Below are 144,179 nucleotides of genomic sequence, written 5' to 3'. Positions count from 1 at the left end.
TCTCTCACCAACTGGAAATGTCTGGTCAATCGTGGCCGAGCAACTGGCGCGTCACAATACGCCAGTCACTACTCTTGACGAACTGTGGTATCGCGTTGAAACTGAATGGGCAGTTGTACCTGAACACACCATCCAAGCTCTGTTTGACTCAATTCCCAGGCGTATCAAGACCGTTATTACGGCCAGAGGTGGTTGTTCTGGGTACTGATTTCTAGGATCTATGCACCCAAAGTGCATGAAAAAGTAATCACATGTCAATTCTAGTATAATATATTTGTCCAATGAATACCCATTTATCATCTGCATTTCTTCTTGGTGTAGCAATTTTAATGGCCAGTAGTGTGTATTTCTTATTTGTGACAATAATTTTCTGTTATCAGGATTACTCATTGGACAGATTTGAAATTGTCAGTTCTGTGCTGTATTTCAGCGGGTTATAAATCTGGTATTTGAAAAAAATATGCTAATTGTAAGTTTTGGATATGTTTTCATATCTGCGTGTTAAATGAAAGTGAATTTTGAAGTTTGTAAGGTACCTTTCTACCATTATGATTCCGTAAGTTCTTATTTGGAAGTGATGTTGTTTGCTACTGTTACTGATTGAGAATTTATTACCCAATTAATCAAAGGAATAGTTATTTAACCAGCCTTCTTACGAAGTGTTTTAAGACTTTTTTTTTCAGTGAACTATTGTTAATAAAGTAGGTAAATCGGTAATTTTGTGTAAGCAGTTATTGATGGCACCCATATCCATTAGCCAATCAACCATGGCCAGTTGGGAATGGGTATTGATGTAACATTAGGGGACTAGAGGCTATTTGTTAAGTTGTGGCAATGCTAATCCTGTTGTTTGTTGTTCTTTTTGAAGTGTCTGGTCGCCCCTAAATTAAAAACTAATTTCGCACACTGCCAGGGAGCCTCATCCGAGATGTGGAGGTGGCCTTGCCTGCAGTTATCGGGCATACAGGGTGCAGTCATCTGCCACTTATGGCTCACATCAGCACCAAAAGACCCTGTCATATGGGTTCTGAGGCCATCCTCAGTTCTTACAGGCAGCTGGCGGAGGTGGTGAAGAGTGCAAGCAGAGCTCACAATTTTCAGCATCGTTCCTAGAGTTGATCAGGGTCTTTTGATTTGGAGCCGAGTGGAGGGCTCAATCCACGGCTTCCTTGTCTCTGAGATGGTAATGGCTACATATTTCTGGACCCGCATTATCGGGTGGGGATTTGTAGGGCTTTCTTTGATAGGTCAGCAGAGGACTCACGGAGTTCACACAGGGGTCTTTTAGACTAGGGTAGTTTGAGGTACTGTCATGAACACTCACAAGTCGGTATACACATATGAAAATCAGACCATGTTCGGAGTAAAGACAGTTCAACTGTAAAAATTTTATCAGTAAATTGTCAAAGAATTCGTAAAAACATTCCTGAAATTACTGCCCTATAGGAAAGTTCTCAATCTCAAATTGTTCTTGGGACTGAGAATTGTCTTTCACGAAGTAAAAAGCTCTGAGATATTTAGCGAGTCTTGGAATGTTTATCGGTAAGACAGATCAGATACCATTCAAGGGAGGGTATTATTGCATTTGAGAAAAATATTGTCTCTACTGAGGTTAAAATTGAGTGTGATAGTGAAATTATCTGGTCACACATAACAGGTCTAGGTGAGGCCATGTTAATTGCTGGATGTTTTTACTAACCACCTGATTCCTGTGACAGTTCTTGAGCCAGCAAAGAAAGTCTACGATCAGTTGTTCATAAATACCCAAATCATGCAATGCTAGTTGGTGATGACTTTAACCTACCAAGTATAGGCATGTATGGACTCATTGGAGGGGGTATAGACAGACTGTCTTGTGAAGTATTTTCAATATGTTTTCTGAAAATTGTTTCTAGCGCTAGTTCAGCAGCCCATATGCAATCTTGGACCTTGTATCTTCAAACAGACTGGACCTTATCAGTGGTGTCAGTATAGAGATGGGGATTAGTGATCAGGATGTTGTCATAGCGGTTATGGTTACGAAAGTTAGCAAATTAGTGAAGAGAGCTAGGAGAGTGTTTCTGCTATAAAGAGCAGATAAGTAGTTGTCAACATCTCACTTAGACAATGAACTGCAGTCATTTACCTCCAGAATGAGAGGAAATATGGCCAAAGTTTAAACAGATTATAAATCATACTCTGGACAAGTATGTGCCTAGTAAGTGGATTAAGGAGGGAGAAGACCCACTAGGGTTTAATAATGAAATTCGGAAAATGCTGAGGAACCAAAGGCTGTTGCACTCTTGGTTCAAAAGAGGACATGCAAATGATGACAGGCAAAGATTAGTAGATTCGTGCGTCTGTGAGAAGATCTATGTGCGAAGTATACAACAACTACCACTATCACACCTTGGCCAAAGATCTAGCGGAGAACCCAAAAAAATTATGGTCCTGTGTACTCTAAGGGGATCTAAATCTTCCATCCAGTCACTCGTTGACCCATCTGTTTTGGCACTAGAAGGTAGCAATTGGAAGGCCGAAGCTTTAAATTCCACGTTTAAGAAATTGTTCACGCAGGACTATCGTCCAAAAGTAACATCATTTGATCACAGCACAGAGTCCCATATGGATGACATAGTAAAAAGCATCACTGGTGTAAAGAAACAACTGAAAGAGTTGAAAACAAATAAGTCACCAGGTCATGATGGGATCCCAATTCAGCTTCATAAAGAGTACTCTATGTCATTGGCTCCTTACTTAGTTTGCATTAATCGCAAATCTCTCGACTGGAAAAAAGTGCAGGTGACTCTTGTATATAAAAAGGGTAAAAGAACAGATGTGCAAAATTATATACCAGTATCCTTAACATCGGTTTGCTGCAGAATCCTAGAGCATATTCTGAGTTTGAATACAACAAATCTCCTAGAAAACTCATGTCCACAAATCAGAATGGCTTTGGAAAGCATTGCTCATGTGAAACCCAGTTTAACTTTTAACGAAGATATGTGCATATGGAATAGGCTCCCAGATATGACTGCCGGCCGTGGTGGCCAAGCGGTTAAAGGTGCTACAGTCTGGAACTGCGCGACCGCTACGGTCGCAGGTTCGAATCCTGCCTCGGGCATGGCTGTGTGTGATATCTTTAGGTTAGTTAGGTTTAGGTAGTTCTGAGTTCTAGGGGACTGATGACCTTAGAAGTTAAGTCCCATAGCACTCAGAGCCATTTTGAACCCAGATATGACTGCTTCTAAGGCTTTTTAAGTAACAGAACCCAGTATGTTGTCCTCATATGAGTCTTCATCGGAGACAGGGATAACATCAGGAGTGCCACAGTGGTGTGTGATAGGAGCATTGCTATTTTCTGTACAGACAAATAATCTGGCAGACAGGGCAGGCAGCAGTCTGTGACTGTTCACAGATGATGCTGTGGTGTACAGTAAGATATAGAAGATACGTGACTGTTGGTGAATACAAGATGACCTAGACAAAATTTCTAGTTGTAATGACTGACAGTTGGCTTTAAATGTAGGAAAACATAAGTTAATGCAAATGAGTAGGAAAAACAAACCCATTATATTCAGCTACAGCATTAATAGTGTACTGCTTGACACAGTCACATCATTTAAATACCTGGGCATAACATAGCAAAGCGATATGAAATGGAACGAGCATGTGAGAAGTGTTGTATGAATGGGAAATGGTCGACTTCAATTTACTGGGAGAATTTTAGGAAAATGTATTTTGTGTTTCAAGGAGATTGCATATAGGATGCTAGTGTGACTTATTCTTGAGTTCTGATTGACTGTTTGTGATCTGCACCAGGTAGGATTGAAAGAAGACATCAAATCAATTCAGCGGCAAGCAGCTAGATTTGTTACAAGTAGGTTCGATCAATATGCAAGTGTTACTGATATGCTTTGGGAGCTCAAGTGGGAATTCATGGAGGGAAGAAGACATTCATTCAGAAGAACACTTCTGGGAAAGTTTAGAGAACAGTCATCTAAAGCTGTCTGCAGAACGATCCTGCTGCCGTCAACATATATTTCACGTAGGAACCACAAAGATAAAATACAAGAAATCAGGGCTTAGACAGAGGCATATAGACAGTCATTTTTCCCTCACTCTGTCCGAGAGTAAAACAGGAAAGGCAACGACTAGCTGTGGTACAGGGTACCCTCTGTCATGCACCGTACAATGGCTTGTGGAGTATGGTTGGCTCTGAGCACTATGCGACTTAACTTCTGAGGTCATCAGTCGCCTAGAACTTAGAACTAATTAAACCTAACTAACCTAAGGACATCACACACATCCATCCCCGGGGCAGGATTCGAACCTGCGACCGCACTGGTCGCGCGGTTCCAGACTGAAGCGCCTTTAACCGCACGACCACACCGGCCTGTGGAGTATGTATGCAGACATAGGTGTAGACTTACATGACGTGATAATTTTCTAGCAGTTTATTGATGAACGTAAGATTCATTTACACACTGTGCTGGACAAGTTAGCAGCACCTGGCGTCGTAATTAAAAACAATAAATGCCAACTACGGTAATTTTGTGTCACATTCATTGGACATTTTGATGATGTTTCGGTGATTTACCCCACACCAGAGAAAAGGGAATCAATCCACATCCTCCCTCCTCCCTGGAACTATTAAAAACTATGACATATGCTCAGAGTTATCAGTTTTTAAAGGCGTCATCTCCCGTGCACTACTAAACACTCTTGCCTCTTACTGAGCCACTGCACGGCAAGAACACCATCGGCAAACGATGTCTTACATCGATACTCGAAACGTAGATACCCTTTGATAAGATTAAATCCAACCTCAACACAGCCTTCACCCCCACCCTTCCATCACCAGACACACCTCTTGTGATCACCGGAGACACCAGCAATCGCACGATTGGTGCAGTACTGCAACAATAGATTGCCAGTATGACACAGCTGCTGCATTTCTTCTCTCAAAAGTTGTACGATACTACGCCAGACCGTGGCCTACCTGAACTAATGCAGCAAGTGAGCATATACGCAACATCCATGTGCCACCGCCTACCCATCATGCAAAGCCTATCATATTTGTTCACAAGGACTTAAACACATGTTCCCACATTATGCTGTGCACAAATGCCATCAAGCATGCTTCACACCCCCCCTACAGCGGCCCATACTGCAACACCAACACATTTGACATTACCATCTTGGTAAAGACCACTACAGTATCCTTAAACAGACTGAAACCTGCACGGACTTTAGCCGACTCCCCAGTGGCATACTCTGCGTCGGCACCTCCACAGCCAGCAGACACTCGCAACAACTAAATATGAGTGACTTTCCATTGGAAAATATCAGCGTAGCCCTATGTGACTCACTGTTAGTCATCTCTGCCAGTTTTGCAAATAGGCAGGTAGGCGCCAGTGTAATCTCCAGCTCAATTGAACGTCCCACACCCTGCTCTCCTTCGTCGATACAGTGAGTTTAAAATCTCAATTCGTGACCGATGGAGCCTTCATTCTGACCATATCTGTATATGCCAATTCTGCCACCAATGCAAGGGATGATGCCACCTCTGCCACCACCTCGCCAGCTTCTGACCGTCACATTGGGTACACTGACACCTCCTCCATCGATGATGATGACGTCATACGTCCCCCTGCCTCGCCAGTTGTGGACCATCATACCATGTGCTATATCAGTGAGTAACCAGATACTGGTGCACATATCAGAGAACAGGCGAGAAACAATGACGATGCAAGGTGGAAAGACCGCTTGCAGTCAGACTCGAACCCACACTGGAGTCGAGCAACAGGGTAGATGAACAGCAGACCCAACACAATAAGAGCAAGGTAATAGCAATATAGGTTATTGCCTTGTGGAGTCACCTGGGACAACATTGCTGCCCTGAGGTAGTTCAACTAACCTCTCTGGGCCTGCAGTTAGTTCACACTAATCGGTGTTTGTGACAACTTGCTTTGTACCTTGTAGGACAATAAAATATATCCAAATGGAATCACATGACCTGTTAGTTGTTATTATATATAACTACTATTCCAGGTACTGAACCTCCTAAAGACTTCTTCCAGAGAGTTTGTAAGGAATCTGGTGTACAGAACCAATATTAAAAATCTATGCATTTGAACATGTCACCAATGGAGATCTTGAATCGTATGTGGAGGGAAATATTCCAACTAGACATCATCCGTGCCACTAAGGCTGCACACTTTGATGAATATGAATGAGAAAACAAAACTTTATGATTTATCTTATCACGTGTATGTGTCAACTTTCATTTATTTCCTCCATCTAATCGAATGTCTATTCAAGCCTGAGTAAAAAATGATCCCCCAAGAATATATGTCACATAATTTTTGTGTCTGTAGGTTCATCAGGACTTAAAGCGGTACACATATAAATAACTTTTCGAGGAAACTCTGACTTGTGTGCTATGATCTATGAATATTAAAGTCAACAACAAGGAAATAGCAGTACAGAAGGCTTACTATGTGCAGTTCCACTCACTGCTTTGATGTGGGATCATTTTCTGGGGACAGTCAACTCACAGCATAAAGGTTTGTAGAATGCAGAAAAGAGCTCCATGAATAATTTGTAGCCTTAAAAATGATGGAATCCTGTAAATCCCATTTTACTGAGTTTGATATTCTGAATGTTCCAAGCTCACTCATTTATGAGACTATCTTATTCACTAGAGACTACGTCTTGAAGACAAGCAAACTACTACAAAAAAAAAAAATGTTCACAACTATTGTACAAGAGTGAAATAAATATATGCCAAACATATCACAGAACAACAGCCTATGAGAGGAGCATAGTTGACACTGATATAATACTGCACAATAAGATACCAGAGGAAATAAAAATTGCTCTGTATCCATATATTTAAAATTAAACAAAAGGCATATCTTATAAAGCACTGTTTTTGTTCTGTAAGAAACTTCTAAATATGTAAGAAAGAACGTTACAAAAATTAAATTGTACAAATAGGCATCTAATTTTAATTTGCCTACTATTTGCTAATACTATGTATTACTGCAACTTTTCTTTAATGTGCCCTGCATCAGTTGTACAATTTGTGCTGTGTGATAACACTATACCAATAAAAATAAATAAATTACTAAAAAATGTTGAAAACCATTTGTTAATAGGGTCATTCCATGTCAAGTGTCCCAGTTTAGAAGATGATCCCAGCTCAACCATCTTTTATTTTGATCAGATTTGTACAGGATGTACCTGAGGGCCATACATGAATTTATGCAAAGTTTTAGGCTCATCTGTAAATTGATTGAGGTGCTAGAGCCATTTTCATGAAGACCGCTTTTACAGAGACCGAAAAGCCATGAAGAAATCGTCAAGTTTGGCATTGCACTGTTCCTAATGTAAAAGAGCTAGACTCTTACTTCTGGGTATAGTGGTACAACTTTGTGTGGTCTACACACAAATGTTGCAAGTAGAGTTCAGAAAGCAATTCATTTGGCATAATCTCAGTTCAAAGTGGGAAACAAATCATGTCACGAGAAATTTGCCCCATAGTTTAACGAGGCATAACTAGTGGAGAAAGTGTGCTATGGACCTGGTCTTTTGCCAAACTACTGTCTGTCTGGGTGCTTAGTACATCACAAATTTTGGCGTGGCTTGTTTGTTTAATTACTGTGCTACCATCCTGTAAATTTGCTAAAAAACATGAAAGCATCAAAATATACCCATGTTCAAAGTCATATATCTCAAAATGAACACATACCACATTACATTCATGAACACCATTCAACAGATCACATTTCATTCTATTAGAAAAACTTATTTTCATTTTGGTGTCTCTTTAGGTAAGGTGCAAAATGTTCGCCTGAACTATTGACTTTCACAGTAATTCGGAAAATCCTTGCGTGGTCCATGGTGACCATGCCACTACCAATCTCAAGACTGGTAACCCCATCACCAAGGGGCCATGCCCGATAACCATCCAAGGTCAGCCATGGGTGGATTTCTTTACTGCAGGTTCCCAAACCTGAAAGTGGGTGTCTAACAGTTTCTCAAGCCGGAATGTGAATATCTAGCAGGTTCCCAAGTCTGAATGTGGGTATCTAGCAGGTTTACAAGCCTTTTTCGGGTCTCTCTGTGGTTCACAAGCCATAGTACAGAATTCTTCAATTGTTAAATGTTTTAAATTTTTTGCTGATGTCCAAAACTATTGCTTCCGGAAAACTGTATTGCCACCCCATCATTGGAACTGGTATAACTGCAATTATCTGTTGTTCTGGGATCCAGCATATGTCTCTACTAGTAGGCCAATGAAATGATTAAGCAGCTTCATGAGGATGCATGAAATTAATCAAGGCATCTTTTTCTTCTCATGAAACTTCACAGATATGTCCTAGCCACCATTTTCTGTCATAAACGCAAGCAACATACTGGCCAGGTTCATTAATGGTAACATGTTTAGTAGCAACTTTAGCATGTCATTCACATTTGCTATAAAGGACAATGTATCATTTGATACTATGTGAATCTCAACTGAACTGAATTTTATCCTCAGGATCGATATCTGCAAAAGCGCTTTCCAAATATTCATTTAGAGCTTCTGTTCCTAGACATACTTCATAAATTGGCACAAAATGGTGATGGTCTCTTGTACCATACACTACATCCATCCTCAAAACGTTTCTCTTGATCAATTTTTGCATCTTCAATAATTTATTTTTTTAATATAAATAAATTCAATGGCATGAACACTTTTTTTGCAATATTCAAACAGATCAGTTAGTGTTAATTCCACCACATGGTGATTTCCCATAGCTTGTTCTGAAAAAATTCCATTCTGCAGTAATGCCAAAATCTTTTTGATGATGGAAAAGATTTAGAAAGCTCTTAAAAATTTTTTTACTGTGCTGCAGAACCATCGCTAAAATAATGAATATGCTTAATTTCTTTAAAAAATGCACTTAACGTATTTGATCAAGTATGTTAAAAACACATGCACTGCAACTGTGTCATATCGGAGGCAATCACTGGTTATGCAGTAGCTGACACTCTTTAGGTCTTCATTACCTTTGTAGTAAATGGCAAATGGATGTATTGTAGCTTGCCTATTTTCCAAATGGAATCCCTGTGCTGCATCTTGGACAATAAAAGAGTAATTTTCTGCGAAATCCATTAATATAATCAATTCTCCTGGTTTGAGACCTTCTTTAGTGAACTGCAAACGCTTGCTCTGATGCTTTGCAACGTAGTGATGAGTAGAAAGGGCCAACAATTTTGTAACTAATAGTTCAATGAATTCTTCAACTGTTATTTCTCTGGTTTAAAATGTATCTCTATCAGTGGGAGTCCATTGTTTGAACTGAATTTTATCCTCAGGATCGATATCTGCAAAAGCGCTTTCCAAATATTCATTTAGAGCTTCTGTTCCTCGACATACTTCACAGCGATGAAGCATGCAATCCTTTGTTTCCAAATTACAGACAATTTTGCTCAGAAAAATTTATAATCTTCTTTTATTGGGCTATGTGCCAACATTAGTTTCAGATTTTGATGTATTGTGCTGACACAAACTGAATGTGAACCAGCTGTGCCTACAGTCACGCACCATTTTGGCCTTAATTCACAAAATTTGAAAAATCCAATTTCCGGTCCATTTTTATTGCAGTACACAACAAACATTCCTTTTAAATTGCTTAGTAATAAGTATTTCCATTTTTTAACCTTTTCTCCATCTATCCAAACAGTAATACAGTCCCTTTTTCCTGGACAAATGCGACTAAACTCTACATCATAAAAATGTACTATGACTCTTGCCTTCACATCCTCAGAAAGCTTTTTCCCACATTTACCTCTGGGTTGTGCCAATATTCCCTGTTCAATTTTTAACATTCTAGCCTTCCTTACTATTCTTTCTGAAACACAAAATTCTTCCATAGTCTTTTTGATAGACCAGCTTTGGGTAACGTAGGTCAAAATTTGAATTTTCTCGTTATTATTTGATATATGTCATTTTTCTTTCAATTCTTGGGTCAGCTCAATGTAATCTGAACAAGTCAAGCATTGCTTGCCTGTGGATGGTTGCTCCAATTCACTGGGATCAAGTCCTCCCACTTCTGCAATTTTCTTAATAATTGAACCTTCAACTTGATGTATTTTGCGCTTTGCATACCCTTTTGTATCCCTTGCATCAATTCATCATGATGGAAGTATAGTTGAGTATTTTCAGTACAATGTAAACCACTCCATCTAGTAAGTAATTCTTGTTCTTCTAAGGAAAGTTGCTTTACAGATTTCAGTCCTAGTAGATAGTGTCGGAAGTTCCATGCGGCTTTTCGCGGATGATGCTGTAGTATACAGAGAAGTTGCAGCATTAGAAAATTGTAGCGAAATGCAGGACGATCTGCAGCAGATAGGCACTTGGTGCAGGGAGTGGCAACTGTCCCTTAACATAGACAAATGTAATGTATTGCGAATACATAGAAAGAATGATCCTTTATTATATGATTGTATGATAGCGGAACAAACACTGGTAGCAGTTACTTCTGTAAAATATCTGGGAGCATGCGTGCGGAATGATTTGAAGTGGAATGATCATACAAAATTTATTGATGGTAAGGCGGGTACCAGGTTGAGATTCATTGGGAGAGTGCTTAGAAAATGTAGTCCATCAACAAAGGAGGTGGCTTACAAAACACTCATTCGACCTATACTTGAGTATTGCTCATCAGTGTGGGATCCGTACCAGATTGGTTTGACGGAGGAGATAGAGAAGATCCAAAGAAGAGTGGCGCGTTTCATCACAGGGTTATTTGGTAACCGTGATAGCATTACGGAGATGTTTAATAAACTCAAGTGGCAGACTCTGCAAGAGAGGCGCTCTGCATCGCGGTGTAGATTGCTCGCCAGGTTTCGAGAGGGTGCGTTTCTGGGTGAGGTATCGAATACATTGCTTCCCCCTACTTATACCTCCCGAGGAGATCACGAATGTAAAATTAGAGAGATTAGAGCGCGCACGGAGGCTTTCAGACAGTCGTTCTTCCCGCGAACCATACGCGACTGGAACAGGAAAGGGAGGTAACGACAGTGGCACGTAAAGTGCCCTCCGCCACACACCGTTGGGTGGCTTGCGGAGTATAAATGTAGATGTAGATGTAGGCACTGTATGTCATTAAATGACATGAGGAATCAGTATTTCCAATACTGCATACATTAACTTGATCTTGTTTAAAAGCAAATTGTCGACTCCTAAATAAAGAAAAGAAATAAAATTAATAAGCATTCAGTTTCCCAAAAATTATGTAGCAGTCTCTAGTACAGTTGAATGGTTAAATCTAGCAGTGAACCTGTCACAAACAGGTTTAAAATCACCGAATAAACAGCAAAATGAATATTTAAACAATGAAGACATAATCAACAAAATTCTAAATTTTAGGCAACATTTCTGCACCTTACCCAAAGAGACACCAAAATGAAAATAAGTTTTTCTAATAGAATGAAATGTGCTCTGTTAAATGGTGTTAATGAATGTAATGTGGTATGTGTCCATTTTGAGATATATGACTTTGAACATGGGTATATTTTGATACATTCATGTTTTTTAGCAAATTTGCAGGATGGCAGCACAGTAACTAAACACACAAGCCATGCCAAAATTTGTGATATACTAAACACCCAGACAGACAGTAGTTTGGCAAAAGACCAGGTCCATAGCACACTTTCTCCACTAGTTATGCCTCGTTAAACTATGGGGCAAATTTCTCGTGACATGATTTGTTGCTCACTTTGAACTGAGATTATGCCAAATGAATTGCTTTCTGAACTCTACTTGCAACATTTGTGTGTAGACCACACAAAGTTGTACCATTATACCCAGAAGTAAGAGTCTAGCTCTTTTACATTAGGAACAGGGAATGCCAAACTTGATGATTTCTTCACGGCCCTCAGGTACATCCTGTACAAATTTCATCAAAATTGAAGATGGTCGAGCTGGGAGCCCTAGGACACTTCATGTGGAATGAGTCAATATCTAGTATAATTTTAAAGGTATTGACGTCTTTAGTTGTAAAGATAATTTATGGACATTCTGTAATAATTTTATGCATATAAAGTTAACTGTTTAAATGTATATAAATACTTAGGCAGTCATTTAACATTGTGAGGAACGAAATAAAATTAAAGAAAAAACATAATGGAACGAGTGGAAATCAAACCCTACCTGCCAAATTGCAAGTCCATGCTCTTAGCCACTTGGCTCCCCCATCATTCTGAGATCCAGTGCTCAAAATTTCCTCGCAGATGTGTGTAAGTACCATAAAATGAGGTGAATCCGATTAATTTTTTTTTTAATTTCATCCGTTTACTGTTGTGATTTCAGAATAAAAGTTCAGTACATTAATTTCACAATCTTGATAATAGTATATTCATGTATTACATTATTTTCAGTTTATAATTGCAGTTATTATTTTAAGTTAATTGTTGATCGGTTTCACCTCCTCAGTTGGGGCGAATCTAATCACCACTGTATTTTGTATGCAGGCGGAATCACACTTCCAGTCGAATGAATCCGATCTCTATTAAGATTTTTTTTTAAATATATTGCTGTATTTGCAACAAAATTTTACAATTTATAGACTAAACAAATTTTACAAGCACATTAATTTTGAGATTTTTGCTATAAAAATACTTGCATTTACGAAAGTTGACAAAAAATTATTAATTTTTAGTTCTGTATGTCATAATCTATGAGAAAAGCTTTTACTCAATGTCATAATCATCTAACCCTTCAAAAATAAATTTACCTTGCCTTCTGTGTTCTGGAATACCTTTTTTAATAATTCAGGCTCTTTCTATCACAGTTACATCATCAATTTCTGGAAAGACAAAATAAATGTTACCATCTAGATCTTTCTTTCTCAGAAATGTTATTTCATAGGTGTCATTACAGATGCTTTCAGTTTTATCAATAAAAACCTGAACCTTTTTTCATATGAAATTTTACTATGGTGAAATCATTTTCTTTAAATTCATGCCAATATTTATCCTTCTCTTTGTCCATTTCTTCATTTTCATTTAACTCATGCTGTTCTAGATCACTGTTAGATGTTCTGGATAGGGGCTCCCTGCTTTCAGCCCTGTTACTATCATTGTCATTGAAGTCGCTGATAACAATTACTTTTCCTGGAGTTAATGCTAAACACTTTGCTTTGTGCAGCTTTCCTTTTGTTTCATTAGGGCGAACCTGTTTCAACTGCATTTTGAAGGCTGGTGCCTAAGAAATTTCTGAGGAGTTGGTGCCATGTGCATTGTTATTGGTTGCGTCTGGAATCTGTGAAATGACTTCATCAAGAGAGAAAGAAAAAATTCCTGCTTTTCTGAACCCAGATATTTCATTTGATCTGGACATGATAGCTATATTTTCAACGGTTTTCTTCAACAAAACCCAGGAAATTCTGATTTTGGCGCTGCTTCTCTATTCTTCCTTTTCCAGTCATCTAGCATGTTTCTCCGATCAAGTTTTAATGGTCTAAAAATGGCCACATCAAGTGGCTGACTTAAATGAGTAGAATTAGGTGGTAGAAGCACAAATTTAATGTCCTGTTCCTGGCACAGTTTAATCACATTATATGAAAGATGACTCGAGAGATTGTCACTTATAATCACTTTAGGTCCCTCTAATTGCAACGCATAAGGCAAGACAATTTCAGCAAACCATGATTCAAAAATTGTTAGGTCCAACCAACCACTTTAATTCATATTATAACCTGCACCAGTTATGCCCTCTTCAGTCCAAGTATTGTAGAGGTGTTTTGCCCCGTAAACTGTGTATGGTGGCAGGAGTGAGCTGTCGGCAGCTGCTGGTGTCATCACACTTAGAACTATCCCCTATCCCTTCAGGATGTCTTGTGCCGCGCTTCACCATTACTTTCACTTGCCCAGGATTGTCGCAAAAGATTTTACCCATTCGTGCCCAAGTCGATTATCACAAAATATTTTTTCAATCCTCCCTGTTCGATTGATATATGCCTGTACAACGTCCCTAACATCATTATTCCTCAAAGGAAACCCCATTTCACACAACACAATCCTTCAACCAGGCTTTTTTCCTCGCTATTGGTTAATGCTCATTGGCCCCCTATTTTGTATTTGTACCTTTCCTTGAGTTTGGCATTTAATGTGGTATATGGAACTTCATGTTGCTCTGAAGCTTTTGAGATGCTTAATTTTCCTTATTTGACAGCTTTCACTACATTTAGAGGAAATTACAAAAATGTAATTTTGTAATTAGGCCTGCACAGTGACTAAGCAGTATTAGCAATGAACAAAAAAACAAAACTGTATCACTTAAGACATTCATATGTAAGCAGTAATATTGCAACTTACCAGTTATGCTTCGGAAGTAACAGGTGCCAGCAGAAGTTTTCTCACTGTTGCGTTGACTACATGAGTGTAGCACAAGAATCACACACCTATTAACAATGTGATTTGCTGGCTGCACTCACTCCAACATGCCACTTTTATTGATAGATTAGTCAAGAATTCATGACAATGGTCAGCTGCAATATAATTCTTAAAATGCTACGCTCAGTTATCCAAACGTGTAAAACCCGGTAAATGGTCAGATTGATACCACCTGACCAGATTCACCTCATTTTATGGTATTTAGAGAGTGTTTTACACTTTCGTATGGCCCACTCGGTCAAAATATTTTAGGAGCTTGAAAGGCGCATCTAGCTGCTTCTATTCACACAGTCTGAGCCAAATTGGTGAGCCTCATCCCAAGATACTCTGTTGTTAGATTTACATTTGTGGAAGATCTACCTAAGTCTTTAAATCTCACTTTCACCTCCTTAGATCTACTGCAAAAAGGCCTTTTTAGCGGGTCAGATATGGGAAACACTTTTACACAACAAGAAGGTGGGTACCTTCCACTTTTGCAAGGCAACTCTCATGTCATTTTGTTTTTGTGCAGTAGAAACCTGTGCCTTACATATTGAAATGTCAGTATCATTAAATTTGTGTTTTCCATTAATTTTGGATCACAAGTTAGCAACTTCTTAGGTCAAAAGCTTACAAGATAATCAGTGGGCTTAAATTAAAGTTATTTTTTCACTGCCTTGTAATACTCTGCATCAGCCAAAATACAGCCCCACTGAGAATGCTATTCTTGAACACAGAGTGAGTTGATTGACATTCGTAAGCAGCTGGAAATCGCCCTGACTACTGTCAAATGATTGGCAGTTGCTGCAAATCAGTGTATTGGAAGAGCTCCCAAGAGTTGTGCACCTGTGATACTAGTCCCAGAGGCACCTCAAGTACTGTCCTCTACTGTCTCCTCTGCAGAAAGTACGGGATCTGTCAGTTCTCATCCACTTGAATGCAAGTGGCATGTAAATGGTAGATCTAGGCATCCTGTGCCAGGTGGATGGGGACCAGGGAGGACTCAAGGTGTTGTAACAAGTTTGAGGTGTTCTCTGTGGTAATGGTACTCATGTCACCACAATGGATAAGCCATGATCAAAACACTCACAGTGCAACAACTATATGGGTCAGTAGTACGAACTATCCTGAGGTCCACCAGGTGCCGCAGCTGCCAACCTGTGGGCATCGTGTGTGTGGTAGCAATTCATTGCTGCCTTGTTAAATACCAGAGCACTAAGCTACAGTGGACAGTTCTCTTCAGTGTCCTCAGTCATGTACAGTCTCCAGTTACTGCCAAGTCTACAAGCTGCAGTGTTCATCCGTCATCTCCGAGACATAGGCTCCGTAGACGTGACGGGCCAATTCTGGAGTCTACGTAGGCATCACACTGAGGCACAGCAACAAGACATTAATATCTGTTTGTGCTGGATATTTTACAAGAAGAAGCAACATTTAAGTTGAGTATTTCTTCATATTTAATAAATATTTTATCATTAATTGTAAGGAATCTATCTGAATGAAGATAACCTATGCCATCCTCCTGCATTCCCAACACTCTCCATCACTGAAACTGAAACTGAGCCAGTGGGACTCACTTCACCTGTTTTGAGGAAACCTGTTTTGTCTGGAGTCAAGAGGATGCAAGCGCAAAGGAGTAGAGGGCTATTAATCAGCGGCACTTCAAATTTACAACAAATGATGGTGCCCCTTAGAGAAATGGCAGCAAGGGACAAGAAAGGACGCCAGGTTGGTTGGTTTAAAAAAGGGAGGAAGGGACCAAACTATGAGGTCATTGGTCCCTTGTTCCTAATAAAACAATGCCACAAGTGTGAGTATAAAACAGACGAGACATATAACACAAAACAGAAAGAAAAGAAAAACCACAAGAGTGAAGGAAAGGCAACAAACACTAAGAGGAATAAAAGAGGACAAGAAAACAACAGGGAGATGCTAGAAACAGAAGAGAGTAAGACAAGAAAGCAGATTACAGTGGCTGACCGACAACAAGAATGAAAACGAAAAGCCAGACACTCTGCAACACATTAAAACTTCCATCCTAAAAGCACTAGGGTGGAGGACACAGAGGGACTAAGGACATGTGCTAAAACTTAGATCAAATGATAAAACCCACCCTCATGAATAAAATGCAAAACTAAATCAGTCAATTAGGCGTTGTCAGATAAAACAAGCGGCAACTATTCTGGTAACCCAAGATTTCGTCGCTGGGCAGTCAGAGTGGGACATTGCACTAGAATGTGGGCCACTGTCAACCGGGCACCGCACCGACACTCAGGCGGGTCTTCAAGGCGCAAGACGTAACCGTGGGTCGCCCAAGTGTGGCCAATGTGGAGCCAGCAGAGGACAACTGATTCCCTGTGACAGGCCTGCATAGAAGACTGCCACACATTCATAGTCTCCTTAATGACACACAGTTTGTTGTGCGTACTGTATGCCATTCTGTCTCCCAAAGCTGAAAAACCCTGCAGCGTAAGTCAGAATGTAGGTCAGGTTCAGAGATGCCCATCTCCAGAAGTGGGATGCCGACGTGTCCTGGGGTCCACACAAACAACACTGAATGATGGGCCTGGTTCAGGGCATAGATGGACTTCTGGATGGATGCTACCAAAGAATGGCGAGGGTAGCACTGGTCGATAGCTTGTAGGCTGCTCAAGGAGTCAGTACACAGAAGAAATGATTTCTCAGGGCATAAACGTATATACTGAAGTGCACGAGATATGGCCACCAGCTCCACAGCGAATACACTGCAGCCATTGGGCAAGGAGTGCTGTTTAATATGGCCTCTGTGGGCAAAGGCGAAGCCAACATTACCATGAGCCATGGAACTGTGAGTGTAAACCACTTCAGGCCCCGGAACACTTCAAAGATCGAGAGGAACTGACAGCGGAGAGCCGCAGTGTTAACGGATTTGTTAGGGCCACACGAAGGTCCAGGCAAAGCTTCAGCCTACAGCTATATCAGAGAGGTGTACGTGAATGGACCTCATGGTGAGGGGAATGACTCCAATTCAGACAGAAGCAATCACATGTGAACCGTAATCATTAGTCCTGACCTGGACCGCCTATGCGGGAGGTAAACTGCCATTGTTGGGAAAAGAAGACGGTAATGAGGATGTTCAGGAGAGCTACGAATGAGTGCAACGTAACTGGTGAGCAGTTGTGCACGTCTGATCTTCAGTGGAGGGACTCCAGCCTCCATCAGTACGCTTGCCACTGGACTCATCCTAAAAGCTCCTGTCACTAGTCGAACCCTTATGGTGCAATGGGTCGACAAACGCAATGCTGAGGGTGCCACCAAACCATAAATCATACTCCCAAAGTCAAGGTGGGATTGAACAAGAGCTCTGTAGAGCTGCAGCAGCGAGGAGCAATCTGCACCCCAGTTGGTGTTGCTCAGGCAGTGGAGAGCATTGAGGTGCTGCCCGCACTTCCGCTTAAGTTGACGAAGGTGAGGAATCCAAATCAATCGGGCGTGCAAAACCAGTACTAAGAATCGATATGTCTTCACTACAGCGAGTGGATCATCATTAAGGTAAAGTGCTGGTTCTGGATGAACGGTACTACGCCAATGGAAATGCATGACACACATCTTCATGGTGGAAAACCGAAAGCCATGGGCTGTGGATGGCTCCTTGTAGGTACACTCAGCAACACCAGTACTGGAGCATCAGTACGAAATGCAGACGTCGTCTGCATACAGAGAAGGTGAGATGGAGGTCCTGACAGCTGCTGTTAGACCTTTAATGGCCACTTAAAATAGAGAGACACTCAATACAGAGTGTCCTGGATATGGATGGAACTTTGGGAGGCACCAGCTTGAACATGGGAAGTACAGAGCGACAGGAAGTTTCGGATAAAAATCAGGAGAGGGTCTCGGAGACCTCATTTATACAATGTGGCAAGGATATGATGTTGCCAGGTCGTGTTGTATGCTTTACGTAAGTCAAATAAGACGGCAACCAGGTGTTGGCGTCTGGGAAAGGCTGTTCAGATGGCAGACTCGAGGGACACAAGACTATTAGTGGTAGAGCGGCACTGGCGGAAGCCACCCTGACATCGAGCCAGTAGGCCACGTGACTCCAGGACCCAATCCAACTGCGCGGCCTGATGCCGGGGCAGTGTCAGGAAGATGTGGAAGTTGTCCCTACCACACAAGTCATCATGTGCTCTCCAGTGGATAGATCGGAGAAGTCCTGGGCTACAAATTGATAAATTAATGGCCGAGTAACTACCTTGAGCCACACTGAAATGTGTGGCAGCCCTAGTATTTAAGAGGCAGAGGTCAAACTGAGACAGTAAAGTTTCGACATCTCTACCTCGGCCGGTAAGGACGGTGCCACCCCACAAGGGGCTATGGGCATTAAAATTTCCCAAAAGTAGAAAAGATTTAGGGAGGTGATCAATCAGTGCATGTAATACATTCAGTGATGCTACACTATCTGGAGGAAGATATATATTGCAGACAGTTATTTCCTGTGTCGTACTTATCTGACAGCCACAGCTTCAAGAGGGGTTTGAAGGGGCACAGTGTCACTACAGACTGAGTTTAGGACATAAATGCAAAGCCTACCTGAGACTCGATTATAGTTGCTATGGTTCCTGTAATATCCCTTATAGCTGCGAAGGGCAGGGGTCTGCATTGCCGGGAACCAGGTTTCCAAAACCTGGGAATTTTTTCATCTGGGGGAAAACCGCGAAAAACCTGGAAATTTTTTAGATTTCTGGAAATTTTTCATTGTTTTAGTTTTCAGTTAAATTTTTGTAATTTTGGTTATTTAGAACCGATACTCTAACAAGGGATATTACTGTATTCTGCTACCACAGAACAATACCGCAACAATAAAACATGAACGAGAGAAAAAAACTAAAACAAAACTTAAGTTGTAAAGGAAATGCGCCACATACAACAACAAAATGCAGTGTTCATACAAGCATCCGCCAACAGCAAAATATAACAAAGGCTTTAGGAAGACCACACAATGCTTCATAACAACAAATTGCCTCCAATGAGCTTGACATCACAACTGTTGACATAGGATTCATTCCAGCAGTTGCAAGCAGGCTCATGCGCATGTGCAATTGAGTTTCGTATGGGTAGTACCTTCTCTCACTTTGGACTACAGAAGTGTGGCTGTTAAGCAGTAGCAGCAAGCAGCCAGATGCTACATGGAAAAATTTCACTGGCCTGCCCAAGCTGCCCGGTTCACTCATGCACAGCAGGCTGGGGGAAGGGGTGAGGGGGGAGGGCAAGCCAGGGTGTCTGCCCTGGCGGCAATTTTGGGGTGAGGGGGGAGCCTGCCAAATTCATATTCTTGAGGAGAAAAAAAACTTTTTTTCACAAAGCACCTAGCATCCACCGCACATTAGCCTATCGATTATTCATATGATTTTGAAATGCATCCCTGTTGGTTTTTGAACACATTCTAAGCTGATTTCTGAATGAATCATAAGTGGATTTATGAATGCGTGCATAGTGTACATGATGTCACTGCCAGGGGAATCCCGGTCGCATCTAGAAATAAACTTTCCTGCAGACAAAATGGGACGGGGCTACACGAGCTGGTGGACTAAAGCTGAACAGGTGAATGCCAATCACTGTTTATGTGGTGGACTGGGTTTGCAAATGATCAACTTTGTTATAATTCCTAGCAAAATCTATAGATTCAGACTACAAGAGTGGAAATAAATGACAGACAGTAATAACAGATAAGAAAGGTTATGTATTACTTTCTCGCTGTATCCAAGAAAATGATATTCTGGCAGAAAATTTTTAGCCAGATCACTACACTAGTAAGGGCCAGTTGTGGAGTCCCCTGGATAGCAGGAGCTTAAGTTCTATTCTGGGAGCAGCACGGAAAATGCATTGCACGAACACATAATAATGCCTAACCGAAGAATAAACACGAAATAACTAAACCGGTGATTGTGGCAAGGATAGTGAAGTTACCAGAGAATAAATTTTGCCACTGGCAGGAATAGTTAGAGAATTAGTGATGACAAGATTGTTCATTAGAACAAGGAACGAGAAGAAATGGGGACATTGCACAAAATGTGGAAGAATGTGACGATTCCAAATTTATGTAAAAATTTTGTACTACTACTTTTTGATCTCATGCTTGAGAAGCTGGAGATCATGAACAAAATGTGAAACTATTTCCTGCCAAAAAGCTTTTTGCTCGTAGTAGGCATAATAGGCATTTCCTATTTGTACTTCGTGCATTATATTCTGCCGTGCTATAAAAATGACCATTTCTGCCAAAATAGTCTTGTTTATTTGGTGTGTGTTACAACTGGTGCAATATTAGACAGGTCTATTCCATTTCATCTAGCTGACAAGTGACAAAAAAGACTTAATCAGATCGAGAAATCATACCAGTCTTGGGTACTACTTGTATTAACAGCTTTTTTCAGTTTTAGACAATGACATTTCAATTTTTCATGTAGCAAAACGTTCGACAAACTTTAATGAGGTAATAGATTCTTTTGCAGAAAGGAAAGGACGCCATGAAAAGTTGTCACAATATTAGAGAGAGAAAAATGCTATGACCTAAGGATTGAAGAAATGTGTACTGTCTTGCTTGTCTCTCGTCTTCACTGGCTTTATGCATCCTATATTTAATTTTATACCTCACAAAACAGCAAGTTATTGTGTAATAGGTAGTAAAGAGTGCAAATTTTCTGAAGAGTTCTTGTTCTCCTGGTTACATATAATACCATCCAGTATTAATGGTGATTTTTTTTTTTATGAAAAAAAAAAGAGGAACAGGATGTCACACTGGCCGACTGGGAGCAGGAGAGGCACAACAGGACATTTTAATTCCCACTGTTCTAAATATAGTTTGATGGCATCCTTTACAAAATATACACATTTGAATTCCATAGAGCGAAATACAGTGATGCGCGACAGAAGAATGCTGTGTTAGAGGCATGGCACTACACTTTATCACACTTAAGACCAAACAACATGTCTTACATTTCCTCGAATATATATGTTTTATGTATATCAGACTCTTCAGAAAGATGTGCAATGCAAAATGAACATATTTTTGAAAAGTCAGTTTCTTTTTAATTTTTGGAATCATATCTCAAATGCTCTGGGGGGAGGGGGAGGGGGGGGAGGGCGGTGCCACTATCTAATATTGTCTGGTTCAGAATATCGTAGATCCAGAGCTGATGCACGGAGCAGTCTGTTGTGAGTTGTAGTGGGGAGGTGGGTAGCCTCCACATGATCCGTGTTTACATTTAGTGATTTTGCTGTTTCCTCTTTGTTTACTGCTCTCACATCAAATGAAAACAAAACATATTTCTGTGGCCGAGAGCTATCAAGCAAAATAAAATACATTCACATAATTATGGAAGGCTAAATTATATTATTAGTTTCAGATCTTATTTTATTTCCACCTTTCTGACAGTCAAGCATTAATCACCTTGCAGAACAATGGAGTTATTTTTGTCGCTTTGCTAAAGAATTTTGGCTTTTTTTAATCTCCTCTGCTGAGGTACCCAATTTTCTTTGAAACAAAGTGTTTAATTTGGTTTGAAAAACGTTACTTTCAAAATAAATTTCCTTTTATGCGAGATGAACAATGTGCGAGAATGTACAATGAATTTCTTAAATCAAAGAGCAGTTGACTCTCATTTAAAAATCAACTATTTGAGGATGAGCCATTTAAAAGCATTTCAAGCCCAGAAGATCACAACACATTTATGTCATTATTAAAAAATTTACTGGCACATTTGTGTGATGTATCTTACAGTGTAACACTTGCAAAAAAAGATCAACATTATATGTGAAAGCTTAGCGTCTTTTGCAGTATGTGAAAGCTTTGCTCTTCTTGCAGCAACACTATGCATATAATTTATACCATTAAGTTTTGCTATTTATGTGTTCACACTACTTAACAGGGATGTTGCTATTGGCTGACTACATCATGTGTCCTATACTCTGAATATCAGCTGTCATTGGCTGGTGAGATAACGTGACATGAGCTATGACTGGCTTACAAAACATGATTTCAATGCTTCAGAAAGTAACATGTGGTGTTCAGTGGAATTCACATTTATACTTTCATAATACGAAAATATGCAGCTTAAATAAATGTTGCTGTACATCAAAGATGTTTAGCCTCAGTGTAGGTCAGTCAGTCCAGGGTCTTGTACTCCATGATTTTCCTTTGTTTCTGGAGAATCCTGCAGTCTGGCAAGCAAGGCGAACGATGCTCTCCGCAGTTGACACAGATGGGAGGCAGGGCACATGGAGTATTGGGATGTGACGGGCGTCCGCAATGTCGACATGTGATGCTGGAAGTACAGCAGGAAGACATATGGCCAAACTTTCAGCACTTAAAGCACCAAATCATGGAGGGGTACATGGCTTTACATTACAGTGACAGACCATCACCTTGACCTTCTTGGGCAATGTATCACCCTTGAAGACCAAGATGAAGGCACCAGTGGCAACCTGATTATCCCTCAGATCCTGGTGGACACGCTGGACGAAATGCACACCTCGTCGCTCTAAATTAGTGTGCAGCTCATCGTCAGACTGCAAAAGAAGGTCCCTGTGAAATATGATACCCTGGATCATATTTATGCTCTTATGGAGGCGTGATGGTTACAGAAACATCCCCCAGCTTGTCACAAGCGAGTAACGTCTGTGACTGGGCAGAAGATGCTGTTTTGATCAAGACTGACCCAGATCTCATTTTGGACAATCCCTCCACCTCCCCAAACTTCTCCTCTAAATGCTCAACAAAAAAACTGAGGCTTCATTGTCATAAAAGATTCCCCATCAGCTCTTGAACATACAGGGTACATGGGTGAATAAGATCCGCTGCCATCCTTAGGCTAACATTCCTCCCATGGTGTGGCAAGGGAGGGGAACGATTTGGGGTCATACTTCTGTGCGTTGAATTGAGCTCGCAGACACTTAAGAGACTGCTGGTGTTTCACCAGAGATGATGGAATACGCTTCATCACATGTCATCTGCCCTAATGCCACCCACTCTGAACAGGGGCCCTCCACAGGGGCGTCACCCACCTGCAGCAAAGGACACCTGGCAGGATGGCCATTGCTGGGAGTCCCAATGTCCAAGGGGGACGGGCATCTACCCCTTGGCATACATGGGGAGTTAACAGTGCAGGCATCAGCGGAGTGATCCCTGTGTGGTCAGGGGGCCACAACCAACAGGGTACATGGCGGCCCCACCACAACGGTCTGGCTACCATGCTGGATATCAGGTGCAAATAAGTCCGTAGTCATTGTCGACGCAGAAAGCAACACTGGATAGTGCATGGAGGAAAACACACCCAGGACGGTATCCTCACCCAAGAGATGGAAAATGAGCAGGACTGAAATACGATGACAAGAAAGTGGGCTGAAGATCTCAATGCACGATGGACACAATGCACCATGTAAGGCGCCCTTCCCCAGTTGACTTGCTCTTTGGGAAAATTTTGTAGAATGGAGGTCAAACCCTACAGGGGACCATCACATAAAGACTGAAACATGTCAAACTCCATTTAGTCACCTCTTATAACAGGCAGTAATACCTCGGGCCTATTCTTACCCCCACCGCAGACCTGCAGGGGGGCAGGGGGGGGGGGGGGGGGGGGGGGTCCCCAGGTGCACACAGTGTGTATCTCTGGGAGCTTCATTCAACATGTTGAAGAGGCTGTTCCAGCAGCCATTGAGGGAACAGGGTGCAACCAATTGCAGGTTGTGCCAACATTAAAGCAAATGATGCCTGCCATCTGAGATCTGAAGTTGTACTTGGGTCATTCCAATGACTGGCACAGAAGATTGAGAAGACCAGTCTTGCACATGGAGTTTCAAAGAAGCTGACAATTTGCAACATTGTCTCAGAACTGATTGTGGCACTTTGGTTCTGAGTCGAGTGGAAGGGCTGAACTGTGACAAGCTAGGCTGTGACTTCCTGGACTGGTGACATAGGGTTGAGAACTGAAGGATTTGTCTGCCTATCGCTGTACACTATTGGTCATTAAAACTACAACATGATGGAGGAGGTATGTAAAACAAAACAAAAAAAAGAGAGAGATCTATTGTGCTATGTACACAGATGCACAACAGTACAGGAATGTAACCTAGGTAGGAGTAACTACCTCTACATTTCATATATAAGGAAAGACTACTCAGACTGACTTTTTAAAGTTTCTTACAAGAACAATAGTTTACACTATTGGACAATCAGCAAACAGCTTTTGATGGGGCAAAGGAACAGATCATTAGTACCTGAAATGGCTTCCAACAGCTGTGATTACCATTGTTTACAACTGCATCAGGTCCAAGAAAGTAACTCTCATGAATCCTAAAAGTTGCATCTGCCTCCAGGGCACTTAGCTGTCAGACAACTAATAGACAATCCAACAACAGAAGGATTTAATTTTCTTTTACTGTTCTACTTCTAATTAATTCAAGGGCAGATTGATACCATGATAGTCTACACATCATGCCAAAAAAGAGCCACAATGGTCAATTGCAGTACAATAATATGATTGAGATCATTTATCCACCAGGAAGCAGCTAATAATGCCTGAAGCACTTTTGGAAATGCCACCAGGTGTCCTTGGCAGTATAAATTATTCTCGAGGGATGAACACACCTATCTCCCTGCTTCCTTCAGTATTTCAACCACTGAAATTCATTTGACACATCTGCTGGGCGTATTCCAGTCCCTGTCTTTCTCTATAGTTTTCATCTTCTACAGCTCTCTCTAGTATTGTGGATGTCATTCCCTGATGTCTTATCATCCTGTCCCTTCTCCTAGTCAGTGTTTCCCACATATTCCTTTCCCCTGCAATTCTGCGCAGAAACTCATCATTCCTTATCTTATCAGCCCACCTAATTTTCAACATTTGTCTCTAGCACCACATCTCAAATACTTTGTTTCTCTTCTGTCTATCATTGATTATATTGCTGCCAACATAGTAGAATTCTTTAGCTTCATCTACTTCATGACCCTCAATCCTGATGTTAATTTTCTCACTGTTCTGATTTCTTCTACTTCTCATTATTTTTGTCTTTCTTTGATGTACTCACAATCCACATTCTGTACTCATTAGACTGTTCATTCCATTCAGCAGATCATGTAATTCTTCTTCACTTTCATTCAGGATAGCAATGTCATTAGCAAATCATATCATTGATATCCTTTCACCTTGAATTTTAATCCCAGTCCTGAATCTTTCTTTCACTTTCATCATTGCTTCTTGAAAGTACAGATTGCACAGTTGGGCTGAAAGACTACATCCATGCATACACTCTTATCAGTATGAGCATTTCATTCTTGGTCATCCACTCTTATTATTGCCTCTTGGCTCTTGTACATGTTTTATATTACCCATCTCTCCCTGTAGCTTACCCACACTTTTCCTCAGAATTTCGAGCATCTTTTACCATTTTACATTGTCAAACGCTTCTCTAGGTTGACAAATCTTATGAATGTGTCTTGACTTTTGTTTAGTCTTGCTTCCATTGTCAACTGCAATGTCAGAATTGCCCCTCTGGTGCCTTTACCTTTCCTAAAACTTAATTGATTGTCATGTAACACATCCTCAGTTTTCTTTTTCACTCTTCTGTATGTTATTCTTGGCAGCAACTTGTACTTGTCAGCTCTTGCATTCTTCAGAATTATATGGATGATATTTTTCTGTAAGTCAGATGTTAAGTCACTAGATTCATACATTCTACACACCAACATGAATAGTCATTTTGTTGCCACTTCCCCCGATGATTTTACAGACTGTGATTAATTTTATCCATCTATTCTGCCTTATTTGATCTTACACCCTCCACAGCTATCTTAAATTCTGATTCTAATTCTGGATCCCCTGTCTCTTCTAAATCCACTCCTGTTTCTTTTTCTATCACATCATACAAATCTTCCCCTTCATAGAGGCCTTCAATGTACTCTTTCCAAATATCCGCTTCACATTTTACATGCAGCCATTTCATCTTAGTTTCCCTGCACTTCCTATTTATTTCATTCCTCAATGACTTGTACTTCTGTAAACCTCAATTTCCCTGAACATTTTTGTACTTCCTCCTTTCACTGATCAGCTGAAGAATTTCTTGTGTTATTCATGGTTTCTTCACAGTTACCTTCTTTGTACCTGTGTTTTTCTTTCCAATTTCTATGATTGCCCTTTTTAGAGATGCCCACTGCTCTTCAGCTGTACTGCCTACTGAACTATTCCTTACTGCTGTATCTGTAGACTTAGAGAACTTCGTTCCTTAGTACTTACGTATCCCACTTCTTTGTGCAATGATTCTTTCTGACTAATCTCTTAAACTTCAGGCTACTCTTCATCACTACTAAATTTTGATTTGAGTCTATATGTGCTACTGGGTATGTCTTACAATCCAGTATCTGATTTTGGAATCTCTGTCTGACCTTGATATAATCTAACTAAAATCTTCCTATATCAACTGGCCTTTTCCAAATGTACCTCCTCCTCTTGTGGTTCTTGAATGGAGTATTCCTATTACTAGCTGAAATTTATTACAGAACTCAATTAGCCCTTCTCCTCTCTCATTCCTTGTCCCAAGCCCATATCCTCCTGTAACCTGTTTGTCTATTCCCTCCCCCATAACTGCATTCCAGTCCCCAATGACTATTAGATTTTCATCTCTCATAATGCACTGTGTTACCCTTTCAATATCCTCATGTACTTTCTGTCTCTCTTAATCTTCAGCTTGTGACATCAGCATGTGTACCAGAACTATCATTGTTGGTGTGGTTTCCTATCGATTCTGATTATAACAACCCTATCACTGAACTGTTCACAGTAGCACACTCTCTCTCCCCTATCTTCCTAGTCATAACAAATCCTACTCCCATTATACCATTTTCAGCTGCTGTTGATATTATCCTATGCTCATCTCATGAGAAATCCTTGTCTTCTTTCCATTTCACTTTACTGGCCCCTACAATATTTAGATTGAGCATTTGCATTTCCATTCTCAGATTTTCTAGTTTCCCTAACATGTTCAAGCTTCTGACATTCCATTCTCCAATTCATAGGCTAAAGTCTGTTTTCTTCTATACCTCTCAGTCTATCCTGATGTTGTCACTCCATCTTTTCCTTGGATGGCCAATATTGCTTTTATCAGCTGGTAATTCGTTTCTTACAATTTTCACAAGCTTGCATTCATCTATACTGTCTGGGTGTTCATTTTGCTCATGATTTCTCTTATGTCCCCTCTCATTAATGGAGTTCACTTTACATCCTTTTCTAATGTTTTCGCTTTTCTCTATCTCAAAATGTCTTCCCTGTAATCCTTTGGAGAATTTTCATTATTATGATTTCAAAAAGTGTTTTGGCTTTTTATTCTTCTGGTCTTGTCTCAGCTGGGTATGTCATAACTGGTATCACTCTTGTTTTGTATATTCGTGCCTTTGCATCTTTTCCTATATGCTTGTTTTCTACTTGTTCTCTAACTTCCTTTTTGACATTTCTACTGCTGGGCAATTCAGCAACAAGATATTTAAATTCATTGCCTGTCAGAAAATTTTTCCATCCACTTCCAGTTTGCATCTAATTGGTTCCACAGATTTTGGCTGCCACATTAAATATAAGTAAAAGTTTCTACTTGTTATCTTCACTGTTTGCCAGCAGAACTGCATCATCAGCATAATAAATGATTTTTACTTCTTCGTCCCCCATTCTATTATGACTAGCAGCCAATAACTTTCTTTATCATGTCATCTGTGACTATATTAAAAATTAGGGGGCTCAAAGGGTCACCTGGTCTAATATCACTATTAACTGCTATGCTGCTAATTAACCTGGAACCAATTTTTGCCTGGATGTAGTTCTTGGAGTAAATGTCTTCAGTTGTTTTTATTAAACTGGACGGAATCCCCTGACTGCAGAGCAAGCTAACCACAACTGTTAACTGGATCTTATTGAAAGCCTGTTGCGTTCATTGACTTCTCTCCAACCTGTCTAAAAATTAATACTGCAACTGTGCATGGTCTACTGGATCTAAAACCATACTGCTCCTTTGCAAGGATTCTAATGATTTTTATTTTATTTCCTATTATTTTTGTTATGAGTTTAAGGACTGAACTAAGTAGATTTATCCCTCTATAGTTGGATGTCTCTTCCTTCTCCATCTTTTTACATGAGAACTGTAATACTTATTCTCCATTTGCTTGAAACTTTATTATATGAGTTAGAACACTGTTAACTAATTTTGTTAATTATTTAATTAGTGGATATCCTCCACCCTTCAGTAATTCATTGTGAATCCTATCTTTCTCTGAAGAGTTTCTTTTTTTTTTAACAGACTTTCAGCTTCCTCTACCTCTGTATGTGAGGCAGCTACATCACCAGCATGCTTACTATTTAAATTACACACTTACCACTATGTAGCAACACTTTCACCCTGATGGTGATGACGAGTCACTGCATGGAATCTAACACAGCAAAAATAAGATAGGGGGTGGTGTCACCCTACCCCATGATAATATCCATGAGGTGTCATCGTAAGCATCCTGTTAGTTCGGAGAGAAGAAGTCTTGCTGAATTTGTAGATTACCTATGAAGTGTGCAGGCTAAGAAGTGGGTGCTGACTGATAGTAGGTTTTGTATCACTTATATAAGAGTCCCATGACCTATGTAGACACACCTCCTATGAGAATACCGCCACCATTTGGTTGAGCAGTTCTTTTCCTTTTGCTTGTGCCTTTGTCCTGCATCAGCTCAGAGTCGTCATGGCTATCAATGATTTGGCATGGTCAATCTAAGGGGTGGCCAAATCCCCTTCTTGTCATCACTCCACTATCTCAATGGGTGGAATACATGTGTCCCAACTGCCTGTGTGTAGTATTACTCACATGAAAGTTTTTAGAATGTTTGCAGATTGTGTAGCTCAGGTGGGACTTCGATACCAGCCCAGTATAAATCTAGTGGAATGAGTGAAACTGTCTTAATATCATGTCCAGTTTAGTCAGGACACAGCCTCTTGTCACTAATAGACTAGGCAATTTCAGTTGAAGTCCAGTGCACCTCCCCATCCCAGAAGTGACACTGTAACATGCTCAGGTATGCGGGTGGGTCATGCGATAGATCTTATTTTGGTTTAGCCATAAAGTATATGTCATTTAATAACTATTGGAACACTGTGCAGAGCAAATATGCAATATAAACATGCACACCAAAAAGAGATATGTACGAAAAGCAAGGTGAACATATATCTATATTCTAATGCTTCCTTAAGCCAATATAAAATTTTTCACTCTTCACCTATCTCATCTCTTCCTGTCTGAGACTGCGGAGTCATATTGCATATGTCACACAATATGCGTTTGTGTAGAGGTTTTTACAACATATATTCTGGAAAGGGGGGCAGTTTCTTTCATTGCTAAGTTTCTTCATTCTGGAAATACCTGGGTACACCATAGACTGCGAACTTCAGAAAACATGGCAACATTATTATTTTTTCTACTGATTTCTTTACCATTGAGCTAAACAGTGCACCCTTTTCTTAGAGAAAGAAGAGGTAAATATCACTCTGTTTAAATGAAAGTTAATATATCAATCAATTTAGGTTGTTACAGTGTTAATAGTAGTGAGAAGCTGTTGAGGTGTGAACTTAGATGAATGAATTTGTGCTGGTGAAAGTATCCACCAGCCACACACCTTGAAATAATACACATTATTTGCACCTCCTTCCATATCCAGTACTTATACACCAGTATCACTGGCGACCATAAAAAGGACAATGCCAGGTATGCATAACTGAAGTAATTAAAATATATAGAACATGTTGTAAAAGTTTCCTATTGTATTGTATTGTATTGTATTGTATTGCTTTCTCTGTTTCATGAAACGAATAATATTGCCAAGAGAAAGAGAGGAAGGATCATGGAAGGAGGATATGCATGGATGGAGAGTAAAATTTGTACAGAAACTAACATAAAAAAATTGTAAAACACATCGAGAAGATAGAAAAATTCTAACTTATCGCTTGCATGGCTGCACTTGATAGCGTCTCATTGATATCTAATAGTGCTAGTACCTCTCCCCTCTCATCCTAAAAATTGCAGCGTTTTAAATTGTAGTAAAATGGTGTATTTATTAAAAACCATTTTTGGCTGATAATTTTGAGTCAGTGTAAGTATGACAACAATGAGTTATAGTGTATGTTCGCAATATGTCACAGGATAATTTACAAAATTTTCTAAGTATAATTAAGAAAGATATATTCATTTTAAAATTTTGTAATTAGTAAATCACAAGGACAGAAACAGAGATGGTGGGTAAAACCATTATTGACACTTCAGTAATTAATGTACAAGCACAAAATGTCACCACAACTAACACAACAACAAATGATAGTGAGTGTGAACATTTTGGTGAGTCAGATACCAACCACAAATATTATTTAAGCTTAACTATAATTTGAGGATAGTGATGTTGAATGACATGACTTTCCTTATGGTAGATGAAATAACTTCACAAATATTACCAGGAAGCATTTTTCACGAGGCTTGTGAAAGGCATGGTAGCACAGATTTTAATAGATCTAAAATATTGATATCGGGCAAAACAGACATGAATGTAATCAGATACAACTCAGTAGGTGTTCAAAATGATATCCCTACATTGATACAGTTTATGCATGGCATGATGAAAACTCTTAATGATTTTAGGAGCAAACAAACACAAAAATTTAATGGAAAAACAGAAAATTTTAATCATCTAAAAAAAAAAATTTATAATTTATTGCAAAATTCAAAGGATCTTCAAAAATACAAGCACATACATTTAGTGGTTTTAGGAATCATGTGACAGAAAAATTTGAGGAACTTTGAAATGAACAAATGCAAAAATATGATGACCTAAGTAAAAAGTTGCACACTGATCTGTCAAATGATTTAACACGTAAGCTTTCTGAAATGTGAAAAGAATTAAGGGTGGAGTTACTCATAGAGCTGTCTCAGCTACATAAAAAGGTATCGAATGTCAACAAGGCACAGGAGGAAATTGCAGGTAAACTGAAAAACATTAGCGACACACAGGTTACAATGCAAGGACTCAATCAGAAATTAATATAGATATAAAGGAGATGCAAGATACTATTACCAAGTCGCAAACTATATATAAAGATTTGCCTGAGGAAGATTGTAGTTCTATTTTAGCTATTGCCAAACCCAACGGTAGGTTCGGGCTTCTACTCGACACCTGGAATATAAACAAGATCATTGTTCCTGTTAGGACACATCCCAAAACCTAGAAGAACAGTTACTAAAGTTCTATAAAGCCAAATATTTCACCATAATTGATTTAAAGGACTCATATTGGTATATAGCTCTCCATGAAGACAGAAGGAAGTACATAACATTTGTATGTGGGGGCGGAAGATATGGATTTTGCGTCTTACCTTTCAGTTTAAATGTGAGCACAGTGTCTTCATTTCAACATTAGACAAAGTTTTAGGTCCAGAACTACTTAATAAAATCACTGTCTATGTGGATGACTTGTTAATAGTAACACCTACCTGGGAAGAGCATTTGTGACTTTTGGGACAAGTACTGTATCAGTTCTCAGAATACAATGTTACAGCAAATTAAAAGGGGCCTGAATTTGGGAAGAAAGAGGCCAAATTCCTAGGACACATCATATCACTACAAAGTATTTTGCCAGATCCAGGGAAATTAGATGCAATCAGACATTTTCCCCTGCCTTAGAACAGAAAACAACTGAAAGCTTATCTGGGCTTAGTGTCTTTCTAACCAAGTACAGTGGTGCATATGTTTACCTGATAAGGTTGTATATGAATTCCTTCTTTACACTCATAACATAAGGTGTCATTATAGTGTTTCTAAATGCACTGATAAGATAAACATGCACTGCTACTTCCCTGACATGCGGTGCCAAATTCTACGAGTCTCTAACAAATCAGAATTAATTGAACTGCATCCAATAGTTCCCACAAAACCTTTAGAATTAGTATAATTGGATGCTGCCAGTCCTTTTCTGAAAGGAAAAGGGGGCTTTAAGTTTGTAATTGCCTTATATGATGTTTTTTCCAATTTTTTCATTGTAATTTCAAATGTGTTAAGTTGTATGCAGTGAGGTTGCCCGCCCAGTTAGCCCTGCGGTCTAACACACTGCTTTTTTGGCAGGAAGGAGTGCCGGTCCCCGGCACGAATCTGCCAGGCAGAATCATGTTCAGGTCCGGTATACCAGGTAATCTGTGGATGGTTTTTAAGGCGATTTTTCATCTACCTCAGTGAATGTGGGCTTGTTCCCCTTATTCTGCCTCAGTACACTGTGTCGGCAATTGCTGCGCAAACACTTTCTCCATGTACACATACACCATAATTACTCTACCACGCAAACATTGGGGTTACACTTGTCTGATGTGAGGCATTCTCAGAGGGGTCCACTGGGGGCCGAACCACACAATAAACATGGGTTCAGTGTGGGGCAGCGGTGGGGTGAGTGGACTGCTGTAGCCTGTTGTGGTGTTGTGAACTACTGAGGGCTACGGTGGGGACAAAGCCTCCCCGTCATTTCTAGGTCCCCAGTTCCATACAATACAATACAATACAATGCAGTGAGGCCAGTGACTATTAGTTCTATTATTAGAAGAAATACAGATAACTGTCCCCCAAGAGTAGGAAGCCACAGATACTGTTAACTCATAACTCATAACTTCACAAGGAACAGACAGAAGTAACACACGAGCACAAATAAAATAAAAGACATATTGTTATCGTGATTCCATGACAAAGCAAGCCCCACAGTGATGAATAGATTTATACACTGCTACACATCACAGAAACATACATAATGGATCAAGTCCATCTCGCCATTTCAGCAAATCATTAATTACTTGCCACATACGTTGACAGGTTTCATCCCAACTTAATCAATGTTTAAGAAACAAAAAATGGACAAGTGGGAAAAACCACTTCCTAAAGTACCCAAACGAGGTATGTCACTTGAAGAAAAAATATGCCATGCCTTCATTAAACTAGGAGAAAAAGCCGAGCAGAGGAAAAAGTCTTATGATAAGAAACTAGGATGCACTGTTAAGTTCCATAGAGGATAAAATTGTTGTGAATGCACCCAAAGTCTAGCAAACATAGAAAACTTAACTGCAAACAGCAACTCTTATACACTGCCCATTTGTAACTACAAGTCACTCATCCAGGATATTACAGACTAGCTTACCTTACAACTGTGGAGGACAATTTTTCACACTATTTCACTATAAATTATGAAAGATGTTCATTTTGTTTTTTGATAAGTTTCTCTCTTGTTATTTATATTTAAATAAATAGAAATAAGTTAAGTCATTAGTTATTTAAGATTTTGCTCACTGACAAAAGGATCATGTGAAATAAATAATAAGCTGAATTTAATCGCCATGATGCAAATTCATTACTAAAATATGTACACCTTAAAACCACAAATTGATAAATGTGGTGGGAAGAAATAAATGATGTAGCATTATGACAAGAGTTAATGTCCAAGTGCAGTGCAGGACAGTGACCTTGGCACATGTGTGAAGACGAAACGAATCCAACATGCTGCTTAACACACCACACACTCAACTAACAGTAGTAGCCATACACCAAGTACAGTATATCTGAAAGATTATGAATATAAATTGATCACTAAAATAAATACCAAGGCCTACCCTATAGGAATAAAACTAATATAAGGAAAGAGAACTAAGATGAGATAATATTGACATGGGAGGAAAGAAAATGAACTAACTCTGAGAACGTATTACACACTAGGCTGCTAGTTACAATATATACACAAAAATCTACATTATGGCTATATACAAAATAAACTAAGCGCTATAGTATAGGAAAGCTATATATACCATGAAAGACTGAATAATTATAGGGATATGTTCACACTCTGAATAAGTTATGGGAGGGGGTAATGACACGGTGCCTCCTCTAAGAAGATAATAGTAGTTTCATGTGCACTCATTGTACAAACAGGGAAGAGCTGTTAAAGGTAAGTCGAAGAGATAGACATGCTGTCAATGTTTGTGCTCTCACACAAAAATGGGTTGAATTCTAAGAATCTGAAACAATATATGTTATAAGTGCGAATGATACAATGGTTGGCCTTGGAGGCACTATGTACTTAGCTTGTAACTTAATATTAAGTTTTTCATAGGGAAGGATGCAATGACAAATCCCAGCAATGAGAAGAAAGAGAATTTAGGTAGCTAGTACCAGAAGAAATGGACCACACTGCAATATGAGTAATTATTTATATATAAATATCTAAAAACAAAGATGATGTGACTTACCAAATGAAAGTGCTGGCAGGTCGACAGACACACAAACAAACACAAACACACACACAAAATTCAAGCTTTCGCAACAAACTGTTGCCTCATATGGAAATATTACCTTATGAATTTTTAAGGCGAAAATTACTTCTTAAATGTTATTCACTTGTATTTAAATTTTGTTATGCAAACATCGAAAATTATGTGACAGATTCATGTACAAACTTGTAAATAAATAAAATATATTAGACCTCACACATCAGCAAATGACATTTATGTGTAGTCATAAGGAGCAAATTTATGTCCAGTTTTAATTGCTTTATGTAAGTCATGCAAAATTTTACACACTTATACACAGACATGTAGTATGACATGAAGTAAGTATTAGTGTCAATGGTCTTTAAAAACAACTGAAATCATTAAAACTGAACAAATATCCAGGGCCTGATGGAATCCCTGTCAGGTTCTATACTGAATTTGCAGTTGAGTTAGCTCCTGTTCTAACTATAATCAGTCATAGATCCCTCGAGCTAAATGTAATGCCTATTTCTTATAAAAAGGCACAGGTCATGCCCATCTACTAGAAGGATAGTAGGAGTAATCCACAAAACTTCCATCCAATATCCTTGATATCAATTTGTTGTAGAATCTTAGAACATATTCTGAGCTCAGACATAATAAGGTATCTTGAGCAGAATGACCTCCTCAGTGGCAACCAGCATAGATTTTGAATACATCAATCACGTGAAACCCAACTCGCACTTTTCTCACATGACATACTGAAAGCTTTGGATCAGTGCAATCAGGTAGACGATTCCCTAAAAGCATTTCACTCAGTAACACACCTATGCTTATTGTCAAAAGTACAATCATATGGGGTATCAAGTGAAATTTGTGACTGGATTGAGGACATTTGGTAGGGAGGATGTAGCATGTTATCTTGGATGGTGAATCATTGTCAGATGTAGAAGTAAGTTTGGATGTTGTAGTAGTAGTAGTAGTAGCTTTATTCATCCGTAGACCTCTTTTCACAAGGATATAGGGCATGTCAAAGTATTTACACACACACACACACACACACACACACACACACACACACACACTACTGGTGATCTCTGGGCCATTTTCTGTACAACTTCCCATTTGCTATCCTGAAAACTGAGTCAGCATCCCTCTATAATGAGTGAGTTGTTGAGGTGAGAAAGAGAAAGAGATGTTAGTATTATGCTATGCATAGCTTGGGGGTAAGTACTTCTAGAAAAAAAATGGAATTTTGGATGTTTTATAATAATTATTATTATTTATTGTATAACATTTTTTTACCAAACCCCTACTCTGTTTTATCAGGGTAATCAATCAATGCATAAAATGTGTTGCATAACAGGTACTTTTTAGCTGTCTTTTTAAATAAGTGTATTTTTGCAACTTCTTTAATCTCTTTTGGTAATTTATTGTACACGTTTATTCCTTAATAGAAAATGCTGTTTTGAGTTTTATGTTTATTTTTTCTTGGTAAATGCAAGTTGAGTCTAGCTCTTGTTCCATGGTCATGGACAGACCTGTTTGTGCAGTAATTACCAATGTTATTTTTGATGTGTACAACTGACTGGTAAATGTATTCAAATGGAGCAGTTAAAATCCCCAGTGTTTTGAACAGATCTTTACAATGAGCTCGACTACTATTTTTGGTTATTATTCTTTTGGCTCTTTTCTGGAGTTTGAAAATTGTGTTCATATTTTGTGCATTTGTTCTCCAAAAAAGAATGCCATAGCTAAGAATTGAGTGTACTTATGAGTAGTTTGTAACTAAAAGACTTTGCCCCAGAGGAATGTGTTGGGACCCTTGCTGTACATGTTGTATATTAATGACCTTGCAGACAAGACTTTGCCCCAGAGGAATGTGTTGGGACCCTTGCTGTACATGTTGTATATTAATGACTTTGCTAAATCAGGCTTTTTGCAGATCATGCAGTTATCTATAATGAATTACAATCTGAAAGAAGTTGTATAAATATTCAGTCAGATCTTGATAAGATTACAACATGGTACAGAGATTGGCAACTTGCTTTAAATGTTCAGAAATGTAAAATTTCGCACTTCATAAAATGAAAAAAACATAGTATCCTATGACTATAATATCAATGAGTCACTGCTGGAGTCAGTTAAGTCACAAAGATATCTGGGTGTAACAATGTGTAGGGATATGAAATGGAATGATCACATAGATTTAGTTGTGAGTAAAGCAAGTGGTAGACTTCAGTGTATTTGTACAATACTGAGGAAGGGCAATCAATCTACAAAGGACATTGCTCACAGATCACTCATATGATAGGTTCTACAATATTGCTCAAATATGTGGGTCCTATACCAAATAGGATTAAGAGGCGATATTGAACATACATAGAGAAGGGCAGCACAAATAATCACAGGTATGTTTAATTCATGGGAAAGTGTCACAGAGATACTGAAGGATCTGAAGTGGAAGTCTCTTGAAGATAGACATAGACTATCCCGAGAAAGTCAATTAAACAAGTCTCAAGAACTGACTTTAAACGATTACTCTAGGAATATACTACAACCCGCTACATATTGCTCACCTAGGGATCATAAGGATAAGATTGGAAAAATTGCTTCATACACCGCCATGCATCTCATGATGGTTTGCACAGTATAGCTATAGTTGTAAATGTAGATGCAGATGTAAGGAAAACTGTACATGAAATGTGTGTTTAACATAAGTGAAATGAAATGGGACTTCAAGAAAAACTGTGCTCATATCTTATGTATAGCATGTGTTGAACGAGGAATACACACTCATTTGAAGCAGTGACCAAACATGTGTGCTCACAATGACAAAAACATTATAAGTGCTCCTTGTAGTGGTTTTGGATGCCAATCTTTACTACAATGGAGGAATTAAGGCAAATAATTTATGGACTTACCTGGACTATGGCAAGATCTTGATGTAATGCCGATGATACGGAATGGCATTTTGGACACTGAAATATGTGAAGGATGACATGGTCTACAAACCATGGTCACAACTTTATGGCTTCTCCTTCGTGGTATCGAACTTTTTAATGAAACACACATCAGTGTGCACTTATCCTATGCAGCTACCCTTTGGACACTGCAATAACGTGTAGTTCATTGTCATCTACAAAGTTATAGACCCAAGGCTGAACTGTTCTCGGTAGTTGCACCAATGGTACTGCAAGACACAGACACACAATGAACACTGGTTAATGTGTGGGGACGTGGTGCGGTGCCCTGTTTTATCTTCTCTAAAACTTAGAGCCGCGCTCCTTGGACTATCAGTGTGAATGCCGGATACAGGCTCAGCTTCCCCGCAGCTCCGGCATCTTCTGCTTGCATCATACTCTTCTCCGAAGATTCTATGTTTTGAAGAAGGTTAAAATTCATCTACTATTCCAAAACCCTATTATCTTGTACAAATAAAGACTCTCTCAAAATTCAGTTGCTGTTAACATATTCTATATTCAAAATTCAATACACCATTTCACTGCCACATTAAACAGTAAGCCCACACTTTCTTAGGACATTCGCACACGACTGAATTCAACCAAATTAAATAACATTTTTTCTCAACAATACAATACTAATACACATGTCTGACTGTTCGAGACCAAATCACTATTAATAATAATCTTTTTTTTTTCTTCCGTTGTCTCTCCACAACACACAACAATCACCAATGTTTTTCGTGCATGAAGTTCGTCCACGGAATTCTGGGCCGGAAGTTTTTCTTTTCTCTTTGCTGCAACCGAGCGCGTCACTTGTTGGCCCGGTTTTGCTCTTCTTTCTCGGTTAGCCTGCACAAATAATGTTCTGCGGCAGTGTGTATTTGTTTATGCTACAACCCACTACAAAATAACGTGTGTTCGAAGCAACTGGAACACAAGTGACTCCAAACTTTCGTAAAATTCTGGGGGCACTACATATCCCTCCCCTTAGCTCAAACACTCATTATTTTAGATACAACATATAATATCTTTTGCACTTATTATTCACACAAAACCTTTAGCACAGAAATAAAAAATACATTTGTCTCATTGTTATCGTTCCCTCAGATGGTCAGTCATTTTACCAATAGACTTAGTAGTACAAGCAATTTAAGATACAACAAATCTTGACCAGTTAATCAAATATAAGACTTCCTTCGAGGTTATTTTAGGATTGTGCAAAATAAATTCCTCCCCCTAGCCAGTCACAAATTTCAGGTGTTGTTCTCACCAAATAACTCTTTCCTTCCTTACTCTACGGTTGCAACAGTAACCACCTGTTCTTTCAGAATTCATCGTCTCTAGATAAGGAAAAAAGAATTCAAAGTTACCAGGGGAAACTTTTCCACAATAAATTAGAATTACAATTCCTCCCATTTCCTGCGGGTACAGTACCTATCGATGACATAAGGTATGATGCTATCAACATAATCTTCTTCCTCACATAGATGTAGGTACCACTTACTTAAAACTATGATACAGGTCAATCCCCTTCTGGTGCCCCTGCCCGCACAGTATAGGTCAGCCTCCTCCGGGTCAGCTACCTGTCACTTTCTCTCATTTCAACAATATTGGGTGGGTCCTCCTTATCCTCTCTCAACAGTGTTCATAGTCACTCCTCTGGCATATACCTCTTCATACAATTCTCTTTAAAATTACCTGGTCAAATATACATGTCCTCCTTGATTCCTTTTTCTTACAGATCGCTTCCGTAGCTTTAACACTTAATTATCCTCCATCTATTTTTTATTACTCTATTGTTTCTTATCAGGCTATTCGGGATGCACAATCCTATTCTTATCCTCAGAAACTTATGGACTCCATCTGTTGATACAGGTTCTGGTAGTGTTTTTCTTCTCTGGCTTAACTCTTATCTTCCCTTAGCTCTACTTATTCTACAAGGTACTACCACATCTAGGGACAGTTTGTTTTAATTTACTCTAAACTCATCATAGGAACAGTTTATTTTAACTTACTCTAAATGCATCATTCCCTCTGAGAAGTGCAACCGTCATACTCATAACCAAGTGCTCTAGTCCTTGACTCACACTACTTCCCCCTCTTACACGTGATGGTTGTCACTTCTTATCTGGTGTTATTGTCTGCGCATTTGTCTTCAATTGTCTGAGTGATAAAGTGTGATCATGTGTCTTGGTTCTTTGGCCAGCTAAGATTCTTAGTTGAAGATTTATATAAATCACGGAAAAGAGAAGGACTTCAGCAATAGAATTATACGAATGTGGATAGAGGGAAAGATAGATTGGTACTCTAAAGAGAAGTAAGAAAGGAAATAAAAGAGTTGGTTGCTAAGATCGAAGAAAGAAAGAAGATAGCCCCAAAGACAGGAAATCCTTCCCTCCCCCTTCCCCAGGATCCCCACTTCGCCAGTACTTAGGTGAGAAGCCGGAGGAGGTATGATGTTGGCATCTCCTACAGAACGGACATTCTCACCGTCACCTTAGAAGTCCCCGAAGAAAAGATCTTAGCAACTCCTATGGAATGGTAAATGATGATGAACCAGTCACACTTGTTTGCGAGGACTGTATGAAGGATGTGGTGTTTGTGTAGTGTTGGTCGTGTCTATGCCTACACTACCCACCCCTTCTACAAAATTGTGTACAAAACCTCCCCCATCACATCATACTTTACAAAAGGTACAAAACATTTTATAAAAATTTAAACATCATGTAACACTGAATTATGCCATTTCCCTCAATACTGGCGTTTATAATGTTCTATCTAGGAGTACAGACTCCCAGGGTTGCGGAACTCACATATGAGATTACCCTTCTGTTTTCGGCACACTTCCTCAGCGGAATATCTCCAGATCCAAATGCAGTTTCAAAGTTGACAAATTTATGTCAAGTCTGTGAGGGACCCAGCCTTCGTAGATTACATCTACGGGCTTTACCTTTTCAGAACTCAAAAATGAGATAACCCTGAACCCAGTTGTCAGTACAGTCGTTTCATGCCGGCATGAAAATGACCGGTTATAGATTTATAGTACGAGAATATATGACAGAATGATTGAAGAAATGAAGGGAATCCAGTGCAGGAAAACTGAAGTAGAAGCAACACCAAATCCAACTCGGGAACCGGCGGACGTCACTCCGCTCATTAACACAGAATGTCAACATCCCTGGGGGTTTTGTACATCTCTCTTTATATCTTTAACATTATACATTCCTTTCTCCTCTCCTGTCAGAGGATCTACCAAATATAGGGCTTTCGGGCGGACTATCGATTGAATATGATAAGGTCCTATATATTTCAGAAAGAATTTGTGTGTTTCCTTTTTCAGGGTTGAACTTCGAAGATGTTGCTTCACTGATACTAAGTCATCTACGTGGTACTTGGGGTTACTTGCAGCTGCATTATATTTTTCTACTCTTTGTTGTGCACTTTTGCGTAATTTCCTCCCAATCTTTTCCTGAATTACTTGGTGATCAGTAGGTTTTTGCTCCGGCCACTTAAAACATTTAATTAAGGGTTCTCCTGTAAATGGTTTGCCAATAGTTTCTATGGATGTCATTCCTGTGGAAAAATGCGGTAATTCATTTAGGATAAGTTCAAAGTCCTTAATTTTAGTCGCCCAGGAGGTATGAGAGCCGTAACAATAAGTATGGCATAATCTTCCAATTTCCTTCATTACTCTTTCACAAGGGTCCGAGGACAGGTTATAGTTGGATATTAAGATGTATCGTACGTTTTCCCAGGCTAAAAAGTCTTTAAATTCTTGGCAGGTAAAGTGAGGTCCATTATCAGAGAGAAAACGCTTTGGTTTACTTACTACTGTAAAATATTCCTGCACACATTTTACAAGAGTTTGTGTATTAGCTTTTTTTAATAGGGAACAGTTTCACACATTTTGACCAACATTCGATAAGTACTAAGATATATGTTACCCCTCCTTTTCCTTTTGGTATACGCCCAAAAACATCGGCAGCAGTGAGATCATGTAATGTCTTGGGAATAATGGGATACGTTCTATACTTTACATGGGTGTTATTTTCTTTGACTTTCTGACAGATGTCACACGCTTTAATAAACGCAGTTACCTTATGGCCTAATCGTTTAAAATAATAAAATTTATTCATGTGAGCGATACATTTTTTCACTCCAAAATGACCATATCCACTATGAATGTACTGTATTAATGGAGACTTCGCGATTTGGGGTATGCATAATCTCCAATAGGCCTACCTCGATTCGTTATTGCTTCTCCAGATCACATAGCTAATGAGGAGGTATTGAATAGAATTGGGGAGAAGAGGAGCTTGTGGCACAACTTGACCAGAAGAGGGGATCGGTTGGTAGGACATGTTCTGAGGCATCAAGGGATCACCAATTTAGTATTGGAGGGCAGTGTGGAGGGTAAAAATCATAGAGGGAGACCAAGAGATGAATACACTAAGCAGATTCAGAAGGATGTAGGCTGCAGTAGGTACTGGGAGATGAAGAAGCTTGCACAGGATAGAGTAGCATGGAGAGCTGCATCAAACCAGTCTCAGGACTGAAGACCACAACAACAACACCAAGGGATTATTATAAAAATTCGTACTTCTTTCAACGATATTTTGATCAATAATTTTATTAATCTCTTCTCTGATAGCTTCCTTATGGCTCACAAGTATCGGGTAAGGTTTGCAAAAGAACAGAGTCTCATCCTTAATTTTAAACTTGCACACGTAATCACTAATGACACCGGGATTCTCTGAGAATACCGAATCGTACTTGGACAAAATTTTTACTAAATCCGTCTGCTGTTCGGCATTTAATACTACTGATTCACTTACCTTCTTGCAGAAATCGTCTCGTTGATATGATGTAAACATTGATTTTATCTCTGGAGACAACTGAGCTGATGCGGTAAACTGTAATCGCTGGTGTTCAGTTTTTTGTATATACCCATTTCTGTCAGTTACAAATTTAACACACTGCCTCTCCTTTAGTTCCCCCACATACATACAGTTTTCGTGAAAATTTAGTATAACATTAAAATTAGTTAACCATTCTATGTCAAACAATACCTTTATATTGATGTTTTCTACCACTAATACACATTGTTGAAAACTTAGATTACCTATTTGGCAGTTGGATAAGGTTTCGTACTTAACAACCTTGCTTTTCTTTCCTGTTATTCCGACGATATATACTCTTGTTACAGATAAATTATTCTTAGTCTTTAATGTATCAAAATATTCTTTAGAAATTGGAGACACTTCGCTACCAGAATCGATAAATATTTCTGCTTTGTGTTTCTCTATTTCTCCTTCTATTATAGGGTGCGGTGTTGTAGCTATTTCGTTCGTTCCCTGCTGCAGCAGCCACTCTTTTGTAGGTACTTTGTTCATAAGCGAAACGTGTAAACACCTGTTTAGGCCTCTCGATGAATTTCGGCGATCTGGGCCCCGGTTCTGGGTCCAGATTGCTCCACGTTTTCCTCACGGGTAGCAACCACGGCCCTTATTTCCAAAGGTCGGTACAGCGTTACCCACTGTTCCACAGCTATTGCTGGGCACAAATTCCTGTGTCATTACTGGACTGAGGTTAGACGAGAATTGTGCTCTCGAGCCACCCCCTCCATTACCATTTCTCCCCGGTGAACTCGGGCAAGGTTAGTTTCATATTGTTTTGAATGATTATTATTATTCATCTTACCCCTCCTAAAATTCTGATTTTCTTGTGCATGTAAGTTCTCATTTCTATCCTTATTAATGGCATCTAATGCGTATACAAAAGATAGCAGCTCCTCTACTGTCTTCCACCCACTACATAAGATATCTTTCCGTACATAAGTAGGTAAATGTCTTATTAAAATTCTTACTAAACCCTCCTCCTCCATTGGTTTGTCTAAATACTTGGCCCTCGAAAAGTGCCAGTCGAAATACTTACGCATCGGACCCCAGGCGTTGCTGTAGTATTTCGGTTCCCATAAATCTGAAATTAACTTCTCTTGTGCACTGGAAGACCAATATTTTTCTTCAAATTTTCTTTGAAAGTCTTGCCAGGATGTGAAGTTCTCTATGTTTACTGTACCCCATTCTGAAGCTTCACCCTCCAAATAACCTATCGTAAATTCTATTTTCTTAGCCTCTTCCCAACTTTTAGGCATGGCCTGATTAAATCGTTTTAGGAAATGGGTGGGGTGTACCTCCCTGTCTGGTTTAAACCTAGGGAACTGTTGGGAAAAGCCTGAATTCGATTCCCATTGCAAATCATTAATTATTTCTTTGTTTAGAACAAGATTTTGAGACACTGTACTCTTTTCAAGTTTCTCCTGAATAATTTTGAATTCCCTTCTTAGGTTATCTAAGTCTTTTTTTAGTATGATCTAATTCGGATGTCATTACAGGTGAAGGAATGTCAACGCTTGATTTTTCTTCCACTTTTCATTCTATCAGCTCATCCGCCTGCTCCTCTATACCGGTTAGATTGATCAACTCAGTTGTAGTTAACTTTTCTTTGAGATCTTGTTCTACAGTTCCTAAATGTGAGCTACCTCCTGAAATTTGTGCCTGAACTAATGGGAGCAATTTATCTTGTTTATGTACATTTGTTTTAATGTTACTTAATTCCTGTTTAACCACATCAAATGTGAACTTACAGACATCTTTCCAGGAATCAAAATTTTTGTTGACTCTGGTTTCTACGCTACTACATTTACAGTCATCGACATACTCTAATTTCTGGGCTATTTCCTGTAAATTTTTCTCTTGTCTCTCCTCTAAGCCTTTAAACAAAATATTTACTCTTTCACTTAGAGAGTCAGACAATTCTTTCTTCAAGTCTAACTTGAGGTGTTGCATTTGAGTGTACTGTAAATCTAATTTAAACTTTAATTCAGAGTTCTGTAAATATAGTTTAGAATTTAATTCTGCCCTCAGTTCATTTTGTCTTGTGTTCTGTGACTCAAACTGAGTTTTGATAAACTTCATTAATTCACCCAAATCAGGTCCTGTGTTTCCTATCCCCATAGCCCCAACATGCTCTTCTGATAGTTGATTATCCCCTTCCATCTTATTCTTCTTAGCCTTAAGTCGAGTCAACATTCACAGTACCCCCTACTCACAAGTCTTACATTGCACAATCAAACAAAAGTCAAAGTTCGCTCACCCGGTGTGACTTGACGATCTGCTACCGGCGGCATCGGTGTAGACGGCAGCGTCGGCGTTTGTAGACTGCGGCGTCGGCGTTCGTGAACAGCGGCGTCGGTGTTTGTGAATTAATGGATTGACTGTGGTGTTTGTTCTACTCGATTTCCATGCTTCTATCACTATTAACCAACACGACAATTTTCGATAAATATCTTTGAATCTTGTTCGCTGTTACTCGTTGCTATGGCAACACTCGTCAATCTTTTCAACTTGATTTCGTTAATCTTCCACCTTCTTCACAGGTCCTTTCTTTACCGGTCGCCATGTTATGCGGTGCCCCGTTGTATCTTCTTTAAAACTTAGAGCCACGCTCCTTGGACTATCAGTGTGAACTTACTCGAATGCCAGATACAGGCTCAACTTCCCCGCAACTCCGGCGTCTTCTGCTTGCATCAAACTCTTCTCCGAAGATTCTATATTTTGAAGAAGGTGAAAATTCATCTACTATTACAAAATCCTTTTATCTAGTCCAAATAAAGACTCTCTCAAGATTCAGTTGGTATTAACATATTCTATATTCAAAATTCAATACACCATTTCACTGCCACATTAAACAGTAAGCCCACACTTTCTTAGGACATTCGCACACGACTGAATTCAACCAAATTAAATAACATTTTTTCTCAACGATACAATACCAATACACATGTCTGTCTGCTCAAGACCAAGTCACTATTAATAATAATCATTTTTTTCTTCCGTTGTCTCTCCACAACACACAACAATCACCAAAGTTTTTCATGCATGAAATTCGTCCACAGAATTCTGGGCCGTAAGTCTTCCTTTTCTCTTTGCTGCAACCGAGCGCGTCACTTGTTGGCCCGGTTTTGCTCTTCTTTCTCGGTTAGCCTGCACAAATAACGTTCTGTGGCAGTGTGTATCTGTTATGCTACAACCCACTACAAAATAACGTGTGTTCGAAGCGGCTGGAACACAAGTGACTCCAGACTTTTGTAAAATTCTGGGGGCACTACAGTGGCTGCACAAAATATGGATGGTGATTGCACCTCAATGATCCCTCAGAAACTGTAACTTTAAAGTTTTGCAAATTTATTCTAAATTAATTGCTATATAAATAAACGTGACATATGCAATGGATAAATAAGATATGAACTTGGATGAAGTGGTACTTGCTTATGAAATTTGATAATTTATGTTATGTATTTTTGTAATATGCACCACTACTATATACTGTCATCCAGTGATAATGGACAATGCCAGTATAGAGTAGGGGGGCAGTTTTGATAGATCTTATTTTGGTTTAGCCATGAAGTATATGTCATTTATTAAGTATCAGAACACTGTATGGGCCAAGATGCAGTACAACCATGCCCGCTCCAAAAAGAGATATGTACGAAAAGAAAGATGAACACCTATCTGTCTTCTAATGTTTCCTTAAGCTGATATCAAGTTTGTCACTTTTCAACTATCTATCTCTTCCATCCATGATTCTGGGTGGGTGTATTGTGTGTGTATTAGACAACAATATATATTTGTGTAAAGGTCTTTACAATATATCTTCTGGAAAAGGAGGCAGTTTCTTTTATTTCTAAATTGTTTCATCCTGAAAATGATACCTGGATACACTGTAGCTTGCAAACTTTGAAAAACACAGCAATGTTATTTATTATTGTATTAAACTGTATTCTTTATCATGGATCTGGACAGTGCATCCACTTCTTCAATAAAGAAGAGATAAATATCACTCTGTTCAAATGAGGGTTAATATATCAATCAATTAACATCACACAGTGGTAATCATAGTGAGAAACTGTGGAGGAACTTAGACATGTGAATTGCTGCTGGTGAAAGTATCCGCCAGCTATATGCCTTGAAATAATCTACATTATTCATACCTCCTTACAGCACCAGTACTTAACTGCTAGTATAGTCACCACGTGGGTGAGCAGTGCTGTTGGAAAATGGGATGCATCTACTCTTGCAATTTTGCTCGAACTCCTCCTCTGGTATTAGTGTGTATCACATCTCATTAGTCCATACAACCTTATTCCAAGTTTTGAGTGCCCAAGGGCAGCATTTGTGGGTACACCCTCTTTAATGCCTATGCATATTCCAGTATTACTGCATGGGTAATTGTCTATACTTTTATTTTGATACCTACCATTATCAAATATTCAATCAAATGAGCACTTTTGTCTTAAACAAAAGCTTGTAATGTTAAGTCCCATAGTGCTCAGAGCCATTTGAACCATTTTGAAAAGCTTGTAACAATGCACTGTTTAATATAGCCATTCCATCAGAACAGCACAAAATTTTAATATGTTCAGGTTGATTATCTTGCAAAATAAACAAAATAGACCACCAAATTCCAGTGATGAAGTGAACATTGTAACATAAATAATAAAAACTACTTCTTCTCTTCACATATTAGGTAAAGTTGCCTATTACAGCACTCAACATTGCCAGGTCTTCCTCTGTCACTTCCTCCCTGGCATTCATAAGTTCTAACCCTAGTCTGTCACTCTCCATTTTTTCTGATTATTCGTTCCATTTTCTTCTTTAATCTACAATTTTATCGTTTAGACTAAAATTTTTCAGTTCTTCTCTAGTATCTTGATTCCTTAGTCTGTTTTCTACTGTGCAACTTTTAATATATCTCAAGAATTTCATTTCTTAAGCCTGAATCCAGCTTTCCTGCTTTCTTCTAATCACCTATGTCTAGTTTCCATGGAACAATTTCAGGACTGAAAAAGTTTTGTAGAATTTGATTTTAGTATGTTCCCTAGTTTTTTTTAAGTTTTCTGTTAACTGTTCCACATACCTCTCTGAATTTACTAAGATTAATTTCTATATCTTTGCTGTAATCATATGCCACCTCACATCCTAGGTAACTGAAATGGTTGACTTGTTCTAGTGTCTTCCAATCTACCACAATTTTAATTCTAATGTGTTCTTTCCCCATTAAGGCCATTTTCTGAGTTTCATCTGTTGAGATCTCCATACCAGATTTCACACTTATCTGTTTCAGTAATTAAATTCCTTTATAAAGGTCCTCTTCTTTATCTGCTATGATTATTGCATTGTCAGCATATAATAAGTTAGTTAAAGAGTCCTCCTATCTAGGAATAGGTCTTTCTGGAATTTTTTTTTCATACAAGCATTATCTGTTGTATGTAAATGTTGAAAAAAGTTGGGGAGAGACAGCAGTCTTGTCATACTCCTTTGTTTGTTGGTATCTATCAGAAAACTTTTACATTCATAATTTTCACTTGCCTTTTGTGCTGAGTTAACAGGATCTGTGTCCTTATTTTGTAATAACCCAACACACTTTGTTTCCAAGTTTTCTTCAAACACAAGACAATGTTACAAACTTCATTACGGCCACAGTTACAGTCTGGGTCAGTTGTAGAACATTTTTCGACACAAGTGTCTTATCATTCAGTGCTCCTACCTGCCCCCTTTACCCTCGTACACTATCACAGTTTTCACTACTAGTAGTAATATGCACTGCATAAAAATATTGCACTTAGATTCCCCTCATGCACCACGTTGTTGTGAGTCACAGGGCACCACCTATGCTGGTGAATAGCTGTGTTTAAGAACCTTTTACAGGACCTTAGTCATCCAGGCTCACACTCAGTGTCAGAGAGAGGATGTCAATCATCGATGGTTTCTCTGAGCCTCTCTGAGAAATCATGAGATGTTCTTTGGGAGCTGGGACATCCGGCAGCTCCGTAAAGCTTTGATAGGAGCTTGTGTTTAATGCATCCTGTTGTTATTTGACATGCTTGTTAAGGCTTATATTGACTCTTTTTGGATGGGTTGAGTTCATCTGTGCTGGGCAGGTATATTTGGCCATAGAGAAGCATAGCACTTGTGTTATGGTTTTCAGGATAGTAGGTTTTGCTCCCACTTTGCTATTTACAAGTTTTTGTTAAATACAGGGTGTCCCAAAAATAATGACCCAATTTTAAATAGAATTATTTATTAGGAAGAAGGAATTAACAACAACAAATTGCATACTAAATTACTCAGAAAAGACTGAAGTTTATAAAAATCCATCATAAACGTTCAATATGTCCTCCATTGGCTGCACAGACAACATCTAGCCGATAGCCAAATTCATCCCAAACTGAGCGTAAGGTGTCTTCTGTCACTGAAGCTACAGCAGCTGATATTCTGGTTTTTAGTTCATCAGTGTCATGAGGTAAGGGAGGAACATAAACACATTGTTTAACATATCCCCACAGGAAGAAATCACATGGCGTTAAGTCAGGGGACCTAGGAGGCCAACAGTGTAAAGAATGGTCTCGCGGTCTTGTACGCCCTATCCAATGTTGAGGCATGTTGGCATTGAGGAAACTGTGCATGTTGTTGTGCCAGTGCGGTGGTGCTCCATCTTGCTCATAGATGAAATTGTCAGAGTCAAGTTGTGGGAATAACCGGTTCCGTAGCATTGCAAGATATGATTGCCCTGTTACGGTTTCTTCCTCAAAAAAGTAGGGTCCATAAACCTTGCTTTGCAAAACAGCACAAAAAACATTCACTTTTGGTGAATCAGGTTCATGTTCAATTCTTTGATGAGGATTTTCCTAAAAATGACACTGGGGCTGGTCATTGTACTGGCCTACATTTAATCCAATACACGGATTCAATTAAAGTCTGGCTCACCTGCCAGTCTCCAGAACTAGCACACTGTGCATTATGCTGTATGGGCAGATGGTTTATTCCACACTACTGACCATTTTAGAGTCACTTTCAAGTGAACATGTACTAATTTTCATATGCATAACATTATCAGATCGTATAGTCATAAAAGGGACAAAACATGAGTGAGTACTCAAGGAACATCAGAATACTCTAAATCTTTTTAAAAAGCATAAAACTGGCTAACAAAGAGTGAATGTCCAAATTCACAATGAAGTGCTGGTACCTGGTAGAATGATTTTGTTCTGGATGTTGGAATGTCAAATTTCCAGGAGTTGACTCACAAGATTGGTTCTTCCATTATGGCATATACTGAGGTGACAAAAGTCACGGGATAGTGATATGCACATATACAGACAGCGGTAGTATTGTGTACACAAGGTATAAAAGGGCTGGTGCATTGGCAGAGGTTTCATTTGTACTCAGGGGTTTTATGTGAAAAAGTTTCTGACATGATTATGGCTGCACAACAGGAATTAACAGACTTCGAACACAGAATGGTAGCTGGAGCTAGATGCATGGAACTTTTCGTTTTGGAAATCGTTAGGGAATCCAGTACGCTGAGATCCACAGTGTCGAGAGTGTGCCCAAAATACCAAATTTCAGGCATTACCTCTCATAGAAAACACAGTGCCTGACAACCTTCATTGAACAACAGAGAGTAGTGGTGCCTGCGTAGAGTCGTCAGTGCAAGCGGACAAGCAACACTGCATGAAATAACAGCAGAAATCAATGTTGGACGTATGACGAACATATCCGTTAGGACAGCGCAGAAAAGTTTGGCGTTAGTAGGCTACATGATTGGCTTTGCTAACTGCACATCTCGTGGGCTCGTGACCGTATCGGTTGCTCTCAGTACCACTGGAAAGCCGTGGCCTGGTTAAATGAGTGCTGATATCAGTTGGTGAGTGCTGATATCAGTTGGTGAGTGCTAATGTAAGGTTCAAGTGTGGCCATGGTCCCAAGCTGTCAACAAGGCACTGTGCAAGTTGGTAGGATCTCCATAATGGTGTGGGCGGTGTTTACAGAGAATGGACTGGTTCCTCTTGTCTATCTGAACTGATGATTGACCAAGATCAGACCATTTGCTGCTATTCATGGACTTAATGTTCCCAAACAATGATAGGATTTTTGTGGATGATAATTCACCATACCACTGGCTAATGTAAGGTTCACGTGTGGCCACGGTCCCAAGCTGTCAACAAAAATTGTTTGTGACTGATTTGAGTAACATTCTGGACAATTCAAGTGAATGGGAGATAACCGAGAGGTCAGTTCATGCACAAAATCTTGCACCGGCAACACTTTTGCACTTCTAGATGGCTGTAGGGAAAAAAATGGGTCAAAATGTCTGCAGGGGACTTCCAACGAGCCCATGCCATCCAGTTGCTGCATTACATGGCTCAAAAGGAGGCACGACATGATAATGTTATGTCTACCTTGCTCACTGTGTAGTTCTTTGGTGGATACAGGAGAAAGGAACAGATGCTGTTCATGAAAAGAGAATTCAAATATTAATTTATTCTCCATCTAATACCAAATAGTAAAAATACATAACTTTGTTGTAGGATCAGTTGCTAACAGTAGGTTTGAATGTAAAAATATATTCAGATACAAAAAAATTTATAAATCTGTCACTCTTCAGTACAACGTCTATTCAGATGATGTCCAGCCCTGGCCACCATGAAAGTCTATACATGATGTTCAACTGGCAAACACACAAAATGGGGTCAGTGCATGGATGTTTGAATGTCAGTACACCCACCATTGGAGCTCCGGAGAGGGGATGCTTGCGTTTCATTGGCAGTGGCATAATTGTTTGTGGCAGCACCCTTGTACCTGTACAAAATGTTGTGGCGTAACTGGTGGCATGCATATTTAAAAGTGCAGCCGACCAGATATCTGCTGATACCGCCCGATACCGCTGATATCTGCTGATACTGCTGATATCGCCCGATACCGCTGATATCGCCCGATACCATAGACATTAGGAGGTATCCCGTGATTTTTGCCACCTCAGTGTATGATCTTGGTGCACATATGAGCAAATGTGCTGGGACATTAAACACTAAGCAAGTGTCAACAAAATTCTTCTGGGTTTGAGGCTGCATTGTCAGCTATAAAATTTTGATGTTTTGGCGACTATTGCAAGACGTCTTCCTCAGGGTGTATTGCTAACTGCTGAATGACTGTGACAATGGCCACGGAATCCTATGTTTACACTAAGGAAATGTGCTGATAACCTTGGCACAGAGTGACCGTAAGCTCCAGTGAGCAAATGATACTATGCATCTGAAATTGATCAAACAGTTAAGATGAGCCAATAGTGTGGAATGAAACATTTTATTCCAAATAGCATGATAGCTTCAGTGAAAAAATGATTTAATTTTAATTATTTAATGATGGCTGTTGACCCAGCATGAAGAAAAATGTTCTTTATAAAAGCCAAATCTGTTTAATATGAGCTAAAACAACTTCCATCTTCTGCGAGATTATTAATGCTTTCTCTGTTAATAATGGGCAAATAAATACAGAGAAATAAAACAAGTCACTGTAACAAACACTTCATTACTTTACTTTACTACAACTGTATGTGAATGTAATTTTTATCATCAAAAGGAAAATTCTCACGATAACACTAAAATTGAGGGACAGAAATGCTGGTCAGTCTTTACACATACAACAGTACATAAAACTACCCTAACAGTATTTAAGTGTGTGTTTTATTGGCAGTACTAAACATTTCATACTCTATTGGCCAGCAATGCTGTCTTAATTCACTTGACAGCTTTCACTCACAAAAGTGACTTTTTGTAATGAAGTCACCTTCAATAAAAGGTTTTAAATGTTGTTATTGACACTGTTAACACACAACTGGCATGCATTGCTTCTTCACATTTTGACACTTTGTAATTACTTTTTCAGTCCAGATTTCTACTCTTTCAATTTTCCCCTACCATGCCATCTTGATTTATGGCCTTTTTAGTAATGATTTATGTTGTTTTACTTTGTTTCTCTAACAGCATTACTACACATTAAGATTGTCATACTTTTGTGGGTGGGAATGAAGGTTATGGAGGAAGTAGCATTGCACAGAGCCTCAGGATGAGAGGAAACAAAATGCACTACATTCAGTATGATACTTATCACCACCAATTCTTAAAATTGTGTAGTTCAATAATACTGGAAGAAAAGTATTGATATGACAGTATTCTGAGGTACTGATTGCTTTGTATTTTTAAGCTTTAACAGCAAATGACCAGTTTGGACTAAAAAAGTAAGTAGGCAAATTATGCTATGTTTTTATGGAGCTGTTGAGCTTATGGCACATTGCGGGGTCATCATTTGTCATTACGTATGAATTTCCTGCTGCAGCTGTGTGAGCATTAGAAACATAGATTAACCACCCAACAATAACTGCGCCACCTGGACCTCTCAGAATTGACACCAAGAAATGTAATGTCCAATAATAATATTTAATGTTCAATATATTAAGAAGCAATATAACAACGCTGAAGTTTATAGCGCTGTTGGCATGTTTTAATTGCAGTTTCATTTATTAAAATTAACCTGCAAAAGATAATAAATGAATTGGATCACTTTTACAAATGTAGGTGGAGATGCCGAGCATCATGAAAATGTGTCCTGTGCAGACAAGTGTTTGTAAGTAAAAGTGATACAAATGTTAATTCTGCATCAGGAAACTGGAAATTAATCATAACAGAACTTTGACATGAAGACAGTGAATTCATGTTTAATATGTGTGGTTCTCAAGATTAGACTGTGTTTATTACATTGATTTATGAATTACAACTGGCTCTAACGTACTTCTATATAAAAACAACTTGTCATTTAACTTTGTTACCAAAAATCTCAATGTTCATGTCCAATTTACTTCGGATTTCTAAACAATACTCTAATAAATGATCAGACAGACATAGATTACAAATTTAGAAATATATACGGGATATAATGATATAAATATATAAAGGAGAAAGGCTGCTAGCAAATGTCTCAAAAAGATCTAGACCAAGTTGCTTCAAAGTTTCACACAATACTCTAATAAACGTTTGAACACATGTAGGCTATATACTTTTAATGTATATAATATCCTTATATCATACAAAAGGAAAATCGAACAATTGGAACGCATGGTTGGAATAACATCAATATAAAGAGAAAAAGAGGTCTACTTACCGTAAAGATGACACGTTAAGTTGCAGATTGTCACAATAAAAAGGCATTCACACATTAGCCTTTGGCCAAAGCCTTTGTCTGAAAAACCACACATGACCACCAACTCTGGTGGCTTGCAGCAGAACGCAATTGTCACGTAGAACAGAAGCAGCAATCTGCGAGGGGTGGGGGAGGGGAAGGGAAAGCAGTGTACAGGTGAGGGGAGAGAAGAGTGCTGTCTGAGGGAGTGTGCAGGGACTAGACTGCCAACAGGCACAGTGTCAGGAGAATGTAGGGCAGGTATGGAGAGGAAGGGGGGGGGGGGGGGGGGGAATGAGAAAGGAGAGTAGTTGGGAAGGGGAAAGATGGAGGGATGGATGGTAGAGGGCGGCACTCAAAACAGGGTGGGAGATGAGAATGAGGAGGAGGTGATATGATAGAGGGGGTGGAAATGGTGGTTGAAGGCTGTGGGGAAAGTAGGTTACTGGAGGTTGAGACTGGGATAATTTCAGGAGTGGAGAATGTGTTGTAAGTATAATTCCCATCTGCGCAGTTCAGAAAAGCTAGTGGTGGAGAGGAGGATCCAGATGGCTTGGGTAGTGAAGCAGCCATTGAATCAAGCACATTATCTTCAGCTGTATGTCGTGCCACAGGGTGGTCTATCACACTTTTGGCTACAGTTTGGCAGTGGCTGTTCACATAAAAAGGAAAAGTTTTCGAGGAAAGACTGCAAAAAGTTGTAGACTGATTTACTCAGATATTTACGTGATCCTCTATTAAAATTCCTACAGACCTAAACAAAGATGATGAGACTTACCAAACAACAGCGCTGGCAGGTCGATAGACACACAAACCTACACACAAAATTCAAGCTTTCGCAACAAATGGTTGCTTCATCAGGAAAGAGGGAAGGAGAGGGAAGGAGAGGGAAAGACAAAAGGATGTGGGTTTTAAGGGAGAGGGTAAGGAGTCATTCCAATCCCGGGAGCGGAAAGACTTACCTTAGGGGGAAAAAAAGGGACAGGTATACACTCGCGCACACACACACACATATCTCCATCCGCACATACACAGACACAAGCAGACATTTGTAAAGGCAAAGAGTTTGGGCAGAGATGTCAAGCTTTCTAAAACACAGGTTTTATTTAAAGTTATTTGTTCACTGCCTTGTAACACACTGCACCAGCCAAAATGTAGTCACAGTGCTATGAAACACGGAACAAGTTGGGTTATGTTCATAAGCAGCTGGATATCACCTGGACTATTGTCAAATGATTGGCAGCTGCTGTGAATCAGTGTGTTGGAAGAGCTCCTGAGAGCCATGTACCTGTGAAACCTGTACCAAAGGTACTTCATCAATTACTAGCCTCTCCTATGGATCCCATCTCCTATGCAAAAAGTACAGGATCTGTCATTACCTGCCCACTTGACTACGAGTGGAATCTCAATGGTAGATCTAGGCATCCTGAACAGGGTGGACAATAACCTGGGAGGACTCCAGGTGTTTTATTGATCCCCCTAACCAGCAAGTTCGAGGTGCTGTCTTTCACAGAAACTGAGCCAGTGAGACTCACCCACCTGTTTTGGGGACACCTGTTTTGCCCGGTGTCAGGAGGCGGCAGATGCAAAAGGGTGGGGTCTTATTAATCGTCGGCAGTTCAAAAGTACGGCAAACGACGATACCCCTTAAGGAAATGGCAGCAAGGGACAGGAGGACACTAGGTGCACTCAGTGTGTGTAACAGGGGACCTCATTCAGCATGCTGAAGAGGCTACTCCAGCACCCACTGAGGGAAAAGGGTGCAGCCAACTGCAGATTGTGGCCTATGTTGGAACAAATGATGCTTGTCACCTGGGCTCTGAGGTCATTCTTGGATTATTCCAGAAACCGGCAAAGAAGACTGAGAAGACCAGCCTTGCACATGGAGTTTCAATTAAGCTCACAATTTGCAGCATTGTCCCCAGAACTGATCATGGCCCTTTGGTTCTAGGTCTACATCTACATCTACATCCATACTCCGCAAGCCACCTGACGGTGTGTGGCGGAGGGTACCTTGAGTACCTCTATCGGTTCTCCCTTCTATTCCAGTCTCATATTGTTCGTGGAAAGGATTGTCGGTATGCCTCTGTGTGGGCTCTAATCTCTCTGATTTTATCCTCATGGTCTCTTCGCGAGATATATGTAGGAGGGAGAAATACACTGTTTGACTCTTCGGTGAAGGTATGTTCTCGGAACTTCAACAAAAGCCCATACCGAGCTACTGAGCATCTCTCCTGCAGAGTCTTCCACTGGAGTTTATCTATTATCTCCGTAACGCTTTCGCGATTACTAAATGATCCTGTAACGAAGCGCGCTGCTCTCCGTTGGATCTTCTCTTTTATCAACCCTATCTGGTACGGATCCCACATTGCTGAGCAGTATTCAAGCAGTGGGCGAACAAGTGCACTGTAACCTACTTCCTTTGCATTTCCTTAGGATTCTTCCAATGAATCTCAGTCTTGCATCTGATTTACCGATGATCAACTTTATATGATCATTCCATTTTAAATCACTCCTAATGCGTACTCCCAGATAATTTATGGCATTAACTGCTTCCAGTTGCTGACCTGCTATTTTGTAGCTAAATGATAAGGGATCTATCTTTCTATGTATTCACAGCACATTACACTTATCTACATCGAGATTCAATTGCCATTCCCTGCACCATGCGTCAATTCGCTGCAGATCCTCCTGCATTTCAGTACAATTTTCCATTGGTACAACCTCTCGATACACCATAGCATCATCTGCAAAAAGCCTCAGTGAACTTCCGATGTCATCCACCAGGTCATTTATGTATATTGTGAATAGCAACGGTCCTATGCCACTCCCCTGCGGCACACCTGAAATCACTCTTACTTCGGAAGACTTCTCTCCGTTGAGAATGACATGCTGCATTCTGTTATCTAGGAACTCCTCAATCCAGTCACACAATTGGTCTGATAGTCCATATGCTCTTACTTTGTTCATTAAAGGACTGTGGGGAACTGTATCGAACGCTTTGCAGAAGTCAAGAAACACGGCATCTACCTGGGAACCCGTGTCTATGGCCCTCTGAGTCTCGTGGACGAATAACGCGAGCTGGGTTTCACATGAACGTCTTTTTCGAAACCCATGCTGATTCCTACAGAGTAGATTTCTAGTCTCCAGAAAAGTCATTATACTCGAACATAATATGTGTTCCAAAATTCTACAACTGATCGACATTACAGATATAGGTCTATAGTTCTGCACATTTGTTCGACGTCCCTTCTTGAAAATGGGGATGACCTGTGCCCTTTTCCAATCCTTTGGAACGCTACACTCTTCTAGAGACCTACAGTACACCGCTGCAAGAAGGGGGGCAAGTTCCTTCGTGTACTCTGTGTAAAATCAAACTGGTATCCCATCAGGTCCAGCGGCCTATCCAAGTTCCTTCGCGTACTCTGTGTAAAATCGAACTGGTATCCCATCAGGTCCAGCGGCCTTTCCTCTTTTGAGCGACTTTAATTGTTTCTCTATCCCTCTGTTGTCTATTTTGATTCTACCATTTTGTCATCTGTGCGACAATCTAGAGAAGGAACTACAGTGCGTCTTCCTCTGTGAAACAACTTTGGAAAAAGACATTTAGTATTTCGGCCTTTAGTCTGTCATCCTCTGTTTCAGTACCATTTTGGTCACAGAGTGTCTGGACATTTTGTTTTGATCCACCTACCGCTTTGACATAAGACCAAAATTTCTTAGGATTTTCTGCCAAGTCAGTACATAGAACTTTACTTTCGAATTCATTGAACGCCTCTCGCACAGCCCTCCTCACACTACATTTCGCTTCGCGTAATTTTTGTTTGTCTGCAAGGCTTTGGCTATGTTTATGTTTGCTGTGAAGTTCCCTTTGCTTCCGCAGCAGTTTTCTAACTCAGTTGTTGTACCACGGTGGCTCTTTTCCACCTCTTACGATCTTGCTTGGCACATACTCATCTAACACATATTGTACGATGGTTTTGAACTTTGTCCACTGATCCTCAACACTATCTGTACTCGAGACAAAACTTTTGTGTTGAGCCGCCAGGTACTCTGAAATCTGCTTTTTGTCACTTTTGCTAAACAGAAAAATCTTCCTACCCTTTTTAATATTTCTATTTACGGCTGAAATCATTGATGCCGTAACCGCTTTATCATCACTGATTCCCTGTTCTGCGTTAACTGTTTCAAATAGTTCGGGTCTGTTTGTCACTAGGAGGTCTAATACGTTATCGCCACGAGTCGGTTCTCTGTTTAACTGCTCAAGGTAGTTTTCAGATAAAGCACTTAAAAAAATTTCTCTGGATTCTTTGTCCCTGCCACCCGTTATGAACGTTTGAGACTCCCAGTCTATATCTGGCAAATTAAAATCTCCACCCAGAACTATAACATGGTGGGGAAATCTAATCGAAATATTTTCCAAATTATCCTTCAGGTGCTCAGCCACAACAGCTGCTGAGCCAGGGGGCCTATACAGACATCCAATTACCATGTCTGAGCCTGCTTTAACCGTGACCTTCACCCAAATTATTTCACATTTCGGATCTTCGTCAATTTCCTTCGATACTATTACACTTCTTATCGCTATAAACACGCCTCCCCCTTCACTGTCCAGCCTGTCTCTGCGGTATACATTCCAATCCGAGTTTAGGATTTCATTACTGTTTATGTCTGGTTTCAGCCAACTTTCTGTCCCTAGTACTATATGGGCATTGTGACCGTTTATTAATGAGAGCAGTTCTGGGACCTTTCTATAGACACTCCTGCAGTTTACTATTAGCACATTAATATTGTTATTCTCTGTTGCATTTTGCCTACTACTACCTTGCCGCGTCTCAGGAGGTGTCTTGTCGGGCCTAGGTAGGGAATTCTCTAACCTAAAAAACCCCCATGTGCACTCCACACGTACTCCGCTACTCTTGTAGCCGCTTCCAGCGTGTAGGGCACGCTGGACCTATTCAGGGGGACCCTACATTTCCCCACCCGATAGCGGAGGCCGAGAAATTTGCACCCCAGATCTCCGCAGAATCGTCTGAGCCTCTGGTTTAAGCCTTCCACTTGGCTCCAAACCAGAGGACCACGATCGGTTCTGGGAACGATACTACAAATAGTTAGCTCTGATTCCACCCCGCGAGCGAGGCTTTCCGCCTTCACCAATTCCGCCAACCACCTTTACGAACTGAGGATGACCTCTGAACCCAGACGGCAGGAGTCATTGGTGCCGACATGAGCAACAATTTGCAGTCGGGTGCACCCAATGCTCTCTGTAGCTGCCAGTAGGGCCTCCTCCACATCTCGGATGAGACTCCCTGGCAAGCAGAGAGAGTGAACACTGGCCTTCTTCCCCGACCTTTCCGCTATTTCCCTAAGGGGCTCCCATCACCCGCCTAATGTTGGAGCTCCCAATAACTAATAAACCCCTCCCCCAGTGTGCCTGCTCGGACCTTGCTGAAGGAGCAGCCACATGTCCATTCATAGGCAGAGCAGGCGATGCCACACGGCCAGCCTCCACATTTACCCTCCGCCTCGTGCGCCGTGAATGCCGCTGAACCCGCCACTCCCCTTGGGGAGAGGGTGGCCCAACCGCGCCCGCTACCCGCGAAGATGTCTCGACAGCAGGGACAGTGGGTGAAGCATGTAACACCTGGGGTGTACCTTGCAACGCACCAGACTCCCCACTGCCGCTACACTCCGAGGCAGCAGCCTGAAGACGGCTGACCGCGGCCATCAACACGCTCAGCTGTTTGCAAACAGTGGCCAGCTCCTCCTGCGTCCGTAGACAGCAGTCACACATCTTATCCATCCTAAGGAATCAATTTACTGAAGAGAGTTAATCATATTTTAACTAGACTGCTAATTCACTAAAGGTGGCTGTTTATTGACTAAACTGTGGTTGCTAGCCACTTCTTGTAGAAAACATGAAAATAGCACTACCTGTCTCTGGACTGTATTGAAAACAAACACTAGCACTACTGGCACTATGGTTGACTAAAGGGACTCTCTCTGACTGTATTCAAAACAAACACGAAATCTATGGAACACTATTAATAGCACTCGACAATTAAAGCTTCCTAAAAGCAAAAACACACGGAAGAAGAAGTGACAAGTAAGAAAAATACAGTTAATACTTAAATTAAGGTAGCTCGCTGCACAGCAGACGTGAAGCAGACGGCAGTTACGACTAAGTCGAGTGGAAGGACTGAACCACAGACTCCAACGGTCTGTAACAAGCTAGGCTGCAAGTTCCTGGACTTGTGCCGTAGGACTGGGAACTGCACTATGTATCAGAGGCTGCTACTCAGGTAGCTGATTGTGTATGGTGTGTACAAAAGGGTTTCTTAGATTAGGTTACTCTCGATCCAATCCAGATAACGATATCTGTACAAAACTCAGAAGAGGATTGGAAGAAATGCCTCCCACAGGTGAGAGTATTAAAATTTCAATGATAAACTGCTAAAGCATTCACAACGAATTGCCAGCATCACGAAAAGCAGTGAAGCTCTGAAACCTGAAATTGATAGCAGTGATATTTTTGGGGGAAATTTAAGTGTATATCGGAAGGATAGGTAAATGGGAAATCGAGGTAGTGTATCTGTCACACTAGACAAGAAACTCAGATCCACTAAGATATAAATTGAAGCTGCATGTGAGATTGTTTGGACAAGATTCAGTATCAGAGATGGGCATAAAATGATAATTGGACCCTTCTATTCTCCAGCACACTTATTCCAGATGCAACCAAAAACTTTAGAGAAAACCTCAGTTCACTTGTATGTAAGTTCCCCAGTCATACTGTAATCAACGGTGAAGACTCTAATCATCCAACAATAAATTGGGAAAATTACAGTTTTTTTAGTGGTGAGCGTTGATAGGACATCCTGTGAAACTCCACTAAATGCCTTCTCTGAAAAGTACCTAGAACAGACAGCCAGGAACCACACCCATGATGGAAATATGTTGGATCTAATGGCAATAAATACACCTGACCTCTTTGAGGATGTCCACATTGAAACTGGTGTCAGCGATAATGATGGAACGATGATTAGCAAAGTACAAAGGACAACTAAAGCAAGTACAAAGCTATATATGTTCAGTAAACTAGATAAAAAAAATCAGTAGTGTCATATCTCAATGAGCAACTTAAAACTTACAGCACACGGCAGGAGCATGTAGAGGAACTACGGCACAAGTTTAATAGAATAGTTGACCATGCACTGCATAGATATGTACTAAGGAGAACAGTCCCTAATAGGAGGAAACCTCCATGGTATATAGTCACTTAAAAAAAAAAAAAATTATTGCATAATAGGTGTAAAACGAAGCATAGGGCTATGGATAGAGTTGCTGATGAAACATGTTTGGCTATCAAGAGAGCAACATGTGATGCCTTCAATGACTCCAAACAAATCCTGGTTGTACGTAAAGGCTCTTAGTGGCACCAAGGCTGGTGTCCAGTTCCTAGTGAATGAGACAGGAACTAAAACTGTGGGTAGCAAAGCAAATGTTGAAATGCTTAACTCAAGCTTCCAAATGTTCCTTTGCAAAGAAAAATCCTGGAGAAATGCCCCAACTTAATTCTTGTACCACTGAATCAAGTAAGTTTTAGTATCAGTGGTGTTGAACAGCTGAAATCATTAAAACCGAACAAAGCTCCAGGCTCCGATGGAATCCCTGTCACATTCTACATTGAATTTGCGGCTGAGTTAGCTCCTCTTCTGTCTATAATCTATTGTTGATCCCCCAAGCAAAAAGCCATACATAGTTCTTGGAAAAAGGCACAGGTCACACCCGTCTACAAGAAGGGTTGCAGAAGTGATTCACAAAACTCCTATCCAATATTCTTTATATCAATTTGTTGTAGAATCTTAGACTATATTCTGAGATCAAACCTAAAGAGGTATCTTGAACAGAATGACATCCTCAGTGTCAGACAGCATGGATTCTGAAAACATTAATCATGTGAAATTCAACTCGCACTTTTCTCACAGGACATACTGAAAGCTTTTGATCAAAGCATCCACTTAGATGTTGTACTTCTTGATTTCTGAAAAGCACTTGACTCAGAACCACACCTATGCTTATTGACAAATGCACAATCATATGGAGTATCAAGTGCAATTTGTGACTATATTGAGGATTTTTTGCTAGGGAGGACACATCATGTTATCTTGGATGGAGAGTCATCATCAGATGAAGTAATTTCATGTCTGCCACAGGGAAGTGTGTTGGCTCCCTTGCTGTTTATGTTGTATATTAATGACCTTGCAGACAAAATAAATAGTAAAATCAGGCTTCTTGCAGGCAATGCAGTTATCTGTAATAAAGTACGATCTGAATGAGGTATATTCAGTCAGATCTTGATAAGATTTCTACTTGATTCAGAGACTGGCATCTTGCTCTAAATGTTCAGAAATGTAAAATGTCGAAATTCACAAAACAAAAAATGTAGTATCCTACGACTATAATATTAATGAGTCACTGTTTGAATCAGCCAACTCATACATATGCCTGGCTGTAACATTTTTAAGAATACGAAATGCAGTGATCAGATAGATTGTCGAGTGTGAAGCACGCGGCAGATTTCGGTCTATTGCTAGAATACTGGAGGAAGTGAAATCGGTCTACAAAAGGAGATTGTTTACAAATCACTCATGCGACCAGTTCTACAATATTGCTCAAATGTGTAGGATCCATACCAGATAGGTCTAACAGGGGATACAGAATGTATACAGAGAAGGGCAGCACGAATGACCACAGGTTTGTTCAATCCATGGGAGTGTGTCACAGAGATATTGAAGGAACTGAAACAGAAGATTGTTGAAGATAGTCACAGACTATCCCGAGAAAGTCTATTACAAAAATTTCAAGAACCAGCTTTAAATGGTTGCTCTAGGAGTATGCTGTCCAGTGCATGAACATAAGGCTAGTGCTATCGGTATTAAGTATTAATGAATAACTAGTTTCGGGCAACGAATTAATTTCATGTGGGAAAGCTATACCTATTTTGAAAGCCACAAACCGTTTCAGTGGTCAGGACCATATTTCAGTATGCTATCAAGAAGTAATGTCTTTCCAAAAAAAAAAAAAAAAAAAAACAGGTCTTTCACAGTGGTGATTTAATGACAGTGTAATTATAATTCTGGGCAAAATATTTTGCAAATATTTCATGTTTGTGCACACTTCTGTTGATTTACAACTAGGTATTCAATATGCACATTTACACATCTGAAACTTTTCAGCAGACAGTCCTTTGTGTGGTCATTGCAAGGCCATCTCCATTCTAAAATGAGCCAAGTTGATATATCCACATCATTAACAGCAATGAGTATAGTCTGTAACCCCCCAATTGTCAGCTCGTGTGATCTGACCCTTGTATGGAAGAGGGAAAAGTTATTTATTCTGAAAGTGAAGTTCACAAATATGCCATGGTTGGCACTATTGTTCAACTGGTTTGCTGGGACAGAAATATTGGAGAGGGCCTTGTAACTGGTCAGTGGTAGTGTTCCGTGTGACAGAGGCTAGTGGCGCTTTTGCTGTCAGGAGAGACCACAGTGACCCTAACCACTGCGGTGACTACGCTATTGTTTGTATAGGCCACTTCCACGACTCAGCTGACTGTATAGTGTGAGGTGCAAGCTCCTTCTTGAAGATACAGCACGATACAGACAATGGCTAAGTGATGATGGGCTTTTGCGAGTGGGTCTATGTGCTGCCATGACGGGTTAATGTAACATCGGGTGTGGTGTAACTGACATCTGGTATGGCGATGTTTACTACATTGATACTGATTTATATGGCAATGTGGCACTACTCCTTTACGAAAATAAGGTATGCCTGTGGCTGCTAATGGATATGGCAGTGAAAATTTATTTGAAACTTCATATAATGTGTATATGTAATTTTTAACAATACATGACTGGGCAATTTGATACTATTCTGAGACTGGCCCAATTTAAAAGCACATACTGATAAATGGGGTTACTCTCACGTACTGAGATTACTGCGCATGAACTTCTTTGTGTATGAGCCATTTGTCTGTTCAGCTTTTGAAGTATTATGTTTCAGGGACCAGTCTGCACATTAACCCTTCAAGTACCCATGGCTTCTGCATGAAACTAACACCACCACAATCATTATCATCATCATCAAGCATATCTTCTGTTGGGCCTGGTGTTCTAGACTTGATCAGGATACAAGGTCACAGGATTGAATCCCCGTAAGACCTTGGATTTTTCAGTCTGTGTTTTAACCTAAACCTTCACCTCTCAACAATGTGTGTTGTAACCAGAATTGACACATGGTTCAGATTCCACATTAAACTGAAGGTCCCCTTCCCCGGTTGGATAACTGAGGTGAGACAGGGACATGCAAGTCACCAAATTGATATCCAATATCCAATAAAAACTTGCACCAGCCCAGTGAGCCACAAAAAATAATTATATTTTCTTATCAGTGCCTTTCACATGAAACCACATCTGACATCTGGTGGTACACCAAGGTACTTCTAGGAACACACTGCATTGTAGCAGTCAGTCACAGCATTCAAAGCAACAGTCAGCACCTAGACTGTAGGAGATTGATGCATTTTTTAAAACAGTTATCATACGCAGACAATTGATAGTGAAAATAAGTTTATCTAAAGTTAATGCAAAGAAAATTTGGGTTTGTACTGTTGCTTTTATGAGCAATTTCAAAATGAACCAATTGGGGCAGCAAGTACTCTTGATATACTGTAAATTTACTAAGTTTTAGGCCCATATATGTTAGTTATTTAGTTTCCAATATTACAATTTCATGTAAGTTACGAGAGGTTGGATTAAGTCTAGGAAAAACGCAAAATTACTTTGAGACAGATCTCATAAAATGATGTACAGTTGAAGACTATGCCTCACTAGTTCCAAAATGAATCTTTAAAACAATTGTTTACATTTTGTCAGTCTCTTCCTGTACTCATTGCTTATGCAATGTTCAATTTGTTGAACAATTTTAAAATTAAATATTTTCTTACATTATTGGGATTCAAAGGGTTAAGCTTAAAAACCTTTATCTTGAAAGGGGGCACAGCCACAAACCGAATTTCTTGTCGGCTTTTAGGGAAAAATGAAGACTACTCTCTCTTTTGTAGCGAGGCCAGGATCATGTTCAAAAAGCATATATCTACAATTGAGTAGCTGCTAATGCTGTCAACTGTTCTTTCTCAAATCGTGTTTTAATAACTGCAACTTTTTGGCTCCTATTTTGGAAAAATCTTAAGATTATAATTTTAATAATGATCACCACACATTTGTCCTGAGTAAATAACATTTTAAATATCTTTCCAATCGACTCTTCTCGGTTTTTGAGAAAATTTATCGTAAGCTTGTGCTTTGTAAATTAAATGGCAGTTATTGTAATAAATACTTTGAATCTGGCAAAATTTGTGGATTGAAACAGCATCAGGTTTATTTGTTGCTTAGAACTAACTGCTTGAAACTTGGTTGTGGTTTTCCCTTTTTCCCAAACAACCACTGCCGATAGGGATTGGTATCAATAACCCCAAACAGAGGATAGAGAAATCCTTTTGCTTTGTATACACCAAGATTCATAAACGAGGGTTGGAACTTAAATAGTGGCAACTATTTATTCACAACCAATACAAAACAGTTACATGTTTGCACCTGTTACTGTCCTTCAACGCAGTCACCAGCTTTGTGTAGAACCCGTTGCAGGCGATGGGGAAGGCATAGTATACCGTTAGCAGAGGCTGTTCCATTGATGGAGCGAATGGAGTCTTCTTCTGCCTGTCGAATCTCTGGAACAGTTCTGAAGCAAATGCCACGAAGTGATTCCTTCGTCTTCAGAATCAAATCAAAGTCACAGGGACTTAAGTCCGGGGAGTATGGTGGACGGTACAGTACTTCCTAGTCCCATCGACCAAACAGAGCAGCCACAGCTTACACTGTATGCGCTTGCACATTGTCACGCAAAATGACGGGTGGGTTGCGTAGAAAGTTTTGCCGTTTCTTTCACAAAGCTGGTCACAGGTGATGGTAACTGATTTGATTCTGAAGACGAAGGAACCACTTTGTGGCATTCGCTTTAGAACTGTTCCAGAGATTTGACAGGCAGTAAATCGCTCCATTTGCACCATCAATAAACAGGCTCTGCTAACGGTATACTACGCCTTACACATTGCTGGCAATGGGTTCTGCACAAAGCTGGTGACTACTCTGAAGGGAAGTAACAGGTGCAAACATGGAACTCTTTTGTACCAGTTGTGAATAAATAGTTGCTACTATTTAAGTTCTAACCCTCGTACATGGCATTTCTGCTGAAAAATCCCTTACAAGAATATAAGTACAATAGGATATATAATTAATTCTCAAAAGGTTGAAATGTAACGTCCCTTTAACACGCTAGCAGAAGCCTAGTAGGCTGCCATGTGGCCACTGACGGCTGTAGAACCACGCTTCAGACACCTTGTGGCTGCTGGCGGCCACAGAAACATTATACCTAATGCTGTGTACCCAGACTGGCTGGGAAATTTCCTCACTAAGCATGCCGTAGACCACATGTTAAAATGTGAAGTCTAGGAGACTGAACATAAGACAGCTATGCATACACACAGGCTTATCCTTTTGGAACAAAGTTATTAAACACTTTGGAGTTGACAGAAAAATTTCCTGACCAGTTGCGACTACTCATTGGACAGCACCAACAGCTTATGGCCAGTCACGATTCACTGGAATTTGAAGAATGTCTCCACCAGGTGCATTCACATGATCATGACTGGTTGTGATCATTCCTTCAACAAGCCTAATACGAGAGAACAGGGTCTCTAGCCTCATAACCTAGGCACCAGAGATGCCATGTGGTTAATTTGAGTCTGATTTTACATGCCTACTCTGGCCTGATGAAATAAATTTTACTTAACTGACACACTTTGTAACAGATGCCTCACCTCCAGGTCAGGCACAAAAGCATCACGGGTGCCGTTCTGCTGCTGTTGCCGGATATCACACGCCAGTCTCTTGTGTTCACCAGAACTGAAAGGAACTATTACGAGTGCATGTGACTGTTTTGTGTGTAATGAGACTGAATCAAATAAAAGCAAACTTATGAAGTGAGCATCACTTAAGGAATTCTCTATTTTTCATTTCATATTCCTGCCCATTAATGCTAGTTTAGTATATGGTGCATATTAGCTAGGAAGGATAACTAATTTGCTATTCTTTTCTAAACAGTTTATAACAACTGATAAAGGAATTTCTGTACCTCATCTCAGTGGGTGTGACAATTTATTTGATTCAGTCATGTTCACCAAAGAGTTATTCGAGTTAATTGTGTGTTTAATAGAGCTGCGCTCTACTAAAACTACAATTTGGTACACTACATCAATGATTTAGTAGATAGTAGGATTAAGGAAAGTATTGGTAGGGAAACAAACAAATGAATTTGTACAAGAAATTGGGAACCAGCAACTACTACGATTTACATTTGCTCTGCACATACAGTATACACCTGCTGTTGTGTTCCCAGAAATAACATTTTGTTACTGTTTACAACATTTCTTATCACTCCCGTCAAATTTCCTACATTCACAATGTTAATTCGTCTACAATTTTGTGTTAATGTGTTCATAATTTTTCGACAATTTACACTTTATGAAACAATGTTAATGGAGAAATAATTGACATAAAACGACACAGGCTTGGCATTGGCCTTTCAAACAGTGTTTACAAATGTTAAGCTGTTAAGTTTCTTGAAGCCATAACACTCTACTTAAAAGGTCTGAATCGGTAAAAGTCTGAAGAATTATTTTTTCACTGGCAACATCTACTTGGAATGGTGGCTGATGGGAGTAATTAGGTCCTTTCGAAAATTGACCTATCACAACAGTTTTCAGTCTCTACTGTGCATGCACAACTTCGTAACTGTTACTCTCATCATGACAGCTCAAAAGTACATTTTGCACGTTTCTTTGTTTGGCCACATGCAGCAGTAATTCACACTTTTGCTGTTGCTCAAATGGTTCTCGTTCAAATAATGAAACACTGACAGTTAAATTTTTTTTTTGTCTAGCAACACGTGTTTTGAGAATTTATTCTTGTTGTCAATTGTAAATATTTTTTGTGATGTTTCATGCACACCATGTGTGTGTGTGTGTGTGTGTGTGTGTGTGTGTGTGTAACAGGTATTTTGATGCCTGTTATTACATATACCATAAATTACTGAGGGGGGGGGGGGGGTCCTTTTACTGCTTAAAAAGTTATTTCCCATATTTTACACCACTTTTTTTTCAAGCCCACTGAAAAACGTAAAAGCAGGGTTTGACTGCATTAGAAAAGGACACCACACAGTGTTAGTCCACTGTATATGTTACATCCTTACAGAATATGAATTGCATTTTACAAGTAATAAAAATTTGTTGATCAGTTACCTTTTGCAGTTTTATGTAACCAAAGCAATTATTTTTTATGCAAGTACAGTTTACATGCACTATATACACACATTTTATGAAGTGTTGAAGTAATGTTTAATAAATTGTTTTGCAATTATTTGGTTTATCCTTTGTTGAGGAAATTGTGTTTTCTAGTACTGTATGATAAGCCTGTATTGTTTCCAGTGCTTTTACTACATCTCTGTTTAACATCACAAATAAACAATTTTTTGAACAAAAGCTTAATTAAACAATGAAAATTTCAGTTTTGCTATAGATACTGTTCATTTTTAAGTAACATACAGCTGAGTAACTATATAGGAAGACCAAGTTCCCTCGCCATTTAATATCCTCACTCAGTTTTTAGGCAGTTCACTGCATCCGGTTTTCAGGGGAATCTAGTAAGACACTAATCCCATACATACAGAAAGATCGATATGAGGTTACACTCGGCATGCATGCAACACACCTAACATACAGGCAATATGAGTCCAACTTCAACTGACCACAGCTACTACGGAAACTAGCAGTCTACCGTAATCCACGGTATTTACCATTACAGTGTTCCAGACAATGAAAACCGATGGAATAGACAGCAATATTAGGCCTTTATGCCGGAAGCATCAGGAAGGGCACCTGGCCACAACGCTAAATAATGAAATAAAACTTTACAACTCCTGAAAAAGCAGACCACATTCACTCAAATATTATAAAATTTGCATGAAAAATGGTTTTTTCTGTTAATCTGCCTTCTGTAATACAATGCATTTTTATTCACCACACACTGTGGCATCTCTTCTCAACCTCACATTATCTATTGATGAGTCGTTCACATCTCAAATGTACAAGTCATTCTTTTCCATATTTGGGGGATCAGCAGCAAGCTATTTTACCCTATTTTCTTTTCTAAAATTTATAATTTGTGAACCTTTTTTATGCTAGATTCATTTCACTACCATATTTTATAAATAAAAACTACTAAAAGAACATAAAACTTTAGACCACTTGTTTAAGAGGAGTTTTGATGCTGTTGCTGCCTCACAAAATTGACAAACATGCTGCAGGAACACCAAAAATTTAATGAGGCAGCATATCAAATCCAAATTGAAAGCACGTATGAACACTTTCCAGGACAGACAGATTTTTTTTTTTATAATATATATGGGGGGGGGGGGGGGGGGGGGCTGTGGCAGCATGTTCATGTTTCCAGTAACCTGTCCCTGACACCTTATATTACAAATCTACTGCCAATAATCATGTCCAATTTGTTGGCATTATGAACGCATGTTATCACAAATGTAAAATCTGTGGCATCTCCACTATCATAATAAGACTACTTCCGTACATCATTATGTGCATATCCCACTGGGAAACATTAGAAACAATAAAAGTAGTACAGGATGGCTAAATCATTTTTCGGTGTTTATCTGTGGTTCATGGTGTGGGTTCCTGTAGTCACGTCCTAGTTCATGAACCACGGGCAACGTATAAGTGGCCAAGTAAGTGGTCCCAACAGTCGGGATACCAGTTACTTTGGAATAAGGCTGGGCATCTCAGACATATTCTGAGTCGTGGTCACCTTTGTGCTCATACGGCAAAGACTACCAAATCCACTGGTTAGCCCCTCAACCGTTAGGGGTAAAACCCAATGGGACTCGGGGCAAGTAAGGCTAGCAACCTGCTTCCCTGGTACTTTAAATATGATGCTGGCAACAATCAGAGCAAAATGCCTCGGACCTTTGGAGGTGACAGAGTCCCACCTCTAACTGACAAACCAGGGACTCCTAAGATACAACTTGGCAAACAAATGGTAATGAGATGGGGAGATATTAATATCAATGGGGGCTACTATGGGAAGAAGGTAGAGCTGGTAGAGGCTGCAAGTAAGATGGGGCTGGACATTTTACCTGTTAGTGACATTTGGGTAAGGGGTGAGAAAGAAGAGGAAGTGGGAGAATACAAGGTCTACCTGTCAGGAGTCAAAGCAGGAATAGCACAATGGGGTGTAGGGCTTTACATCAGGAAAGAAATGGAACCCAGTGTAGTTGCAATAAGGTATGTAAACGAACGACTGATGTGGATAGATCTGACAGTGTCTAGCAAGAAAATTAGGATTGTGTCAGTATATTCACATTGTGAAGGGACAGATCAAGATAAGATGGATAGTTTTTATGAGGCACTCAGTGAGGTAGTTATTAGAGTAAAGGACAAGGACAGTGTTCTGCTCGTGGGTGATTTTAATGCCAGGATTGGAAATCGAACAGAAGGCTATGAAAAGGTTATGCTTAAATTTGGAGAGGATATGGAGGCCAACAGGAACAAGAAACAACTCTTGGATTTCTGTGCCAGTATGGGCTTAGTAATCACAAACTCCTTTTTTAAACATAAGAACATTCACCGGTATACTTGGGAAGGCAGGGGAACCAGATCTGTCATTGACTATATAATAACATATCAGGAATTCAGGAAGGCTGTGAGGGACACATGTGTATTCAGGGGATTCTTTGATGACACTGATCATTATTTAATCTGCAGTGAAATTGGGATTGTGAGGCCGAAAGTGCAGGAGGTCAGGTCCATATGTAGGAGGATAAGAGTGGAGAAACTTCAGGATAAGGAAATCAGGCACAAGTACATAACAGCGATATCAGAAAGGTACCAGTTAGTTGAATGTAGTCAATTACAGTCATTGGAAAAGGAATGGACAAGGTACAGGGACACAGTACTAGAAGTGGCTAAAGAATGTCTTGGAACAGTAGTGTGTAAAAGTAGGATGAAGCAAACAGCTTGGTGGAATGACACAGTCAAGGCAGCCTGTAAAAGGAAAAAGAAGGCATATCAAAAATGGCTACATACTAGAACTCAGGTAGACAGAGAAAGTTACGTTGAAGAAAGAAACAAAGCCAAACAGATAATTGCAGCATCCAAGAAGAAATCTTGGAAAGACTTTGGAAACAGGTTGGAGACTATGGGTCAAGCTGCTGGAAAACCATTCTGGAGTCTTCGAAAGGGATGTAAGAAGGAAATGACAAGTATTTTCGACAGGTCAGGAAAACTGCTGGTGAATCCTGTGGATGCATTGGGCAGATGGAGGGAATATTTTGAAGAGTTGCTCAACAATGTAGATGAAAATGCGATCTTAATGTTTCAGATTTCGAGGTAGAATGGGATAGGAATGATGATGGAAATAGGACCACATTTGAGGAAGTGGAGAAAATGGTCAATAGATTGCAGTGCAATAAAGCAGCTGGGGTGGACGAAATTAAGTCGGAACTCATCAAATACAGTGGAATGTCAGGTCTTAAATGGCTACACAGGATAATGGAAATGGCCTGGGAGTCGGGACAGGTTCCATCAGACTGGACAAAAGCAGTAATCACACCAATCGTTAAACATGGAAACAGAAAAGATTGTAACAACTACAGAGGTATCTCTTTAATCAGCGTTGTGGGTAAAATATTCTCAGGTATTGTTGAAAGGCAAGTGCGAGTATTAGTTGAGGACCAATTGGATGAAAATCAGTGTGGGTTTAGGCCTCTTAGAGGTTGTCAGGACCAGATCTTTAGCTTACGGAAAATAATGGAGAAGTGTTATGAGTGGAACAGGGAATTGTACCTATGCTTTATAGATCTAGACAAGACATATGACCGGGTTCCTAGGAGGAAGTTAGTGTCTGTTCTATGAGATTTGCAAGCAATTAAAGGTCTTTACATGGATAGTCAGGCAGCAGTTAGAGTTGACGGTAAATTGAGTTCATGGTTCAGAGTAGTTTCAGGTGTAAGACAAGGTTGCAACCTGTCTCCACTGTTGTTCATATTATTTATGGATCATATGTTGGAAACAATAGACTGGCTGGGTGAGATTAAGTAAGATATGTGAACACAAAATAAGCAGTCTTGCATATGCGGATGACTTAGTTATGATGACAGATTCGATTGAAAGTTTGCAAAGTAATATTTCCGAGCTAGATCAGAAATGTAAGGACTATGGTATGAAGATTAGCATCTCCAAAACGAAAGTAATGTCAGTGGGAAAGAGATATAAACGGATTGAGTGCCAAATACGAGGAACAAAGTTAGAACAGGTGGACGGTTTCAAGTTAGGATACATATTCTCACAGGATGGCAACATAGTGAAAGAACTGGAAGCGAGGTGTAGCAAAGCTAATGCAGTGAGCGCTCAGCTATGATCTACTCTCTTCTGCAAGAAGGAAGTCAGTACCAAGACTAAGTTATCTGTGCACTGTTCAATCTTTCGACCAACTTTGTTGTATGGGAGCGAAAGCTGGGTGGATTCAGGTTGCCTTATCAACAAGGTTGAGGTTACGGATATGAAAGTACCTAGGATGATTGCAGGTACTAGTAGATGAGAAGAATGGCAGGAGGGTGTCCACAATGAGGAAATCAAAGAAAAACTGGGAATGAACTCTATAGATGTAGCAGTCAGGACGAACAGGCTTAGATGGTGGGGTCACGTCACACGCATGGGAGAAGCAAGGTTACCCAAGAGACTCGTGGGTTCAGCAGTAGAGGGTAAGAGGAGTCGGGGCAGACCAAGGAGAAGGTACCTGGATTCAGTTAAGAATGATTTTGAAGTAATAGGTTTAACATCATAAGAGGCACCAATGTTAGCACTGAATAGGGGATCATGGAGGAATTTTATAAGGGGACTATGCTCCAGACTGAACGCTGAAAGGCATAATCAGTCTTAAATGATAATGATGATTATATCTGGTAATAATTGTGCAACCAATCGCTTTTTTACAATTTATGTTTTCAAGCCACTGCAGGCTCATCACATTCTGTGATTAGTGTAAAACCAAGTATAGCTAAATACTGTGTTTGTGTACACAGCTTAATAATGCCTGTTTTAATAAGCAATCTGATGTGGATACACAATGCAGTGCACTCCCCAGTGCTGCATTTAGCTACATTTGATCCACAACAACATGCTTGTAACACCTCCACCTGAGGAGACTGCAGTGGCTCGGAAACATGTTCATGGTTGAATAAATAGTACAAAGCAACTGGTTGCATATTTATTACCACATAAACACCAATTCAAATCACAGTCACAGTTCATCATCCACAATGGATATACTGAAAAATTATTTTTGTTCCAAATGTTTTCTGAAGATATCTTGTTTATGCATCTATACTGAATTTACTGATATTACTTCCAGCTTCACACAAAAGACAAGCATTAGATAGACAAAGTTCAGTACACGAACAGCAGTTTTAGGAACAAATTATTACACAAAAATCTCCAAGTATGACACACTAAGTTTCAGAACAACACATCTATAGATTGTGGCACCATACACAATCATTAACCCAGCTCCAGGGAGGTAGGGTCCCCTTTCCTATTCCTCCACAGAGGTAATTCCTATCTGGCGCGTCCACGTCACGGGGGTGGGCATCCTATACTTCAGCAGGCTGGAGTGATAGGATAGCTTTGTTCAGGCAGGCATCCAATCCCATGGGGTACAACACAGAACCTACGCCAAGGGTTACAGTTGAAGACCTTAATGGCAGCAACAGCAGAGAAGAAAGACTTCAGAACGGCAAAGCTGGCAGATGAGCCTACCCTCCTTTCTTGGGATTAAATGAGAAGGGAACCACTGCCTTGTGGTGGAGGAGAAAATCCAAAGGCTGAGGGAGACAACCCCAACAGAAAATCCTTTCTTGCATTAGGCCTAGCAAGCCAGTAGGGAAGTCTTCATATATTGCTTTTAAGTACTGGTGTGAAGGATGGGAGACCTGATGATATTCATCAGTACAAAATGATGAAACCAAATGGACTAAAAAATAACCTAAATATTGGCACCCTTAATATATTAACCCTCGATGCAAAAATGGAAGAAATGACAGATATATTAAAAGAGAAAGTTAGATATTTTGGGATTAAGCGAAACCAAGAGGAAGGGAAAAGGAGGGAAGAATTTGAGAGGAGGAGGAAAACTGTACTGGTGTGGGTCTAACAGGTTTGGAAGAAATGGTGTGGCACTGATGATGAATAAGAATGTACAAAGCTGTATTGAAAGTGCGAGATGTATATCAGACAGGATCATAGCCTTAAACCCGACATTCCAAAAAGAAACACTATAAATTATCCAGATTTATGCATCTCAAGTGGGATGTAGTGAAAAAGAGAAGGTGGACTTTGAAAATGAGTTAGAGCACCAAGAGGAGTGTTTATATAGTGATGGGAGATTTTAATGCACAGGTAGGCAGAAACAGAAAGGGATTTGAGGAAGCACTGGGGTGTCTTGGATATGGAGGCAGAAATGAAGAAGGGGAAAGACTCTTGGATTTGTGCCAGAGGAATGGAATGAGAATAGCAAACAACTGGTTTATGAAGAGAGAAAGACATGTTACAGGGAATAGGGAGAGAAAGTAGCAAATGTGAAGGTAATTCCAAGTGTAAGTGCAGATGGAGAAAAATAGATTACTGGTGGGACAATGGAAACTGAATCAGGGTGTGAAAAATTGAACTGAATCAGGGTGTGAAAAATTGAAAACAGAAGAAAGTGATGAGGATACGGGATTCGAAACTGAAGGAGAGTGAAAGGGCTGAGAAGTATAGAAAATTAATCACACAAAAATATCCAAAAGAAGTCTTCTGCGATGTAGAAAGAGAATGGAGCTTATTAAGACACACTAGTCTAAGCAGCACAGAAAGTATATGGCAGAACATCTGGAACAGAAAAAGAGAGAAGTTGGTGGGATGACACCAAAATCAAAGCAGTTAGAAGATAAAAATGGAGCATGGAGAAAGTGGTGGAAAACTAAAAATGACAAGGACCTTAAAAGGTGGTGGTGGTGGTGGTGGTGGTGGTGGTGGTTGTTGAGGCTTTCAGTCCACAACTGATTTGATGAAGCTCTCCATGCTACTCTATCCTGTGCAAACTACATCTCCCAGTACCTACTGCAACCTACATCCTTCTGAATCTGTTTAGTGTATTCATCTCTTGGTATCCCGCTACGATTTTTACCCTCCACACTGACCTCAAATACTAAATTGGTGATCCATTGATGGCTCAGAATATGTCCTACCAAGCAATCCCTTCTTCTAGTCAAGTTGTGCCACAAATTTGTCTTCTCCCCAATTCTATTCAATACCACCTCATTAGTTGTGTCATCTACCCATCTAATCTTCAGCATTCTTCCGTCGCACCACATTTCGAAAGCTATTCTCTTCTTGTCTAAACTATTTATCGTCCACGTTTCACTTCCATACATGGCTACACTCCATACAAATACTTCCACAAATGAATTCCTGGCTCTTAAATCTACACCTGATGTTAAAAAATTTTCTTCAGAAACGCTTTCCTTGCCATTGCCTGTCTACATTTTATATCCTCTCTACTTCAACCATCATCAGTTATTTTGGTCCCCAAATAGCAAAGCTCATTTACTACTTTAAGCATCACCTGATTTCATTCGACTACATTCCATTATCTTCATTTTGCTTTTGTTGATGTTCAATTATATCCTCCTTCCAAGTCCTTTGCTGTCTCTGACAGAATTAAAATATCATTGGCGAACCTCAATGTTTTTATTTCTTCTCCATTGATTTTAACTTACTCCTTTTGTTTCCTTACTGCTTAGGGAAACATTCCACGCGGGAAAAATATATTTAGAAACAAAGATGATGTGACTTACCATACAAAAGCGCTGGCAGATCGATAGAAACACAAACAAACACATACATACATACACACAAAATTCTAGCTTTCGCAACCAATGGTTGCTTCGTGAGGAAAGAGGGAAGGAGAGGGTAAGGAGTCATTCCAATCCCGGGAGTGGAAAGACTTACCTTAGGGGGAAAAAGGACGGGTATACAAGCGCGCGCGCGCGCACGCACGCACGCACACATCCATCCACACATATACAGACACAAGCTGACATATTTAAAGACCATATGTCTGCTTGTGTCTGTATATGTGCGGATGGATATTTGCGGATGGATGTGTGTGTGTGTGTGTGTGTGTGTGGGGGGGGGGGGGGGGGCGCGGGTGTATACCCGTCCTTTTTTCTCCCTAAGGTAAGTCTTTCCGCTCCCGGGATTGGAATGACTCCTTACCCTCTCCCTTGAAACCCACATCCTTTTGTCTTTCCCTCTCCTTCCCTCTTTCCTGATGAGGCAACAGTTTGTTGCGAAAGCTTGAATTTTGTGTGTATGTTTGCGTGTCTGTCGACCTGCCAGCACTTTCATTTGGTAAGTCACATCATCTTTATATATATATAAAAATACTGAATGTCTGCGTGTGTGTGCGTGCGCGCGCATACCTGTCCTTTTTTCCCCCTAAGGTAAGTCTTTCCGCTCCCGGGATTGGAATGACTCCTTACCCAACCCACATCCTTTCGTCTTTCCCTCTTTCCTGACGAAGCAACCATTGGTTGCGAAAGCTAGAATTTTGTGTGTATGTATGTATGTATATAAAAACAAAGATGAGGTGACTTACCGAACGAAAGCGCTGGCAGGTCGATAGACACACAAAAACAAACAAACACAAACATACACACAAAATTCAAGCTTTCGCAACAAACTTGCCTCATCAGGAAAGAGGGAAGGAGAGGGGAAGACGAAAGGAAGTGGGTTTTAAGGGAGAGGGTAAGGAGTCATTCCAATCCCGGGAGCGGAAAGACTTACCTTGGAGGGTGGGGTGGGGGGTGAAGGACATCTTACCGGCATACCTCCCAACCTTCAAAAACCAAAAATCAGGAGATTCAGTTTTAAAAATCAGGAGATTCAGTTTTAGAAATCAGGAGATTCAGTTTTAGAAATCAGGAGATTCAGTTTTAGAAATCAGGAGATTCAGTTTTAGAAATCAGGAGATTCAGTTTTAGAAATCAGGAGATTCAGTTTTAGAAATCAGGAGATTCAGTTTTAGAAATCAGGAGATATGAAAGATCAAAAAGCTGTGGCTCATTTTTGTATACACCTAAGATAACTGAAAAGTTTCCTTTAAGGCGCCACAAAGCTATATAATGGCTAAAAAAAAACATAGAAACATCGGAAATACCCAAAATGTTGATTCCGTAACCCTTATTTGTAGTTTCGCCAAGCTAATTGTTGTTAGGTTTGGGTGTTTTTTTGGCATTAGAAAAAAGAAGTATGACAGCATCCACCATACTGTTTTGTGACACACATGAAAACTGTAAAAATAGGCTTGCAAACTGGTTCTTCAGTGTATCCTGAAATCTTAACACAACCACTTCTTTTTTATTTTACAGGAGCAGCATCTACTTTCTCCTCGTAAGATTTCACATGTTATATCTCTGCATGTTCCAAGTTAGCTAGTATTGCACATTTTCAGGGAAACTATGTCATTACAGAAATTCGTAAAATTCTCATATTTACCTCTAGCTATGTAGCCTATTAGTATTCAGTATTAGCGAGAAACATTGGAACAATCATGAGAACATGTACAACAACTTTCTTCTCACAGGTGAAGTAGAAGCTGCTTCTGCAGTAGGAAACATTGCACAATCTGAATATTGATGATGTACTAACAAACTAAAACATTTACCAAATAAAATAGTAATTCACTCTTAAAATGTTTCGAGATAATACATATTAATGTTCTCACTTATTTAACAATGTTGCTAAACCGTTCACATCAAGACCTATCATTTCCTCTTTAATTGAATTTCCAATACATGAGGAGGATGGAGAAAATATGGTAACACACAGATATAATTATCTTTTCATGAAACACTTCACTTCACATTTCTATTGATTTAAGGAATTGAACGTTGAAGACTTAGCCTTTCTGAGAAATTCTTTGTTGAAGGTTTGCTGAAAGCAGTCACACTGTGGTCTTGATTTTACTGTCAACAATCTCTCCAAATTTTCATCACCGGTAGATGATCTAAACTGTGTCCTTGTTTTTGTTACTTGACTAAATATCCTCTCACATTCTGCATTACTAGGAGGGACCGTTAGAATACCTAACATAACACGAATTAATTTGTCAAATTTTAGACTCCCATCACCATTTCTTAGTTTTCCCATCAGAGACCACTGCGCATCAATTCTTTCTTCCCTTAAGATTTCATCTGGTATATCATATATCTGAAGTGCAAAAAACTGGGATTGTAATTCATCTATGGCATCATGCTGTTTACCTGCATCTGCATTCAATAATACTGGAAACTTTTCCTCAAAATAGGGTAGAAAAGGATGCATTGGAAACACATCTGATTTGCACAACTGTTGCATTCCTCAGCATTTCACTCTTAAATGGGAATTTGTGAACCATGTATTCACAGGCGGCAATTAAGTATTTCCGAACAGATGAGAAGAATTCCACCTTCTCATCATGGTTGAGGCAATCCACAAGTTGAGAAGTACAACTGCCAATGACCAAATCACAATCATCCTTCTGGTTTCTTCTGCTGTGGTAATCAACCTCAAAAGGAGAACAGGATTTTATAACTGTAGGTAGAACAAATTTAGACATCAAATTCTGTAACGTGTCCAGCAGCAGATCTTGCAGTAAATGGATGAGAGGTACACTTGACTGCAAAATTACATTTGTTTTGTCAAATGTAGGTATAACATTTGACAAAAACAGACACAAAGCTATATTTAAATCTGATGACAGAAACATAAAAAATCCTTTCTTCACGAGACAGGTTGTACTTAACTGGGAATCCTGTTTACTTATTTTTGATGTAGATGAATATGGAATTGGCAATTCACTAGCTCTTTTTCTTTAAGAGGCACTACTCTCAATTGGTGACTGTTTCACGTTTGGTATATGATAAGTTTGGAGACACCCAAGATGGTCATTCTTACCAGACTTCACTTCATAATTGAGCAGGCTGGGCAAAGGCTTCCACTGTTCCAGTAACCGAAGTAAACATTTGCTCACAGAAAGCCAACGGGTGCACACATGCTTCAATATTTTCTTCATCTCGACATCATATAATTTCCGAAATTCTTTCAATTTCTCCTTTCTCTTTGTACTCTTTTGCAGAAAATAATATATGTCCAGTAAGCAGTCATCAATCTGGAATGGCAGACATGTAGCTCCCTTTTCTGCTGCCAAATTTAAAAAATGACAGGGACAACCAACAACGAAGACGTTAGGCATATGATTTTTCAAGAGACCTGCAACTCCGTTTTTTATTCCAACCATTACAGGAGCATTGTCACAACCTATTGACAAACACAAACAGTTACTGAGTGGAATGTTACATTCCTTCTGCGTGGTGAGAAGTAGTGTTCCTATGTTGACACCAGTGGAATCTCCTTTTAAGTTGGGGAGAGATAATAAGGTACTTATTAGCATCCCCTTTGTTACTACCGTCCATTGCAATAGAAAATGGCCATTTTTTCGAACTGTCTACGATTTCTTCTTTTTCCTTTTTTGCCATTTCTCCGATAATTGCCGCAGCTGTATTTTTTCGCTATACTGCTATCCGTGAACATTTTCCGGAACAGGTGACTCGCATGGTCAGCTTTATTAATCGGCAAATTATATCCTAAAATAAAAGATGTAAATAGACATTCAGCATTTATCACTCCATCACTTTCACTTTTGTCGCTGAATTCCAGTTTTTTATTGTTACTGACGCACTTTGAATTGTCTCGGTGCTTTTTTGTTTCCACATGTTTGGAAACTTCACTTTTTCCACCATGTGATAAATATCGGCAAACTGCACAAAAGGCGAACGGGCCTTTCCTCGACTTGATAATGCACGGAAACTGTACAGAAAATTGTTTTAAGAAGATTGCGTTATATTTTTTGGCCATGTTTAAAAACAAAGCCCTGAATCAAAACACTACGACAATATGCATCAACACAGAGTCCAAGCAGAACACTTTGCACTACCGAGGTTACTACATGTGCACTACTGGACACGGGTACACCTTCGACAAAATGCGCGGGAAAGAGGAAAATTGATTGGAACACTCTCTTTCAAATTCTGAAGGTGGCAGGGATAAAATATAGGGAGCGAAAGGCTATTTACAATTTGTACAGAAACCAGATGGCAGTTTTAAGTGTCGAGGGACATGAAAGGGAAGCAATGGTTGGGAAGGGTGTGAGACAGGGTTGTAGCCTCTCCCCGATGTTATTCAATCTGTATATTGAGCAAGCAGTAAAGGAAGCAAAAGAAAAATTCAGAGTAGGTATTAAAATCCATGGAGAAGAAATATAAACTTTGAGGTTCGCCAATGATATTGTAATTCTGTCAGAGGCAGCAAAGGACCTGGAAGAGCAGTTGAACGGAATGGGCAGTGTCTTGAAAGGGGGATACAAGATGAACATCAACAAAAGCAAAACGAGGATAATGGAATGTAGTCGAATTAAGTCTGGTGATGCTGAGGGAATTAGATTAGGAAATGAGACACTTAAAGCAGTAAAGGAGTTTTGCTACTTGGGGAGCAAAATAACTGATGATGATCAAAGTAGAGAGGATATAAAATGCATACTGGGAATGGCAAGGAAAGCATTTCTGAAGAGAAATTTGTTAACATCAAGTATAGATTTAAGAGTCATTAAGTCATTTGTGAAAGTATTTGTATGGAGTGTAGCCACGTATGGAGGTGAAACGTGGACGATAAATAGTTTGGACAAGAAGAGAGTAGAAGCTTTTGAAACATAGTGCTAAGAAGAATGCTGAAGATTAGATGGGTAGATCACACAACTAATGAGGAGGTATTAAATAGAATTGGGGAGAAAAGGAGTGTGTGGCACAACTTGACAAGAAGAAGGAACCGGCTGGTAGGGCATGTTCTGAGGCCTCAAGGGATCACAAATTTAGCATTGGAGGGCAGTGTGGAGGGTAAAAATTGTAGAGGGAGACCAAGAGATGAATACAGTAAGCAAATTCAGAAGGATGTAGGTTGCAGTAAGTACTGGGAGATGATGAACCTTGCACAGGATAGAGTGGCATGGAGAGCTGCATCAAACCAGTCTCAGGACTGAAGACCACCACAACAACAACAACGAAGTTGTTTCAACACTGTTACTTATTCTGCACACCTTAATCCATTAAGAAATTCTACTGAACAAATACAGACCAGAAGGTTAGAAGATTTATCACATGAATGACAGTTTAAAGGTTACTATGTGAATCACTTTACTTGCGAAAATTAATCCCTTATGTGGAGAAATATCTATAGAATGAAATACACTGTTTTCTGTAATTCCATACTGTCATTAATATGAAAGTACTTTATGGACTATCCTTCCAGCCAGCTACACAGCAATTCAACTTTTTATTGACAACACTGATTCATTGTTAACGAAGGAGGCAGCAAGCACTGCTAGACACATACGTTCATTTCTGAGCCACATTTCTTGTTTGTTTCCTGTTTCTGCACTCCTTATAACAATTTTATATATTCTACACCAAATAACCAGGTTATTTAAAATTACATGTTTACATATAAACTCAAAACATCTAGTGACAAAAGAGGGGAAAAAACAGTACAACAATGTCAGTTTTCATGTTTTATTGATTCACTCCAACATAATACAAAACCTTATACAGACTCCTGAACAGGTGGCTCATAACCCTCAGGCCGGTCAACTTTAGCACCAGGTTCATCACTGCCACCCTTGCCATCACCGTGGAGTTCTAACAGTTTAGACAAGTCAAACTTAGGTTTCTTCAAAACTTTCACCTGCAACACAAAGTGTACCAATGACCAATTTCCCAATACAAATTCTGAAAGAATCCAAACAGGAGACATTATTTACATGGTGTCAAATTAACAATTTTCAAGCATTAAAAGTGGCTTAAACTAGAAGTCATTGAAATTAATTCTTCAAAGAATCAAATATTTTGGTCCCAGAATGTGGAACAAACTAATGAGTAAAACACACAAAAAGCAAAACTATGAATGAGGTACTACAATCACAATAGTTTTTATGTACTAGACCACAACACATAGGTATGCATAAATAATGGTCTGAATATCTCAACTGGCAATGTTAAGACAGGACTGTCACAAATTTTATTTTTTACTGCATATGAATATATTGAAAACACTTCAAACGCACACCGTTTACAAAGGCTTCGTTTATCTTTTTACGCCTTTTGCCTATATGTGCTATCATATTGTTGTCCTAAAACATTTCATTTAATTATCTGCAAAATGTATCATATGCAAACCAAGTTTTCTGAGCATTCTCAACTGAACATTAACCACAGTATGGCATGCCCTAGGCAATATTAGTGCACAACTAACAGTCATTCCAGCAATCACAGGTAGGCACCATTTAAATAAAAGACTGGAAACTTCAACACTATGGAAATTTTAGTCGCAGAACGGCTGCACTGCAGTGAACTGCCTTCCTCTGAAAGAGAAGAAAGAGCAGCAACTTCCGAAATGCAAAGTAAAGTACTTCACACACAGCATGGAACAATGATAGAGTAACTGCTGACCATTTTAATGAATCTATAGCATACAACTAATCAAAGAACCACAGCCACACTACAGTATTACATACACTCCGACAAGAAGAGTGAAGTGCCACAAAAGGCAACCAGCTGTCAATGTATGTAGGTTGGAACTTAAATAATGGCAACACTGCTGTAGAGACACTATGCAACGGAATCTACTATTGTCACTCATAGCACACATTGTCAACATACCTACCTTACCTCCAAGCAAATGGACTCGTCTGTCCCACATCACCAGTGTTGCTCACAATTGAGGGGAACTCAGTCACTTGTGAGCAAGTGATCCAACATAACGGTGTCACTATGTTTTCAAAACAGGAACAACTGAGTTGGCTAAAGATTGAGTGTGCCAGAGGTCATACAGCATGACAGTGTCATCAAGGTATTCAAAAGGTGTGCGGGGAATCGGCATTGCCGTACAGAACAGTGGCACATTGGGTAAAAGCCTACAACTGAGGCAGTAACACACCGGGCACGTCGTTCTTGCGTCTCTGAAGAAGTGCATGCTGTTGTCGCATTAGTAATAGACCCTATACGATTCGTGAGCTCGCCCACGAAACCGAATTAGCGCGCATACAACTGTGCTTCGAATCCTGAAGGAATGCCTGGGCACGTGAAAAATTGCATCACAATGGGTTCCGCACGACTTGACAGAAATGGATGCGTTACGACACTCCGACGCACTTGGTGCACTATGAGCACGAAGGAGAGGCTTTCTTACACCTTATTGTAACACTGGATGAGACAGGGGTCACACCATACGAGCCAAAACAAACGCCAATCCGACAAATGGCGTCATTATGGGTCACCGCGAAAGTCTGAAGTGCTTCAGAGCCCCAGTATAGTGAAAATTATGGTGATTCTTGTGTACGACTGTGATGTTATCCTAACGCATTACTTTCCTCTACAGCAGGCAGTGAATGCACAGTATTACTGCTCATTTTTGGAGCATCACCTGTGACCAGCTTTGTGAAAGAAGTGGCGACCCTTTATGTGCAACCTACCCATCATTTTGCACGACAATGCGTGGGTGCATACAGCGCAAGCTGTGGCTGCTCTGTTCTGTCAAGGGGACTGGGAAGTACTGTACCATCCACCATACTCCCTGGACTTAAGTCCTTGTGACTTATTTGATTCTGAAGATAAAGGAACCACTTCGTGGCATTCACTTCAGAACTGTTCTAGAGATTCGACAGGCAGTAGACCACTCCATTCACACCATCGGCAGAACAGCCTCTGCTAACTGTATACTACGCCTTCCACATCGCTGGCAACAGGTTCTTCACAACACTGGTGACTACTTTGAAGGACAGTAACAAGCGCAAACATGTAACTCTTTTGTATCAGTTGTGAATAAACAGTTGCTACTATTTAAGTTCCAACCTTCGTAACCTGGTATGGGAGCGTGCATGTGCACACCCACATCTGCACGCCACCAGAGGGTCATGTTCATAATCGTTACCACACCTAGTAGGATATATATAAGGAGCATGAACAGTATCTGATTCCGAGTAGGGCCCGGATTTTGATTTACCTAAAAACAATGAAATATGCAAGCATTTATAACCTAAAACGTACACAAATATCACCTTAAAAAATAAAATATGACTTTATAGAAGTTTATTTAAAGCACTGTTTGTTTATGTAATTTTTTATTCACCATAAAGTAATATGGAATTCACTTCTCAAAACATTGCAAGTATAGTTCTTTCTTTCTGTAAGGTTTGTGGCTAATTTGCACCACCAAGTCTTTGAATGCCTGAATGTTTTATTTTCTAAACACAAAGTACAGTGAAAAGATCATCTATCGAAACAGTAAAACAATGTTTTTATTTCTACATAGTATATAAAGTGTATCACATTATTTAATATCGCATGTCAATCTTCAGTAACTGCAAAGTTGCACTGGATCACAAGGTGCATTTTCAGGTTTTCCATTGTCAGAGATCTACGGTTACCGAGGATAGTTTTGTACCTGGAAAAGCTCCTCTCCACTTCACAAGACGTCACAAGCATATTTGAAGGCAACCAGGTCACTGGAGTTTAGCTTTGTTTCAGTACCTTCAAATGTTGCGGCATTCCCTGAAAGACTGTCACTAATTGTGCACAGTGTTGAATATCCAGGATTCCGTTGGAGAACACTTTCCAATTTGGTTTTCACTTTGTCAGCCACATGACCATGGGCTCAACCCAACACACTCTGCACATGTTGCACAATACTCAGGGCCTCACACAGCTGAGTGCCAACAGCTTCCAGTCGTCTGATGGTTTTTGATATCACTGAAAAAATGGCGTTGATGTATGCCAAGTTTCGAGACGATGTATCTGTAAAAACTTCTTTCACAATTTTGTTGGTACTTGATTCATTGCTATCAAGCTCACAGAAGATTGTCTGTATTTGGGTGTAGTTGGTGCAGTAATACTCAGCAGCATTAAGCCAAGAACCCCATCGTGTAAAAACGGGTTTAGGTGGGAGGGGCGTTGAAGGTGCTTGTTCCTTGAATTTCTGCACCCGTAGCAGAGCCTTCACAGATTTTCTTGCCACAGGAAATTAATTTGTCCACAACAGGGTAATTTGATAGCACCTCTTCGGCAACTCTGTGCAATGCATGTGCAAGGCAAGTGGCATACACCATGCTGGGGTAGAGAATCTGAAGCCCTTTGGCTGCTTTAGCCATATATGAAGCACCATCCGTTACAAGCAGCAAAACGTTGTCTCTTCACACCATCCGGCCACAGTAGCTTCATGGAGTTGTCAAACAAAATAGCAATAGTCAACTTGTTTACTCTATCGAGATCTTCACACGTAAGTATGAACATATCTACAGGGCCATCAACTTTTAGAACACCAACATAATTTGCAATGTATCACCCACTAATCTCCGTAGTTTCACCTATCGACAGCCAGATCTTTAGCTCAGCAATAGTAATTTGTATTTTGTTGAGCACATCATTGTAGCATACGGATAAATAGTTCATTCTCAGTGTAGATTCATCTGGAACTGGATGTGTTTTGTACTTCTCCAAGAACTGTCTGAAGCATGGATTCTTCAGCTTTTCCAATGAGATGTTGCAGGACACCATCATCTCGCACAAATCCGGTTGACGACTGATCTGTCTGTTCAAATAACAGCGTTTGCTTGCTGTTATTTTCAGCACTTCGTTTCACACAGCTGCTGAGTTTAGCAGCATTACAGTGTTGTTGCACAATAAAGCACTTTTCTGCACTAACTTCAACTTCACACAGTTTACAAAATAATATTTTCCCATCAATACTAAAGAACTTCTATCCAAATTCTCCAACATACCATCGCAACTTCCCACTGTCTGAGCACATTGCTTTAGGCAAGTTGAACAAGGCAAGGGCTGTATTCAAACTGGTTACTGGAAACACCTGTGGGACTGCAATGATTATTACGGCAGAAGCCGCCTTTGTTGGTTCCGAGAGCATATTGTCGCCTCTGCACAACAATGTTTTATGTTTGGGAAACCACTGTTGTGGTACACCGGTTTTCTGCTACAGTCCTGAGAAGTAAAGCTGTGTACTAATTTATCTGTTTATCTTTCATAATAGCACGTTAAATATTGTCTCGTGGGCAACATATTCATTTTCTTATGTGTGTGTCCCGTTAAGATACGAGAAAAACGGTATATACATATTTGGCAAAAGTTGACAGAAATATGACCTATTATATTAAAAGTTAGCCGCAATATGACCTATTATATTAAAAGTTAGCCGCAATATGACCTATTATATTAAAAGTTAGCCGCAATATGACCTATTATATTAAAAGTTACCCGCAATATGACCTATTATATTAAAAGTTAGCCGCAATATGACCTATTATATTAAAAGTTAGCCGCAATATGACCTATTATATTAAAAGTTAGCCGCAATATGACCTATTACTAAAATGTGTTGAAATATGACTATATGCACAATCAAAATACATTTTTCAACACCAAAGCGCCTAGATTTATGTATAAATTGTTCTAAAATTCACCCTATAGGGTCAGAAAAAAGTATGACTTGTCATTAAAATCCGGGCCCTAATAATGAGTGATCACTAACACAGAGATGCTGTGTACTGATGTGAGAGTGTTATCTGTACCTGAAAATTTGAAAGTGGCCTCATTGTGGGTCTCCATTTGGCCACCCCATCGAACTGGATAACATCCAGGATTTGTAGGGTATCCAAATGCGATAGTGGCCTGTTTGACTGCACAAAAACGTGAGGACAGCACACTTATCAAAGCTCCAGTAAACATCAGAGAATCGTCACATTGTGCAACGAACATCTCAACTCCATCAAATCCATGCCCACCATCCGAGAACAGTTAATGGGCACCTTGCACGCTGTGTCATCTCACACCAATGGTCAGAGACTAGCAGCAGCTGAACTACGGAGTAACAGTCCCGTGCACAGGCTGCTATTAGAACCACAATGTAAACAGCAGAAACTGGAGCAGTACCGTAACAGGAGCATGGACTGCTAATGAATGGCATCATATCGTGTTCAGCAATGAACGTGTGTACTCCACAACCCCTGAGGGCCATCAATGACAAGTATGGTGCCAACCTAGCTAGAGGTTAAATTCTTTCATGTTTTGGAGAGAGACTGTTACTCCTGGGGTCATCGTGTGCAGAGCCATCAGATATGACTTCAGGTCACCATAGGTAGCTATTGTAGAAACGGGTGACAGGAAAGTATGTCACGAATATACCAGATTCACACGTGTTACCTTTACTAAGAGAATAGTGTGGTGCCACTTTTCGACAGAACAATGCTCGTAGACACGACACTTGCATCTCTGAACTGTGTTACTGATGAGTGCTTCCATGGCCGGTGAGATATCAGTTATTATCCAGTAGAACGTGCAGGACCACCAACGAAGCTATCGTCACCTCAGCGCCAGAATATCGAGCACCACTTATAACAGCTGTGGGCCATCTTGCCTCAGAAAAGAATAAAATGGGCTTATGACACTTCTTAACTAAATCAGTGCAACGTCATACTTTGAGTGAGACTGTACTGCCACGTGTAAAATCTCATACTGTCTCAATCTTTTGAGTTCCTCCCCTTTTAGTCACCTCACTTTTCTATCAGGCAGTGTATTATAGGGCAAGGACTACAGACAGAGTGAAGTTTCAACTGCCTGGGGAGTGGGAATAGAAGACAATGGCACGAATGCTAAGTTGTATTAGTGAAAGCGGAAAGCGAGCACATGGATTACTGTGGAATAAGAATCTTAGTATGATGCAACAATTTACCACCAATCAGTAAGCAAATTTTATACCAAGCAATATACTCTAGTACCATATGGGTCATTCCATGTCAGTTCAACCAGGGGCTCCAGCTCAGTCTCAAATTTCACCGAAATTCAGTACACTAATTCTACCATGTATGGAACACTTGTGTACAAAGTATTAGTTTCCCCTGTCAATTAGTTCCAGAATTATGACTTGTGAAAGATGGTGGCGTGACACAGAAATTGCAACCCACATCTGGCAATCTATCTTCAGACCCAACTTCAGGTCTTAATAACTTTGGAACTATTCCACACAGTCCAGTGAAATTTTTACAACCCAGTAACATCCATTTAGAGAACACACTCCATGAATCAAAACAACATATTTCTGAGGGAAAATAAAAAATTCCGAAATGTGATTAAAAAATGTAATACGTTAAAAGGTACATACTGTAGGTGCCCTCTATGCCAAATATAATTCACTCAAAAAGGGTATAAATTTTTTTGTGGTAAGCTTAATGTTGCCTAAACACACACAGATCTCATCTTGCCCATATCAGTCACACAGAGTTACACGCACACAAAAATACGAAGATTTGAAAAATTACCTGAAAAACATGGATTTTCGAAGTGTGGTAGCACAAAAGGGACAAGTGGTATCCAAGCCAAATTTCACACACTGCATAAGTAGACCATAATGATATATCTCAAAATTTCAGCATGTTATTGCAAAACATTTGTGTACAATTCAAGCTCACGGATGTATTTGGTGATGTGGCCATTGTTCCACAACACAATTTTGTAAAAACGTATCGTAAACTGTTCTGCCTCTTATCCTCTCCCACAACTGTTTTATCACTAAGCAACAACATATAGACAGATTAGCACAACCTATCATTAATGTTTACTGCACCTTAACTGCTAAAAACCAGTCAATTGTACTTCAAACAGAAGTTCTCCCACACTTTAGCTACTGTACTCTGTACATTGAGTGGCAAATTGTAATGTCTTCCTGACACTGTAGTAGGAACTGGAACTGTCATAAGAATATGTTCAAAAGGAATCCAACACCTGTCTGCCAAACGTGGCCAATGAAATGATCTTGCTTGTCCTGCTGGTGCCATGAAGTTCACAAATACATCACCTTCTGCTTCACAGCACTCTGCAACACATCCTAAGTGCCATTTGTCATCATAAACAGCAATAACATTGCAACCTGGTTGTATGTTGTTGTTTTTGCTTATCAATCCTGAGTCACACACTGAAGACACATGTTGTGCAGGAACCTATAGTTATAACTGGGCAGTCTGCTCATCTGCACATTGTTAAGAGTCCGCTGGAGAGAAGTGATGATGGCTCCTTGTGCCTGCAACAGTTTTAACGTGTTCTAGACTGCTTTTTAGCAACTCTTCGACTGATTTCACCTCATCCTTCGAAACAGAATGATTGTATGAAAGAGATCTTTTTCTATACCCAGGTAAATAACTGAAGAGGTGTTAGAATGTGACCACCTGTAGGGTGCTGCAGACTAGCTCGTGATGCCATGCACTTAATGGTAGCACCAATACCATCACATACTTTTTTACAATCACTTGTTGCGAAAAAATTCCATTCTGCGTGAATCTGAAAATCATGGTAATGCATGCATAAATTGAGATTTTAACAGTTTTTGTACAGACTAGCTGCGCCATCACTGAAGTATTTCGCAAAATGTATGTGAGGCGGCTTGTTTTTCACATATGCCATGACCGTGCGAATGGGGGCATGAACTGCAATGGCATCATGAATTAAACAGTCACTAAAAACACACAGGTTCAGGTTCATGACAGACACATCACCTGATTCACCTCTACAGTACATCGCAAATGGCTGGAGAGTTGCTTGACTGTTGTCCCAATGATATCCTTGGATGGCATCTTGAACTATAAATGCATAATTTTTAGAAAAGTCTAGTATTACTGTAATTTCAATTTTTTTCAAGTTATCTTTACATAACTGGAGATGAGAAAATTGTGCTGTTGCTGTGAAGCTGTGTGTGGTCAGTTTGTCCATTTTTTGGCAACACATTTCAACAAAATCTTCCACTGTACTCTGCTTTGGTTCAAGACTTGTGCGATCCACTTGTGTCCATTGTTTATAATAAACAAGTTCACTGTCACCCATAAGGAGTTGACCATAAAGTTTGTTGTTCATGTGTTCTGCAAGATTTGCCTTACCAGGACACTTTTCACACCTGTGTTATCATGCACTGATGTCACACACTAGCACAGGGGCAGGCAAACGTTGCACGCGGCTCATGAGCGAACAGCGCTGCACGTGCGCTGCTCGCGTGCAATTGTCGACCAGGACAGTGGCAACAGCCAGCAGGTTGCAGCAGTGTAGTACCAGGATAAGCTGCGGACGTTTATGTGAAGCTACCACTACGTAGTGAACGTTGTATTTCAAGAACCAGAAAATGCAGAGTGAAACAAGGAAATGAAATGGAGAAATGCCATCTTTTAAAAGTAACAGGAGAATCTTTTTTTTCGATGTGCAAAATCGTGAAAATTCGAAATGTTTAATATGTGACAGTATTCTCGCTGGTCAGCGAAAGTTTAGTATTGAAGGCCATTATAATAAATTTCACAAGAACGAGTACAATTTATTGTCGGATACTGAGTGGATGGGGAAATTGACCGAGCTTAAGAAGAGCTATCTGACGATACTAGATGATCTGTCGTAGTTGCTGTTGTCACAAGAGATCTGCGACTTTCTTTCATCATGTCATCTGATTTAACATTTTATGGAGCACTGTTTTCAATTTTTCAGGACGACAACAACAATAATAGCCCAGCGGTATATGCAAGTTATAAGATTGCGCTTAATACAGCGAGAGCTGGAAAACCATTTGCTGAATTAATAAGTCTCGGTTAATAGCAAACATCAGTGATGAAAATTTATGTAACTGTTTGCGTTTGTGTGTAGAAATTTTGTTCCAGATATTGAACGTGCTGTAAACTCCACCTGTGATAATAAAATAAAACTTACTCTTTCAAGCCATGATTTCTTTCAAGCACTCCTACTAACCTGATTCCTTCCTTCAATAAAGCAAGGTAGGAAACAAAACGCATTACAGAGGAAGGAGCGGACAGAAGGTATGGTGGGGAGGGGAGACAAGCGGGTGGGCAGCTTGCCCCTGTGTGCACGCAGAACACCTGTTAACTGCACGCATGCAAGTGCACAGCACGTGTGCAGGATTCCTGCCCGCCCCTGCACTAGCAGCTTCATTGCACCTTTGTAATCCAGATCAGAATCCTTTATAGCAGCAAACATCAGCTTAGCATTTTGATGGGTCTCATCTACACAAACATTGTGTGTGCCCATTGCACTTACAGGCACAACCCATTTTGGCTGAAGATTGAAAAAAGATGACAAACCTACTTTGGTATTGGGATACTTTTCCTTGAATTCTACATATAGTTAGGATATGTTGCATAGCAACAGTCTTTTTTGCATTTGTACACGTACATTTCCTATTTTCACCATTACATTGTCTTTTTCCAGGCATTATTCGGCTGTAGTCATTATTTTCATAAAAGTCCAACACTAGCACCTTTATTTCTGAACTCAATTGCTTACCCTGAGCCTGCTGAAGCTTTGGAAGCACTCCTTGGGTTGCTTTTATTTTCCTAGCTTGCTTTACCATATATGTAGAAACACTGAATTCCTTTACCATATATGTAGAAACACAATTCCTTTGCAGTGTAGTCAATAGACCAGCTGGAAGCTGCTAGGGTAAGAAATAGCTACTTTTCTGGTGTGTGGATATGGCACAGTTTTCTTTCAAATCGTGCACAATTTTGTCCAAATCAGAGCATTTCCGTCATGATTTATGTTCCTTTAGAGCAGGTAGTTCTTCCTCTTCCACTATTAGTGTCAGCTATTTTGTGTTTTAATTCCATTTGAGTTTCTTGTAGTTTTCTTCTACCATAGCTGGGTCTGTCTTTTCCCAACTTTGTGTCTTCATGGGAGACAAACCAAGAGTAGTCACTGAAGTATTTAATTGCTCATCCGCTATGGTTGTAGATGGCTGATACTCTTCGTCACTGTCATGTAAATTATCAGAATATGCTTCATTTTTTAGCAGTGTAACACACCTGGAACATAACTTTTGTTCTGGTTTCATGTGAAGTCCCATGCACTGATTCACTTTCAATACTGATTTTATATCAATTTTTCTGAGGCTGCACTTCACTGTCTTCTTATGAATCCGAAATGGATCAAAACAACTTCTTTGTAGGAAAGAATACTTATCCAGAAACACTTTCATATGATGATATAAACAATAAAGTTTCCTGGAACAGTACTTCTTGTGCCCACAGGGTGTATATCTAACAAATCTTGGCCCATTCATCCAGATCATACAGTACAAAGCGAATGCCACATTTTGTTCCACATGTTTTACGACATTCAGATGCTTGTGCTCTACCAATAGTGCAACTTGTTTGAACAAAAGCACCACTAGTACACTCTTCTGCCTCCATACTGACTTTCCACAACAATACTGACCATTCTGAACTAGAATCTTAAAAATATGAGTAACCTGTAATTGTTGCTTGTTTCCTTTGTTGTTCCTGCCTAACAATGACTCATTCTGTCCCTGAAAACTACCATTGTTTAACTTTCTGTTGCCCAATGGTTCCCAACAATTCCTGCAGCTTTATCTGAAACAAGCTGTCTGCATCATCTCTATTACTTGCTAAATCGTGTTAAAAGAAACTTAACCATATAAATTTGTCAACTTTTATTGTACACAAATGCCTTGCAATAACCAGTTGAAATTTTGCCACATATATTATGGTCTACTTATGCAGTGTTTGAAATTTGGCTTTGATATCATTTGTCCCTTTTCTGCTACCACACTTAGTAAAGCCATGTTTTTCAGGTAATCTTTCAAATCTTTGTATTTTTGTGTGCATGTAACTGTGTGACTGATATGGGCAAGACTAGTTCTGTGTGTGTTTAGGCCACATTAAGCTTACCACAAAAAAATTTATACCCTTTTTGAGCAAATTATATTTGGCATAGACGGCACCTACAATATGTACCTTTTAACATATCACTTTTTTAATCACGTTTTGGAGTTTATTTTCCCTCAGAAATATGTTGTTGGTTTTTTATTCATGGAGTGTGTTCTCTAAACGGATGTTACTGGGTGGTAAAATTTTCACTAGACTGTGTGGAATAGTCCTAAAGTTATTAAGACCTGAAGTTGGGTCTGAAGATAGATTGCCAGATGCAGATTGCAATTTCTGTCACGCCACCTTCTTTCACAAGCCATAATTCTGGAACTAATTGGCAGGGGAACTTAAAATTTTGTACATGAGTGTTCCACACTTTGTAGCATTGGTGTACTAAATGTCAGCCAAATCTGAGAGTATCAGCTGGAACATGTTCTCAAATTGGTTGAACTGACATGGAATGACCCACATATGTATTAGTATCAGCTGGAACATGTTCTCAAATTGGTTGAACTGACATGGAATGACCCACATATGTATCAGAAATGCGAGGAATGAAGGAAAAGCAGGTTAGCACGATACAGACTTCAAAGATGAAATTTCACAGAAGCAGAAAAGAGAGAAGCTCATGCAAGAGGCCATAAAATGGGGGTAGAAACATGGGAGACGTCAGGAAGATGGAGTGGCTGCATTCCAAGTAGAGACAGCCAAGGGCACTTAACAGAAACACTGCCACATAACTGCATTATTGTGAAATACGTGACACTGGAAAACGAGCCATCTACAATGCGGTCACAAAAAGTTAATTAACTGCAGAGAATCAATAACTGAATCCTGAACATTTAAGGGACTCTAAACGGATCTCTTCATTCAAAGAGAATCTTTCAAAACAACAGCAATATAATAAGAACTAACTTCATATGTTCCAATTCACAGGTCAACAGGCAGTAGCTCCCAAAGCAACTTTTGAATGAAAATTTACAGAAATTAAAGCTGTGGAAGAGAACAAATATGAGCTTATAGAACATATAATTGCAGTAGTTTTAGTGCCTGCACCAACATATAGAAGAACTTACATTAAAAAGGAATGTAATGACCAATCTGCACCAAGGAGGTTTCAAACGATTATGAAACATGGAAAAATGCAGAGAGAGTTTATTAAAGATAAGATATTCATTACATCACACATTTCAGTTCAATGTAACCTAACAGAGAAATTCCATTTGGCCCATCTCCTGACAACCACAAAAATTTTATCATCACTACGGTTTGACCTTTCAAGCATCATTTGCTTACAGTTGACAATACTGCAGGGAATATGTATCTTTCAATTCAACAATATAGGAATGGTAACTATTTACGAGAAAAACACACTTCGGCTAGATAGGAAAAAGTTTTACAAAATTAACATTATGATGACACTACATGCTCTAAAAGCAATGTGCAAGATAACAAGTGTGTCATTACAGTCATGGTGCAGTTTTAGTCTCTCTCAGAAAAGCAATGAAACAAGAAAGATATGTGAAACAAAACTGAAATGAAAGAAACTCTCCAAGTGTGCCTCCCTTTTCAGCACAGTTCAATATGGTTTCAATTTGTTGGCATACACACATTTAAATGATGTTTCAATTCATCCCACACAACACAAATGTTAGGATACCTAATGTAACAGAGTTAAAAGCCTCTGTGGTTCTGTTTCAAATGACCTACATCAGTACATTTAGACATGTTGCTTCACGTAACAGCAAATGCAAAGTCTTATGGTGTTAGGTCTGGGGGATGTAGTGGCCATGACTAAAAACCAGCCCTTCCTATCCACCTGCAAGGAAATTTTGTAATCAGAAACTCAAACACTTGTGTGCAGGGTAGTGTAGAGGAGTGCCACCTTGTTTAAACAAGGCAGCTTCTGGAAACTGTGGCTCTGCATACAATTCTAACATCTCAAAAGTTACCCCACAAGCAAAAATGGGAATATTAAGTACCATGAGACAGGGAACACCACACTTTCACCTTAGGTTGTTACATTTGTACTCAATGTAGGCACAAGGATTTTCAGAAGCTCATTTTCTCTAGTTATAGCAATGCACATGGCTGACAGACTGACCACCTCATTGCTAAACACAATCATCTCCATAAACCTATCATCATGGTCAATCTCATTAAGCATATCTGTAACAAACCGGAATCATTTGGGTCTATCAGTTGGAATGATAGCAACCCAAAAAAGGAGATGCTTCTTTGAAATCTTATTAATTGCAGTCTTTTTAAATCTTGAGCACATACACACACTGATTTTGGGGGGTTCCTTTAGTAGTTATCCCATATAACTTCTACAGAATCTTCGCTTACCAAAGGCCTAAGAGAAGAGAGTTTGTCCAACAAACTGCCAGTATTCCTTATTCATCGATTAATGTTATTTCTATGTGGTGGCTTTGTTGTATATGCAAGAATATTCATGCTTAACATTGGTAACAATTTCAAATTTAGCTAGCCACAGAACACACTGAACTTTCCTCTGTACCATCCACACCACAACTGACGTGGCTTGTTCTGCTGATGCTACACTGTTCATTGTATTGCACTGATCACCTGTGCATGCATACAACTGATTATCATACTATAATTTCTGTTAGCCACAACAAGTGTTCATAATTACACTGACTGTACAGACGCATTGTATTTTGAATCAATTTCATTGAAAACAAACTCAGAATATATGCCCAACATACTGAAGCAAAAACTTTCACTACAAACGTTCCAAGATCACATACTCGTTACTAGAAGAAGTGTCTGTGATAGAAAAAACTTCATTGCTGCAACTTCACAGCTGCAATCGGTTCTTCGGCGTTCTATTCACAAAACACCTGCCTGACTGAATGACTTAAGGAATTGATCAGAAGTTATAGATGAGAAAAACCTTCAGTCGCCTTAGTGCCCATTACACATCAATCACAAATACATTTCAAGTAAAGCAGATTACATTCACAATACACAATTTTGAAATTATTTTCAGAACTCACCTTACGAATATACACATCATGGAGAGGGTAAGTACCCTGGCACGCTTTTTCAATGTCTTTCGCAATAGAATCAGGAAGGAGTTTGTTGACGACTTCCTTCAAATCACTCTGTGCCACATCACGCGTGATAAGCTCTACCATCTTTTTCCGGATTGCGCGGACCTGCAAATTATCATCATACATCAGAAATATGCATATTAAATAAAATTGGCAATAATTGACTGATTAGACTCATTCTGTACATATAATTGCCTGTACTTCTCAAATAACTACTAACACAACTTCATATGGTTTTTCAGACACTACTGCTGCATTTAAATTGCATGCCATGCTAAGCAGTTAAGTTTCTTGCATAGAACTGAATTGTGCTTAAGGACCATCAAAAGTAAATTTGTTAATATGAAGACTAAATTGTTTTACCATCAACCACACTGTAGAATAGTTTTGTTTCTGTAATTAAATATATTTACTTGAGTATGCTGGGCATAGCAGGTTTTCCTGTTGGACATCTGGTCTTTATTTGTGAAGCCAATGCAGAACACACGCAGAAGATATCCATCAGTTGTCTTCACATCAACATTAGCTTCAATCAATGTCTGTAAAGAGGAAAATTATTCAATCAAAGTTCTGTGAATATTTCACTGCACTAATAAAATACAGACACAAAGTTAACTTCAGACCTACCTGCCACTTCTTTACCATACTCCTAAGCTTATCAGTGGTTAGATCCATTCCATGAAAATTTGTAAGCACATATCTTCCCTGCACATCTTCAGCAATGAGGCGGAATTTTCGAAACGAGCGTTCACCATCATCGTCATTCTGCAGATCAGCTAACGACACTTCGAACACTCTGTTTTTCAGACCTTCAGATGCAATTTCTGAAAATAATTGATTTTAAGAAATAGATTATAGCCACAAGGGGCAAGAAATAATCAGCATGGTGTATGCACACTACAAAAATGGTATTAGATCAGTTTTCACCCATTACAAACTGTTTAAAACCTCTCTCTCAAACAAGTAACTGCTTTTCAATCTAGTGTTTGAGAACTGTGTTCAGGGTGTATAGGCGGTCAAGGAAAAAAATTCCTGGATTTTTCCCAGTTGAAAACACACTTTCTCCCGGGTGGAAATACACTTTTTCCGTGGTAAGTGGCATTCTATTTTTTCTCGGACCCGTAACACTAATCAATCCTTTGAATGGTTATGGCTTTATACACCAACGTAGAATTTCTCAGCCCAATAGAAAACGAACCTCAGAAAAAAAGATAATATATTTGGCTTATTTTTGTATTACGAAAGTATAAATTCGAATTCCACCAAACACCGCATGTTACTTTCCGAAGAATTGAAATTGAGATTGCGACGTGCTTTTGTAAGCCAGTCATACCTCATGTCACGTGATCTCACCAGCTAATTAAGCAGATATTCAGAGCTTAGGACCTGCGATATAGTCAGCAAATAGCATTATCACTGTTAAGCAGCGCTTACACACAAATAGGAAAAGTTAATGATGTAAATTAATATACATAGTGTTGCTACAAGAAAAGCAGAGCTTTCACATATAATATTGCCTCGACGACTATTAAGCTGCAAGAGAAGCTAAACTTTCATGTATAATGTATCTTAAAGTGTAACACGCGCAAAAAACGTCATCACATAAATGTGCCAGTGAAATTTTTAATACCGACATAAATGTCTGATCTTCTGGGCTCAAAATTTTTTCTAAATGGTCGTCCTGAAATAGTTTATTTTTAAATGGAGTCAAATGCTCTGTTATTTAAGAAATTCATCACACAGTCTCGCACTTAGTTAATCTTGCGTAAAATGAAATTTACTTTGAAAGTAAAGCTTTTCAATCAATCATTCGCAATATTTTCCCGCGACCTGTTAGAAAGAGGTTCATTTCAACAGTTGCCAGAGCCAGATAACAGGCGTCACCGCGCTTGCGCAGCTACGATGACGCAGGAAGCCCGTATACTCGTATGTGTAAAACATTAAAAGATCTTACATTATGACATAAAAGAAACAAGACATCAGAGGAATTTCGTGAACCATACTAAAATGCATAATTCGGCTTAAAGTGCACATTCGTATATCCAGATTCGGATGTAAATTTTCTTGGGAGTACCAGTACTGTATTATCTCATTTTTGGTTCTTTATTATGGCATAACGCCATACGTACTAGAAGATGAAAACATGCCCTTTTGAAATGCAGTGAACAGTTTAAACTAGCCAATAGTGTGGAATTAAACACTTCGTTTCAAATAAACATAGTGTTGCTACAAGAAAAGCAGAGCTTTCACATATAATATTGCCTCAGCCAAAAAGATTAATAATGCCATATTTCTTCAGCAAACCGACAAAAATTAACTTCATTGCTCTGCAAGGCGAGCAATGCTTGACTGAAATTGCCACCTGAGGCAGACACCCCAGTTTGCTCCCAGTGAATATGGCAGCTTGCGGGCACCAGTAAAATTTTTCCGGGTAGCAACTTGCTTATACAGCTAACAGCCACACTTTTGTAGGCAGAAGCGGGAGAAGGAACATGTGCGACAACTGCACATGTGCACGGCCCCGCCCGCAATTACTCACAAATCTAATGTAAACAGTTACGACGTGATGCTCATTGGAGGCAATTTGTTGTTATGAAGCACTGCGTAGTCTTCCTAAAGCCTTTGACACATTTTGCTACTGGCCGACACTTCTACAAGCACTGTTTTCTTGTGTACATGGTGCATTTCCTTTGCAACTAAAGTTTTTTTCCCCTATCATTCATGTTTTATTGCTGCAGTATTATTCTGCTGTAGCAGGATGCAGTAACATCCTTTGTTAGAGTATTATTTCTTACCAGTCAAAATTACAAAAAATTAACTGAAAACTAAAAAACAAACAAAAAATCCCGGAACTCTAAAAAATTCCTGTTTTTCCCCGGTTTTCTTCCGGATGAAGAAATTCCCGGATTTCCTGGGTCACATACACCCTGTGTGTTTTGACTTGCTCAGTTTATATTTTGTGAATAATCTTTTCACCAAAAGACTCATACTGGTTAAGTAGCTTATTTATTTGCTTTTTATTGAGGTAAGTTCTTTCACAGAATTCATTTCTGTGGCAATATAAAAAAAATCAGTATTTGGAGCACCTTACTAATCAATAACTGAAGTACACTGTCCCCAATTTATTGTTAAATTCATTGCTAATCTCGCTTCTGATACGCTTTTCTTTGATTTACACTTTTAAATTTCATTACACAATTATTTCAAGCATTTATTCTATACCTGTGCCAGAAAAACATTGCACGTGACAGTCCACATTACATCAAGTTATGTTGGCAATACTGTGACAGCAAAGTTGCAACAACTGCCTCTATACACAAAGCAGATGATACAGTTTTCTGTTCTCTCTCTCTCAAGTGTAAGCTACTGGGCAACAACAGTATATATACGAAGTTTGTTTTGGACTTGCTATGACAATGCTAACCAATATGGTATATGGTTTACAAAATAAATAACCTGTATCTTAACATCTCACCCTACATTTTTATAATGGCAACAATGCAATAAATAACTGATATTCATTGCTTTTCATTCATCATTTTACGGCGACAACGGCACAATTTCATCCATCTCCCCATCGTCGTCGTAGTCTGAATCGACACCAAATCTGTCTTCATGGTCATCACAAAAACAAATCAAATGAATGTGTTAGCCCACAATTTTGTGCAAAAATATGCTTCAACCATCAACAATATATGCCTTTTCCAACAAGACGTCATGTTAGTCTACCGCTTTGTGGTGGAAATTTATAATTTTCAACAACTTTTACTGACTTTTCCCATCCCTGAGAAGTTCACTTTCTTTTAATGGCAGTAGTAACTTTGGTGCTACCATAGGATACACTTTTCTGTATTTCCTGCAGTAATAAGCATAAATATGCCTGCATATTGTACCTGTTTTGGAAGAATCTTAAGAGTTGGTGGTAGGGTGAGGCTGATTTGTTGTTCTTTCACCGAGTCGTTAAAAATATATAATACAATCCAGACACCTCTGAATCAGTACAGTTCGTGTCTACATCTTTCAACATGTGATTACACTCCCTCTCTTACTATTGTTTTTGCACTAATTCCAAGAGATGATGATGTTTCCTCCAAAAACTATTGGCAGAAACTGGTGGCTGTCCTTTAATACTAACATGTTCTTTCTCCTGCTCGTAAAACTCACTAGATCTCTCTAGTAACTTTAGTACCTCACTGCCTAGTGGCACACCTTTATGCAAAGTACTTAAGTTTTCTTGATTATCAGAATTTTCTAACCCACAACGAAATAAAGGACAGTACAATATAAGCCCACAGTAGAAACCATACACAATGCACATTATGTTCACACCAAACAAAGCCAGCAATGTGGGAGCTTTGGTGTCCCGACCGGAAGCAACTACCATCCCAGGATTGGTTCATGCCCTACGGCTAGTTACTCATGCTTCTTGTTCTCCACTTGTTACACCGTTATGCTGCTAACTCTAAATGTATATGCAAAGTGCAAAGTTTCAGTGGCCTGGGTATACCTATGGCTAACTTAACATTTGAGGAAATTTCTAAAACAAGCTTGTCACATGCTTGTAACTCTATGACATATTACATAATAGTTACCCTGCAAGTTGTCATAGTTTTATGTTAACAGTATCTTACCCACACTTATACTCATAGAAGGTAAAAAAAATAGTAGTATGAAAATATGTAGAAATAAGTTACTCCACTTACTTGTTCCTTGTGTCCTGTTGACTAGAGTCTTGCCAACTTGGCGGACAGTGAACATCGATGGTGCCTTAACATCATACCAGTCTTTTCTTGTGAATGGATCTACACTGAAATGGGTACACAATAAGGAGTTAAAATGTCAATAAGAACAGAAAGGAACTGCTTTAAATTAAAAATACAGGATGTATGGGGTGAACAACCTCAGCTCAAAGCATTCAAAATCATTTGTGACCAGCTACAGAGAGCAGTATGTCATCACATCTATAATTTCGTATTCACAATCGCTGACTTCACAAACTCTCGACCAAGTTACCACCCCTCATCCTAATCTGGACCTTGGACTGTGATACACTGCAGTTTCACCAAGGTCAAAATTTGAGGGCAGTCAACACTCTCAAACAATACCCACAGGTAAAACATTTGTAAGTATGTAACCATTGTGTAACTACTACCAAATAGTCAGTTATTGTTGGAATTGTGTGAACAATATATTTCGCGTGTGTCGGCACAAAGTGCACTGTGTAAAATAGACCTCTTTGGCATTGTCTAACACTCTTTGTGTGCGCTAATTCTTCTGTTGTGTTCACTGTAAATTTTTTTGTTCTTGAATGTGCAAATATAGTTATTAGTAAAATGTCCTTTTTTCTCCTTAATATTTATTCAGCTGCGCAAATTCCAATAGGTTATGGACCCAGGCTGCATTTGGAATAAGTATATCAATAAAATAGTAGGGACAAAGTATTGGAAAAGTTCCAATTTACGTGAAGTGCGAGTTATCCTTACAAGACGATCGCAATTTTTTTTTCCGCATTATTTTTCGGTGTTCTTTACGGCAATAAAAAGCAAGTTACCGTTAAGAATGAGTGCGGCACAAATTCCACAGATTGAAAGACTTATACGTCGCGAAAACTATGCAGCCTGGAAGTTCGCAGTAGAAGCGTATTTACATTTAGACGACCTATGGGACGTGGTAGATGGGACAATGAAATCCACAGATCAGAATTATTCAAATAAAGACAGGAAAGCAAAATCAAAATTGATATTACTGATTGATTCGGTGAATTATGCTCACGTTGACAAAGCTGCTACAGCGAAAGAAGTCTGGGACAATTCACGAAGTGCATTCGAGGATGGTGGTCTTACGAGAAAAGTAGGATTATTACGCGAGTTAATTACCACTCGTCTGGACAAATGCAAGAATGTAGACGAATACGTTAACAAAATAATAACCACATCGAACCGACTGAGAAACATCAGATTCGAGATCGCTGACGAATGGATAGGAACATTGCTGTTGGCAGAACTGCCCGAAAGGTATGCACCTATGATTATTGGACTTGAAAGCTCAGGTATACCAATCACAGGCGACAGTGTTAAGGTGAAAATCCTGTAGGACGTAAAGAGTGCTCCAAGCTGTTGTACATTGGAGAAGGAAGGTGCGTCTGCTCTCAACTCAAAAAACAAAAAGAAGAAACCGGTGAGGTGCTATAAATGTCAGAAGATGGGACATATTGTGTCTCAGTGCAAAGGAAAAGTAAGCCCAAGATCACTCAGCAAAAGAGGTATGTTACTGATAGCCCAAAGAGAAGGACCAATAACAAAGGTAAGGCACTCATGTTTTTATTCTTTTGGTGGGATGAGTAATCGTGATATGGAATGGATTTTAGACTGGTGCATCTGTGCATATTGTTAAAGATAAATCACTTCTTTATGACATCAAAGATAAGACTCATATGGGAATATCTACTGTTGATGGCAACAAGCTCCGGTGTCACCTGGCTGGGAAACTTGGTTGGGAAACTAGATCTACATGTAAGTGTAAATGGTGAATCAGATATGGTTACAGCACACAATGTTCATTATGTGAAAAATGTGGCAACTAATCTGCTGTCTATAGGGGAAACTGTGAAGAAAGGAAATAGTCACTTTTGACATGAAGGGTGCAAGAGTAATTAGCGGAAGTGGTGAAGTTATAGCTACAGCAAGTAACAAAAGGGGTATTTTTAAGTTGGATACCATTGACAGTAAACATAAAAATGTTAGTGATTCAGTATATTCAGCAGAAGGTTTTTTATGGCACATCTAAATAGAAAGAGTATGTCTATAATAAAGAATATGGTAAAGGGAATACAGAATTTTAGTGTGTCCAAGGATCCTTGTGAGACATGCATAAAGGGAAAACAAGCAAGGTTACCCTTCAAGACTAGTAAGAGTAAATCCACAGAAGTCTTACAGTTAATCCACACAGATGTATGTGGCCCGATGGAGTGTGAATCCATAGGTGGGAGTAATTATTTTCTTACGTTTATTGATTACTCACGATATACTCATGTTTATTTTCTTAGTTCTGAAGACCAAGTGAGGGATATCTTGGAGGAATATTGCAATATGGTTGAAAGGTGGACGGGAAAGAAGATCAAGATCATCAGGTCTGATAATGGGAGAGAATATATTAACCAGAAATTGAAGAAACTTCTGGCAAAAAAGGGAATCAGGCATCAAACTACCATAAGGTACAGCCCATCTCAAAATGGGGTTGCTGAGAGGGCTAATAGGACCATTGTTGAGAAATCAAGGAGCATGATGACTGACGCTGAATTATCCAAAGATTTTTGGGCAGAGGCAGTGTCAACAACTGTATATTTGAACAATAGATCACCTACAGAAGCATTAAAGAATAGAACCCCATATGAGATACGGATAAGAAAGAAACCTAATCTAAGCAATATAAGGGTTTTGTGGTGTGATGCAATGGCACATATTCCAAAACAGCTAAGAGGAAAATGGGATCCGAAAGCTAAAAAGTATATTTTTGTAGGCTATTGTGAAAATTCAAAGGGCTACCAATTAATGGATCCATTGTCTAAAAAGATTGTCAGAGTAGAGATGTAATATTCTTTGAAAATAGAAAGGACTCAAAAGAGAGCAAAACCACTAAGTCAACTGCACCTAGTTCAGAAGGTGAAACCTTGTGTGAGAAAATAGAAAGTGAAGAAGACGACACCCAAGGACCAATGGATACAATTTATGATGACAATGAGTTAGAGGATGAAAAAATGAAGAAAACAATGTAAGGCATTCTTCTCGTGTACCAAAACCGAAGGAATATCCGGATTTTGAGATGTATACAGCACAGTCCTTTAATGATGAGCCAAGAACAGCAGAGTGGCCCAAACTCTCAAGAATGGAAAGAAGTGATGAGAAAATTAGAATCTTTATATCAGAACGAAACCTTTGAATGGGTAGATATGCCAGGAGATAAGAAACCACTGCAGGCAAGATGGGTATTCAATTTGAAGAACCCTGAAAGCTCATCATCAAAATACAAAGCAAGACTTGCGGTAAAAGGATATTCACAAAAACAAGAGGTAGATTACGAAGAAACTTTTTCACCTGTAGTCAAGTATGCATCATTGAGATTTCTTTTAGCCTTGGCAGTAAAACGAAATTTAATAATTCATCATATGGATGTTAAAACGGCATATTTAAATGGGAAATTCGAGGAGGAGATATATGTCATTCCACCAAGGGAAGCCATAAAAACCAGATCAGAAAGTAAAAAGATTTGGCATTTGAGAAAAAGTATTTATGGACGTTGCTGGGATCTATGTCTACATGAAACTCTAATAAATATGAAGCAATCCAAGGCAGATTCCAGCATTTACTATAAAGGGAGAAAAGAAGAAATAATAATAATGGCGATATGGGTGGACGATTTCTTTATCCTGACTGAAAGTGAAGGCCAAATGAGAATTTTCAAGAAACAGCTGCAAACCAAGTTTAAGGTGCATGATGTGGGAGAAGTCAAACGTTATTTAGGTATGCAGATTACAAAGGATGAAGAAAGACAAGAATTGAGCATAAATCAATCATCATACACGGAAAAAATATTAAAGAAATTTGGCATGAGTGATTGCAAACCCATAAGTACTCCAATGGAAGTAGGAGTGAAGTTAAGTGTAAATGAGATTGATGTGGAATGCGACAAGAATGTTCCTTATTTAGAAGCAGTAGGGAGTGTTATATTTGTCTCAAATGTCACAACCCGACATCGCTTTTGCCACCAATGCAGTGAGCAGATATTGCAGAGACCCAAAGGAAAAGCACTGGAAAGCGGTAAAGAGGATATTCCGATACCTAAGAGGAACCTCAAACTGAGTTAAAATACCATAGAGATGGTAACGCAAAACTAGAGGGATATAGCGATGCGGACTGGGGGAGTGAATTGGGAGACAGATACTCCACCACTGGCTGCTGTTTTAAATTAATGGGGGGCCTCACATCATGGTCCTGTCAAAAGCAAAAAACTGTTGCATTGAGCACCGTAGAGGCCGAGTATATGGCACTATCTTACACCACACAGGAAGCATTATGGCTACGAAAATTAATAAGTGGAATAGAATCCAATTTAATTGAGGAACCTACAACCATCTTCTGTGACAATAAGGGAGCCATAAACCTAGCTAAAAATGATGTTACTAGTGCTAGGACAAAGCATATTGATATACGGCACCATTTCATTCGGGACCACAGAGCGACAGAACATTGCCGTGGACTATCTGCGCACAGAAGACATGTTAGCTGACCTTTTGACCAAACCCTTGGAAAGGGAGAAGTTTGAGAAGATTGTGGGACTATTTGGTTTATCTTGTGGAAGCAACACACAAAATATAAGTTCAAGGAGGGGTGTTGGAATTGTGTGAGCAATATATTTCGTGTGTGTCGGCGCAAAGTGCACTGTGCAAAATAGACCTCTTTGGCATTGTCTAACACTCTTTGTGTGCGCTAATTATTCTGTTGTGTTCGCTGTAAATTTTTTTGTTCTTGAATGTGCAAATATAGTTATTAGTAAAATGTCCTTTTTTCTCCTTAATACTTATTCAGCTGCGCAAATTCCAATAGTTATTCAAATTATGTTATTACACTGAATAGGACATGCAACAGCACTACAGCTCCCATACGAAAGCACTTCAAAAAAAAAAAAAAAAACTCTGCACAAAGATGTCAAGGAATCCTTAGAAAACTATTCAACAATTCTACAGGAATCAAATCTGCAAGCAGTAGTACATGACAGGGAGAAGTTTAAAGGGTTGGTGGATGTGTGACAAAGCAAGCTGGGATAATTAATTCCCTCTTGTTTTGCCATCTGCCTCCTTAGAATTCATTTTTTTACGTGAATATTGTCTGCATTTTCATAAAAGAAAAAGATTGGCACTCAGTTTTAAAGAATATAACACCAGATCTAATTTTGTGCTTAGATTTATGTATGTAATTGATTTTCTGATTTATTTTGACTATGCCTAGTTAGTATCTTTTGTTATAGGGCAAAATCTGTGATTGTTTCGTAACTTTAATTCTATTGTTGACATATAAACAAATATAAATTCTATACTAATTATAAACATTTGGAAGATGAAATACTAGTAATCTTGAAGTATCTATTTGGCTTTATTCAAAAACATTAGCAAAACCAGCCCTGAATTAATTCTAAAGTAATTAACAAATATCAAACACTACTTTTGACAAAACTTAATTTCATGATTCAAACAAATAATTTGGCCTAAGTGTTGCAGTAGAAGAAACTGTTATAAAGACGCAATTTTTCAATACATCCAGTTAATTTAATAAGTTAAGTTTCAGTTGTAATTTCTGTAAATTAAACTTCAAACAATGTGTGGTTTCGGCCCCTATTATTGTAAGCATTTACAAGGTGAGAACAAAGTCTTGCCCTGCTTATTACAATTTATTAAAGAATAACTGTTTGACATAATAATTTACATTTGATGCCGTTACATAGGTTAGTGTTACTAGTGTTTTTTTTTTTTTTAAGACCACTTAAGTTAGTAAACTTCAACGTATGCTCCCTGGTAGCTCGGAGAATTTTGAGGCGGTATTCCAGTTCCCACCAGGTGTTTCCTAACATGTTCTGTCACAGTACCCACGGCAGCTTGTATCCTAGCATTCAGTTTGTCAACATCAGCAACTGGTGTGATTAAGACTCTGTCCTTGACATAGCTCCACCAAAAAAAGTTGAGGGGCATAATGTCTGGAGAGAGGATAAATGTCCAGATCGGTGGGTTGGAAGGAACTGTGTAACGCCCTGGCCACCCGCTCTCCAGACACGCCCCTTGACTTTTTTTTCTGGGGCTGTATCAAGGACAGTCTTCGTCACACCAGTTGCTGACGCCAACGAATTGAAGGCTAAGATACAAGCTGCTGTGGGTACTGTAACAGAACATGTTATGAAACACCTGGTAGGAACTGGAATACCGCCTCTTAACATTCTCCAAGCTACCAAGTGAGCACACGTTGAGGTTTACTAATGTAAGTTGTCTTAAAAAAAAAAAAAAAAAAATCAGGGCAAGACATTGTGTTATCCCCGTATATGGGCCTCATTTTTGGTCACAAGACAGTCAGTTCACAGCCGAGTTTCAGACAAGGAACCTGTGTTGCTTAGAATGACAATGTATCAACTTTACAGTGAAATAAGTGTTACACCAATAGGCCACGTGTTAAAGCAATGACAGGGACTGTTCAATTTATCTGAAGGACTGAACTATGTGGTTATGATTTTACTGCTCGTAGAGGTTCAACAGAAAACTATTGTAGCAGTATGTGGAGGTTCACCTGCAAACTATTAATGAGGTTTATCGAAAGTTCAATAATAGTGCACTGGAAAAATAATTATTATTCAGGGGGAGGGGTTTGCAAAGTGAAAGTAAACTACAGTTAAACACACATGTTGGCTATATTATTTACAGTAGTCAGTGTCCAAATTACAAACCCCATTTTCAGCCAGTGTAGCACAGTATATCAACACCGAGGACAACACACTCAAGAACTAAAAAGCAGGCGGAACTGCTACAGATGGTCACTGGTGGCCAGACAGCAAAATCAAACTTATCCTAACAGAAGAAGAACGAACCAGAAGCAGCGAGAGAATGAGAAGGTATTGGGAAGAAAGATGTACAAAACACGCCACATATGATCCTGAAGGGTCCTAACGAAGCAAAAGAAGAATGAAGCCTTCAATTCTTTGTAACAAATGGCCTATATGGTCTGAACAAAAACTTTCTGGGCTAGCATAGTGGTAAATGTTTCCAACACAAACAAATATTTTCCAGATATCTGTTGTCACACAATGTGAAGCCAGATTTAACACACACTGCAGCTGGATCATTACAATCCCCATGCTAAATAGAATATCTGCAAACAATATAAATGGAGACAAAAAAAATCTACTTACCAAGCAGTAGCAAGCTTTTGGAGCCAGCGACTCCTCCTCTTAGCATAAGGCTTGAAGGGGAAGGAGGAGGGATAACGGAACAGCACTGGTGAGGTTTAGGAAATGTGGAGTGTTCAGAAAGGGCACTCAGAACCCTAGTCAGGAGAGACTATCTGATAGGATGAGAAGTAAGGACTGCTTGTTGGAGACTGCACTGGAAGAGGTATGAAAGTCAGAGCTTACAGGTGGAAGATAGGGCCTTGCTTATTACCGTATCTTCCATCTTTAAACTCTCAGGTTTTTAAATCTAGTTCTGTGCGGTCTCCAACAACCAGTCTATCCTCCTCATCCTGTTCAGTAGGTCTTCCCTGACTGGTGTTCTGGGTGACTTTTCTGAACTCTCCTCACTTCCTAAACAGTCCTTCCTTCATCCCTCTTCCTTCCACTCCTTTTGTCAAAAGGAACCACAGACACCGAAAGCTTGCTCATTTACTTAACCTTATATTTCTCCTGCCACTTATTAATGAGTAGATTTTTGTCTAGTCAATTAAGTTATATTTTCAAAAACTGATTATTTTCTTCGATGTATTAATACCATACGTAAGTTAGACAAAAGTGGAAATATGCATCTTCCCTCTTCAGTTTGGAGTCCAAGTAAGAAATGATCAAGGCAAAGACCCAAAATGAGTAGATCGTATTAATGTGAGCTAACGTGAAGGGAGTAACTGATCATACCAATATTAGATGCTGACATCATCCTGTAACAATGTGGTGTGTGTCATAAGGCTCCTTTACATCATGTGATGGAAGCACACACATTTGAATGAGCACTTCCAGGTCATTCATCTGTGTTCACTACCATTCACTTGTACCCATAAACAAGCATTTGCTCCGTTGATGTAACGGGCGAGTTGTGGTGCCCTGGAAATATTCTAAGTTCGGAGTTGGCGTGGTTGCACTGGGGCCTCTCGGCGGGCCGCGGCAGCCACATGGTGCAGAGCGTTAGCTGGAGTCCAGGCCGACTCCGTGGCTGGGAATTCCATGGTGATGCTGTGTCGAAGGAGACATGCCAGGAGTGCCAGATATGGCAGACTTTGCGAAACCACAATGGCAGACATTTCACTGTTCATATAGAAATTAATAATAGCCACAGAAATCATGATACCTTAAGAAGAAACACGTATGTTACCATTATTTGCACAACGATTCTGATGGTGTAATCATATTTTCAATATCATTATTAGTTTAAAGTTTAGTATCTGACTAAATTATACAAGTAACACCCAACAACGAATTTCCAAAATCTAAATGGTTCATCCGATTTTGTCAATCAACATGTCTTTAGAAAGCTATTAGTGTAAACCTAAATTGGCATAAATTACAGGCATGTAACTTTAACATTACATGAGTTATTGGAGATCAAAGTGGCCGATCACTATTGATCGCGTCAGACCTTAAGTACTCCAGTGCCTCTCCCTGGAGGCACCACCTTATCGTAGCACTGTCCGTGCGGGTGGGAGAGTTTGTGTGTTCCTGTGATGCTGAGAGCTATACCGGTGGTAGCGTAGCTACTTGCAGGTTCAACCTAGCAGGTCAGGTCTCAGCAGAGGAGCCAGACGAAGTGTGCCTCACAACGACCTACCGTCCTTTCCTCCCTTTCCCTTCCAGTCCCTTCCCTTTCCTTCTGTCAGTCTCTTCATCGGTGTAGGAGGCAGGTAATATCAATAGGTAAACACTCACGGCTTCTGTACCGACGAAGCAAGGCACCTGTGATGTGCCTTAAGGGCGTATGTCAGGATACTTCCAGTGGCATATGGCCATTCACTGCATCCCCTGCCTCTTGCCAGTCGTATCGCCCCTACGATCCACTGCCAACCAGAGGCAGAGGACAAGAGAGTGGATCTGCATCTGCTTGTCCACTTTAAATACCTTCACGCGCAGATGACTCCGGCAAAGTTTCAATGGACTATGAGCTTTGAAAGTCCTGTGGCGATGGAGTACTGATGGTGAAGCAAGGGTTTGGTGTACCTGAACCTTAGTTGGTGCTCTGCACGTTAGGCGGTCAGACGATGATGGTCATTCTGGTACTCGTGAGAGACGGGAGGACTGGTTCGGCAGCTTGTCAGACGACAAAGCAGCCCTATTTAGGATCGCTCTGCTTTCCCTAATCCAGGGAGGGGCCTAGAAAAGGTGGCCTAAACATAGCCCGTCACAACCCAGCACAAGTGACAAACTGCGGTCACTTGTTCACTAACATATGTGGTCAAAAAAATAATAAAATAAAAAGTTACCTTAAATATCTAATGATAGGAGTCTGGAACGTCCGTACTTTACAGGATAACAACCATAATCAGTGATCAGAGAGAAAGACAGGACTTATCGCAAGGGAATTGGCTAGATATAACATCGAAATTACCGCCATAAGTGAAACACATCTTAGTGACTCTGGACAGTTATGTGAACCGCTCGGATGTTATACCTACTACTGGAGTGGAAAATCATCCACTGAAAGGGCGGAAAGTGGGGTAGGCTTTGCCATACGCAATAAATTGGCATGTTCACTAACAGAACTCCCAAAAGGTATCAGTGACAGAATAATAACACTCAGACTTCACCTGGCATCTAAGAAATATCTTCACTTGATCAATGTATACGCACCTACATTGCCATCTCCGGATGAAGAGAAGAACGAGTTCTACCAAGACCTCCGACATGTCCTTAGGGATATTCCTTCTGCAGATAAACATCTGTTACTTGGTGATTTTAATGCTCGTGTTGGGAATGATTTCAGTGCTTGGAATGGAGTCCTCGGTCACCATGGGATTGGAAAATGCAACTCGAATGGTTTGGATCTTCTAACTCTATGTGCAGAGTTTGAACTCTGTCTGACAAATACATATTTTCGTCTGCCTGAAAAATATAAAACGATATGGATGCATCCGCGATCGAAACACTGGCACCTTCTGGATTATGTGATAGTACGGAAAAAAGATCTTGGTGACGTACTGGTCACACGTGCAATGAGAGGCACTCAGGGATGGACAGACCATCGACTCGTGAGGTCCAAATTAAAGATAACTTTGAACGCACCACGCCGAGCTTCACACAAAATACCAACAAAATTGTCCTGCAGAATCTTGGCCAATGATCAGACTATGAGAGCGAAATTGGACAAAAAATTTGGTGTCGATGGCCTTTTGATATCTGAATCTGCCCCTGTAGATGAACAGTGGAGTGCATACGCTAGCAGACTGCGTGGCTGTGCTTCAGAAGTCTTGGGAAAGCCTCAGAAGAAGCACCAGGACTGGTTTGACGACGCAGATCCAGAGATCAGAAAGCTAATTAATGATTTCAGAACCTCTCTTCGCACCCCTAATGATAACAAGCGTAGAGCAGCGCATTACAATCTGAAAGTGAAGGTACGTGCTCTCAAAGACAGTTGGTGGGCAAATAAAGCAAATGAAATACAGTTATATGCCGACACACACCAAACAGGCAGATTCTTTGAGTCCCTGAAAACTATCTTTGGTCCAAGAGTTGGGAAGATAGCACCAGTCTATAACAAAGATAAAAGTTATCGGCTGACGCAACAGAGTGACATCCTGTCTCGGTGGGCGGAACATTTTAATGACGTTCTTAATCCCGACCATCAGACAACCGATATTCCATACATAGAAGCACTTAAGACCTGCCAGTTGAGGAACAACTTGCGGATGCCCCTTCCTACGATGAATTCATTTCAGCACTGGCTCAGCTGAAAAATGACAAAACAGCAGGATTAGATAACTTGCCATCAGAGCTATATAAATATGGGGGGCCAAACATCAAGAAACCATTGTTTGCTCTGATCTTAAGGATTTGCGAGTATGAAATGATTCCACAAGACTGGAAAGATGCTTGTATTTCCAAGATCTATAAAGGCAAGGGTGACATATCAGACTGCAGCTCCCACAGGGGCATTTCTCTTCTCTCAGCAGCGGGAAAAGTCCTTGCCCACATAATTAACACCCGGTTAACACACTTTGAAGAAAAACTGCTACCAGAGACCCAGTGTGGCTTTCGCCCAAACAGAGGCACAGTGGATGCCATATTTGTTGTCAAACAAATGCAAGAGAAAAGTTTAGAGCAACATCGGCCTTTGTTCATGTGCTTTGTAGACCTGGAAAAAGCTTTTGATCATGTCCCACGGGAAGCTCTCTGGATCATACTAAAGAAAACTGGGTGCCCTGACAAAATTGTCAGTTTTATTCGGAAGTTTCATGAAAACATGATGGCAAAAATCCGCCATGAGGACAAGCTCTCAGAACAGTTTCCCGCGACATGTGGTGTAAAACAAGGCTGTGTTCTGGCTCCCACACTCTTCTCACTTTACTCCGCAGTTGTTAGAGACGCGACCAAAGCCTGTAGTAATCAAATTAGTCTCGACACAAGGACAGACAGAAGTGTCTTCAACATCTCTCGCCTCAGAACAAAAAGTCATGTAACCAAACTATCCATCTTAGAGAGTCTCTACACGGATGATTTATGCATGATGGCCAATTCTTGCGAAACTCTTCAGACTTCTATAAATTTGCTAAATGCCTCCTGCAGAAGATTTGGTTTAGCAATTAGCATCACTAAGACGCAAGTTCTCAAACAGCCACTTAGAGGTCTTAATGCAGATGACTCCAGTATTGAGGTAAATAACAAACCCTTGCAAAATGTGTCAAATTTCAAATACCTGGGAAGCCAAATTAGAAGTGACAACAGCCTGACAACGGAAATCGCAGCGTGTATAGCCAGCGCAGCCTCAGTCTTCGGTAAGCTTAATGACCGAGTATGGAAATCACATGATCTCAAACTACAAACAAAAATTGCAGTCTACAAAGTAGTAGTATTATCCACCTTATTCGATGCCTCGGAAACCTGGTGCTGTTACAAAGCTGACATTAAGAAGCTAGATAAATTTCATCTTCGATGTCAGATCAATTCTGCGCATCAAATGGGAAGATCGTGTCCCAAACACGGAGATTTTCCGCCGCGTGAAACTCGCTGGTATTGAAGCTTTAATAATGAAACATCAACTGAGATGGAGTGGTCACATAGAACGCATGGATGACAGTAGGCTACCTAAAGCGGTGTTCTACTCGCAGCTCTCGTGCGGGAAGAGGAGGAAAGGTGGTCAACACCTGCGATATAAAGACACCATTAAACGCCACCTTGCAGCCTGTGGCATTCCAAGCAACCGTTGGGAGGAGCTAGCATTGCGCCGATCGAAGTGGCGATCAACTGTACATAAGAGCATCGAACAATTCGAGCAAAAGCGTCTAATGAACCTGGATGCTAAAAGAGAGCTCCGAAAATCTCAGCTCAAGCCTGTCTACATGTATACTTACAACTCTGCTGGTCAACTTCACTGTGCTTCATGCAACAGGATATTCAAAGCGAAATTCAGATTCGCGAGCCACATCCGAGCCTACCACAACAAGGACAGAGAAGACTGACGGAGTCGCTGTTGCCGGACATGGCGAGGAGGACGACATCACCACCACCACCACCACCACCACTCCAGTGACAAAAAACAGTAGCAGTATGCTTATAAATATATCCATCTATGTCTTTGTTTGTATCTGATACATGCTATTCATTAAGAAATTGGTCAATTATTTACTGTGTTTTTGAAAGCACAGAGACGTTAGGCTACTGCCCTACTTTTGCTTGCAATTTCTTTGATATATGTCTACTTAATTTGTTTATGTATTTAATAATGTGTGTTAGGGCGTGTTTATGGTCCAGCTGTAGGTATATTTATTTAATTTCAAGTTATTTAAATGTAAATCCAGTATTTCGAAAGCGTTTCATTATGTTTGTGGATGTGCATTGGCTTGAAGACGCGGTGGGAGTGATCTAGCCAATCACAGTGCTCGTGAATGGGGAGACTGGATGGAAGTAGAACAGTATGAGAGAGGAAAGAGGAGTTCTGGACACTACACACAGGACACTGGGATTCTGGATGTGACGGCACGACACACGGTTGCGGCAGAGACTTTGAGAGTGTGTAGCAGTTTGCACGTGGTCGCGGCTGATAGAAATACTTTGGAGTGCCGACTTGTGCACTTGTGAGCTTTCCGTGGCTTCTACAGTGAAGTGAATGTCTAGAGCTATGTTGTTGTTGTTCATAACTAATCACGTGCAGTAGGAATCTATTGTTTCCCGGATATTCAACTTATATTTTATTTAATTGCTGGACCATCAACACCAATAAGTGTTTTGCAGAAATATACCACATTCTCAAAAGTACTACTATTGTACTAATTATTTAAAGTCGTTAAGAAAGTACCTGCAGATTTTATTTAATTGCAACCTTTCATTTATAAATTTCTATGTTACATGCGCAATTGCCGAGTGAGAGGAACCTATGAGCATTCGATTCATATGTATATTCATATCGTATACTGTAAACTCAGCAATATTGGATTTGTAATGCGGCAACAACGTATCGCAGCCCTTAAACAATGAAACCAGCCAGGAATCAGTGGGTACGTAGTTGAGGGTCACACTTTTTTATAATTTGAAAGCCCACAGCAGGAAGTAATGGAAGAGAAAATTAGAGAACATGGCATGTCAAACCCAGAAATGCTATGTGGTAGAGTTTGGCAGGATCGCCCCACAGGTTTCACTTGCTACTAACAGCCATGATGCCACACTGTGATTGATGAGATATGTCAGCATGACGACTGTGCTGATTTTGACAAAGCAAGCAGAATAGTGTAAGGCAAGAAGAATGTAGGCCTACGTGTCTAAATTTGGACACCAGAGTGAAGTGCTTAGAGGCAGTTAATTTAAAATCAGATCGCATGTTGTAACGGGACATCATCCTCTAGTATTACTCCTCCTGAACAGTAGTTGTTGATATCAATATCATTTTTTTAATTTTAGACTGATTAAATTATCTTAGTTGCTTTTCTAAAAACTCAATTTTATTCACAATATGCTATATTTCAAACCAAAATTTATAAAAAGAATTACTTTATAAAACATTTTAGTTTCTGTTACAATCAATAAGTACTAGTTCTGAACGTACAGTTAAAATTATTTTTTTTATACAAACATCTGAAATTATGAATTATTTACACACTTAAAGTTTCAATTACCAATTACACAATCCTGTACTGCTTACTATGTGTATTTCTGTATTCATTTATGGAATAATAATCAAAATTAATAATGTAATGAAAACTAGTAGGAATTCATTTGTTAAGAAAAATTGTAAACCGTATGGAATATTGTTATTTCCGCACACAGAGAGAGAGTTGTAAGCCTGCCTCTGATGTGATCGGACATATTTCTATATAATGGGTGCAAATAATGTAATTTCGGCTTTGTTAATGTGAAAAATCAAAATACCATATGAAGCACTAAAATGTGAGAAAGTCTGTGGAAAATGTATTTATGTACAAAAATTCTGCAACAACAATCTTTCAAATTATTTAGTGCGAACCTACCATGAGGACCTGATGTTAGATTTTCAACTTCAAGAATCAGATCCCCAGACAAGAACAGCAGGCATCTCAACAACTGTTTATTAATTACTTGGACTGGGCATGGTTTAATACGGAGAAAAGATGGAAGAAGGGGGGGGGGGGGGGGGGGGCGGCGCAGATTACAAGGTCCAGCTTTCCGTAACATTATTCCAAAACTTCATTAGTTTCCAAATATAACTTAAGAGGGAAATATTGTAGACAAGCAACATAACCTGAAGAAAAACCAGTACTGAAACTCTGATTATTAATGGGAGACATTTACATTAAAATTGTTTCACATTTGTATAGTTCATATACTTCAAATAGTTCCCCACATCCAAAGTCACATACACAGCTGTTCCAAAACTGTATAGAATAAATTCAAAGAAGTTAATGTCTAAGTATGATTAATGAAATGTGCCTGTACATACAACCCACCACACAAGCTACAAAGAGTGGCATTTCAGCTATGTAACCAGTTATAGTCAATGAACACACTGAGAATGATCAGATCTTCCATATATTTTTAATCAGAATAGTACACAGATTCAGACTTTTCTGTCAAGCAACATTATTGTTTTGTTACTTTTCAATAAAAATAAATACAAAGCTTGTGCTTATTCACCCTGCTCTCACCTGATTGGAAGTATATAATGACTTCTTTTGATAGTTCACTGAATGACCGATACCCAGCAAACCTGAAGAAACACATGGAAATGTGAACTGAACTTCCCCAAAGTGTGTTCTCTTGCACTCTGCTAGCATATACTGTACATTATGAAGAATGCTCATTCACATTCATTCAATTCAGTGTAAACTATGCTAAGTGCACAAACGAAGAAAGCTGACAACATCTCTCTTCCATCTGCAGTAGTTTTCAGAATGTACATCATGGTGACATTTCCATAGCAAAGCCAAAGTTGTGTTATGTTAGAATGAAATTTTGGCTAAGCCAACAAATTTGAATATGAAATTTTAAATGTGGTGACATACTGACTTGCAGCATGGCCTGTGGTCTAGGACAGTTAAAACAAAGTTTGATTACCAGGGTTAAATTTTCCTTACAGCAGCAGTGACATGGTGTTACGATGTTGGCAACGAGTGTCGAATGCTAGGAATTATATGACATTCTTATTATCCCAAACATCTCGTTATGAAATGTTCACTTTACGAAGAACTTCATACAAGAACCTCTCAATCAGAGAGCAGGAACAGCATTAGTTATTTACTTCACCGACCATCGTTGCCAACAACAGCACACTACACAGCTCCTGCCTGAAGTAAAATTTTGCCAGTTACGAATCAACAAAGCAGTATCTTCCACCTCAGTTAATCCAATGGAGGAACATAATGTATTAGGTGAAGACCCTAATGAAAGTCTTTATACACCAATGATTATCAAACTGCTGTCTCATGACATTTCTGAATAGAACTGATTATGCCTGCAACCAAGTACAGTGATTGGCATCAGGTAATTTGCTGTAGATCCAATAGACACGGACCACTACATCTTTGAGCAAATACACACGAGAAATATTTCATTACCACACTGCGAAAAGCTGAAGTAATACCGACACATCCAAATACAAAATTACAGAATTAGGCCAACACACTGAAGTTCAAGATTCCTGATGATTCGACATGTACATACCTTCCTCTCAAATCACGAATTCTAATGAGTGGACAGCTACAACAGAATGTTAAAGTGATACAAAGCCAGACACCATAATGCTTGGTGAGAAATCACAACAGGTGTTGTGTAAGGTTACATCATGACGCCCACTACCGTTCTTGTTCCGTTAACTATCAGTTTATGTGAATTGAGAGGCTGGATTGGTACATTTTGCAGATCGTCAAGGAAACAAATGAAACCACAACAGAAAAACTGTAAATAAAGTTATTATCAAGTTTTGCACTGGCTCAAAAGTTCTTTGGACACGAAACGAGTAAATATACTTCACTTTTTCGTTCACGAACGTCCTACAGGATAATATTCTGAGATGACTGATGACCTAGACAATACGAGTTCCTGGTAGAAGGGGAAGTAATTGGAATTTTGTGTGGGGGTTCAAAGAAACATCTTGTCATATGCTTGACGATGTATTTAAAATCCACAGGCACATTCGTTCACAGATTAAATTAGCGGTGAAGAATCCATTACTTACGATATTTTTACAAATACTGAAAGGAAAATGAATTTCACTGTCTTAATTCACATACCGTAGGACTAATTCTGACAACAAGGAGCAGTTCAGTGTACCAGTATTTGATCTACTTCATGCTGTTCTGCATGTTACACTATGCGAGTGTTGAAGTTATGAAACCATTCCGTTTTACCTAAAATTTAATTACTAATCGGACCGATATATTAATACAAACGCTAAACACCACGAGCATAAATTAAACAAAACATCCCAGCGACGCAATAATTCTCTTACAGGAACAAGCATATCCACGCTTTGAAGAATTATCAACGTGCATCGATTAATCACTAAAACGCACAGACATATTAATGAAATAAACACAACCATCATAACAACATCAAATGGACAAGCGCAATAATGTTTACTCACATCTTCTTCTTAACACCTTTCTTTCCTCCTTTCGACAGCCCCTTATTCTTACCCACCGCCATGATTTCACGTACAACTGGAAGGAACGTCGCCGGAAGCTACTTGCTCGACTCAGCACATGGAGTCAAAAAGTTTCACTGTCGCAGACAATCCCCTTCCGCCTATCGTTGTGCTATCGATACACAACTCAAGTTGGTGAACTCAGAGCCGTTTCAATAATCCCTGTTGAACACCTATAATATGAAAAACTTTATTTATTGAGACCTATCAAATATATTAATTCAAAATATAACTTCATCAAGAAATAACAGCCATTGAACAAAAAAGTTCATATTAAATATAGTAGTCTTTATAACTATCATAATATTGATATATATTGAAAAATATTTTACTTGTGAATGCACAGTATCATTTTGTAATCACAACTAAACACTCAACAATAATAAATCATAAAATTCTTGGCCGTTTTCCTCTCACTACTACGAGGTCGATATCACCAAAATGAATGCATAGGCAGTCAGCTGAATAAGAAAAAAATGAAAATGTGTTTATGCCCTTTGTTTTGACAGGAAAGTACGTTTAAGCCAAAACAAACATGTGATAGTAACTACTACGTACTAGATATCAGAAAAATTGAACATGAACCTGCAAACATTATTCCAGGACTTTAATCCAAGGTAAAGCATATTTCTTTGTTCGATAAGGCGCTGTCATTGTTTATGTTTTCCTTGTGGACACCTCTCACAGTAGCTGTGGTAATTCCAAGTATTTATGTCACATTTCAATTTCAGCAAGTTTCTTGTTCACGTGTGTTTAATGGTTTTTACTGCATTATTTGCCCTGCGACTTGATGGGACAATTATCTGGAGTTACTGGACAGTGTTTATACCAATATGGTTTTGGAAATTTATGGTTATCTCAGGGGCAACTGTCGGCAGCTATGTATGGTGGAGGTACCCACACTTTAGGTAAATATCTTCTCTGCTGCTTTTTAATGTGTGAAATCTGAAATTTGTCAAAGTGGCAGAATGTAAACACGGAACTGAAAAGACAAGTAGCCTTAGTAGCGTATCAATTCAGTTAATGTTCTGTTTTATTTTTTAAAAGGTTGGAGGGCGAAGCATATGTGCACTACAAAGCAATGCTAATAAGCTTAGCACTCCACTTGATTCTTCTAATGTTTGAACTGCTGGTCTGTGACAAACTGGAGTCTGACAGACATTTGTGGATACTTGTTTTCATACCTCTCATATTTATTTCAATCGTTTCAATCGCTGTCTGCATATGGGCTGTGAAACATGATCGCTCGTTTGAGGTAAGTGAGAGACATTACACATTTTTTGTTTGATTTGATTTCAGATTGATCTTTAAAAAAAAGAGTAATGCACTGCTTTTTATTTTCCAGCTTGAACTTTTCTGTTCTGTCAATATACTACAGTTCATATTCCTGGCTCTAAAATTAGATGGATTTATATCGTGGAGCTGGGAAGTTGTTTTCGTGCCACTCTGGATTTTAATGTGTCTGTCATTAGTTGGAGTGTTGTATACAATAATTTTTGCAGGAATTTTGCTTAGGGCCCCTGAAGTAAATCCACAACAAAGGAGAACATCTTTTAATTCAGCCTTAGGATATACATTTCTGGTCATACCAATACTTATTTTTCAGGTAATAATCACACCAATATATCACATTAGTTTTGAAAGAGCTGTTCACTCACATTTTAGCTTACACAGGAGTTGTCAAATTATATTTCATTCTATTAATTTCCAGGTGCTGCTTGCAAACAAGTTAGATGGGGCAATAACACTAAGTTATGTAGGTGTTGTTTCACCCCTGTTCCTTTCATACTGTACACTAATTTTAATGTCGTTTGGTGCAAAAGGAGGCAACAGATGTAAGTATATCAACTGAGATTCCGATTTTAATCTTAAAACAGTTTCGATCACAGATCATATATTGTCAGAAGGCGACCAAATTTTGACTCGTTTTGCACACCCACCTGACCAGCTGCTGGCAGCCACTATGATTTAATCTGCTTCTGGATGTTTTGCTGTGAGTAATACAGAATGTCAATAATTACTCATCTCTGGACTGTGCTGAGGCCCGACTTAAGCCTTGAAGAAGTTCGTAAGTTCAGTCATCCTGTACAGAAAATATTGTGATAAACATGGAGGGGTCAAGAGGGATGTTTGATACAAGTCTTTGGCTTTGGCCAGTGGCATAATGTTAATGGCTGCTGTCACATCACTTTTTGGTGCATATACTCACAGATTTGCTGATAGTTGGCGAAGTAATGTATTTGAAAGTAAAAACGTAAAACTGGTTATGGTAAAACACTGATTTGTAGCTTAGCTCGAGGCGTAGGTTAGGTTGGAAGGTAACAGTTTAGTTGTGAGTTGGCAAAGCTAATGAATGTTTATGATGTTTGCCATGTTTCCTATGTCACTGGTCAAAGCTGATGACTTCGAACCGAACTTTCCTCTGTATCCAACATGGAGCTTAGATACCAATTTTAGAATAAAAGAATGGCAGCCTAGTGTCATCACTACATTTTTCATTGATTTTTGTAGCCATTTCATAACAGAATGCCAGGATGTTTGTTTATTTAAAACTGTAGGCCTATTGTACAGCCACCAGCTAATATGTAAAACATCATTATTGCTACTCGTTTCACTTTATACATGTGTACCCATGTATCTGATTTCTTTATCTACTAGTATTAATCCCTTGAAATCTTTGTAGATATTGTTTGCGGTCTTACTGTTATATTCGTGTGTTTCTCTGTTTCTTGTCAAAAGAAAACTATTGGTAAAGAAAAGGACACTAATGAATATATGTATTGTGAAGTAGTTGTCAAAATATCCAGTTTTTTGAAGAGATCTCTGCAGGATATTCAAGAATTAACACCAGGTATCATTCTCATAATGCAATCTATATTCTTAAAACACTATCACTCATGTAATCAGGGCTAGTCAGTGAAGCTCAATAATAAGCCTGTTTGTATAGAGTTTTCTTTAAAAATATAATAGCATACAACTCAATAGCAGACGACAATGGCACACAAAGAGGCTAAAAGAAAATAATGATAAAATAAAATAAAAGTAAAATGTCTGAGAATGGAAGTGAACATAAACCAAAAGGAACAGTATTGCTATCTTAAAAAAACATTTCTATTATACCATTTCCACCCTCCCTCAATGTTAATTAGCAATGTTACAAAAACTAATTTACAAGATTTAAGGAAGTCGTAGAAAGGCTCTAAATTTTTCAAATTTTCTTTTACCCAGTGACTTCATCAAAACATCAGCTGGTTTCACATTTGTGCCTTAACACAACTTTCTTAGCAGAGACTTTCTCTCTAACAAATAAAATTTTGAATCGCATTTGTGTGTGTGTGTGTGTGTGTGTGTGCGTGTATGTTGTCTTATTTCTGATGAAGACAGCTCACTTTCGGACAGTCATTTTGTTGTGTCTACCTGCGACTGAGTGTCTTCACTATTTGGTGAGTACCAGCCATCCTTTTCATAATATTGTTACATTCCATCGTGGATTTTCCATTGTTTGAAATACAAATTTTACATCTATATGCTTAAGTTTACGATGGAACTGTGGATTCTTGCAAATGCTCAGTATTGGCATATTATCTTCAAAAAACAACGGCTCAATGAATAATACAAATTACTGAGCCAGCAGGCTTCACTAGTTGCCATGCTTACAAATTCTGATTCTGTTTATGACAGCGATGCTGTGGGTTGCTTGTTAGATGCCCATGAAACATTACAGCCCAGAGCTTTAAACATTCTAACTACTGTCACCAGCCCAATCGGAGTGAACATTACCATTTATAGAATCAATAAAAATTTTATCCCTAGCATATAACAGACATGGTTTTGTGGTTCTGTTAAGTGTAATACAATACATGTTTTAAAGTATTCCATAAATCCAGGCTTCCACATGGTTCCTACCTGCTTAAAATATTTATTGCTATACAAATATCTGGTCTGGAACCTAACTAATAACATGACATACATCGATAACACTGTTAAATTTCTACATTTTTTCTCATTGTCTCCATTTTTCCTCATTGTCTTCATTTTCAGATTATTTTTTATTTAACATTCTGTGATCAGAAATTTTCCTCCAGGGGAGTTGAAACAGAATTGCTGTCAGACATATCAAAAACCATTAATACTTTTTGAAGATAGCTAGGCTACCTCAACAAATAGTATTAGTTTCCTTCCTTAAATTTGGAACAATATTTATTCTCATATAGTTGCTAATCACATCTAAATCCTGCATTTCAAAGTTATCCCTCCGTAACAACTTTTATATCGTCAATTCTCTCAGAACTTGAAGTTATCAGCAGATCATCAACATAAACAAGTAAGTGTATTTGTTGGGTTGACTGCTGCATCTGCTATCTGATCATCTAAATTGTGCATGTCTAGGTCTAACCTGACTAGTGTACAAAATACAAACTTTTATAGGAGGAAGGAATGAACAAACACTTTACGTCTTGGCATGGCAAAGGAAACTTATTGGGATTCAGTAGCTTCAGAAAAGTTTTACATGCATGTAGACTTTTTGCTCGAGAATACAAGAATATTTAGTCCGTAACCAAGAAACTGGAAAAAGAAAATCTCCCTGAAAAACAATAGGTAACCAGTTTGAGAATAAGTATATTCCTAATAAGAATAAAACAGCACCTCTAGTAGCTGGTGCATAAAACATTTTGACATCCGCAGTGCAAATAAGTACATAGACACAAATATAGGGTGTTCCACTCAAAAGAGGTCCCACAAATGTGTAGTAAGTCCACTGAAATTGCACCGTGTAATTTGTAAATTTGACGCGGCAACATTGCCCTCTGCAACATTGTTTCGCACAACATTGTATTTCTGCTCGTTGCTGTGGCTGGAGCTCAGTGTTTAGTGACAATGTATTGCTGTACTGTCAAAGAGTGCTTGTTTTGTGTGAAAAAAATATTGGACTACTGGTTTCTTTAAGACATGACTGTGAATGTTTGTTGAATGGTTTGGTAACCAGCATATATCATCTAAATGCTGCATACAAAAGTTAGTGAAGGAGATGTAGAGCAGTGGAACGGTGTTGGATCTTCACGGCAGGAGACAGCTGTCATTATCCGAAGAAAAAGTCACTGATGTGAATCTATGATTGTTGGTCTTTCCTTCAAAGTCTGTTTGACATTTCTCTTAGGAATGTGGGATGTCTTGGAGCATATTTTACAGATCTGCGAAGAAAGTGGACATGTATCCATACGGGTTTACAATTGTTCAGAAACTGGTTGTCAGTGACAAAGACAAATGCATTACATTTTGCCATTGGTTTCAGAAATTTATTGCACAGAAGCCAGGTATATTGCAATACGCATTTTTGGTGTAATATAAAATCCACTTGCACTGGTTGAGTAACCCCTGCATTCCTAAAGGATTGGCGTGCTCTGTACAATATCACAGCGTCGCATCATTGGACCAGTTTTTTTTAAGTCTGCTGTGATGTGCAGTTTACTTCAAAATGTTTCAGGAATTTGTGAACCAGTTGCACACTGAAGAACTTATCCTCAGCTTGTACCAACAGGATGGCGCTGCATGCCACACGTTTTGAGTGACCGGCGCTGAGGTTGAATCATTTTTCCCGCATCATTTCGAAATGACTGTGGCTTCCAAGGTCACCTGATTTTTTTCCTCTAGGGTGGCCTAAAAGGCAAGATCTACTGGAACAAACTGCAGAGCTTACAAGATTTGCAAGAGAACATCATCTGTGAAATCCAGGCAGTGACACCAGAGGTTCTGGCAGCTAATATGCAGTGTTGTGCTCAACTGAGTTTACAAGTCAAGGGTGGTCACTTCCAGCACCTTTTGTGAATCACCTTTATTTCCCTATGACATGTTCATTTCATTTCCTGATTTTTATGCAAAGCCTTTAAGTGTAATTTAATACTGTTGAAAAAACCTTTAGAAATTCCATCAGTAAATGAGTTTGGCTTGCTATCTGAAGTAGTGGAAGAACGGCCTTATACAGATGTAGCTTAATGTGGGCTGAAGCAGAATATTAGTTTAAAGAAACCAGACAGGTTAGGGTCAAATCAGAATAGGAAAAGAAGAATTCTGCTTCTAGGTAGCAGTCATGAAAGGGGTGTAGGCCAGTAGCTTCAGGAGAAAGGTGAAGGCTACCAGGTCACAAGTTGTGTGAAACCAAGTGCTAACCTTAGCCAGGTGACAGAAATTTTATGTCAGCTATGCAGGGACTTCGAGAAGGAATATCAAGTAATTATAGTTGGGGGAGCAGGAAACAGCCTGGCTATGATTCGAAGATATAGTATTAGGAGTGACCTGGACAAAACAAGAGCAACATGATCAGCCCTGGGTAAACACTGGTGTAAGGCATCTATCTCAACATTGAGCTGAACAGGATGCTCCAGACACTGGCAAAATCTCACATGAGTTGTGTTCCAGTTGATGCTATTGGTAAGTGGGGATACACAATACATGGCCTGCACCTAAATAGGAATGGGAAAGATAAGTTAGCTTCTCTATCAGCAGATACTGCAAAGGGGGCCACAGTCACACAAGGGATGATCCCTGTGGTTAATGGGACCAAGCCAACAGGTTTTTTAGGTTAAAGCGAAAGTCCAGACAGACAGTATAAAAGAAGCTTCATGTACAGTAAATATAGTTATAGCTAATGATAGTATCAATTTACTTCATCAAAATATCAGGGGAATAAAAAATAAAGTAGATGAGCTGTTAGTATGTTTAGATAATCTCAAAAATAAGAATGAGATTGATAAATTTTGTCTTTCTGAACACCATGTAACTGTGGGGATGGAAAGTCTCGGTGTAAATGGGTATAATTTAGCAAAAGCAGATCTAGCATTGATAAAGGAGGAGTTGCCATTTACACAAAACAAGGGTATAAGTACAAAACTGTAGAAGTAAACAAATTTTGTATTGATCAGCACTTTGGAGTTTGTGCATGTGAGCTACAGCTAGATAATGTATTGTTCATATTAGCAACAGTGTACATGTCCCCATTAGAAAATTGGGAGCTACTCATAAAAAAGTTTGACTCCCTATTATGCTGTCTGTCAGACAAAAAGAAGAAGTTATTAATCTGTGGTGATTTCAATGTAAACTTTCTAAGCAGTTCTGATAGGAAAAGTGAGCTAGAAGTGTTATTAATGACATATAACTTAGAATCAGTGATCAGTTTCCCTGCATGTATAGCTGAAGACAGTAGCACTCTAATAAATAATGTATTTGTGCAGCAAGAGGATGTAGAACTAACACATTTTCCCTGTGATAAATGGATTATTGGCCCATGATGCACAACTGATTAACTTACAAAACTGAGCAGGGTGTACAGTTCAGAAATCATTAGGTAAAAGTGTAAGACTGGTCAACCTGATATCTATAGAGCACATCAGAGAAAGTTTAAGAAATGCTAATTGGGACGATGTGTATAATGAGTCAAATGCCAGTGATAAATGCAGCATATTTCTTGATAAATTTTGAATACTGTTGCCGCAAAAAAATTACTAGATGTAACACCAAACAGTTCTCAAAGAAACTTTGAATCACAACAGGTATTACAATGTCTTCAGTAAGGAAAAGAAAATTGTATGAGGTAGAAAGATTAGTAAAGACCCACAAGTAATCTTACACTGTAAAAATTATTGTAAAATACTGAGAAAAGTTGTCAGAAAATCAAAAAAATATGTATATGGGCAATAAAATCAAAGCAGTATGGAATGTTGTTAGAAGAGAGACAGGAAAAGTAACCACTGGGGTAGGTAGTACTACTATTAAAGAGAATGAGACCATCTTAACCAGCAGTACACAAGTATAGGTGAAAAAAATTGGTGAGATTAGTTCAAAAGAAAAAGCCAAGCAGTACGTGGAAGAGTCAGTTTTGGGAAATCCTAATCAGGTTAGTTTTCATCTAACAACCTCTTGTGAAGTAAGGAAAATCATTAAATCTTTGAAAAATAAATGTTCTGTTGGAGTAGATGACATCTCTGAAGGATGTTAAAACAATGTAGAGTCACATCTGTAATGCATCACTACCTCAAGGTATTTTCCCAGACAGATTAAAATGTGCCATTGTCAAGCCAGTCTACAAAAAAGGGAACATCACAGATGTCATAACTACAAGCCAGTATCCTTGCTCACAGCATTTTCAAAAATTGCTGAGAAAGTAATGTACTCAAGAGTGGTTAGCCATCTGAGCAGTAATGGGATACTTAGAAAATCACAGTTTGGATTTCAAAAATGTGCTTCCACGGAGACAGCAATATACAATTTCATTGCCCACATAATAGAGTCTTTAAATAATAAAATGTCACCCATAGGAATTTTCTGTGGCTAGCCAAAGCATTTGATTGTGTAAACCTTGACATTATGTTACAGAAATTATAATTCTATGGTATAAATGGAACAGCATATGAGTGGTTTAAGTCATACCTACAGAACAGGAAGCAAAAAGTTTCTTTATATGGTTTAAGTGATTTAAAGAAGTTTCCCACTTCATCTAACTGGGGTGAAATTACATTAGATGTTCCACAAGGTCCCCTTCAGTTCTTGATATATGTGAATGACCTCCCTTCTTATCTGAAACAAGAAGCTGAACTGACACTGTTTGCTGATGATACAAGCATCATTATTAATGTACAGTAAAAGAAACTCCAATAGAAAATGATATAAAGAGTGTCTTTGCAAAAGTTATTAATTGGTTTTCTGTTAATGGGCTTGCTCTGAACTTCGAAAAAACACAGTACGTCCAGGACCTTTGCCTTTGCGAGTGAAAATCTCATTCTGGAAACATCCCCCAGGCTGTGGCTAAGCCATGTCTCCGCAATATCCTTTCTTTCAGGAGTGCTAGTTCTGCAAGGTTCGCAGAAGAGCTTCTGTAAAGTTTGGAAGGTAGGAGACGAGGTACTGGCAGAAGTAAAGCTGTGAGTACCGGGCATGAGTCGTGCTTCGGTAGCTCAGTTGGTAGAGCACTTGCCCGCGAAAGGCAAAGGTCCCGAGTTCGAGTCTCGGTCGGGCACACAGTTTTAATCTGCCAGGAAGTTTCATATCAGCGCACACTCCGCTGCAGAGTGAAAATCTCATTCTGGACAGTACGTCCAGTTTTCTACTGCGAGGAGTACAGTTTCTTCAATAAATATAACACATCAACTGAAGTCAGTAGCTGGGGTAGAGCATACAGTTGGAAAAAATCATGTTTTGGATCTCCTAAAGTGACTAGATTCAGCAACTTTTGCAATCAGAATAATTGTTAATTTTGAGGATATAGAAATTAGCAAGCTAACATATTTTGCATACTTTCACACTCTGATGTCATACGAAATAATATTTTGGTGTAACTCAATACTTAGGCAAAAAGTATTCACTGCTCAAAAGAAAGTGGTTAGAATAATGTGTGGGGCTCATAGTCACACATCTTGTAGGCATCCCTTTAAAAGATTTGGAATTCTTACAACAGTCTCACAGTTCATTTACTCAATAATGAAATTTGTTCTCAACAACATGAACCAGTTTAAAAACAACAGTGACATTCATGATTATAACATCATAAGAAAGAAAGACTTACACTATCCTCTACTTAACCTATCTTTGGCACAGAAAGGGGTAAAATATGCTGCTGTAAAACTTTTCGATAAATTACCAGATGAAATAAAATGACTGACAAACAGCAGTAACAGTTTTAAAAATAAATTGAAATCATATCTCCTTGACATTCTTCTATACCATAGATGAATTCTTGAATAAGAATAAATAAATCTATAGGAATAATGTGTGCATTTTGTGCCATTTAGGGGAATGGGGTAGGTAATAAAAATATTAAGCTTTTGTCTTCTTCTTTTTTTTTTTAAACAAACCTTCATTCATGTGCACATTCTTCTGACACATTCCACATCATAACGGTTACTGTGAGACTGATCAGTGTAACACGTAACTAACTGACTAAATTACCTTAAGCAAATGTTTGATTGTGGACTTCTTTTGAGTGGGACCCCTGCAACACAACACAACATAACACGACACTGCACAAGGTGGACCATAATCTCAGTCACTACCTGTTTTGTTGCTGGATTTTGTCATTATAGACAAACAATACAGAAAATCACTTCTTATAAATCCAAAGTCAGTTATTACTGTGTGGAATTTAATTTTCCTATTTTTGGGTGAGTGCTTCAAACCTTTCTGAGTTTGTAAACTTTATCTTTCATTTTAATGCAACATCCAATAGGTAATTTAACATAAAAGTCTCCAACTATATCTCCACAGAGAAAAGCACTACAGAATCCAGTTGATGGGTGGGAAACTGATTCGGAAAAAAAAATCTCACTGAAGTTAATTTTCCTACTGGACTCCATTTTTCAATCATGTCAATCTCTGTTGGAAACTGTTAGCTACAGGACAATCTTTATAAGAAACAATATTACCATTATCATCTCTTTTTTAACTGAAAACCACTTTGTGTGTATAACATTACACTCATTTGGCTTGCGTACTTAATCTCATGTGTTATTTACTTCCAGGGCTTGCAGCTCTCTTGCAATGGAATTTTTCAAATTTTCAGCATCACTACAAGACATTGCTTAGGCTAGGTGCTAGGGTCATCATCCTCCACTGCTGTCAACAGGCCCAACTCATAATCCTCTAAGTAATTCGGGTGTTGAATATTCCTCCTGGATCTCAGATTCTGTGGCCTCTCATCCTCATCATCCACATTTTCCTCTGCATCCTCAAAAGAATCTTCTCTTTTGTTACTGATTTCTTGTTCTTTGCTAAGCTGACTTCTGTTTTCTTCCACAACCTCAATCCTTGTTTCTGTTTCTTTCTGACCCTCTGCTTCTCAAATTTTATCTATGTTCACTTCATCACAAAAAATAGTATATATATGATTTCATGATGCCGTCAGCTGCCGTTCTCTTTATTTCATGTATGGTTGTAGAATTTCTGCCATAGGCCATTTTCAAGTATGTAGAACGGCTGCAGTATACATTGGATACATTGATGACACTTGGGATTTTCACGTTGGAAACATAGTATATGACTCTATTACAGGGACACTAGTTTTCTTCTTGTTTTCAGATGCAGTTGGCGGCAAGAAAATTACATCTCACTGTACTTCAATTCTCTTCATGGGAAGTATAAATATTATGTACCTCTTCACATCGTTATCATGTACCATAAATAAACCTATCTTGTTTTTGGGGTCTAACTTCAGTCTCTTTTGTTTGAGAACAAAAACCGACAGATGAACCTCATATATTTTCAAAACTTCTAAGGGTAATTCTGTGCCATAAAAGGCTTCAAATGGAGTCTTACCTCTGACAAGACTTTGACCAGTTTGATTTAGTACTTAAGCCGTCATTTACCTGCTTAAGCCCAGAAATGTATGGGCATCTCTGAAATCAGTGAATGAGTAGCTTCAACCAAGATGCTCACATCTCTTTCAGCTCTTCCATTTTGCTGTGGCGTGCATACAGTGCTTCTTTGATGGATTATGCCATTATCCCTCAAAAATTTACCTAAAGCAGATTCATAAACTCAATTTCAGTATCACTCTTTAGAACTTTAATTTTTAGACCATTTTCTCTCTCATCTTTTGCAATAACACTCTTGATCAAACCTTTAACTTCATAAAGAATACTTTGTGCTAACTTAAGTAGTCATCCTTCAAAAGCAAATAATATTTTGCTTCTCCAAGTAAATGTGTCTCCTTAGGCCATAGGTGACTGCATGAACTGATTCAAGTACTGCATTAGCCCTTGGCAAACTGATGTTATTTACCTGCCAGGCACTCTTCACAAGTGACAGTCATCAACAAAATTCACTCCTTTCTGCAACAATAACTCTTACATGCTCTCTGATAGCGAATTTTTTTGTACACCAGATGCTCAAGTTTTCAACACAATTACACAAATTTACCAGATCAAAGTTCATTAAACTTACACACATAATGAATATTGACAGATTGAAACTCACTAGTGGTATTACTGTCAACCATAGACTGTGCTTTATCTGGAAACATCATAGTAACCATTGACAGTTCTGATTGTATTGCATTTAGGGAAGACAACATCTGATAAACTTTGTTGACGCATTTCGATAATGCACAAACTTCACCTTTGCTGTTCAAGAACTCACATTGTTCCTTGACTGACAGTCCACGAGTGTAGTGTAAGCTGTCTCTTTAGTGGACTTGTTGCATCTTCTAAGTGTCCTGTCCACCATAGTTTCTACCGAAAATGGATTGAGTTTCAGTTCAGGCACAAACACTCCACTGTGTACTTTTTTGAAAAGCTTAACCCCATTCCATGCAGACAGTTCCACACAACTGCACTCACTAAGAGAGGTTGCCTACGCATCATCGCCGAATTCGTCCAAATTTATGGTACATGTAGGGTGTGGTGAAACTTGAAAGTGCCCGAAGTGGAAACTCCAGATGGCTAAGCATTTAGGAGATAAAAGGAATTATGATACGGATCTGTCACCATATGCACCTTATCAATTGTTCCTGTGACAATGTGTTTAGGAAGCTGTCTTTGGCTCAATGGTAAGAGATTGGATTTGCATTGAAAGGGTCGCAGGTACGACTCTGCCCGGTCGCAAATATTTTAGTGCTCCTTGGCAGTGCGTACACTACTAACATCACAATTAATCACAACATCATATAGATTATTTTATTAATTTATATAAGCACGAAAAGTATAGGCATAGGATGAAATGTGGGACTGCAAACATTTAAAAAGGGATTGTAGTTAACGCATACATCTACATCTACATGATTACTCTGCAATTCACATTTAAGTGCTTGGCAGAGGGTTCATCGAACCACAATCATACTATCTCTCTACCATTCCACTCCCGAACAGCGCGCGGGAAAAACGAACACCTAAACCTTTCTGTTCGAGTTCTGATTTCTCTTATTTTATTTTGATGATCATTCCTACCTATGTAGGTTGGGCTCAACAAAATATTTTCGCATTCGGAACAGAAAGTTGGTGACTGAAATTTTGTAAATAAATCCCGCCGGGCCGAAAAACTTCTTTGCTTTAATTACTTCCATCCCAACTCGTGTATCATATCTGCCACACTCTCTCCCCTATTTCGTGATAATACAAAACGAGCTGCCCTTTTTTGCACCCTTTCGATGTCCTCCGTCAATCCCACCTGGTAAGGATCCCACACCGCGCAGCAATATTCTAACACAGGACGAACGAGTGTAGTGTAAGCCGTCTCTTTAGTGGACTTGTTGCATCTTCTTAAGTGTCCTGCCAATGAAACGCAACCTTTGGCTCACCTTCCCCACAATATTATCTATGTGGTCTTTCCAACTGAAGTTGTTCGTAATTTTAACACCCAGATACTTAGTTGAATTGTGACAGCCTTGAGAATTGTACTATTTATCGATTACTCAAATTCCAACGGATTTCTTTTGGAACTCATGTGGATCACCTCACACTTTTCATTATTTAGCGTCAACTGCCACCTGCCACACCATACAGCAATCTTTTCTAAATCGCTTTGCAACTGATACTGGCCTTCAGATGACCTTACTAGACGGTAAATTACGGCATCATCTGCGAACAACCTAAGAGAACTGCTCAGATTGTCACCTAGGTCATTTCTATAGATCAGTAACAGCAGAGCTAGCTGCATTGCACAAGAATGATGTTTTCTGAAGCCATGCTGATTACGTATCAATAGATCGTTCCCTTCGAGGTGATTCATAATGTTTGAATACAGTATATGCTCCAAAGCCCTACTGCAAACCGACGTCAATGATATAGGTCTGTAGCTTGATGGATTACTCCTACTACCCTTCTTAAACACTGGTGCGACCTGCGCTATTTTCCAATCTGTAGGTACAGATCTACCGGTGAGCGAGCGGTTGTATGTGATTGCTAAGTAGGGAGCTATTGTATCAGCGTAATCTGAAAGGAACCTAATCGGTATACAATCTGGACCTGAAGACTTGCCCGTATGAAGCGGTTTGAGTTGCTTCGCAACCCCTAAGGTATCTACTTCTAAGAAACTCATGCTAGCAGCTGTTCATGTTTCAGATTCTCGAATGTTCCATTCGTCTTCCCTGGTGAAGGAATTTCGGAAAACTGCGTTCAATAACTCCACTTTAGCAGCACAGTCGTCGGTAACAGTACCATCGCCACTGCGCAGCGAAGGTATTGACTGCGTCTTGCCACTTGTGTACTTTCCATACGACCAGAATTTCTTCGAATTTTCTACCAAATTTCGAGACAATGTTTCATTGTGGAACCTATTAAAGGCATCTCACATTGAAGTCCGTGCCAAATTTCGCGCGTCTATAAATTTTAGCCAATCTTCGGGATTTCGTGTTCTTCTGAATTTCGCATGCTTTTTCCGTTGCTTCTGCAACAGCGTTCGGACCTGTTTTGTGTACCATGGGGGATCAGTTCCATCTCTTACCAATTTATGAGGTATATCTCAATTGCTGTTGCTACTATATCTTTGAATTTGAGCCACATCTTGTCTACATTTGCATAGTCAGTTCGGAAGGAATGGAGATTGTCTCTTAAGGAAGGCTTCTAGTGACGCTTTACCCGCCTTTTAAAATAAAATTATTTTGCGTTTGTTTCTGGTGGATTTGGAAGAAACGGTACTGAGCCTAGCTACAACGACCTTGTGATCACTAATCCCTGTATCAGTCATGATGCTCTCTATTAGCTCTGGATTGTTTGTGGCTAAGAGGTCAAGTGTGTTTTCGCAACCATTTACAATTCGCGTGGGTTTGTGGACTAACTGCTTGACATAATTTTCGGAGAAAGCATTTAGGACAATCTCGGAAGATGTTTTCTGCCTACCACCAGTTTTGAACAAGTATTTTTGCCAACATATCGAGGAAGGTTGAAGTCCCCACCAACTATAATCATATGAGTGGGGTATTTATTTGTTGACGAGACTCAAATTTTCTCTGAACTGTTCAGAAACTATATCATCGGAGTCTGGGGGTCAGTAGAAGGAGCCAATTATTAACTTAGTTCGGCTGTTAAGTATAACCTCCACCCATACCAATTCGCGTGGAGTATCTACTTCGACTTCACTACAAGATAAACCACTACTGACAGACACAAACACTCCACCACCAATTCTGCCTAATCTGTCTTTCCTGAACACCATCTGAGACTTCGTAAAAATTTCTGCAGAACTTATTTCAGGCTTTAGCCAGCTTTCTGTACCTATAACGATTTCAGCCCTTGATCCAAGCACGCCCTGTATTTGCCATGCACCCTTTGAGATTGCAGCCCACCCCGTACTTTCCCGAGGCCTTCTAACCTTAAAAAGCGCCCAGTCCACACCACACAGCATCCGCTACCCTTGTAGCCGCCAGCTGAGTGTAGTGAACTCCTGACCTGTTCAGCAGAACCCGAAACCCCATCACCCTATGGCGCAAGTCAAGGAACCTGCAGCAAACACGGTCACAAAACCGTCTGAGCCTCTGATTCAGACCCTCCACCCGGCTCTGCACCAAAGGTCCGCAGTCGGTTCTGTCAATGATGCTGCAGATGGTGAGCTCTGCCTTCATCTCGTAAGCAAGACCGGCAGCCTTCACCAAATCAGATAGCCGCTGGAATCCAGAGAGAATTTCCTCAGATCCAAAGTGGCACACGTCATTAGTGCCGACATGTGCCACCACCTGCAGCTGGCTGCACCCTGTGCTCTTCATGGCATCCAGAAGGACCCTTTCCACATCATGAATGACTCCACCCGGAATGCACATGGAGTACACACTGGATTTCTTCCCCTCCTTAGCCGCCATATCCGTATGGGGCCACATTGCGCGCCTAACATTGGAGCTCCCAACCACCAATAAGCCCACCCTCTGCGATTGCCCGGACCTTGAAGGCTGAGAATCATCCTCTGAAACAGGGCAGGCAGCTGCCTCTGGGTCAGCCAGAGACAGTACCTGAAACCTGTTTGTCAAACACACCGGGGAGACTTTCTGATCAGCCTCCGGGGACATCTTTTGCTGCCTTCCACGCCTTGGAACGACCTCCCAATCAACCACAGGTGAGGGCTCAGCCGCACTGCGGGCAACAACCGGGGCAACCACAGTGGCAGACCGATCTGGGGACAGACGGGGCGAGGTTGACATCCCCGTGATACCCAAGTCCGGCTCCCCACAGTGGTGCCCATTGGTAACAGCCTCAAGCTGCCCGACCGAAGTCAGCACCGCCTGCAGCTGTGAGCGAAGGGATGCTAACTCAGCCCTCATCCGAACACAGCAATCACAGTCCCTGTCCATTCTGATCAATGTTGAACAACAGTTACTGAAACACGAGTTCATGCCTAGATAATGCTAGGGAAACACGCAAAGAATGTATGAACTAACCTGTACAAATACCTAACAGCTGCGCTACAATCTGCTTGAATTTACACGGGAACATCGTGTATGTAAATCAATACTTCCATTCTTTTGCAATTGATCAATCACATGTACTGGGGTGATATGCATCGAAGAAACAGGGGAAGCAATAATTTTGACCGCATCTTGGGCACGTTATAAACGCCTCCTTTTTGCAGTGACATGTATTCTTTTTTTTAAATATCTCCATAGAAAAACAAACTTGATTGACATTCTGAAAACAGCTTCTTTCGTCACACAGTCCAGCAGCGAACCATGTGTACTACAGTATGTCGCTGATTACATGGGAGGATAGTGGTGATGTGTAATGGAATGTAGTTTTTGCAAGCTTTTCGGGAAGTGATTTCTTTTTCTTTCTCAATGAGATATGTGCAGTTTTGACATTTTTTTTTAGACTTTTTACCTAACGATAAAAAGATACGTCACAGGGTTTCACTAGTGACATACATTTTGGGGGAATTACTTTGATACTGCGCATTGGCAATCCGTCTTCATCTTTGAATAGTTCATCGTATATTTGTGGATCTGTTTGTCATCCCCATGAGTCAATCAACAGAAGACATTTATTCTCTTGCACATAGGGCTTCATCACATCAGTTAAATATGTTTTGTATAAGGCTGTTGTCAGTTTACCGGATTTTGAAGAAGTGGTGATAACATTTGTATATTTTGCTGTGTACGCATCTACTGATTATCTAATCCTCTGTCCAAAAGAGCCAGTAGTCTCCTATAGGCATATGTAAATGTGTGGTAGTAATTTTCCTGAAAGGCTCATAGCATATTGTGCTGTATAGGAGTGTGTTAATTTGTTCATATACTTTTGTTTCATGCACACCACTTTTGACCCTTGGTGTTCTGGGGCTCGGTCATAAGTCGACTGATACTGGCAGCCTGGAAAGAGAAGATACAAATGTAAATCTATTATACGTGACAGTGCAAAGAGTATGTCGATTGATGTAGGCAGTTGGCTTACCTGTCTGATTGGTGTTGATAACAACGTCCTTGTCATAGTTGTGGATAAGAGCTAGAGTCTGGCGACAAAAATTCTCTACCACAGCAAGGGTTTCCCCAATAATAGCAGTGTCTCTTTCTGATACAAATTTTGTAACATTTCTCTGTTGGATTTTATGCATTTGTTTAAACCGCTTGACCCACGTTGCTGAAGCTTTGAATTCCAAATCTGGAAACTGTCTCACAGCACCAAGTGCCCATTGTTGCAAGTTTCTATTAGTGACTTGCTGGTTACAGTTCCGTGCTTCTATAAAGGGAACATATGTCCAGGAATCAATTGTATGATATTTGTCCACACTGTGTAATATGTTCTTCCCAAATTTTCATATCCCACATATGCTTGAAGCGAGATGCACATTTTGTTTACAGAGTCTTCAACTTCCACTTTGGATGTGTTTCAGCAAGATTAACCGCCATTATTTTATAATCCAGTGGAACAGATTCTGGATCTTCTTTCATTTTTTTGGCATCGGATTCATAGTCATCATCTGACAAAATGCCACTCTTCATGTCTGCATATTCACATTCTTCAGCGACATCTTCAAACCGAATCAACCCCTCGTCGCACACAGACATATATTTGGATAAAATGTCTAGTATTTTCTAGTGTATTTTATTTGGCATTTGAACATGTTCTTCGGTTATTCCTGTGGAACTTTCTGATGCAGTCAGATCCTCTTCAGTCAAGTACTGTAAACATAAATCCAGCGCCATCTTCAAATGTCGCTTGGACACATCACTGTGGAGTCTATTATTATCTGGCTCCTGTTCTGTATCTACCGACATTCCAGGCACGTTACGATTTTCACTTTTGTCCGATGTTTTTAATCTTTCCACAATATTTTCCTCCATTGTTCTTATGGTACAGTTGTTTTGTCTGCAATGATTGTGATATTTCCCAGAATATTCGCACACTAATCTTGCAATATTCACATTACCCAGTCAAGAGCAAGCAGGTGAATGAGTTACCTGGCTAGCGTTTTGTAAATCAATACAACAAAACTTTGTCTGACGATTAAGGCAAATGTCAACAGCAAAGTTCACAGCATGGACAGTGATACCAGTTCAAAGCATGCTCATAATATGTGTGAAAATAACCATGTCCAGAGTGAGTATCCATGAGAGAGAGTACAGTACTATTAGCACAGTATACAATTGACAGCTCAGTACGCACACAGAATCTGAATGTATTGTGACGGATGATCTGTTGTCTGGTAGTGGCCTTTATATAACTGCCCGCCGTTCGGGCCAGCGTCGTTGGGGCTGGTGTTGTTTGTGCCAACAGCACCACCGAGGTCAAATTAAACTCACTGTATATGATGTGTGCACTTGATGGACCATTCGCAGTACCAAGTTTGCAAGGTAATACGCTTGTTTTAAAGACTGGCGTCCCATGCTGATGTTGTGCACATAGAAATACAATTTTTTTTATTTTTATTACGGAGACCAGCCAGCTCTCTGACCAAACATGCTGAGCAACCATGGTGGCTGCTGCCACAGGGGCAGTTGATAAGGTGCATATGGTGATCCATATCAGAATTCCTTTTATTTGCTAAACGCTTGGCCATCTTAAGTTCCTACTTGGGGCACTTTCATGTCTCACCACGCTCTACATGTACCACGGATTTGGACAAATTTGGCGATGACGAGTAGGCGTCCTCTCCTTATCAGTCGCATTAAGAAATTTACCATCACCCACAATAACTTTCACTGAGCTGTCCAATTTCTTAAACAATTCTCTCATTTTGCACATATGCTTACTAGCACTTGTATCAATGAACCAATAATCTTGTAGGTGAACTTGACTTATACATATAAAAGCAGTTACGTCTTGCACTTTTTTGTCTTTCTTGGACTTCAGCAATATGCAATCTGACTTAAGATGACCTCTTTTCGTACAGTAACTGCAGCTTCTTATTTCTCATTAAGTTCTTACTCCTCAGAGGGGATGGATTCCTTATGCTCAACAGGAATGTCTATAGCTCTCTGGCAGTAACGTCAACACCTTCGTTGTAATCATTTTGTCTGAAAATGGTTCACCTGCTTGTGTCAGTTTAGTGTTGATTATTTCTGTTTTTGATATAACTGTAACCACCAAGTCATCACCAATGTTGAATGAGGAGAAACTTTCGTTGAAGCATGTGAATGCTCACCACAGACTCGTTCTCACACATGGTCTTCAGTTTAGCCCACTTGCAAGCTGACATACAAGACAGTGTGTGAGGGAGTGTCGCTACTTCCATCTTTTTTTTTTTCCCTCGGCTTCTTCTCCTTTGAACGCTTAATAGCTGTGCTATTGACAATATCTAAAAAGCCTTTGACACTGAATATCACTTTCATTTGGAATTTCCACATTGTGCAGCTGCCTCCTCTAGACAACTTCTAGCAGTGGTGCATTGGCTGTTACATGCAATACCACAAAAAAAGACATTAAGAGCATACCACTGACACCTCTAAATTAAATTTATTCCATAACTTGTTAGCGAATGACAGTATGCAGACTAAACTAGTTTCTTCATTTATAGATCACATACAGTAATTGTCACGCATACTGCAAATATATCTGAAACAAACCAGTTCATTAATTCTGAACAATGGGTTTTCCAGTTGTGTATGTGCTCTGTGTGCAGTCTCAAAAACTAAATGTTTTCCATCATTTGAGAAATTTATTTTTATGGCTTGTGGAGTTCACTGAAAGGTATGAGCTGGGTGTGCTGAGTTTTCTCAAAATTCAGTGTTAATCCCCTGCCCACACCTCTTCTGTACCTCCACTACCCACGCTAGCCAAGATCACCGCTGACCAATATCTGGTCTTCCATCCTGAATTTTCCATTGTAGGATTTTATTAGCATTAATAACTTTCTAAGAACATCGTATGGTGGTACAGAGTGATTTTCAGGAAATACATGAAAGCTGTGGGGGCATCAATTACAAAAAAAATATTTCTTTTGTGGTAAGTAATGAACCAGTTTCTGGTCTCTGAATGTTATGTTACGTATTGAACTATGTATTACATCCATATATGTGTACTAGTTGCACCATACCTTTCCTCAAACCCATTTGTATTGGGTAGAGCTTGATTCATCTGTTCCCCTACATCCTTCTGATTTAAAAGGCACAGTCAGATCAAAACAAGACATGTGGAAAAAAAGTGAGTAAGTAAACTGTTTATTATTTCTAAAGTAATTGTCATAATTCATCATACTGTGAGACAAGATTATCAGTGACTTCGTGCAAAAATGTTTGTGATTGTCCCCATGTTCCCCAGGTTACTTTGAATATATTGCAGAAGTCTCACTGGGGAACAGTTACATGTTCTCAATACAGTCCTGAACTCTCCCCATGCAATTTCCATAGCCATAAGAAAGACACCTGCAGCTGTTGATTTGCTTCGGATGAAAAGGTGGAAGCCTGGGTACAACCATGGTTCTATAGGCAAGATCAAGACATTGACAGTCATGTCTCACAGAGGTATAACTATATTAACAGTTACGACGATTGCTTTTGAAATAATAAACAGTTTACTTACTATTTTCTGCTTACCTAATTTTCATTTGAGTGCCCCTTAATAGGAATAAAGAAAAAATGTACAAATAGCCTAAATGCATACTTTGTGTCACTTACATCATATAAATTTATCAAAAGCTATTGTGTTTCCAAACTCTGAGTCATATACACACAGTAAATATTACAAGAAATGATAATTATGAAAAATATCAACTTTTAGTTTTTTTGCATTAGTCCAGTAAATCATTCTTGCCTTAACAGTACTGTGTGTTGTTTTTCTCCTATTGCACAGCCCAATATAAAGAAACCCCTTCTCATTCACAGGGTGGTTTGGAATTCGAAAAGACTTCTGTCACTTCCTGCTGAGCTTGTGTCCTTTCCTGCAGGAGTACGCTAACATAGCGTACAGCATACAGAGTGATGATGGTTCTCGCCGAGCTAATGCTGGTACTAGCAGTTCCAGTGAGACCTCAGTTGCTGACATGAAAACTGAGAAGAGGGTGAAAAAACCTGAGTTACTAAAACCAGTTGTGCCCGTTGTATCGATAGACATGCCAGACTAGCCAAAAAGGAGGCTGGTGACTCAGCACCTCGTCATTGTTGACTGATGTCTTTACCTGTTTAAAAAAACCGGTAGAGTGACTGATCTGTTTTCTACATTTAGGGACTATTTATTCAGCTGTGAGTGATATGTATTTTATAAGTGTTAGTGCAGTGAGGTGCTATATATTAATTTTATTTTATACACTGATATCTTCCATTTAGACTGGTAGGTAAATAGTGCCCAAAATGCTTCCACAATGGATTTCTGTGCTGAACAATTACTATTGACCTTTGAATATCAGGAATATTTTTGCAAAGATGAAAATTTTAGGCAGAAATGTGTAATTTTTTACCCATATGTAAGTTTTAAAACTTTAATTTGCATACTTCTCAGGTGCGCATATGATGATAACTATATTTAAACTAACGCCAAAAAAAGGTTAGCTGAAATAGCTTCAGTGTTACCAGAATTTCAGCTGAGAACACATCCCTGTTTTCATACAAAATAGACAGTTTTTCCAAGGGAGTGAGTCAGTAGCATTAAAATCATTTTAAAATGATTGAGTTGGAAAGCATCAAATATGCTTCCTGATGTAAATATACATTGGCAGAAAAATAGTTAGGATTTATAAGTTAATAATGTGAATAGAAAGCAAAATGACTGAATCAGTGTTGTCACTGGATTATAATTAAGAAAGGAGACAGGCAGTGAGTCGATGAGATAGATAAATTCACATTGGCTAAAAGTAATTCAAGTGGCTACATGAAACAAATCTTGCAAATTTCTTACATCATGTGAGTAAGCCTTGGTATTAAACACCCCAGTCATATTTAACAGATGTCAGAGAATGTCAATTATGCTTCATTTTCAAATAAACCTGCAGTAATAATACATTAGATATACCTTTATCCAGTTAACAACATTACACTAAAGAAAAGAAATCTCACAAGACTGTTATTTGTAGCTGCATCATTTAAAATTTGATATCAGATGAGGAAGGCTATAGAGGATTCATATCTTATTTCCCTCTCTTACTGCTGTGCAGCTCTTGAGAAGGAAAATGGAAATTCACTGTTGTCTTTTGCTCTTCATTACCACCAATTGATTACAGCCTTCTTGATCATTCAGTAAGAATGGTTCTCAGGTAACACTGATTTCATACTTCTGCAATATTTTCATAAGTCCTGCAAGCCTGTTTTTCCGTGTGCAGTACCATAATGACTTTTGAGTTTGGCTAGCATTAGCATGATCTTTTGTGTCATGTTGTTGAAACGGGTTGACTGGAGTGTCATTGGCAAAAGAACTTTAAAAAAAGCTCTTGGCTTAATATATTGCTTCTCAAAGAAGTTTGCTGAGGATTTGTGATGAGGCTAGTTTAAATACATCTCAGTCACTATTGCAGTCATTTAACTGGTTCACGACAAAATTAAACAATAACTTACTAGAGGAATAATGTAACATGGCTATGGACTACTAACTAACGTACATTTTACCTTACCTCACTACTTTGACGGCCTCGGATTGGCATATGTTGGGACTGTTTATGACTTGAGTGACACCTCCATCAGAAAAAAATAACTCCTTAGCAGATGCAGTGCTTAAATTAACAAATTGTATTATTGTGCTGTGCATAGGTTACCTACATGAGTGACACAAGATAAGACAGGGCATCATCATTCGTTGCATAGATTAATAGAGATTATTAAGCTTCAGTGTAAAATCCAGTAACAGATAATTAATGTAAGAAGGAAAAATTTAACAATTGCTAAATGTGATGATCAAAAAGTTTTTAGCTAGTTAGTAAGATGTGTGTTGTAGAAGCAAGAAGCATGCACGCTCATTTTTAAAATTGTAGTTGTGAATTCCATATCTATTATCTTACAAGGAGAGGCCCCCAGCAGTGGGATCGAGTTTTTGAAGTCACCTACACAGTTATGTAGGTCAAGATCCCAGGTACCACACCCTGCAGCCATTCATGCTGGTAGGCAATTGTTTGTGAGCAATTGACAAAAAAGAAAATTGGAGTTTTCTGTTATGCCCAATAGTGTTAAAAAAGTCTTATTATGTACACTGGCTGCATGGTGTTGTGGAGAGAATAATAGCTTTGTGCGTAGGAGGTTGAGAGTTCAAATCTTGTCAGGTGCAGTAGATGTAATTTTTTATTTCTTTTCCTGTGTGACATCATTTTAACCACTGTATGAACTTTTTCAATTGTTTCATTTTTTCTTTGTATAATCCTTTTTACAATCAGAATTTTTGTGAATATGAATTCAATTATATTAATCTGTTATAATATTCAGTAATTTGAAAATTTCAATCCATCAGTAAAAAAACGTAGGACAATATAATATACTTATGTTTACTGTACAATGATGTGAAAATTTATTTTTCATTGCACCAGATGTGTAATTTTTTCTGCATGGTAATAGCCATACAGACTTTTAATACATAACCTAAATACCTACTGCACTATGGACAAAATAATGCAAATGAATATTTAAATGAAAAAATGGTTTATAAGTAAAACAAAGTTCAAGCAAAATGAGAAATAGATATAATGAATGCAATAATGTGAACAAAAAAAGGCGACAAGACAAAAGAAATGAATCATAATTAATACATAAAATTAATTAAAAACACACAAAAACAAAGATTTCAAGTGGAAAAAGAATTATGGGAAGAAAAATGAGAGCAAATGAAGTAGTTGATATTACGAATAAATTTATGTGACAAAGGAATGGAAATAAAAATTATATTTAAATCAATCAATTTAATAAAAATGTTGATCCAAGTCATTTTGATAAATATTTAAAAATAAAAAAAATTACTGCACTTGGCAAGATTGGAACCTACTGCCACCTGCATGTGAAGCTATTAGCCTATCCCTTACACAACACAACCACACTACATTGAATTTCATGCAACAGTCTGAACTTTTTTCGTTAGTTACTCACAAACGAGGGTCTGCCAGGGTGACTGGCTGCTGTGTGATACCTGGGATCATAACCTACATAACAATCTAGATGGTTTCAAAAAGTAGATCCCATCACTTGGGACCTCTCGTTGTTAGATGCTACATCCTCACAGCTTATGTCATTGCACAGAAGTGTATTGTCTTCCAAACCTTCAGCACTGACAGGCTGTCTTGTATGCAAGCACATGTGCACACTTCACAATGACAGCAATATGCATAAACATGCACAAGACATGTGTTTTAAGATGTACCTCCAACAAAAGTAAGTTCATTATGTTCCCGTTCCTGCCTCCTTACCCGAGCACTTTTCAGAGATACGTGGAGAAATATTTTTGTTGCAGTAATTCATTGGCTTTCGTCCTGACAGTGCTATCCTTAAGATGAATTATAAAAAAACTTTGTGCCAACAGAATATTTCCATGTTTTAATCATTCTACAAAAACAGTGAAATGTTACATTTGTATTCATCACTTTCCAATTACGTTCATTGCCTCTTTTCACAGTACACTTTTGTTTTTTAGATGCCATATTTTATTATCTGATTAGTGTTTATGCACAGCACTTGCTTCCATGAATCTTTTCTCCTGTAATTTGTTACTGAGGCTTCTTTACCAAGGAATGTAAAAACATTGGAAACAATTGAGAATCCACCAGTGGACAGTCACTCCAGTAGTGAAAGCGAACTACATTAATGGTAGGTGTCCCCAAGAACTTTTTCCTTTAAGGATTCATATTCCTATTCTGTGCTTTGATCTGATTATTGTGAAGTTCATTTAGGGGTTGAGGTAGAATTCTAAATCAGTATTACTGTAGTCCATTCTGTCTGCTCTGTTGTCATGAATTCAAGACAGGTGCACAAAAATACTAGTTGGTGGAGACATCAGAATGGTATATTTAGAGTACTATCAACAGATCTTATTTTCATACCAGTATAGATTTTATTAGAAATCAGCTGAATAAAAGTTGTTTTTCAGTAGGGAATAGGAGCACCTTGAAACAAAAATTTATTTATTTTTATTATTTTTTTATTATAAACTATTTAAATTTGAAAATGGTAGTGAGAAACTACATACTTTTATTCATAGAAATCACAAATAATATGTCCAATTACACTATTAGAATGGTTACAATAATGTATAGAGAAAGGGTTGTCACGTGTTTCAATTTACCCCACCAACAGGGCATGTTGCAACATACCAAAATTTTACTGAAAAGAGCCTGCTCAGTTTGAAATATCTGACATGACGGAAGTGTCTTAATTATATTCGTAGTCTGCACACATGTAGAATGGATAATTTGCACTTAGTACACTGTATCCATTCCTCTCCCTTTCTATAAACACCACCACAGATCAAACAATAATTTTCTTCTTCTTCTTTGGAAGATGGACAAAACTGCAATTTTCTTTTGCTGCTAGTTGTTACTTCCTTCTTTCCTCCCTTTCTATTTCTAGAGCCTTTTTTCCCCCCAGTTGTGTCTGTTAATATAGCACACTTCCTCTCTTTCTTCCATAGTTGTTCTCTTTCCTTAGTCCAGCTTTAGGGAAGGGGTGAATGTGTTCAGGAGAAAACGTTTCTCTACTGAAGTATGTGGAACAGAATTATAGCATTTGCCACATTCTCGGATTTAGCCAGAGGATCTGAAAGCTTTTCTTCTGGAACTGTCTTGTCATTCACAAAAGATGCAGGAAAGTCACTTTCTTGGAATTTGTCTGTGGCAAATGGGAATATGCCTGTTGCAGAGAATCCTGTTTGCTGGTTTGAAAG

General features: G+C 39.3%; 2 protein-coding genes across 2 annotated transcripts; one reads left to right on the top strand and one right to left on the bottom strand.

Moving 5' to 3' along the window:
• Positions 1-81,641: 81,641 nt before the first annotated feature.
• Positions 81,642-118,092, bottom strand: LOC124544934 (40S ribosomal protein S3a). Its single transcript, XM_047123681.1, has 6 exons — positions 117,937-118,092; positions 100,640-100,743; positions 96,564-96,760; positions 96,350-96,475; positions 95,880-96,041; positions 81,642-81,827 (listed from the first exon to the last, which is right to left on the bottom strand). Exons 1-6 carry the CDS (start codon positions 117,996-117,998, stop codon positions 81,687-81,689), a joined length of 792 nt encoding a protein of 263 aa, XP_046979637.1. The 5' UTR covers positions 117,999-118,092; the 3' UTR covers positions 81,642-81,686.
• A 387-nt stretch (positions 118,093-118,479) lies between these two features.
• LOC124544933 (transmembrane protein 185B) lies at positions 118,480-141,748 on the top strand. The gene is made up of 6 exons (XM_047123680.1): positions 118,480-118,613; positions 118,728-118,904; positions 119,044-119,251; positions 119,342-119,602; positions 119,708-119,831; positions 139,220-141,748. The coding sequence occupies exons 1-6, from the start codon at positions 118,576-118,578 to the stop codon at positions 139,456-139,458; spliced, it is 1,047 nt and encodes a 348-aa protein (XP_046979636.1). The 5' UTR covers positions 118,480-118,575; the 3' UTR covers positions 139,459-141,748.
• Positions 141,749-144,179: the final 2,431 nt, after the last annotated feature.

This window comes from Schistocerca americana, chromosome 8, assembly GCF_021461395.2.
Source record: "Schistocerca americana isolate TAMUIC-IGC-003095 chromosome 8, iqSchAmer2.1, whole genome shotgun sequence".
Classification (NCBI taxonomy): domain Eukaryota; kingdom Metazoa; phylum Arthropoda; class Insecta; order Orthoptera; family Acrididae; genus Schistocerca; species Schistocerca americana.
The sequence above is the reverse complement of the archived record's forward strand: the minus strand, read 5'-3'. Positions and strand labels throughout refer to the sequence as shown.

Excerpts from the sequence above, each read along its gene's own strand:
- LOC124544934 (XM_047123681.1), bottom strand. The coding sequence starts at position 117,998 with ATGGCGGTGGGTAAGAATAAGGGGCTGTCGAAAGGAGGAAAGAAAGGT. Across the intron at positions 96,476-96,563 it reads GTATGGTAAAGAAGTGGCAG|ACATTGATTGAAGCTAATGT; the intron begins GTAGGTCTGAAG and ends TCCTCTTTACAG. Across the intron at positions 96,042-96,349 it reads GCTATGCCCAGCATACTCAA|GTCCGCGCAATCCGGAAAAA; the intron begins GTAAATATATTT and ends GATAATTTGCAG.
- LOC124544933 (XM_047123680.1), top strand. The coding sequence starts at position 118,576 with ATGAACCTGCAAACATTATTCCAGGACTTTAATCCAAG. Across the intron at positions 119,252-119,341 it reads AACATGATCGCTCGTTTGAG|CTTGAACTTTTCTGTTCTGT; the intron begins GTAAGTGAGAGA and ends TTTATTTTCCAG. Across the intron at positions 119,603-119,707 it reads TACCAATACTTATTTTTCAG|GTGCTGCTTGCAAACAAGTT; the intron begins GTAATAATCACA and ends ATTAATTTCCAG.